The sequence below is a fragment of the Oreochromis aureus genome, linkage group 1, assembly GCF_013358895.1.
Source record: "Oreochromis aureus strain Israel breed Guangdong linkage group 1, ZZ_aureus, whole genome shotgun sequence".
Classification (NCBI taxonomy): Eukaryota; Metazoa; Chordata; class Actinopteri; order Cichliformes; family Cichlidae; genus Oreochromis; species Oreochromis aureus.
The window spans coordinates 17,789,433-17,907,072 of NC_052942.1; the positions used below are offsets into that span (position 1 = coordinate 17,789,433).

The following is a 117,640-nucleotide window of genomic DNA, read 5'->3' on the forward strand; positions in this document are numbered from 1 at the left end:
CTTGGTTATCGTAGATGACAGATTGTGCTTCTGACTGACATAAAAACCTTCTGTGTGCTGTATTTAATCAGAAGTGGGTTATTCTGATCATCGTGCTACTGTGAATTTTGCTATAATAGCACTCTCTGAAGACTGTAGTTTGTTACTCTCTTTTCTCGTTAAATGTCAAAACACCGTGGTACGTCACACTACTAACAAACTCAGAAGGCAGATAATGAAATACCTGATTTTAGGAGCAGAAATGCATCAGACACTAATGACAACTCTTCGCTGACGTTACGTTTGAATACAAAATGCACTAGTTAACCCTGAATGTCAAACTTATGTGCCTGCACAACACTTCTCTGCACTAAAAACAAGACTTTGAGGAGTGTATTCCTGCTCATCTCGTGCTGTAAGCGTCTTATATTCCATGAAGTGCAATGTAAATGTGTGTCCAACAGCCATGTTACTGAATATTTTAATATTATTCTCAGATACTTTCCTGCAATATGCAGACTGTTTCTTTCTTTTCTGTTTGCATACATGTGTGTTGGTGGTCATGGCAGACACTACAAGTCATAAAGAAGTGCTGTTTTCATTCATGATTGTGTATTTCTAAACTGCTAAATTCATTTTATTTATTAAAAAGAAGATGACTACGAAGAATTTATTTGGTCTTGTGTTTGTTTCTTCCTTTGATCCAGTAATTGCACTGGGAAACTTGGCAATTAATTAACTGTAGTTGTGTTGTAGAGACACAAAAAGTTGCTTGAGAGGTTCATTTCTGAGAAAATATACAATAATCAGGAACTTTATTAGCTACGCCTGTTCAGTTGCTAACCCTAATGCAAATCTCTAATCAACCAATCACATGGTTAAGACCACCTGCTGAAGTTCAAACCAAGCATCAGATCAGGGTGCCGGGATTTTCCCACACAGCCGTCACTAGTGTTTACAAAGAATGATCTGAAAAGACAAAACCAGATGGTGTAATTGCGTGGAGGATCTTATTATATACACTCGTACGTCTTTACATGCATATAAACTTAAGTGGCATCCTTCTAGAATCGTAGGGTTTAATATGATGTTGGCCAACCCTTTACAGCTGTAACAGCTTCATCTCTTCTGGGAAGGCTTTCCACAGGATTTAGGAACGTGTGGGAATTTTTGACCATTCATCCATTTGTGAGGTCAGACACTGATGTTGGATGAGAAGGCCTGGCTCAGGTGTGGGGTTGAGCTCAGGACTCTGTGCAGGCCGGTCAAGTTCTTCCACACCGAACCTGCTGTGATTTTACGTGGCCTACCTTGTCGTGGCTGTTGTTCCGTATTGCCTCCACTTTGTTATAATACCACTAACAGTTGACTGTGGAATATTTAGATCCACATGAATGTTTATAGAAGCGTTCATGTGTGTCTGTCCATGTGATTAAAACATTCACTCGTCACCAAACACGGTAATCCTTTCCAAGAAAACAACAGCGGGCTTACGAGACCTCAGGAAACCTCAATAATAATAATAATGTGAGACACACCTACACATGTCCGTCTGTGTCTCTCTGTATGTGTGCACACCAGCATGCTTGCACCGTGTAAGCTGATAACTTACAAAGTCTGCAGTCAGCACATCCCTGAGAAACCTCCTCACTGTCATCATCCTATTATCCCGAGGAGACGGCAGCCAGTTACAGACACTCTACAGCTGATACTCAGATTTTTATTATTCAGAAGTACTGATTTTGCTCATTCCCATAGTCAAAACCATATAATTGTTCATATCATTTTATTCATTATTCAGACTCTTCATTAAGTTGCTGAAATACATTTATCCACTGTTTCTAAGGACACATTTGGAGGTCATAACGCTTGAATTTTGCTCCTTCAGATTTCTAGATCTTACAATTTATTTTGCAACAACATTAATAAATTACTTGGAAACTTAGGTCTATAGACTGCTTAAGTTGAATACAAGTGGCTTAAAGGCTGTTTGATAAGTATCCCTACAGATCCAGATATATGATACTAGCAGGTGAGTAGTGGTACTGTGTGACTATCTGACTTGGTTCATTTCACTGCTTTGAGGTAAAAGACGACTTTCCCCTCATAGGGGTCGTGGATGTTTTCGTAGCTGATTTTTTCAGACACCACTCTGCACTGGATCTTGGCTTCCTTCTCTCCGACCAGGCTGAACCGAACGGCCACCAGTGGGTTGACATAAGTAGGCTGTAAAAGAAAGAAAGAAAGAAGAAGAGGCAGAGTGTTGGTTCCTTAGCCAAGTGCAACATAAGAACAAGTGCTTATGATGTGGCACCGAGTCATCTCAAGACTCTTATGATAATATAATGGTAGAGAACCTGCAACAGTGTAAATAAAAAGCTCCAACGATCCAAAAATCCTCAGTGAACAAGCACTCAACAAAGAGGATTGTGAATTCGGTGTCTGTATTTGACATCCAGAGATCAAAGGGTTGTTAGAAACAGCAAATGAGACACAATGTTTCTAATTTTAGCACTTCTGTGCATGTGAACGAAGGAAGACACAAACATTCGTTTAAAGAGCGAGTTCTGGTCAAAGCACTGAAGATCAAAGTAGTTCCACCCAGAGTGAGTGTCTGGCTGTGTTTTAGAGCCAAATACCATAACCGAAGTTTTATCTGTTTTTGGCTCATCCAGGCCATTATAGATGAAAATCCCAGGGTGTGATCTCCATAGCAAAATAAAACGCCTCTAGTGTTTTCCTATATTTAGCCTTTATTGGACAAAGTGGTTGAGAATGGGCAGGAAATTTGGTCCGGGCTGAATTAAACCCAGGTCCCTGCAGCCTTTCAGCACATAGCCATGCTCTACATCCTGTATGCTCCACTAATATGTTTCATCTTTGTTCTTCAGTTCAACTCAGGTTATAAAATGAAGTACATAATGAGGCTAAGAAAGCACAGAGTGACCAGTTTCATTATTTCTGTGTGTCAGGCTGGTGTTTTACCCTTTTTATGTCTTTGTGCTAAAAACATATGAAGATCATTATTTGCTGTCTTACCTGTGCTAGCTTTCCGTAGTATGGGAAGTAGGAGGGATCCATAATGCCACCGTCTGGGAAATACTCTATTTTTGCCACACTGTCCTCTCCATCCTACATCCAAACAGAAACAGAGTTTTATTTTATTGAAAGACAAACTTGATTCATTTTGTGAATCTTTGTTCAACTGTGGCTGATGAGTTTAAAAGGCGGGAGATTAACAGACAGGAAGCGTGTGATGGAAAGAGCTGTGAAATGTGGAAAATGTGTTGAATCCAGTGTTTTTCCACAGTTTAGAGTCACCCTATACCCACTACTTTATTCAAATATTATACTACAACTTTATTACTTTAAAGTAACTGCATGCAGCTCACCAGTATGGTGCAGTTGACATATGGGGGCAGAGCGGTGTTATTAGAAGGCAAAAAGTCAATAATCTGCAGACAAAACACAACATTTGCTTTTAGTTCTGGTTATTATATGATGTCATTGCTTTTCTAGCTTAACGATCCTGACAGAGTGAAACCAAACGTACCCTGTTCATCTTGATGATGACACAAGGCATGGTGCTGTTGTAGCCAAAAGTCGGATCCTCAATTCCAGAGCAGGGTCCCAGCATGCTCTGTGTGAAGGGGCAAACCCACTTGGTGTGGTGGGGGGCAGAGAAGGTCTTCTGGATGAAGTACTTCCCCTTGGTGCAGTTGTAGTTGTTGCACTCCAGCTGCTTGGTGTCATTGTAGGCTAAAAGAGAGAGGTGAAAACAGAGCCAGGTGTCTTTTTTTTTTTTTTTTGGACATATGTGCATGTTAAAAGTTACATAATGCCAAATAAATCATGTATGGGAACACTAACGCTTCAGGAAGTCGTGAAGGATGTTGGCCATTGCCATACAGCTGGCCTTGTCTGACGTGTTGTAGGAGATTTCAACGTCTTCCTCTCCGTATGTGTCCGGCCACACCATCACCCCTGAGTGGGAAAACAGATGCTTATGAGGCTCTGAGATATCTTTTGTGATTATTTATGTATTTATATATTTATGATTTGTGTAACCTGGTGATGATAGTCGATCTTGGTAGTCAGGGGTGTAGGGACTGATGGTGTACATGAGGACCCAGATCGCCAAAGAAAAGAGCCCCGTCATGATGACATAGAAGGCCACATAGTACAGACTAATGTACACTGTGAAGGAAGGAGTTTATTAACACACCTTTATGGGTACATCGATACATTTTTTAGTTATCAATGTTGCTCACTCTGAAGCTTGGAAAATAAGAGTGAGAGAAATAATATTTACTGTACACACTAGCAAGGCAGCTCTGCCTAATGTGGAAACGCAGAGGTCAAGGTGTCCTCTGCTGCTGCAAACTGAATTTAATCTCATTGTAAGGTCAAGCAGAGAAGGGTGCACAAAACTTATCATTACTTATCTCTCGCTGCTCTAAGAGTGCATGACATGTGACTGGGATCACGCGTGTCTTTCAGCAAACACACACACAGATACTGTTGAGGCCTTTTAAGTTTTATGTGAAAGAAAAACAACTACAATCACCAGCCACTTCATTAGGTACAGCCTTTCAACTGCCCGTTAATGTAAATGTCTAACGAGCCAATCGCACCTGACTTAAATGATTTAAAGAGGGTTTACAGAGAAAGGACCGAAAACAGAAAACATCCAGAGAGTGACAGTGCATTGTTGATGCCAGAGGTCAGACTGCTTTAAACTGATAGAAAGGAATTAGTAACTCAAATATTTACTTGTTACAGGCAAGTTATGCAGAAAAGTACCTCTGAAACACAGCAAATTAAACCTACAACAACAGAAGACCACACGCGTGCCATTACTGTCATTCAAGAACAGGAAGCTGAGTTACAGCTTCACACAGTTTCAATTTCTGCTGTGACATTTGACTTGTAGGGTCAGAGCCCTCAACACATCAAACCTTAATGGTAGCAGATGGGCTACAGCAGGAGAAGACCACATCTGGTGGCATTCCTGTTAGCTAAGAGGATGAAACCGAGGGTACTTAACGGATGGGAAGAACTGGTCAGTAGAAGATGGAAAAATGTTGCTTGGTCTGATGACTCTGGATTCAGCTACAACATTCAGATTTTAGGGTGAGAATTTGGCATTAACACCATAAAAACATGGCTCCATCCAGTCTTGCATGAAAGTTCAGGATGGTGGTGGTGTAAAAGCATGGGGGATACTTTCTTGGCACGCTTTGGGCGTCTTAGTACCAACTGAGCTTCATTTAAACACCACAGCATTCTTGAATATTCTTGCTGACCACATCCAACCCTTTATGAGGACAGTGTACCCATCATGCGCACCATGTAACAAAGCTCAGATCACAGCAACAATTCAAAATTAAATACAGACAAAAAGAACAAAAAAGATTTAAAGGTTATTAGGACAATTTTTAACATTTAACTTGACTGAATGAGTGCTATCAGGATGTTTTAAATAATCTGAAAATACTTGTTGCAAGCGGTTTAAAAATGGAGAGGTTAGTGAAGTCATGTCCTTGTTACCCCATTTCTCTGGCGTTCTTCCCATAAACGTCCCATTTTCCGAGTTCCAGACAAAGTGGCCGAAGTCTTCACACCGCTGCCCGCAAGTCCTCTTTTCCTTCAGAGTGGCCATGATGGAGCTTCACAGCAAACCTTTTCTCTTTCCTTCTCTCAGCTCAGTAAAGACAGCAGTAATATTTCTTTCTTCCCTCTCTCGTCCCTCTCCAAATCTTCTGAGGAACTTTCAGCTTTTGTGTTAACGTCTTGCGTCCAGTCTCATTCTTTTCTGCACTTACATTCGGTCCACAGTGTGATGTGTGTTATCTTTCTCTCTGTATTTATGAGGCCAAGATAAGGTGTACCATGACAGGAGCAGGTAAACTTCCTTCATTAGCAATGACGTCCTTTATTCACTGGAGAAACACCAGGATCACCTTGAAAAGGTTGGCTAATAATGATAACAGGACTTATTTAAATCACTGCAAATCCAAACAGAAATGAAAACTTGAGTCAGTTTGGCCTCTGAAACATTTGACTATTTCTGATGTACAAAAGCACAAACTTTATAGGTACTAGCCTTCAGTTTTTGTGGCACAGATTCAACAAGATGCTGGAAACGTTCCTCCAGCAGGGATTTTGCTCCATGTTGACATGACAGCATCACACAGTTTCTGCAGATTTGTTGGCTGCACATCTGTCACATCCTAAAGATGCTCTAATGGGTTGAGTGTAGGTTATTTTAATGCAGGGCTGCAAAAACTTCAAATTCAGCTTCAGGTGGAGGCTCCGCCGGCTTGCTTCACTGCTGCTAAGGATATTTTAATGACACCGGTTAGCGTACTGCTAGCTACTCCAGCTACTAGGAAGCATTGTCATGTTCAAGAATCCAGATTGGGATGATCTGAGCTTTGTGACATAATACATTATCCTGCTGAGGTCCTAAAGGAATGATATGAAGGGTGATACAAAGCATATTTTCATTTCATCTAGTGTCCAAATGTCGCTCAGAAATCGAGACTCTGACATTTTTCAGCATTAGGTGCAGTTTTCTGCTGCTGTAGGTTTGATGTTTCGTGCATTCAGAGATGCTCTTCTCCATACATTGGTTGTAACAAGTGATTATTTGAGTTACTGTTGCCTTCATATCAGCTCGAAGCAATCTGGCCATTCTCCTCTAACCTCTGACATCAACAAGACATTTTTCCCCAGAGAAAACTGCCGCTCACTGGAATTTTTCTCTTTTTTCTCTCTCTGTTTCCTTTCCTTTCTCTTTACCCTAGAGATGGTTCTGTGGGAAAATCCCAGCAGATCAGCACTTTCTAAAATTCTCAGATCAGCCCGTCTGGCACCAACAACCATGCCACATTCAAAGTCACTTTTAATCGCTTTTCTTCATTTTCTTAATGTGCAGTTAACAGGTGTACCTAATAAAGTGATAGAGAACTTTGCTCTCCCTCTACACTGCTGTCATTACTGTCCCGCTACATACATGCATATTTTTACCTAATTTGTCTCTTTTCCTCTTTCATTTTCTGCCTCTACTCTCCATCGTGTTCCCTCACACCTTGTTCCCGTCCCGTCTCCGGCACAGAGCACATGGTCGGGCACGGGGCAGAGCATTACAGAGATTCAGCGTGGATAAGTGTCTTTGAGGAAAGGTGATGAGTCAGGTAGATCTGCATGTGTGTCTGCATGTGTGAGAGGAAGAGAAGAGACTGTCAGGGTTGCTGAGGGAAGTCACTCTGTGGCTGTGCAGTGAGCAGATGCTCACATGTGCGACTCACTCTGCTTCTGAATCACCGGAGGAAGAAGTCCTCTCCTACATCACTTACTTCTCTGTGATTTTTGTCTGCATTTTGCAATTTCTTCATCTTTGCAGACTTTCTCATCCACTTTTTCTTCCCTGTAACACTTTTGTTGCATCTCTTCATCCTTCCCCCCTCTTCTCTTATCAACCATGGATATTGGTGGCTTGACGACAGTTGTGGCCAACTCTGCCTACATCTCGGCCCGCGGAAGCTTTGATGGCACTGCCAACCCAGCGGCCAACCGAGACAAGAAGTTCCACTCCCGCCTGAAGCTGCCTCACATCACGGTGTGCGAGGGTCTGCGGGAGACTTTAGACCTGGGCTTCCAGACGGTCTGTGTGGAGCAGCCCATCGGCAAACGTCTCTTCCAGGAGTTCCTGGAGTCCAACAACGAGTACAAAGGACCCAGCCGTCTGTGGAAAGACATCGAGGAGTACAACAATGCCGAGGATGAAGATCGAGTCAACAAAGCGTGCAAGATCATATCGCGTTATATGGAGCCTGATGCCAAGTATTACTGCCCCTTTCTGCCAGAAAATGGCATCACGAAGGTCAAAGAGAAGCACCAACAGGCTTCTGATGACCTTTTCAACGAGACCATGGACAGTGTGACGGACTTCCTCAAGGAAGTGCCCTACACTTTCTTCCTGGAGAGTATGTACCTGAAGAGGTTTCTGCAGTGGAAGTGGCTGGAGATGCAGCCCATGGGAGAAGACTGGTTCTTGGATTTTCGTGTACTGGGGAAAGGGGGTTTTGGGGAAGTCTTTGCCTGTCAGATGAGGGGCACGGGGAAACTGTACGCCTGCAAAAAGCTCAACAAGAAGAGGCTGAAGAAGAGAAAAGGCTATGAGGTAAGGAGTCACGCCACCTGCTCTATTATAGGTCCAGCAGTTCATCCAGTTGTTCAAATACAGGAACCTTTTTGATTTAGCTTCCATGAGGTTCTGCAGGACTTTCACCTGCAGCAGCTGACCAGCCTACCTGTCTAAACAGTCAGTGTTAGGATAGAGGCTTACAGATGAGCACCATAGGCTTATATGATTAGTCCTCTCAGCATTAGTACATTTTGATCTCCTTATAGCATAAAGTGCCAATCCTGTCATGTTTATAAATGGAGCGGACCCCGACTGAAGTCTCCTGTCTCTAATCATCAAAGCAGAAACGAGAAGACGCTGCTAAAGTTGGAGAGCTGGTGCAGCTGGAAATGCAAGTTCAGATATTGTTAATCACAGAGTTTCTCATGTCTCCTGCTGTCTCCTCTGCTGCCTGCAGGGCGCGATGGTGGAGAAAAGGATCCTGGCCCGAGTTCACAGCAGGTTCATCGTCTCTTTGGCGTACGCCTTCCAGACGAAAACGGAGCTGTGTCTGGTCATGACCATCATGAACGGCGGAGACCTGAGGTTAGATCATCTTTTCTCTTTGACCCATCATCCTTCACCTTTTCAGACTCATATAGGTAATTTAACAACTTGCAACCCCAAAACTAAGAATTATTATTGCGATATAGGGATTTTTGCCTCGGATGAACCTACAACATCTCTCTCTGATCGCATTAGGTACCATATCTATAATGTGGATGAGAACAACCCGGGATTTGAAGAGCCACGAGCCTGCTACTATGCTGCTCAGATCATTCAGGGCCTGGAGCACCTCCACCAGAAGAGGATCATCTACAGAGACCTCAAACCAGAGAATGTGCTGCTGGATAATCAAGGTAAAACAAGATGACGTGAACAAGATGACTCCAAGGTAACTGTCTAGTCTGCAGTGCTCGTGCCACCACGTAGAGGCAATGTAAACATGAAAGAAGTGATAGTATGAGGTCAGGAGTGAATTATACAGCTGGTTACCCGAAGGATCATGGATATCACATTTAAACAATTTTCAGACTGCTAATACACTCATGTGAAACCTATTTCTACTGTTTGCAAGGACACAGGAAAATCCTATGTGTAACATCTGGCAGTGACCATCAGTTATAGACACAGACAATAAGAGAGGCACTCATGGGACTCGAAGGATCCTGATTTCTGTGAGAGAATTCCACAACAGGAAATATGACCAGACAAGAAATTAAAACCATATTTCAGGGCTTTTTTTTTTCATCAAAATTGATTGAGCAACCTTTACACGCAGTTTGTTCGAGTCAGCATATATATTTTATATATAATTTAAACATATTTCTCAAAACAGCAGCCACAAGTAAAGAGCCAGAAGCCTTTATAGAAACGGCTGCTGACTGATTGATGATTTTGCTACATCTCATTCACCAAGAAAGAGTTCTTCCGTAGCTTACATTAAATCTGGTGGAAGCAATGTGTTTTTGGTGTCACCAAAATCGTTACATTTCTGCATGTTGTAAAATCAAGAGGTTTTTGAGAAGGGGCAGACCTGCACTTCCTCCAGGCTCTAGAAAGTCTAACTCCCTACAAGATCATCAGCCTTTCCAGATTAGATCAGGTCAGTCTACAGCAAGTGCGCTGCATAAAGTCTTACTTTTTTAGCCCAAATGATGGCTGTGCTCCTCTGGTGGGAGGGGCTTAGAGCGAAGAGGGGAGAGCTGCAGGGGGCATTGGTGTATCAGCTTTCCTGTTTTTGCAACCTGTGGCACCGTTCTGTGGTCATCCTGCAAAAAATAGATCATTTCAAGTGTGCACAAAAGATTTATTGGAGCACTGATATTATCATCCAATATTAGCTATTTACCGATTTATTGGTATCTGCATTTATAACGACTGTTGAAAAAGTAAAGAAGAGATGAGAGAAACACCCTTCGACCATTGTGTGACTGCTGACGTTGCATAGTTTGCTCACTAGAGGGCAGACTGCAAAAAAACAACAACAAGCTCATCCATTTTTGTTTCATACAATTGAAAATTTTATATCAAAATTGAGATAGTGGCCGATGTATCGGAATATAAGATTTTTAAATAACACAAGTCAGTCTTGAAAGTCAGATATTGTTCGGACTCTAATGTTTATTATGTTTTTAAGATTCCCTAAAGACGGATTTAGCCTTACATAGCGCGCTATATGTTGTGATAATGGTAAAAATTATGCTTCTGTCTCACCTAGCTTTATGCTAATATGTTTTCCAAAATGGTGAACTATTTCTAAAAATCATTACAAAAGGCTTGTTGTAGCTGCTTGTGCAATTACAGCTCTTCACCTTGACTTGAAATAGCCTCCTGAAGTTAAAACTGACACACACACTTCATACCTACATTACACACAATGTGTTTCACAGCTAACGCAAGGATATCTTTGGGTTATCACACTCCTGCAGGTTAATGAGTTGCTTATCATATCTGTGACGTTGACATTAACCTGTTTGCTCTCACACAGGTAACGTCCGTATCTCTGACCTTGGTCTGGCTGTGGAGCTGGCTGATGACCAGTTTAAAATCAAGGGCTACGCCGGCACTCCAGGTACACCACTAAATCCTCAAATGGAAAAAAAAAAACTCAGCTAAACTCAGCGTTTCTGCACGTAATGTGTGAAATTTACCTTGTAATATACTGAAATACAGAATACTACATTTACATTTCACAGTTGAGGATTTTACCTCTGGTGTTTAGCTCTTAGCTCTGCTGTAGCTTTACATACATGAGCTCCAGCATTATCAAATTAACGTTATCATGTGAGATAAAGTAAAACCACTCAGAGATCATTTGTTTTACACAGTATTGTAAAACAAATGTGCTTTTGTTCAAGAAAGGCAAGTTTATTTGTATAAGACTTTAGATCAACATATAATGAAAACAATGAAAAAGTAAAGCTGCAAACAGAAATGCGAGGGCACTCGAAGCATGCTGAACATTTTTCCTCTGCCCACTAGGTGGCGATGAAAAATATTTTTTGTATTTTCTGTTCCCACTAAGTGGTGCTCTGAATATTACTGACAAATGCATATCATTCTGTTCAGGGCCAGGCTCTCATCATTGGTAGAGATTGACTGTTACGTCTTTGAGTTACAGCAGTTTTATGCTTTATGGCAAATTATTGAAATTTGCCATGCTGCCATGGCAACGCCATTTTGCGAAATCTCAAAAGCTTCGCCATTACATGCCACCCAGGTCTTTATATTCAACCTGAGATCATGTTGATCTCCTGAAATCCCGAGGAGGAGTTCGTTAAAGTACGAGGCCTGAAAACTGTGAAAATTTTAGCCAACTTTACACATTCAATTAAAAATGGCTGACTTCCTGTTTGGTTTAGGATATGGCTCCAAGAGATTTTTTTTTGTAAATCTTGATGTCTTTTGCTTCCAAATTTCTCCTAAATGAAGAATGGCGTAAGAGTTAGATTTTTTAAAAAATTGTAGGTGGTGCTGTGGAGCCTTGTTACAATAGTCGATGAAGTGGACCATAAAACTGAAACTGTTCATCACATTGGAGTTGTGTGCCAAGTTTCATCAGTTTGAGCTTTCCAAACCCCTCAAAAGCTACTTCCTGTTTCGCGGTGATTCACCCTGCCACCAGGGTGCGCCATACAAAGTAAACCCACAATTTTCACACTGAAGTATCATCAAGGTGTGATGTTTATTATGACCGCTTTTGAGGTGGATGGGGTAAACCTGGGAGGAGCAGTAAATCAAAGTTTCAATAACTACATTTCTTGCTCCCACTAGGTGGCACTCTAACTATTCTAACCTGTTCAGGGTGGGACTCTCATCATGCCTGTGAAGTTTAAGTGAGATTGGACTAGATTTCTTTGAGTTATAGCAATTTCGTGCTTCATGGCGAAGAATCAAAATTCGTCATGCTGTCAGGGTCACACCATTTGACAAAAGCTCACATTTTTCAATGTGACCTAAGCCCAACTGTGTACAGCTTTCCTGGACAAATTTGAGGTTGCTGGCAATGAAATGTGTTCAGGGGCGGAGCCTTATCACACCTGAGTGGTTTGGTCCAAACTGGAAAATGTATGAGTGAATGAGATCAAAATGAAAATTCATGAGGAATGATTGCATTTTGCAATGGCGCCATGGCCACGCCCTTTGACAGAAACTCTAAAGCTCCACATTTCAATACGGTCCAGATCTGTAGTTCAGACTGAGCAAATATGAAGTTGATCCGATAACATCTCTAGGAGTTCGCCAAAGTACAACGTCTGGAAATGGCAAAATCTGCACTAAAATTGAATCTTCAAATAAAAATGGCGGACTTCCTGTTGGGTTTGGGTCAATAGATCCCCCGAAATACAAAAGCGTATTCCCTGCTAATGGAGGATACTTTGCATCCTGGTCGTTTTCATCCACCCTCTGACTGAAGGGTCGTGACCTCTTTGCTGTCACCTGCAGGTTTCATGGCTCCGGAGCTGCTGAAAGGTGAGGAATACGACTACTCCGTGGATTATTTCACTCTGGGAGTCACTCTGTACGAGTTTCTGGCTGCTAAGGGGCCCTTCAGGACCCGAGGAGAGAAGGTAGAAGCACTGAGAAGTGCTGTGTGCGATCTCGTGTCATTTTCCTTTTGAAGCAGTTTGTAAATTTACCATTTGATCTTTTTGATCTTTTCTCCTCAAGAACCTCTCGGTTCTTTCCGTCATGCGTCTTGCTGTCTGTGCAATTATACAGATTTTAAAGCGGAACTGAACAAACGTGACAATCAGGTTTTCATTCACCTTCTTTTTTCTGCTTTTGTTTTAATGTTAAAGGTGGAGAATAAGGTGGTGAAGAAGCGGATTTTGAATGATCCGGTAACTTATCCGGAGAAGTTTAGCGAGAACGCCCGGTCCATCTGTGAGGGTCTGCTGTGCAAAGAGGTCGACAAGAGGCTCGGCTTCAAGAACGACTCGTGCGACGAGCTGAGGGCGCACCCGTTCTTCAGCGAGATTAACTGGAGGAAACTGAATGCAGGTCAGACAGAAACACACAAGGAACCCAAAGTTCCCCTGAAGTTTCCCAGTCGTTGTGTCGGCTTTCATCATGGTTGCACTAACACACGTCTGTGCGTGACTTCAGAACCTCCCCAACATTAGAGATTATCCAAACCCACATTCATTCTCTGACTACTTTTATTTGTGTTGTTTCGTACTCAGGTTTTCTCTTTTTTAGGTTTTCTTTCTTCTCTCATGTTTTCATGTCATTTGACTATTTTAGATGTTTGATCAGCAGCTGTTGTTTTTAAATGTGCCACAGGAATAAATTCAGCCAGAGCCGAAGCAACAGTTTTGTGTTTTTAATAAGGACAGTGTGTCACGTCAGGGAAAGAGATAAGAACCCAGCGTCTCTCTGTGTTGTGTCTCCACAGGGATCCTTACGCCCCCTTTCGTGCCGGACTCCAAAACAGTTTACGCCAAGGACGTCGATGACGTCGGGGCCTTCTCCACGGTTAAAGGCGTGCAGCTGGACGACAAGGACGTGGACTTTTTCGACGAGTTCGCCTCGGGGAACATCCCCATCCCCTGGCAGGAGGAGATGATCGAGACCGGTATCTACGGCGAGCTCACAGTCTGGGGTCCGGGCGGCACTTTACCCAACGACCTGCGGCGGGAATCCATCCTGGAGCAGCCGCCCAAGTCCTCCACCTGCGCTGTGTCGTAAAGGGTTTCAAATGACATGAACTTTTTGCTTTTCTAGCACTTTTTCTACAGGTGGTCAGTACAGGTTAGACATAAGTGTATTTCGTCATGATAAAGCTGTACTGGTGGAGCTGCTCTAAGCCATAATCAGGGTTTTACGGTATTATCTGCGCTTTGTGTTCAGTTTGTTGCTGTAACGTCATTTTGACTTCTCTTTGAGTTTTACAGGAACAATTGATTATTCAGTGTTTGTGCGCGTGGACCGCAAAAAACTGCTTTTGTTTGTCTGCTTTTTTGCCAGCATTCAGACTCTCTGAAATGCAACTTAATTAATCAAAAATGTGGCAAAAACACCTGCACAGGTGAGCGCATGTATGCAGGTTTACGTCTGTGTTTCCACTTTTCAGCTCCAACATTTTTGCACACTTTAATAAGACTCTACCTGTAGCTGTAGAGATATTTATGGATTTAAATAAATACTTTGCCATTAAAATCAGGATATTCTGTTGTTGTTTTTCCTCCACTAATACACACAGTGACAAAGATATCAGGTAATAATAAAAATTCATCTGGTCGTTTAATTCAGTGACTGCAAGGAGCCCCAATCATCACCCCTCCACCTGCGTGCTTGACAGCTGGAGTGTTTGTGCTGTGTGGTTTTTATTCAACCCTGAGCTGTGCTGTCATGTTCCTTTTAGAGAGAAGACACTTTCTCCAAATAATCCACTTTCTCAGTTTTTTTTCTAATTTCACTGTCATGAACTTTAACATATAACATGCTAACTGAGGCCTGTAGAGTCTGAGATGTGGGGTTTTTTTCAGTTTCTCAGAGAACTGCAAGTGCTGACCTTGGTGTGAATTTGCTGGTACATCCACTCCTGAGAAGACCGACAGATATCTTGAATGATTTCCACTCTCACTGTGGAATAATAGACTTTAAATTGTCTTGATGCATGCTCAATCATCCAGGTAAGTAAATCTCCAAAAGTTGATTCTGTTGATCCTGATGGAGCGTTTCTCCCACTGAAAACGCAACATCAGGATGAACAGTATCAACTTTTGGAGACTTTAAATTGTAAAGAATTGATAGTGTGAGAATTTTACACTATTTTACACACTACAGTTTAAGCACCAAATGGAAAAAACTAATACCTGCACATTATATCCTAACATGAAAAAGAGTACACAGTAATAAAGGTCTGATTTGTGGTACCCCAGCTTCCTCCCACGGTCCAAAGACAATCAGTTAGTGGAGTTATGTTAACTGGTGACTCTAAATTGAGAGTGAATGGGAGAGTGAATGGGTGTCTGTCTCCCTGTGTTAGCCCTGCGATAGACTGGCGACCGTTCAGGGTGAAGCCCGCCTCTCTCGCCATATGGCAGCTGGGATAGACTCTGAATTTAATAAGATGGACAAAAAATTTTGATAGAGTCTTTGAACATATTTACCTTCATGAAAAATCTAATTTTAATCTCCTACATATGAGCTGATTCATATTTAACCCACAGAGGCAAACAGGATGGGCAACAACTTCCAGAACATCCCACGAGGTGTCCTCACCTTATAGGAGGTGTGTTGCTAATTCCAATCTTAGCCAACAGAGGGCGCTGCAGTCCCATATTTGTTTTACTTCTACAGCAAGTGCGCTGCATCCCGACCAGGTGTGATCCATCCGTCTGCAAACATCAACACTCAGGAAACATACATCATACCCTCCGTTTCATCACATCGTGCGTAAAGTTTGATCGTGTAATTACTTTCAGCACAAATCAAATAAGTTTTATATCAACTTATGTAAGATCAATAACTGAATAATTGATCACCGAGGTGAATACAGGAAGCTGATTGGTCTCTCTCCCTCGGTGTGTCGCTCTCCTTTTAAAGCTCCAAGTAAAGTTGAGCCCTCGTGAGCTCAGAGGCAGTCAGCTGTGATCAGACCCCACATCTGGACACTGAGTGGATTACAATAAGAAACCTGCGCGAACCTGCAGCCTCGAAGGGGATGAGGAGTCTGTTTTAAAGAGACAGAAAAGTCGAGAAATAAAACACTGCGAGAATCGCCTCCATCCTCCTGATCTGTGTCTTCGTTTCAGGGCAGATCCATCCTCACTGAGTGAACATGCAGCAGCCCGAAACCCCGCAGATAAGTCAGCAAACTGCGCCTGAACCTCTGGATCCAGCAGGTACACCTACAGTCACTTTCTCAGTCAACAGACCTGAAAATGTTACCTTTTTATGTATTTCAGCTTTTTATATTATTTTAGCTTTTTAATTTTTTTTATCATATATATATATATCTATATATCATCTTATTTATTCATCCAGGATTATTTGTCCAAGAAGCGTTTACGTGTAGTTAAATATCTGAGGAAAAGGTTGGATAACTCCTGCAGAGTTGAATTCTCAGATAAAGGCTTCATCTTTGGGACAAGTTCAGGAAAAAATACATTTACTCACATAGTTTTCCTTTTTTAAAATCCTGCTTTACTGCACTGTCATTTAATTTTTACTCTACTGTTCATTTACTGTTTTTCTTCTGTGTAATACAAATTTCCTGAGCATGTCCTTCTAAAGAAAAACATCTCAAAAATGAGATATGCTGCTGCTGATGATAAACCTACAATAATAAAGAGACAAATAATGGTGCCTTGACATTAACATGAGCCATTTCAGCTGCATGATTGCAACAGTCAGAAGTCTAAACCATCATAATCAGGCGAGTCGGGTGAAAGATGTTTCCTGAGTGTGTTTGGATGTAAAAGAGGTTTTCTGTCTCCCTGCAGCTCAGTACCTGCGTCGGAGGAGAACTGCTCTGTGGGTGACCGTCTCTCTGCTCACTCTGGGTCTGCTGGTGCTGACCATAGGTCTGATCTCGGCCACTCGCACAGACAACGTGCCAGTCGTTGGACTATACCCGGGCATCATAGTGAGTGGCGGTCACCTTTACTCAGTTCTCATGCTCTCAGTCATGAAACCCCTCACGGTTAATCGGACATTTCTGCTCCTCTGTCAGACCTTCATGTGCATACTCACAGTTTCTGCTTTCTGTGCCCTGCAGTTGAGTTTTGGAGCATTTCTGGGTATTGTTGGCATCCACCTGGTGGAAAACCGCAGACCTATGGTGAGTGTGCTCCTCTGGCCCTCCTGTCAGATTCAAATGCGGATGATGATTTCAGGTATTCTTTTCCTCTAACACCTTTTTGTCTCCATGTAGACCTCCACATTCTTAAATCAGACCTCAAATAATCAGAAACTTTAAAAAATAAACTGGCTGGTTATAACATTTCTGGCTTGATATAGGTAAAGTTTTTACCCTCCATAAGAAAAAAACATTTAATCCCTCAGATGAAGTGACCAATATCCATCCATCCATTTTCTTCCCCTTGTCCATTCATGGTTACCCGAGGCAGGGTAAACTCTGTACAGGTCAACAAAAACAGAGAGACAGACGACCATTCACACCCAAGTGTTTTCTATCCAACATTCACACCCTGTGAATGGATCAGGAGAAACTCAGAGTTCAATATCTTGCCCAAGGGTACTTTGCCATGCACACTGTAGCAGCCAGGGATCAAACCACTAACCTCCCTAATTAGTACACGACCTGCTCCACCTCCTAAACCACACCTCCATTTCAAGAAATGATATCTAGCACAGGTTTGCAGATGATTTTCTGCATCACTGGCTGATCTGTTTACAACCAAATTATTTGCATAAGGAGGAGCTGCAAGTGTACTTAAAATTATGGCGCATGTCTACATATATTTACCCGAAAGGTCCCCAAACAGAAGCATCAATTAATGTGTGTTTACATCACCACAGCTTTGTTGGGTGGTTTGCTCTCATAGGTGATATCAGGTGTATGGGAACATCTGGCTCAGTTATGTAAAATGTGAAGTTTCCTTCATCATTCATTGGTTTGTTTCAGTCACATGCTGCTAGTTTGCACCACTAATATGGCTTCATCACAGATGTGTGGGTGAAGCGGGTGAAGCTGCACTGAAGCCTTTTATTTGTGCGATTTCTGTCAGCTTTTTAATCTCCATCATACTCATCCTCTAAAAATGAGGCTTTGTTCCTGGAAAACAGGATATATATACATCACAAATTAGAGGATTATGTTACAAACTTTACAAATTCCCTAAACTGTTTTGTGGGAATTTGCTCTTATGAGCACGAAGCAAATCGGATTACTCACGGGAGGCCTAATGCATCCTCGGTCCTTGTGCCCGGGTTAGTGTGCGTGACAGGATTTGCGGTGAGGGGAACTGAATATATTTTTCTCTGGACTTCAGTGACAAGAAGGGAAATTGGGTTAGTATTGGTCAGTTGCTGACAGCGCCCCTTTATTTGAGGCAGGGACACGGGTATTATATCCTCACAGTGGCTCTCTGTGCTCAAAGAAACGATCATGTTAAAAGATTCAGGAGTGGTGATTACACATAGGCCTACCTACAGAAATATTAGAGCCTCTGAAAAACTCCACAGTGCGTAAAGTGGATTTCTAATGTGAATTAGGAGGTTTTAAAAATGGCCACAGTGCTGAACTGACCTACAACCGGTTTGTGTCGATGTTCAGGCTGCCAACAAGGCCAACGCTGCTTCAAAACCAGCGGCAACCAGAAGCTGTGCTGTGACATTTAAGTCGGCCGGTCAGGATCACATTCAGAGCACATGAAACCCAGCATGAGACTAAGTGTGTGTGACATCATTTCCACCTGCAGGTTTGTCCTGATTTTAACGTTCAGCACATCCAACAGTGTTTCAAAGTCCAGCTGAGGTCTAGTTTCCTCAGCTGCTTCGCTGGATAATAGAGGTTATTCGGGCTGGCATGCTGGGTGCTGTAGCTCTGTAACCCTCACAAGGGAATTCCCCAGTATTTAAATTCAAAGCAGAGCTTTGGTAGTGACTGTCAGCCTTCAGTGTCTCTGAGCCTCCTCAAACTGAACAGCAACAAAACTAAACTGTTCCAGCTCTGGAAAGTGCCGGACCTCCTCTTTGACGTCTCATCATTTTCCGAGGTCAGCAGCCCGGGTGTCATTCTGGACTCCACCCTCTCCTCCTCACCATCACAAATCAAATCCATCTCTGAATCTGCTTTTTTTTAACCCCCTGTAGAACATCTCCAATCAACCATCGATTTCTAATCTTGCAGCTAAAATCATTCATGCCTTCATCTCCTTCCTTCTCGATGGCGTCCTGTTTGCTTTCCCTTCCAGACCTCTGGACGAGCTGCAGCATGTTCTCACCCTTCACTCAAGCATGGCAGCACGTCTCCCCCCACCCTTACACCTTATTTAGACTTCTGAAATCTTTTTAGAGCCTACGACGTAACCTAAATAAGCGTCTGCCGCTGTTGCCAGTGTTGTTGTGGAGGTAAGAGAAGGAGGGCTCAGCTAAGTGCTTGTAAGATTAAAGCACTGTAATCCAATCGGGGGCATGAAATTTTGGCCTCACAGGCATAAAAATATTTCACATTTCAGTGTGCTGCGTGTGGAAAAGTGCGTAAGTTGATAAAGATAGCTGAATGTAGGCTGATTGGGTCCTGGTCTAGATTACTGAATGGCAACGGTGATAAATGAGCCTTTGTCATGTTAGGTTTCTGAGAGACTCGGTATGATAAGGGTGTTTTCAAACCACAGAAGGTGTCGAAGCTAAAGCAAATATTTGATTACACAGGGTTTTCTTATTTATGGAGGAGTACGGGCGTGGTGGATGACGGGTGTATTAAAGCTGCATTTGAGATGAGGGCATCGGATTTCCAAAGTCAAAGCTGCAAATGTGACATTTTTAACAATAGCTTTTATATAAATTATAGAATATTTACCTAAGATCTTCACTTCATGAAGGCAGATTTCACAGTGTTTTGCATATACTAGCTGTTTATGTATCCTACACAGCTTGGGGAAACTTGTGGATGAGCAGCATTATTATTTCTCAGACTTCCAAGATTTTGTAAAGAAATTGCTTCTGCGTTTGGATGTGTCCTTTTATTTCATTTCTTTGTTTTCTTTCTGGTGCGTGAAGGACCTCCTGTCTAATCAGGGTGCAAATAAAGATAAAGGTTTTGTAGATGAGAGGTGTGGAAATCTGCCCCCCTCGCTGTAGTATAACAAACAATGAATTTAGCAAGAAGCAAACGATCCAAAAGACTTTGTGAGCGAGTGAATGGGTGTATGACGCACTCAATTAGGCCTCCAGGTCATCAGGTAAACGTTTGGCTATAGCAGCCGTATTTGTCAAATGATCGTGTGCTAAAGGGAAGTGAGTTAAATTCAAGTAAACTGTGTCCTAAAACAGATCGATTCTTTTTTCCTGTCCCTGAATGACTCCACCTGAATTTCTGTGTGTGTGTCTGTGCTGTGAATTTTTCATGTGTCGTCCAGGTGTCGTGCGCCTGGTCAGATCACATTGGCTTACTTTTCTCTGCAGTGTATCGTATCTGATCTGGTCTTACGAGATATCCTTGTGCTTGTTCACATATGTAAAGAAATGTAGCATCTGTGTGTGTGTTTGCATGTGTGTTTACAGCCCACAGGGTCCAGTATAAACCTGCTTTTACTTTATAAAGATCTGCAGTCCTTGTTGTTTCAGTTCTCAGACTCTGTGTGGATTTAAATGTGTGGACAGCAGGAAAGACACCGAAAGCTGCCGTCTCTGTCTCTCTGGCATCACTCCCAGCTCTGCGCTTTAAACTTTAATGGTGTGATCACTGGTCTACGGTGTCTCTTATGAGGCACATGTGGCACAGCTCTCACGTAGGTATCTTCTTCCCTCCTGCATCTGAGGCTTGTACTGTAATACGAGAGCTGGCTCGCAGAGCGAGGCCGCTCATTAAAGAACAACTAACTGTGCCACAATGCCACGGACACCTGAGAGCACCGGAGGCTGCCTCGCTTCCTAGGTTGGTCTACGCTTTTGGTCCTTTGACTTCATATAGCAGCGGATGAAGACGTTGATGTGGTATGAAGAGAAGTGATAAGCTCATCTACTGCAGCCAAACAGAAGTTTCCTGTTTGAATGAAGGCTTGTAAAATCAAAGCAGCTAAAATGAAATTTTATAGCAGCTTTTATAAACATTAGAATTCACAGGTGAGGCTGACATACTAAATAAAGATAACAATAAATGATAAGTGGTAAAAGGGACCAAAAAAGTATATAAAATATACAGACCTATTGCTGCTTAACTTTCTTTAATGCAAGTATCTATTAAGCCAATCTTATGGCAGAAACTCAAAGCATTTAGACATGGTCAAGATGACCTGCTGAAGTTCTACAGCTGCAGAAGACCACACTGGGTGGTCCTGTCAGATAAAATGAACAAGGCCCACCAAAGTTGGACAACAGAGGATTGGAAAAACGTTGCCTGGTATGTCTGAGTCTCAATTTCTGTTTCAACATTCAGATGGAAAAGTCAGAATTTTGCATAAATAGCATGAAAGCATGGATCCACCCTGCCTCGTACCGGCAGTTCTGGCTGCTAGGGGATATTTTCATGGCACATTTTGGGCCCCTTAGTTCAAAATGAGCATTGTTTAAATGTTACAGACTACCTGACATGGCCATCCCTTTATGAGCACAGTGTACCCATCTTCTGCTTCCACCAGGATAACACGCCGTGTTGCAAAGCTCACATTAGCTCAAACTGATTTCTTGAACATCACAATGAGTTCACTGGACTCAAATGGCCTCCACAGTCACCAGATCTCAGTCCAATACAGCACCTTTGGGATGTGGTGGACAGAGGAATATTTCTAGCAAACTTTGAAACTTCCATCTCAAAATTTGGAAAATTAGTCAAGTACACAAAGCTGTGTGTGGTTTTGTCAGGAAGGGCAAAAACAGGTAAATCAAACATGCACAGCTAACTGCTTTAGCAATGAATAAGGCAGCAGCTGAAAGTAGATCTTAGATAAAGACAATAAAACAACAGCAGTGAGACGAGCAAATTACAGAATATCTATGAGGCAAAGAAAGAAGGAAAAGAAAACAAATATTAAAAAATGTTAAGTTAATAAAAAAGGCTCTGACAAACTTGCTAGCGCATCACTAAGAGGCTCATAATAAATGATCAGCATGCGCAGCAGCCTACATTTGGACCTTTTCGGACTTCTGGCAAAAAAGTGGCAAAAAGCCGCCTGGTTGGAGCTCTGACACTTTAAGTGCGATGAACACACACGCTGCTGACTTTTCTGGTTTTCCTGTTTTCCTTTTCTGGTTTTCACCTGTGCCTCCTTCCCCTGTTCATTTCATGCTTCTTCTCTCCAGTTTTTGTCCAACTGTTGATCCTTTTTCCTCGTGATCTAATTCAAAGTAAGCTGAGATTAAAGCTTACACCTCGCACATCAGTGTTAAACTATGAGCACTGTCTAGCTGTGTCTGTATTTTAGCACCTTCACCTGTCTCAGAGACCGGCCCTCCCTGTGATCGTTGGTATTTGTTGAATAAAGCTTTACAAATGTTAATGACTCGTCCAGCCACGTTTCATTTTGTCCTTTGTGAAGGACTGTGAAGCGTGAAAATCTGTCTTTAAAAAAAACCTCCACTTCTATCTGCTCTCACACATCCAGTGTGATAACAGGCTTCACTGCCCTCAGACCCTGTAATGTTTCTTTATGACCACACGCTTCACGTGGCTCGTGTTCGTTACCCCGGCGGCCTCTCCCGTAGGCACTGCCTGTATCTCACACGCTGCCGTCCTCATGGTCACCTTGTAGCTTCCGAGAGAGGAGCGGCGAGCCTTTAAAGGGTCGTATTTTACCGAACAGGCCGGGGGACGATTGCTTCTTAATAGCAGTGTGTTCAGCTGGTGTCATGATAGGACGCTGGACCACTGAGCAGGGGAGGAAGTCCTTGCAGAGGTCAGCGATTTTGCTTACATAACCTGATAGGTATCTTTACCGAGGCTGTAAAATTCCTCATTTTATGTTATTAGTGCTTCGTCACCAGTGGGGTTTTTTTCCCTCCCTGTGTTTTCCCTGTCCTGTCCAGCAGTGTAGCAATCAGAAGGCCAAAAAATGCCAAACAGATTTATTTTTACAAGTAGAGGGTTATGGCATTTGCTATAATGGTCTACTACTTGATAGCTCTATTTTATTGGGACTTTTTTAGGATTTTTTATTTTGGATTGTTTCAACGACAATGGACAAGACCAGGGGATGTGAAAGAAAGAAAAGAAAGAAAGAGAAGCTGGAAGGAAAGTTAATAGAAAGACAGGGAGAGAAAAATAGAGGAGAAGAAGAAGATGAGAGAGAGAAAACACTGAGAATCTGCTTCAAACAGCAGAGAAACCACGGCAACAATCAACATAAATAACAATGATATTGTTACTGAGCAGCACACAGTACTAATAATACAAGATATTTTTAGAGGCAGCAGCAGCCAAAGATAGTGTGTGTCTGGGTACCGGTATGCGTTAGCACTTGTGTTCATGAGGTTTCTCCATGTGAGTGTCTAACAGTGAATGTGGGAAGCCACAGCCCCACCCTCCAGGACCTGAGGAAGACATGGAGGGGTCCTGGGCCCCAGATATCCAGAGGCACTCAGAGCATGAGAGCCCCAGGAGGACCACCGCAGGGACAACCACGACCCCCGCTCAGAGAAGAGCAGCCAGAGAAGCCAGAGCAGACCGAGCATCGGCCCCAGAGACCTAATATCCAAGGGCACCCCACCAGTCTAAGACCTGACCTGACACAAAGACATAGGCAAACAGGCATATGCTGACACAAGCATGCATTCCCACCCTCACACACACACATACACAAACATTCACACCCCACCCAATATGGAGAGATACAGAAATGGACGTCGTACACACACACTCCCCATACACACTCTATACTCTCAGGTCCAGGCACCAATAACCCAGAGGGGCAGTCAGCCCAGGATCTAAGTCCTTCAGGCCCAGCCAGAACCCCAGCATAGAGGTTTAGTGCCCCCAGAACCCCAAGACTGCCCCGACCCACCTACCCCTATCGAACCCCCAGACGCCCCAAGCCCTTACCCCCTCTATATTGGTTAATGCTAAGGTTAATTTTATTTTTCCAGTTCACGAGGACAGTCTTCTTAGCAATGCATAAGGCGGACTGTGTTCATCTTCATAATGACATCATCTAAGTCGCCAGAAAAGCAAACTGAAGGGGAGGCTGGAGCACTTTGATAAGTTTCACATATCCAGCACCAAAACATGAACAGGTGGACAGAACCAAAGAGCACGGATATAATTGTCAGGTGTATTCCCTCGACAGCGTGAGCAGGTGTTAGATGACACGAAACCCATCATGAACATCCGCTGACCTGTGTAGTGCACTCTGTTCATGATTTTGTATTGTATTAATTGCAGACTGGGATTTCTAGTCATTTAAAGGTTTTTAAACATATCTGAGACCAGAAGTTTTGATCAAACCTAAGTGATAGATCTGCCTCCCATTTTGCAATACAAAGGGATATTGATTCATCTATTTATGAGAGTGTCCTGTATACTTTAGACAGTTTTGAGGAATTGCACCACACTTGATGGTGTAATTTGACTTGTTTTCTTTTTTTACTATAGATTTAATTTGATTAAGTTTATATTCTAAAAATCTATTCTATACGGCTATTCTATAAAATCTATTGTATAACTAATCTGTCAGATAGAATAAAGTCTGTTCCTCTGAATATATATGTCAAGTATTCAATTCCTTTACAACTCCAATCTGGGAAGTTTATCATATTATTGTTCTTTAGGATGTCAGGGTTGTTCCAGATGGGTGTACGTTTGCATGGGATTAAGGAAGACTCAGTCATTTTTTTTTAAAATTCCCACCGTGCTGTCAGAGAGGAGCTGATATTGATGCTTTTGAAGCTTACATGTCATTTGATGTTTGAGCTAATGAATGGTAGGTCCAAAATCTCTATATTATTGCATAGTGTTCTACATCTAGCCAGGGCTTATCTAAGAGGGCATGTTTTAAGCATCCTGAGGTGTATTGTAGCCTGTTGGCTAAGACGAAGTGGTGAAAGTTAGGCAGATCTTGTCCTCCTCTATCCTTGGTCTTCTGTAGCGTTTTTAAGCTAATACATGGGGCTTTATCTTTCCAAAGGAACTTCACCCTTTGGAACTTTCCAAGGGGTGAAGGTTTACTCTGGATCATTGAGGATAAATGATTGATTCTTGGCAAAACCCTCATTTTTATTGAAACGACCCTTCCCATGAGTTTTATGGGTAGAGACTTCCATCTAGCTAGATCGTATTTGACTTTCTTTAAAAGTGGGATGTGGTTTAATTTAGCTAAATCTGCGAGCTTAGGAGAAACAATACCTAAATATTTAACTGAGTTTAGTTCCAGCTGTACTGAGCCTGTCCATTTCTTCAAATAGTCCACTCTGACCAAGTTGATCGCCTCCAAGAACAAGTAATCTAGGCATCCTCTTCTGGAGCCTGCTCCATGCACATTCAGTGTGACAAACCATAGTTCTGTGTGTGCGTGTGTGCGTGTGTGTGTGTGTGTGTGTAGCTATGAAACGAATGAATGAAAAAAAAACTGATGTCCATCAGGTGAAAGAGAGTGTGGAACCGGAGTTTGGGCAGGTAGTGTATTCACTCTATAGAGTAACTGTACTGTTGATAATGTAGATCAGCTTTTCCCAAACATTGTGTAAATGAACGATCATTAGAGAAAAGGCTCAACGTTCTGAGTACTGATCAGAATAAATCTTACAGAGGTGTTTGAGGCGCCTTTTACTGTTTTCATTAGATTTTTTATGTAGAATTTAAAAAAAAAAATGCTTTAAAATGTAGCAGATTGAATTCAGAGATACGGTAATGAAGTAAATTACTTCACACTTTACAGTCGCATGTCAGTGAAAGGATTCGACTGAATTACTTTAGAGGCTTTTTAATGTTTCTTCCCCAAAGCGGCTCCTGAGAGTAGAAAACCATCTACAGTATGCCGCGTGTCTTTAATCTTTCACACTATTTGATTTTTCAGTATCAGGGGAGGTTTGGGTGGCGTGGATATTTTATGCGCTGGCAGCTGGTGCTAAGGTAATGTGAAGTAATGCAGTTGTCAGGCTCTATTGTCTCTGCCGTTGGCCTCATCTCCCACTTGCAGCCCATAAAAGCGGAGCCATTTAAACCGCTAATGAAGCAGAGAGTCTGGACCAGTGGCAGATAAAACCCACCCAGAAAAGCTTATATTCTCAGCCTGCCTCTTATTTCACTTTGCTCAGGAAAAGCTCAGAATTAATATGCCTTCGTATCCATTTTTCCCCAAATAAACGGGACAGTGTGTATTAATCATGCGCAAACCTGTTTTGCTAAAAAAAAGTTTGATGATTTATGGAAAAGAAACAACATCCTGTTTTAATACCTGGAGCTGACTGTTGTCTGTTGTGACCATCACGATCTACAGGTTTCTACTTGTTTCTGTTGCTGTGAAAGCTAACCGTTCCTCCTCTGACGGTTCCTTCATTTAGATCCAGCCTCAGTTTTCAGCTCATAAATCTGCTGCGATTGTGATCAGCTAACCTCTGGATCAGCTTGCACGTTCATCCCAATGAACGTTGTCTCAGCAGCTTTAAAGCTAACAGTAGCGTGTTCACCCTGAACTGGGTGAACAAAGAAATGGCAGTTTGTATAAAAGTGGTCCCCCAACCAACTGTTTCCATTTTCTTCTGTCATTTGCTAAATGCAAATTCATTTATTTTCAAACTAACAGACAAGCTAGCAAAGATCCCCTTTTACATAGAGTCTTTAGACATGTTTTTACTAGCAGCCTGTCATAAAAAAACACACAGTTTGTTCTGATTTCTTTAACTGAATCTAAAAAAAAAGTTTCACAGGCATAAATAGTATTTTTGTGCCAACAAGGTGACTTCTAAAGTGCGACTAACCAAAAACTTGGTGTATCAGCACGGTGTGCACTGGGTCCTCAACAAATGTAAGGAAACTGAACAATTGGAAGACAAAAGACGGTGATCATAACAACTTCCAGCTTGTTAGAACTGCACAAACTATATTTTATATTCATTTATATACTGTTTTTCCATCTATGTCTGTACTTGTTGCCCTCTGTAAAACAGTAAGCCACTGTTGCCAGTTTATAATAAGCTACAAAATCATTTTTTTCTTGCTTTTTGGTCTCAAACTACAACTACCAGAGAGAGAGAGAGAAACTGTGTTTCTGTGCAGGAGGTTCAGTCCTGGAGGAGCGATTGAACAGACAGTAACCGATGCTCGATGATAAAGTTTATGATCAGACATCTGTGATCAGCCAGCTGGGTCTGCTGGGCTGTGTGCGTGTGTGATATTAGAAAATGACTTTATCTAACAGAAGAAATCTTATAGGAGACCCACGTGTGCGCTGCATTGTTCAATTTGTCTGAGGAGTACAAATTTGAGGTCAGGATTCGACTTTGTTTTCTGATGGTTAGAGTTAGGAGAAGCATTATGTCAACTTGATGTCCTCACAAAGATGTGAAGACGAATGTGTGTGTGCGTCTGCGTGTGTGGGAGAATTGGACTGACCTTGCTCTGTCCTGCGTGTTGCTTCTTCGCCTGTAAATCAGCCACAAAGCTCCTCTGTGCTGGCAGAGCGAGAGCCTCTACATTGCCTTTATTGTCCTGCAGGCCAGACGTGCAGACGACCAATCAGCAGACATGCCAAGCTTAATATCCGTGTGTGCGTTAAGTTTTTAAAATCTTGTTTGTGCTTTTATTTAGATATATATGCATGCAAATAACACAAAAACACGAGCTGCACCTGCTCTGATAGTTTTGTTTTGTACTTGAAAATCATGTCTTGTGACTCTTCTCTGTGCTTTCCTCCCTTCACTTTTCTTTAAGCTGGTGTCCTCAATAATCTTCATCAGTGTCGGAGTCATCGTTGCCTGCTTCTGTGCCATCGTGGATGGGATAATTGCTTCAGACTTTATTGTAAGTATCACTTTTATTTGTCATAAACTGAAGCAGGTATCTGAAGCAGGTATCCTCACAGACCGGGTTTAACCACACATGCTGAGATCCAAATGTCAGATCAAGAAATGTGTGGGTCCAATGCAGACCAACTAATCTCAGCGAGCTGTGTGTGACATGAAAAGCTGACAAACTTTCAGGATATCAGGACTGATTAAATTCTTTGTGTCACAGAAAACTTTGATGACAACAATAAATCAGCTGGGATGTGATCACCAAACACTCTCACAGGTTAAATCAGAGTGTAGAGTTTAGCTTGTGTGCATTTTGGTAACACTTTACAACTAAAGGTGTAATTCCCCTTTAATCAAATGGAATTTCAAAGTATTTTATTTGAAATTACAATGTAATTATATTTGCCTACACCTGCTTAAAGGTAGGCACACTAGAACAACAGAGTAACCAGTCAGGTTTTTATAGGAAACAAAGAAGTAACTACATAGAATTACATTAAATAGAACTGTTCTTCCTCGCCAACTGTGATCATCCTAATTACATTTTAATTTCAAATAAAACACATTTAAATTCCATTTAGTTACAGGGGAATTATCCCCTTTTATAAAGTATTACTCGCAGTTATTTGTGTAAGCAGCCTCCACTTCCTAATGAGAGTTTCAAAGCTGGACCCCGTCCCCGTTATCGATCCCCAAGTGCTTATCAGACCTCTGCAGATATATTCATTTTGTGATCTCATGACTGTAAAAGTCACATTTATTGCACAGTCAAGCTCTGGACAGTGAGAATGATTTTATTACCCTTCACGTTGCATAAAGTTCAGTAAGGGTTTTATTGAACGAGGTGGGTTTTGTGCACCGGGTAGACTGGACGGTGCGCTGCAGCAGAGATGCGGAGGATGACGAGGATGTGATCATATCAGATGTGTAACAGCTCTCTTTTTCAGGACATTACGCCTGTGCAGGAGGGCACGTGTGACTTTCACCCCAGTGGATCTGGCTACGCCTACGACAGCTACTACACTGAGGTGATTCTCATATATGTGTAAACCCGCTTTCTGTCAGTGTGAAGAAGTTTAAATACACATTTAATAAAGTGTCGTCTCAACAGTATGCCTCAGTTTTTCTACATGAGAAATAAACGCTGCTGTAGGTAATGAAGGAAATCTCTCAGCACAGCTCTCTGAGCATAAAAAACACAAATAAATGTGTAAAAAAATTACAGAAAATGTTTTCGTAGCTCATTGCCCAAACTGTCCAGAAAATTTCTTATTTTGCTAAATTTCTTTCATTTATTTTACTGTGTACACGTGTTGAAATTCCTATAGCAGATAGTGAAAAAACAGGATTTATCTGTAATTCAAATGTTTATCTATTACTACATGACTTTGGTGTAGTATGAATGGGAGTGGGGGAGGTCTTCCTCAGTAGGATAAGCTGTAAAACTTATGAAAATACAGTTAAAAATTTACGCCCACTTTCACATTTTCCAATAGTGACCGGATTAAAGACTTTGCTGGGCCCGTTCTGAGCCCCCCAGCCTTATGTTTGACACCTCTGTTTTAAAGAATATACCAGAGTACTGATTGTGTGGCGTGCTCTGACAACCTTTTGATGCTCAGTTTAAACTTTTGCAAAGGGTGCTGTGACACCTAGTGGTCAAATGATGTTACTACACAGATTTACTGGCTCACTGAAAGCAACAGCATTCCGCCTCGCTCTGCAAATCAAATAAAAAGCACGTAGATGCTGTGGAAGCAATATGTTGACAACTGTGTGTGTGTGTGTGTGTGTGTGTGTGTGTGTGTGTGTGTGTTTGGTTATTGGTCCATGCAGTTCTTGTTTATCTGGTTTCTGCATCTCCATCTAACCCATCTCTCTCTATTTGATCCACTCTCTGGCGCTGCAGGTGACGTGCCACTCTTTTGAGAAGTCATGCAAGCTGAAAGTGAGGAGCAACACCTGCTACTGTTGCTGCCTGTATAACTGCGAGAGGTGAGACAAACTCAAACTGCGGGTCTGCAGGCCATAACACAACACAGGTTTGTGTTATTTAACCATTTCTCTCCAGTTTAGTTTCAGAGGAGCTTTTCCACAGGTCATGTCAGAACACCGGCCAACCACTTTTTTTCTGTTTTCCAGTTATGAGCTTATAGTCTTCTAATAATAACATAGAGGGCAGAGGGCAGCAGGAAAATAGCATCCCAGACATGAGAAAGAGCTCAGAGAAACTGCTGCAAGAAAAAAACACTGGAAATTTCAGCTCTTTCTTGTATGACAGCCAGCTCTTAAATCTTGGATATTTTAGCCTAACACACGCACACACACACACATACACACATACACAAGAGAAAGCGCTTGCAAAACATTCCCCCTGTGCCTTTGACCGCGTTACCACTCAGTCATAAGCCGATAAAAGGCTGTCTGGAAATAATAAAGCAAGCAAAAGTGATGGATGGTGTAGGAGACTCTTTGTTTTCCTGCCATCCTGGAAGGTTTGGGATAAAACAGTCTGGGATGTGAAATGGAAACTACAATAAGAGCCATAAAGCAGAACTTAAATAAGTTACACCTGCGATTTTCCTGCCATGTCACAACTTATTCTTATCTTCCAGCCTGTACTCCTCACACTACTACGAGTTCACCGGGGTCAGCAGCTGCTGGGATGTGGTCCAGCTGTACCGCCTGATGTGGACCTCGGTGGTGCTCAACGTGATCGGCTTGTTCCTGGGCATCATCACCGCCGCCATCCTCGGAGCGTACAAGGATATCGTGGTGAGGAGTCCAAGAGGATTTAACTCACTCTACCCCCGCTCCCTCCCAAAAAACCAGAAACCCAAAACTTTGAAGGCAGAGAGTTTAGAAGCATTCACATGCTATGATCAGCTGCACTCTTATTTGGTTAAATAAATGCAGCAGCTTTGAGCAGTTTAAACTTCCTGATGTGTTCCTGCATCTGTGTAAATGTGTGTTAACCTGTTATTTTAACAGCAGCTTGTTTTTAGTGATCTCCACTGATGTTTTCACTCTTTACCTAAAGCATGTTTTACCGTTTCCTCCAGCAGAAGCCCGCTCCTCAGATCGCTCCCAGCCCGACGCCAGCACCTCACATCCTGTACAACCCGACCCAGCACATGCTCACCTACCCCAACTTCTGTCCGTCGGGGCAGGTTCTGCCCGCCTACCCCAACTACCCAGTATCCATGCAGGTAGGAGCTCAGGCCAAAACTAAGAGTGAAACACAGGGAGATGCACTCGCCAGCCACTTTTATTCAAACTGGTTTCTTGAATCTCACTTTACCCAAATGATGCTACTGAGGTGTACCTAATAAAGTGTCAGTGAGTGTATATTCCTGCTGTACTAGCACTCTAGTATCAAAACAGCTGGTGATGGCAGTGAACTAATGCCTATTACACATGAGCTGAAAGCACAGCTGTAGCTCATAACAGAGTCGCAGCTGGCTCCTGGTTGGCTGCCGACTCCTCAGCTGGGCTTGTTTCACATTAAAGCTTAACAACTCCATGAAAATGTGCCACAAGTATTCCATCTTCCTAAACCAGGCGATCACCTTAAATCTGCAGATGTGTTGCTTTGGTTATGTATTTCTGTCCGTCTGATCGATCGCTCAGGGCTGATCTTTGCTGATATTTGATATCTCTTTGGCTGAACTTCCACATGCCCTTGCAGCCAACCACTTCCTGTTTCTCCTCCTCTCCCACAGCATAACACCAACCACCAGGCACCTGCTACTCCCCAGATGCTCCCTCCTGGGGGAGAACCGTCTGAGGAGAACCAGAGCCAGCTGCTCTCCCAGGTCCCTCCCCAGCCACAGCCTCAGGGAGCCACCCAGGACCCAGGAGGCTACATGCTGACCCCCAACGCTCCGGTCCTCTATGCATCCTCCTACAGCGCCTTTGAGAAACCTCCACCTTACGCCTGCTGAGACTTTAGACAAATATGGAGAGCGTGCTGCGAACACCTTCACCTGGTCAGACTGAAAGTAGCACAAAACCTTTCAGAGACAGAGATTTCAATGATTTAAATGCTGCGTTTCACGTGTGTCTAATGGGTTTCAAGTGAAGTCAGACAGAGATTTATGGTTATGTAGTGTTTAATATGTAGACATGAGTCCTTTTAATATGTAGCCATCAAAGGAAACTTGCTTATTCACTTAGTACCACACAGCTCTGAAGCTCTGCACGGCAGCAAAAAGACCAGAAATGAGGGGAAAGTACCAGCACCTCTGAATCTGCTCGATTATTAACAAAAGTTTTCTTTTAAAAAAGACAAAAATTGTGAGGTGAAAGTGAATAAGCAAAATTTCTCAAGATGTCAAAGATTCTTTTAAACCTAAGGCTGGCCTTTGGATGGCTTCACACACAGTTTAAATACTGACTGTGGTCTGGTTTCTAAGTTGCAGGTCGTTCTGTGTATCGTCTCATTATACTGTACAGTTCAAAGGGCTTTCCTGAGAGTAAATTATGTTCATGTAGCTGTTATTTAATTATGTTTGTGTGACTCATTTAATGTGCACTTTACAGTCGATATGACCTCTGAGTTAGTGATCGATGCATGGGACTGTGCTGGACCTGTAAGAAATGCATAGTAAGGGCTTTATATTAAAAAAACCTCACCTTTGAAGGAGTTCAACACTGACAAAAATAAGTTTATTTGCTGTAATATCCGAGGCAGAGAGTCTGAAAACGGGTCTTCAAAGACTTTGTGTAACGTCTGTCCTCCACTTTTCAAACAAATCTAGGCAAACGGTTTTCCTTGTTTCGGCCTTCACTCGTTGGAAAAGCAAATAAATTTATTTTTCCAAAACGTTGAGCTTTTTTTTCAGTGCTTCTGTTAGGTTTTTTTCACCTCAAAGGCAGACCGTGTAACTTCATAGTCTCATAATCTTGTTACATTCATAAGCAATAAAGCACACCTCTGCATAACCCAGTGCGCTGAGCTGTAGTTCTGCTTTTTTCTGTGATATATTTGCTTGTGGCAACTGCTGTTATTAAACTGTTGAGTGAACCTACTGTGGTCATTCTCAGCTCCACACACTTTAGATAGTTTAGCCATAATAACCCATGTTTTTAATATTCGAGGCCCAAATATAAATTTTTGAGTTGTTTTTGCAAAAATAAATAATTCTGAATGGAGCCACAAACTATATTGGAACTCTCTAATAAAGGTGACACAGCCTGTTAGGCATCAGTGTTTCTTCCAGGTGTAAAAAACTAAAAGATTTTAACACAAGTGACTATTTTACAGTGGGCTGCAGTTATATTTTCAATGCAAAACTATATTTTTTGTTGTATTTATGACATTATATTAAAAAAACAAACAAACAAACAAACAAAAAAACCCCCACCAAACCCCAAACTTATTTTTCTTACTAACAGGAGAATTGAAAGAGATTATCATCTTTAAGATTACTTTGAAGTAGACTAGCTACAGGTGAATGTTCATGTGATAAAGCAGGTTGTCTTCCAATCAGGAGATCATGGATTGATCCCAGGCTACTCCAGTCTGCATGCCGAAGTATCCATGGATAAGATACTAAACCCCAATTATGAATGTTGGAAAGCACTGAGACAAAAGTGTCCCTTTATTTGTATGTTTTTTTCTTCTTCTTGCTTGCTTTAGTGGTCACCACACTGTGACCTTCCTCTTTTCCTCATGCCTGGTAGCTCCCTTGTCGATTATAACCACTCTCCCGTGTCTTCTCATTTCTACTCCTGTCCCTCCTGGTCATTTCAATGAAAACCTTTACATCTTCAACTCTGTTACCTCCACCTCCTCTTTTTTTCAGTGTCACTGTCTCTAAACCAGACATCATAGCAGGCCTCACATAATTCACTGATCATAAAGTCCACTGCCCTCTACACATCTTCATTACCTCCACAGGTATGTCATCTGGACCATCTTCCACTCTTCATAGGTGCCCTCCCTTCGTCCTCACTAATCATCTGCACTTTCACCAACTTCCTTCCATCCATCCTCTCTTTTCTTCATTCATGAGCTCCTTTAAAGTACTACTTCCACTGCGTTCACTTGTTAGTACATTATATATAAGCACCAATCCATTTACCATAGTGCAAATGGTCTCTGGGAGAAAATTAATTACATTAAAAGCAGCCTACTTTGACAATAACTGAAACATACAGCAGTCTAACAACTTTAAAAATAGTCCAACGGCAAAGCCACCATAGATGTAGGGCAAAACAATCACATGTGGCTCTAGAATCACAGGTTTGAGACCCCTGATGCAGCCCCTCAGGTTATCCTCTGTCTAAAAGAATGTTTTAGCTCTTCTCTTTTCAAGGTCACCCTGCCTCTAAGGCAGAGGTTCCGTATTAAAGCATAATTTTGAGCTCCATCACAGCTTAAGCTATGCCGCAACAGTCGAGAGCATTGGAAACAGAAGCACAAGGTGTACAGATGTGTTTTTGTTTTTCAAAACACAACTTTACTCAGTGACGTTCATACAGCTGCTTTTATTTTATTTATTTTTTTAAATAGGATTTTCACTGCTGAGGGAAGTTAAAACTCAAAAAAGGCAGACTTCTCTCAGCATCATACACATACTGGCAGTTAAGGTGAAAAATAAAAACTAGAAGTTCAAGATACATCACATATGATTAAAAAATAAAATAAGACATTAACAAGTCAAGCTCTATATTCTGGCATTCATCCATCAGAAAACTAGAAAATGATACCTTACACAGGGATGTAAAATAACACTGGAGCCCTTTAGGCATTCGCTCCTCTGACATTCTTTGTTGTTACTGTGTTTTGATTCGCTGAGCACCTATAAAATCAAATTAAAAACTGAGTCTCTAAAGCTTGATGCTACTTTGATCCCTGGGTATTGCTCTCACAGTCTCCCAGTTCCACCATGATTTGTCGCTGAAACCTTTTTTTTTTTTTTAAAGAAGCAGATGAAGTTGAGAGACTCTGATCTATCTTTGAACTTTGGACCATAAATGTGCCTCAAGGGGGGATTTTAAGGTAGTGTTTGCTCTGTCTTCTATAAAGCATTGTACAGTCACATTATTTACATATTCAGTATATTACAGCGCCCTCTTTTCCTTTCTCAGTAGCTTGTGTGGTGCGATCAATGCAGTGCTCTCTCTCCCTTGTGGAGAAGGCCCCTTCCTGTCTCCCTGTGCTTCTGTGTCTATTCTACTGTCCTCAGGTTGGTATATGGCAGACTTTAACTGTAACTGGGTGTTTTTTTGGGAAAGAAGGGACCTTTTTGTGATGAACATGAGTGTGAGTCTGTTCTTTAAAAGACAAAATCCTCAGGGGCACACACTGCAAAGCGTCAGTTAGTTTGCTGGGTTGCAGTGCTGCACCTTTGGGAATTGATTCACCTGTTTAGAGGGAAGCTGTCGACAAGTGTGGGTTGGTTTATTCTTTTGTAGGCACACGGTTGATTTTCGAAGTTGCAGGCAGATATGGAGTGCTCCTCCAATCGAGAGCGGGGGGGGGGGGATCAAGGAGGCAGTCCATTTATACCTGCAACGATGTGCAACAGTTTCTACAGAACGCAAAGTTCATACCGCCTCGCTGCGCCAAGGGGGGGGGGCTTTAAGGGCAAATGGGATTTATTCATTTAAGATCTGAGCACCTGTTCACACATTTTCTCTGAGTGAAGTAGCTGATGTAGGACTGTCTTTCTGGTCCCCGTGTTTTTAATTCTTACATTTTCATTTAATTGGACATTCTACATTAGCACTCGATTAATTCAAGCTTTGTGAATGTGGACCTTAAGTGAGCTGGATGTAAGCAACACGAGCACAGACTAGTCGTTGCTTACAAACCTCCAGTTAGATCTGCGTTTAAGCACAGGATACTAGGCGTGGAAGGCTGACCCAGGACCAAACCCGTAGCATTGATTTTGGATTAGACCCTGCGTGTTCTTGTGAGCTTACGAGGCTTTAAAACACAGCCAGTTTTTCAGGCAATGCTGTGCAGCTATTATTCCCTTTGTACAGGGGGTGTTACTCACTGGCAGAAGAACTAACTTGCTGGGTCATAACACTGAGACTGCTGTGAAAATCCCTGCCACTGCTTCTAGGCAGCAGTGTCATCACAGGATAAGGCCGGGGGAGGGAGAGGATGGAGGGGAAGGGGTGATCTTGGGCTCGAGCCACACTGTGACATATTCCAATTAAAAACAATTTTCCCATCACACCCCTTGTCTCAATGAACTGCTTATGGATCGGTTTTGGCAGATTCAAGCGCCGTTCACTGGTGGGAGTCCAGCAGGGGGCAGGAGTGCGAGCGGATGTCGTTATGTTTGTGGATGGCCCGGTCCAGGTCCAGAGGCTGTCCGTTTACACTGACCTCCATACAGCCGCTGTAGGGTGTCGACACCAGCGTGGACACCAGAGGAACATCTGAGGGTGGAAATCACAAGAAGTGTCCAAATAACATTATTCACTTTGTTCAACATGTCAGTGAAAACATTCACCCATCTGTTGTCATGTGGGGCGTTTTGTGTGGGGGTTTTTTTTTTTGAATTATGGCATAAAAAAAATTCTTTTGTTGTTCTTTCAGCTTGGAGAACTGTACAAGATTCTAGCTGCCGGGGATGTTTTCCAGTCTGAACCCAGCAGTCAATAACAGAAGCTGATACTCTTCAATAGAGGTAGGAATACTTTTAAAACTTTATGGAAAACTTTTCTGTTCTGTGTAAAAGTGTGTGTGCTCACCAGGGAGGCCTCCTATGAAGGTAGTAGACTGTGACAGGAGGCCGGTGGGAACTTCAGCATCTTCACTTCGTCCAGAATTGCCGTCGACCAGCAGAAGGGTCTGGTTACCAGAGACTGTCACCTGGACTTCATGACTCTTACCATCACAGAAGGGTGCAGGAGAGCTGGCAATGACGACATTACCTACAGACACCAGAACAAACTAAAGACACACAGGAGGTCAGTTTGCATATCAAATATACAGAAAGTGGTTTTGAACACATGCACAGTGCGGGATGTATTTACTCACATCTCGCCACTCATCGGTTACAGGGTTATAATCAGCCAGAGCGATGGAGAGAGGCACTCTGTCCTGGTGAACGAGTGCAAAAAGCACCCCGATAGCAGTGGTTGGATTCAGGGTCAAGTGGACGCTCAGGTTCTGTGATTCTGAAGAGAAGAGGAGGGCAGAGGGATGAAGATGACCACATGTGCTTACAATGAATACAAAGAGTTGTTCAACTATGACCCCAAACACGCATGTACCATAGGTGATGTTGAAGAGAGCAAAGCCTGTGCCGGGGTAATAAGCCCCCGGATCCTCAGTGCTGAAACACTGCATGTTATCATTAGACCTGATGGTTTCTTGTATGGAGGTGTCTTCACCCGTTAGCCAGTGCCACTCCTTCATACAACCATCAAGACGAGGGTTCACCTGAGCAATGAATGAAGTCAAAACAGTTAGGAAATGTGTCAAAGTCTCTTTGTGGTGCACACAAACAAAACAAAACAAAAAAAACCCACAAAACAAAACACACACCTTATTGACCAGGCTGTCCTCTTTGAAAGGCACTCCCCCCACAGTGAGGTTGAGCTCATGCATCCCCTTTTTCAGTGTGAACAGGTCGCCGTTTACCGCAATCTTCATCACTGCTTCCCTGTCAATCTTAATCACTAGGCTCCGCCCCTGCTCCTCCACCGAGATCTGATTAAAACCGGACATTTAACAAGCTTTTAATGAGCTAATGAAGACAGTGTATACAGCGTAGTATTATTTGTTTTGATCCTCAGCAGAAAACTCAGACCTTCCTCCACTGGCCGTCGCTGACAATGGGTCCACTGCTGGTGACCCTGCTGACGCCGCCATATTTCAGCTGCAGCTCCAGCTTCCCCTGGTTCATTGCCAGCACGATCCAGGAGCTGTTTAGGTGACCTCCAGCAAAGAAGATCACTCCCTCGTGATCGTAGGTGCGGAAGTCAAACTCTGCTGAAAAGCTGAAAAGAGAATTAGGAAACAGCAATGAAGATGGTCTTTGTCTAAAAGGTAACTAAGATGAAAATGCCTCCAAGACAAGACAGCTGTTGTTGATGAACACGTTGAAAAATCCAACAGAAATTTCTCACCCGGTGTGAACCCTGCGGCGAAAACGCAGCCGCACCACTGGCACACCACTGAACATGCGTCCCAGGTAAAGAGAGCGGGGGTTCCTCTTCAGGGCCGGTGTTGTGCAGGGAGTTATAGGCTGGAGGAGAGAACAAACACACAACCAGCGTGGAGATAAAGTCATGAGAATCGTGCACATATACAAGATGGCACTTGAAATTGTACTTTTTAACCCATGATGGGATGGTAGAGGCAAGAAAAAAAGCACGTGGTCCAACAGACATAGCTTTTAATCATCATTTAACAACAGTGGCAGCTGGTTTTTGTATTTCACCTTACAGCTCCGAAGGTCCTGCGCCAGCTTCATACCATGGCGTCCGTCGCAGAAGCAGTGGAAACTCCCCTGAGTGTTCAAACACTCCTCTTCACAGACAGCCGTCTCACACTCATCCACATCTGACAAGCGACAGAAGGTTGGAGAAATTAAAGGGCGTGAGAGCTCAGAGTGACGACTGGGACATGAGAGAATTACAGAGAAGCAGAGAGTTTATAAATTTATCAAAGTCACATCAGCAGAGGAATTAGTCAAAACATGACCCCACAAGGATCAACAAAACATCAGATCCAGGAATGCAGGGGGGGGAAGAAAAAACATATCAGGGAATGCAAACAACACTTGAGTTAAGTGGGCTTTGACGCTGACTGGATGGTATCGCCACACTTCATATATAACCTTACATGGCCATGAGCAGGCTATGATAAGCAGTAATTCTCTAAGGAGGGACAATGAGGTTATGAAAAGTCTGGTTTCCAGTAGAGATTAGAACTTGGGCACACGAGTAATTCAAAGCTTCAGTTTAAATCCGCAGATTCTTTTCCATGTTGATTCAACACATCTGATTTGGTGGTTATGTCATCACACATATTTTGGAATAAAAAATTGGAAGATCAGATTTGTGTGCGTGCATGCGTGGATGCGTATATCTTGAGCTTGAGTCCAATAACTGAACTCCAAGGTAACTAGTAGGATTTTGTGTGGTAGCTGTCACGTATAAATCCTGAAATACAGGATTGCTGCGGTTTCGCTCTACCACATTTTCTTTAGAGTGATTAACATTAATTACCAAGGAAAGGTGCATCAGTGGCTCGGGCTGTGCGTTTACTCCCTGAGTTATCTTTTTTTTTTTTTTTTTTTTAAACGCAGACTTGTTCACAGTGACCTGTTACCTACTTGTATACAATTTCTCCAAATACCTTTGCATTCCTTTCTTGACCCTGCAACGCAGCTGCACCGAGCCCCGCTGAGGGTAAAGCTGTTCCTCAGTCAGTTGTGATTAAACCAAGTGTATTTATGTGTAGTTAAACACACTTACCGACGCAGCTTTTGGTTTCATTGTCGTAAACATAGCCGATGTCACACAAGCAGTCGTAGCCACCCTCCTTATTCTCACATCGTGCCGTTCCACACACACCCGCGATCTCGCACTCGTTCAGATCTGAAAGACACCAAAATGTCCTAAAGTTTGAGACTCCAAAAGTCACGTGTAAGGGCTCAGGAACATTTCACAGGAAAAGACATCGGGCAATCCAGTGGGAATAATTTGAAGAACGGAAACTTAAACTGGTCCTGATGTGCTAAGAACTACTATTTAATGCTCCAAAGAAACATAATTAAACACATGGATGTATTGTTTGCATATTTAATACACAGTATCTGTATGTTCCAGCACTGCAGTTACACTGAAATAAATATTTACAGAAGGAACCTTTCAGGATGTTAAATCACACAACAGTTTGAGGCCTTTCTCAGACTTCTCTTTTCTGGGGGGAAAGCTAAAACTATAAATAAAACTGTGTGAGTTTACACAGGGGTCCACATTAGGAAAACATGAGCTTGTAATGTTTTATTTTCTGCCTCGTTTGTTCACTAATCAAAGCCATGTGTTCTTTTATGAACTCACAGTGATGGTTATGACATAAGACAGAATAACACTGCTGCTGGACTGCTTCAGGGACTTCAACTACAAAATAATTACAAATTTAAATTTAGTTTTATTTTTTTTGTCAGGGATTATGCACAAAAACACTGATCTCAAAAAGAAAAGAAGCCCTGAACTAGATTTAACTACTGGCTAGTTTTCATCTGCAGTCCATGGGTATGGAGGCTAAGCAGCAACTTCTGAGGCCAAAAACTGCTTTTTTCAGTGGCCACTCAGTTCCCACAGAGTATCATGTCAAAATGCTTTCAGCCATTAAATTCCATATGAGTGGGGAGAGTTTTTTTTTTTTTTTTTTAATTTAAATAACTCGTCAATCTGGACGCTGGAGTTTTGGGCATGGCAGCTTTGATTGATGTATGTGTTTCTGGAGCTCTAGTATTTAACAATAACTAGCATTGTGTGTGTCTATGCATTGTCCCTGTGTGGATGTAACATGCAACTATACCAATTACCAGTTTATTTACAAAAGCACTTTTTAAAAACACAAGTATTGTACAAAGCAACAAAACACCACACAACAAATCAGCAACAACAACAGTAACAAATAGAAGGTAAGAGCACACCAATCTCATTCTGAATTAAAAGCCAAAGAATAACAATGAGTTTTAAGATATGTTTTAAATGGAGTTGGGAGCTGAGATATATGTGCTGATGCTGATCCATTAAAAGGTTTAAAAAAAAAAAAATCTTAAAATGAACAAACAGGGAGCCAGTGAAGGAAGGCCAGCACGGGGGAGATCTGCTCGTGTTTGTGGGCTCCAGTTAAAAGACGAGCTGCAGCATTTTGGACTAACTGTAGATGAGTAAGGGAAACTTTGCTAAGGCTGTGATAAAATAAGACATCCAAAACTTGGGTGAAAAAATGGATTTGAATCTGGACAAAAGTCTGAAATGAAAAACTGATAAAATGATAAAAACTAGCTTTAACAATGGAATTTATATGCTTATCTAGTATAAAAATCACAGTCCAGTCTGACATCAAGGTTAGTCACTGACAGTTTCACATTTGGCTGCAGGGCACACAGTTCCAAGAGAGGATCTGAGTTTCTTGTGATCTGATATCTTTCAGACACTTCTGTAGTGGTTTAGGGGTTGAATCTTTTTATAGGCATGTAGATTTGAGTGTTGTCTGCATAGAAAAGATATGCATGCATGTCCATGTATTTTAAAAATCAGGACCAGGGGAAGAAGGTAAAGCAAAGAAAGGCTTGGACTGAGAATCGATCCTTGTGGGACACCAGACCTATTAACTTGTGGTTTTAAAAAACTAATGTGGAGGCAGCCAAATTGTTAACACTAAGGCTCAAAATGTCCAGAGACCAATGGATGACGTCATCGTGGGTACGTCCACCTACAGTCTATGGGACTGATATTATATTAAATACAAAATATAAATACATGTCCAAAACAGAAGTAGAAAAAAATGCAACATGATCAATTATACAAGTCTAAAACAAATTTACATTTTCAGAGTGGGAAGTGGATTCAGAATTGGTAAATGGCGATGATGTGTTTATTTGCAGCAGTGCTGACTTGATTCCAGCTATTAGAAGACGTGCATCTGTGGTCTGCGGCTTACCATTACACAGCTGACGTCCTGACAGTGTGTAGCCTTGGCGACAGGAGCAGTGGTAACTGCCCACAGTATTGTTGCACTCGTGGTCACATCCTCCATTTCTCCTGCTGCACTCATCGACATCTGCAAGCAGGAGAGAGGTGAGAAATGCAGGTTGCTTTCAGCTGGATGCAGTTTAGTGACTGTGAATTTCTTTTTTGTTGTGCATTCCAAATAAGGGACACAGTATGTAACTGTGGCTGAGTGTTTAGGAGGACTGTGGTCGTCAAGTGGAAAAGGCTCAGACCGACTCAAACTGAATCTGTTTTGGTTTCCTCTCGCAGTAAGGTGGTAGGATGAGTCACAGTGGAAATGTGTGGAATGATGGCTGCGCCATAAATCAGAGAAACTTGTTCCCCTCTCCCTCACAGTGAGAATTTAGAACTTGTGTGGATTTAAATTCTAACAAGCATGCAAACCTCCGTTTATATCAGAGACCTCTAAAGAGGCATGGATTCCCAGTTTGGAGTCTGGGATAGCACTTCCCGTACATGCACTTCATACTGACCTTACACACATCATTAATAACTGCAGCAGGAGCTGAATATTAGATAGCATGCCATCAATAACAGCTTTTTAAGATCAAATTAATTTCAGCATCGTTGAGAGACAAAATAGCATTAGTTTACACGTAAGTAATGGAAAGCAGGATGTTTCTATCAGTGGACAGGACAGGGGTTCGCTGTCAGAGCCAAGGTCACAGTGATGACATTTGCACTGATGTACCGGAATGACAGAGCAAAAATTCAACCTCTGCTGAGCTCCAGGACACAGCTTTCCATAATGATGACAGTACCTTTCTCACACGTGGCTCCCGTCCAGCCCGTAAAACAATGACAGAGGAAGTCGCCCTTTTTGTCCTCGCAGCGGACAGTACCGATGGGATTGCAGGGGTTGGGAGAACACTGATTGGGAATATCTTAAAGTGTGAGAAAACAGAGACAGAGAAAAAGACATGTTATTACTGCTTTAAGCATGATGTCTGTACAAAGGTTGCATATAGTCAGTGTAACTGCATACCATAACAGACAGAGGACACTCCTGATATGCAGAATCTCTCTTGGGTTCTGCACATCGGGAGATCTGTATAAATAGCCTAACCTGGGCCAGACTCTCTTTCCGGACATGCCCTAATTCCCACCACCCGTCTTCCACTTCTCAAGAAACAATACTGAATTGATATTTAGCTGTATTTTTAATTCTTGCTTTTGTTACTTTTCTATTCAATATTTACACTTAATTCCCCCCCTCTTTTTTCCCCCCACTGCACGCTTGTGTAATAGTGCTCAGTTTTCTCTCCAAATCCGTTTCCTTCCCCAAGCAGAGGAGTTTGAGTACTCGACAAGTCTGGACATGTTAGCTGAAGTTCAGAGAAAGAGAAAACGACAAAGACTGGAGAAAATGAAAGGAGAGAGAGAGAGCGAGAAAGAGAAAGAGAGAGAGAGAGAGAGAGGATTTGCATTTTCACATATAAAACCCAAAGCCACAACTACTACTTCTTTTTTTTTTCTTCCCACATTGCATGACAGCTGCTCAAAACTACACACTAACGGCTTGTGGTCTTTGCATCTGTGAACCTTTATTTTGTTTATGCAATCTCTATTGGCAGCTTCACATATGACAGTTGGGATGCTGTGAAAGTGTCAACAGAAACATAATACAAAACCAAATCTTTTCAGGAATGCCAGGTTATCACTCCGAAACAAAAACCAAGACTACGTGGAGCATGGGATCCGTTCCCTGCAATGGGCAAGACCTTGTGAAAATAACATGTCCATATTACAACATACACTTCTCCAAATCCTGTATCTACCTTTCAACATTTATGGTGCCTACACAGAGATGAAGCTGTCCATGCCGCATGTATTAATAACAGATACCAGCTTGTGACTTATGTTCTGAAAGCAAGCCAGACAGACGCTCTAAAAATAACATGTAATAATAGTCAAATATAAAAAATGCCTGACTGTGACAACTAAATCACACGTTTGCTAAATGTAGTCGCAATTAAAAGTTACAGATGTGTAAAGCCAAAGCTAGCCATCTCATTCGGAAAGAGCAAAATCTAAATAGAGACAATCATTTTGCGAACTGAATTTAGACTTTAAAAACATTAAAACACTGGATGATGCCAGCAATGAGGAAAAGTTCATCAATTCATCAATACAGAGTAAGAAAAAAAACACAAATGTTAAGAGAAAGCACTATAAACATTTAAACAGCACCTTTAAGCTATTATTATTTGAACCGTTTTATTATCTTTAGTTTTAGTGAAGTTAATAATGTCTAAGGTTAGATGCTATGGTTGTGTATATTTAACAGACTTAATCCTCTCAACTACCAGCTATTGGTGTAATTTAACTTTGTGCATTTATTAAAAACATCTGTATTTAAACTGAGTGTTATGTGCACAAATACTTAGCTGATGTCAGTGCTTTAGAGAGGAGCATTGAATGATCCCTCTGTTACAAATAACACAGCAGGAATGTTTTACTACGCATGATCTGATATCCTCGCGTTGGTGTTGTTCCCTCGTCATCATCATTGCAAGTGACCAATCACATTGTTGTGACGTCCCCCTTTTGTGTCTTTGAAAAATACCGCCTTAAAAAAATCTACTTCACTTGCGAGAAGAGAAACCGCCTCTGTAAGGACAATATGTATAATGCTTACCATTTATTAAAGAAAAGTATCCTGAAATGCAAAGAATTCAAGTTCCTGGATCGGCGGACAGAAGCGGTTTCTCTTCTCGCAAGTGAAGTAGATTTTTTTTAAGGCGGTATTTTTCAAAGACACAAAAGGGGGACGTCACAACAATGTGATTGGTCACTTGCAATGTTGAGCCTGGAACAATATTATTTATGATGACGAGGGAACAACACCAACACGAGGATATCAGATCGTCCGTTTTACTACAATACATTTTATCAGATATTTTCTTTCTTTTCTTTTTTACATTGAAGTAATATTCCTTCATCAAAACTGAAAATATTTGCATATCAGCATCAGTGCATGCAATCGTACTCTCTGACAAAGGAGGGCGGATATTTAAAAAAAAGAATCCCACCCATGCTCCTGGTTAGTGATGCTTGGTAGGCCATTAAACAAGAAGGGTAACTGCAGGAGTTTGCTCTGCTTAAGACTTTAATGGTCCCCCAACAAAGAGTCACAATTTAGTTCCACTTGTTAAAACACACTGTGGAATCACAGCCTACAAAGCTTACAGACCAGCAACAATTTATGTGCCATACTGTGGATGTCAAAGAACAGTAACGCGTGTCTTTCGGTGATCTATTTTTATCCATTTTTGTAAAGTGCCATTCACAGAAAACTGCAGACTAAGGAAACAGAAGCAGGGAGCAGTGGGAGAATTAACCCTGTCTGCTCGCAGTACATGTTTCCACAATGCGCTGTGCATGTCGGAATATTCCATAAATAAATTAGTGGAAAGCCAGAATCTGCTTTGATACCATCAGTGGTGACAGGCAACTGATGGGCGAGATAGAAAAATGGTGGAAAGGAGATAGTGCTGACAGCTGGTGGAAAAAAAGTACTGCCGTATCTTTAAATGTCACGATGCTGCAGCTGAGTCATGGAAACGCCCCCCCCGCAAGACGATCAACAGCCAATAGCAGTAAAGCCGGTCTCCTGTATCCTGATGCAGCAGAAATCCTTAGCCATCCTCGCGTCAGACCATCTTCTCTACGTCATTCCCCAGCCGAGCCCACTCACAAAGAGGCTGGCGCAGTCGCTCGGGAAGTGAGTGCGCGAATATGTGACGACTAAAGGGGTGTGTCACTCATTCAGCAACGTGTAGCGTCACTGTAGCAAAGTGCTGCAATGTTACTCATAGACACTCACGCACACACAGCTCACTTTAAAAGGAGCTAGGTGTGCCACGCTGGGAAAATGGACCTGGAGGTGCTGAAGAGATTCAGCACATCTCTGCTTCTGATTGCTTCTGTACTTGCAGAGAGCACACACTGGAGTGTGATGCAGAGCAGTGATACTGCAGTGCAGCACAACTCTGCAACATATATAGCTCCCTGTCTCTTCATGTAGCAACTTTCTCAGTGAAATAAAAACTGAGAATAAATGAGAGAGCAGGATGTAGACATGCATTAATTCACAGACTAACAATAAAGCTGAAAGGCAGACAAGAGGAGGTAAAAAAAAAAAAAAACTTACTGTGGACACATGTGACCAGATCCTGTTTTTTCTTTTCAGAATCTCCAAACCTGTCCAGGCAGGCTAGACAGAGACAAAAATGGAATTCAGTTGAAGGGATGACAAACGTATAATCAGCCAAGAGAGAGATTAATGGTTTTAGGCAGAATGATAACTTACCTAAATACTTGGGATAAAAGTAGTTCTGCATCAGAGAAAAGCAAAACAAAACACAGAGGTTAAAGTTATGTGTCCTTGCAAACAAAATCTAAACAAGGCAATACAGTCTCAATGAACTCTTAAAATTAGTAACAGGTTTCTTCTTATACTTGACTTAATTGTGCATTTGTTTTTGGAGTTTTTTTTATAGCCCACTTCTGCAGGAAAAACAGTTCATAAACAATCATGAAATGTGGCAGTGCGATGCAGAGATTAGGCTATGATTACTCTGTAATCTGCTCTAACAGGGTGCAGCTCTATGACAGGAGCTTCTTCAGCATTCTCTGCATTCCTGGTAGTAGTACCATCCCTCCTGCTTTCTGGCTGCAGCACTTCTCCACATGTAGGCCAAAATCTGAGACTCTGGAGGCACAGAGTCACACTCATGCTGCAGTAGATGCCAGATGCAGCAGGCTTGCATGAAACCGGTGTCTTATTAAGTGAAACTAATCAGGCAAAATTCTGTGTGGGGTAAAGCCTGAATATACACTGATCTAAAATGGAAGCTGACCTTCAAAGGTTAACCAAAACGACTACATTTGAACCTCACACTGAGCAAGTTAGTTTTGACACCTTCTCATTTGTATGTCTCGTATGTCATCAAATAAATAAGAGACCAGAAACTTGGTATGACTGTCCATGCCAAGGATGATCATAAGCACTGGGAACACCCCAGCCTCTCTCTCTTTCCCTCTCTGCAGAGCTACAAAGCTGCAGCAGAATAAAATGCAGAGTCAGAGACAGGCCCTTTCAGGATGAATAATGCAGATACGAGTGAGACTGCAGCTTTGTGTCACGACAAGGTTCAAAACTTACAGGAGTACTTTGGTGTTCTGCCGGTGGCATGCGTGGATCTGATTCAGACATCACCCGACTTCACCCTTTTTACCAGAATCCACCTCAGCTTCAGTTTAATCCTCCCTCCCTCACCGCCGGACTAATCTTACAAGTAATCTTAAGTCATCGATTGCCTCATTCGCTCCCTCTCTGCTACAATTCACAATATCAAATCTTAAGGAGTGAATGTGACATTTAAAGGGCAGCACAACACCAACACAAGTCCACCACTTAAAACCGTTGAATATGAATGTCAGATGTAGAAATTAAGAAAAATTACAGAGTTCACAATCAAAAGCATCCACCCAAGTTAGGGTAGACTTGTTGCAGAAGATTCTGGGCAGGCATCTGCACTATTATTTGCTGTAACACATATCATCTTCCTGAGGAAGCCCAAGAAGCCCAAGTTCCGTGTGTTTTACTAAACACTTTGGATTATTTATAGCCTGTTTGCACATACAGCACACTGTAGTACATATAAAATAGGCTTATGAATTCACATGGATGGAAAGGCTGACGTGTACACTCATGAATGCAGAATGGAAACTAATCTCCAGTACAGGTTTCTGAGCATGGCCCGTGTGATGGATTTTGTACGATGTTAAATGTCAAGTAGGAAACGTGTCTTAAGATTAGCGGGGCAACGTACACAGTAATGTTGAATGAAATGCATGAGCAAAAGTGTGCATGTGTAACATCAGAAGATGCTACACGATGAGAAAAAGAAACAGAAAGACATCCAGCTACATCCCATATTTGTTATCAACTTAAGGACACGTCAATATGAAGAGGAAATTGGATATATATATATAAAAAAAAGGGATTTCACAAATGACAGTAGAGTCATGCTGACTCAGTGTCTGTCACAGAAACAAAACAAAAGATGCAGAAAGCGGCCAAGTCCCAGACATGGGAATATTATGTGTCCTGACAGCTATCAGCATGCTGGACTTATTGAAGCATGAATAGTAGCGGCAAGCAGCCCAGACAATGAATCATTAGTGTGAGTGTAGTCATTATGAACATGATGTAAACACCCAGCCTCCCAGAAGTTACAGTACATAACACAACCTCAGCTGGTAATTGTGCTCTGATGGAGTTGGTGGTACTGCAGTACCTCCTCACAGGATGAGAAGGAAACCCGCCTTTGCTTGCATGCAGCCTTTTCTGAGCTACAGCTGAGACTAACTTGTGAACACACCACTCACCGTCTCCGGGTCGTTTTCAAACACTTCTCTGGCCTCCTCCTTGCTGCACTTTTCCTCCACGCACTCCCTCTCCAAGTGTCCTTGCTTCGTCTCCTCGAAGACTTGATTTGCCCTCTTGTGTCTGCTCAGAAACTGGTTCGCCTCTTGAGGGGACAGTGAGACTAAAGAAGGAAGGGCAAAAGAGAGCAAAACGGGCAAAGTTTAGTCACCTTTAACAAAAAAAAAAAAAAAAAAAAAAAAAAGGAAGAGCAAGTGAATGTCAATCAACTCTGCGGTTAAGCAATACACTGGCGCAGGAAAACAGTGTGAGGGATGTTGCGAAATATCTAACGTTAACCGTCAGTACTGGCAATAACCGAGACGTGTATCATCACCAGCTGCAACTCAAATGTCAAAGAGGGTTTAGCGGGCTAGCTAGCCGCCTAGCATGTAACTGTTTACTTACTGCTGTCGGACCAGCGGACGAGCAGCAGGATTAGCAGCGCTGCCGATGAAAAGGACTTTGTCGGGGTCAGCCGCATTGTTTGACCGCTGTGTTTGCGCCAAGCTCGAGAAACTTTCTCCTGCCCCGTCCCACCCCCTCCTCAGCCTCTCTCGGTGTAAGCGCAGGCGTCGGTGCGAAACGCCGCAGGTATTCAGGTGACTAGCTCCGACCGTTGGCCGTTAACGTCTACGATAGGACACAAACGTCGCGCGCGCTTGTGTGTGTGTGTCTGTGTCCCCCTCCTCCTCCTCCAGGACGCTCACTACTACTACACGGGGAAACTGCACGACCGACCTCTTCTACCCCCCTCGCGTGCGGTTCAGCTGGTCCCCATCGCGGTGTGTGGGGACTTTTACTTAGCCGTTTGCGGACCGGACAGTCTGCGGAGGAACACTGCTCGTCTCTGCTTCAGGAGGAGGAGTAGCTCTCTGAGAAGTGCAGGCAGGAGTTTGAAGTGATGCAGACACCTCTTCATCCCTCCCTCCTCTGTGTGTGTTCGCCTGTGTGCGTGTGTGTGTGCGCGCGCATCACACTGGGGGGAAAAAAAATCTGTGTAACTGGCACGCAATCCGTGATTTGGGTGTTGCACTTGTGGTTAGTAAGTAAATACTTGTATTAAAGTAAACAATACTCGAGTACTTTGCAATGGCTTCAAAAGTATTTTAAACGTTAGTCCAGGGGCATAACCAAAGGGGGGCATGAGGTGGCACAGACTAGGCTAATTCTTATTTTTTCCCCCCATTTTGACTTTTTCTTTTTAATTCAGTTTAATCTCCAAAGTGGATTTTCTTATTTCAGCTTAACTATTATTGTTTGGAAATGTTTAGTTTTAGTTTATAGTTTTAATTAGTTTTTCTGTTACTTTTAAAAAATTAAAAAGTAAATCAGTGCAATTGTTACAATAAAAACACAGAACTTCTTGAAAGCAGTTTACTTAGTATTTTAGACAACCAAAGTCTCAATAAACATTTTCCTCGGTGTCTTGCCAGGCAAGTTATAATAAAATTGAGAAAAAACCAACAAATATTAAAACAAATCATACGTCTTTTATATTTATATTTCAAGTCTAGTTTTTCATTTTAATTTTAATTTTTTTCACATTTTATTTTAGTTTTTAGTTTAGTTTTAGTTAATGATAAAAACTTTGAAGAGCTGTGAAAACGTATTTTCCCCTTCCTGATTTCTTTTTTCTTTTTTGCATATTTGTCATATTTGCCTGTTAAATCATCATGAATTAACGATGAGTAACCACATTTTCTGAAAAGCTGAGTTCAGTTTCACTAGCCAAGCCTATTTGCTTATTGAAAAAACTGAACTTTTTGGAACAAAATAAAGTCTTGAACAAGCAATCCATGCTGGAAACCCCTCCAGTGTGGCTGAATTAAAACAATTCAGCAAATAAGAGTGGGCCATAATTTCTCCACAGTGGTGTAAAATACTCATTGCCAGTTATCGCAAATGTTTGACTATGTCACATGTCAGAAGCAGGAATGATGTCACTCCTAAGTTGAGCGTGTTCCATTACTAAAGTCAGAAAAGCAAGAAAAAACATGATTTGGTTTTCTTCTTCGCAAGGTAGACCTATTTGTGCATCGCAAGCAGTACAGCACAATGCTTGGATTTTTTTGTGTGTGTGTTCAAAAACACGACTGCAGCACATTCATGAACAGAGCCTGGTCAGCGGACTGCATATGCCTTTTTTAGCGAGTCACAAACACAATGGGGAAAAAACCATGGCAATACAAATTTCAAGTTTTACATTTTAACGTTTATGCGCATTGCCATAATCTTGGATTGTGAATTCAAGGTTGGTGGGGCTGCTCCGACTTTCCAAACTGGAAATCCATCTTGAAGGGGCATTCCAATTGAAAGTTGGAAATTCTGACTTCTAACTTTAACTGGAGCTGTTAGTCTTAGAGTGCCCAACAACACTGAAGGAGACCAGGAGTAAAACCAGTATGAATCTGACAGTATTTTACTTTACTGTAGGCTTTACTACAAGTACAAGTTTAATGTGATTGTACTTTTTTTTTTTTTTAATTCTCAGTACTATTTATTTTCAAAGCTTTTGTTACTTTATTATAATTATAATTATAATTGTTGTTATTATTATTATAATAATAATTATTATTATAAACTCTATTATTATAGATAAAGCTACCTAGTAATATATAAATAATTAAGAGTATAATAGTATGTGTACATGTGTTTATTTTAATTACTTTAAAATTAATTTAAAACATATTTTAATCAGATATATTGGCCCGGTCAGTCAGGTTTTTTTAATCATGATTATAACTTTTACTTAAACAAAAAGTTGTTTTTTTCCCAACTTTGCAAAACAATCATTCAACACAAAATGATGTTAAAAATTATTTATAGCACCACTTTTCACATGATAAATCTGTAATAGGACACAGGGCTCCACATGAGTCTAAAAATTCTTCCCAGTATTTTTTATACCAGATTTCTACACTGATTTTCCTTCTGATTGAATATCCAGACTTCATGGAGGCCCTTCCCTCCCTTTTCTTGGTCTCCCCTGTGTCTCTCCATGTAAAGAAGTCCTGGAAATGCCCCTACTTAAGCTACTAATTGATTCCAAGTATCTTAAAACTTACCACTTACGGTATTGTTTTTTTGTAGGCATTATAGGGTGTGTGAAATACTGATTAGTCAAGCTAGGAAGTAGTGGAGTAGCTATAAAGGAACAAAAATGTAAATAAAATACACATACCCCCCAAGTATAGTCCATCATTTGAACAGCTTTGCAGATTTCACAGTAGAAAAATAACTGATAGTTCAGCATTGGTCATAGCATTTACTTATAAAATATGTTCTTTGTTATAGATTTAGCTACTAAACAGCATTTAAAGTAGTGAAATGACATTAAGTGCTTAAATACCAATTTATGGTACACATAATGATACAGCTACACAAGGAGCCATTCAGCTGCATGGATAATGTGTGTTTAGTCTTCTGTTGAGTATACAGGGCTTGCATACTTGTTTACAGTGTTCAAAGTTCAACAGTTTCTTGTAACTGAGTATTTTTCAATAGTCTTATGCCCACTTTTACTTTCATTTTCAGGGAAGTTTATTTTTATCCCAGTCCTTTGCAAAGTAACAGCACTTGTTTCGTTTACTCTGGAAGTTGTGCAACATGTTTTTCAGTAATTTATTTAGATTTCAGTCCACATTTGTCCTGTTTTGCCTGGTTCTTATCTGCGCAACAGTGGGCTTTGCAGAAAATTAAAAAGCACATCACTTGATGTGAAAACACCTGTAAACTGTGTTTTGTAAATGGCAGATTTGAGTTTGTTGTGTCACCAAGTACTTGGGCGGATGCAGTGCTGGGAAGTATGGGTTTAAGGTTTTTCTGCTGAACATGAGAAAACTCACCAAGTAAGACACTGATATAATCATGACACATTTTGAATCATGAAACTAAATTCTGAATCTGTTCCCAGTCTCTGACCTTGTTTTGTGCAGCGGCGAGAGACCAAAACAAAGCAGGGCTGGAATCCAATAATAAGGTTGCTTTGATACAGTTTTATTAAAACAAACATCAAACACAACACCAAACAACTACATTTAAGTTATATATTAAAGATGGCATGTTTTATATACAAAGTGGAAACAAATGACAACCAGGAGAGCCCTTAAGATAAGGACAGAAACAGGAGAACAATAAATGCTGTAATTATGACTGGTGTACACCTCTGATGACAAGAGTGGTAAATTGAAGCAACGCTTCGGAAATGCAGAACTCCAGATGGTGATTTAAACAAAGGAGATGAAACAGAATTTGATAGGAACGCCTGAAGGCTCAGATATCTCCTCTGTGGTTTCTCCTGCCACAAACATTAATTTCAACTAGTTGTTTTTAAACAATTTAGAGAGAGTACCATGATTCAGCAGCAGCAGGGACGAAGATGCAGGTGGTCTCACAGCCTGGTCAGCAGTGACCATTTGTTTATTTTTCTACACAAACATAACCATCTGTTGCTCAACTCATGGCATGCACGCTGCAGAGCTCAGCTCCTTTTTGTTTCCACTTTCCTGGAAAACAACTTAATCCAGACAAAAACTGCTACACCTATGTCATCCAGCTTCCGGCTACCTCACTGGTAAGCCAGCCTTTGTTGTGACTCACTAAAGCAATACCAGAACAAAATAGGTCAGGGTACAAACAAGAACACTGTAGAGATGAAAAGCTTAAAATCACTCTCTGCCTCCGTCTCTTCTTCTCCTCCTCTCTAGATTCTCTTTCCAAAATATCCCAAGAAGTTTCCCCTGTGGGACTCTGCCTAATTTAAGGGCTTTTTAATGCAATGTGCTTTTTTAAATCGGGTCACTTTCTGTACATCTGTGCCACCTCTCGGTCATCATCCGAGGTAGTGACAGGAGGACACGAGTGGGACTTGATGCTGTTATGTTTGCTGAGAGCTTCATCGAAGTCCAGCTGCTGGCCATTGATACTGATCTCCATGCAGCCGTGGTAAAAGGCCGTCACAGGGGTGGTAGGCAAAGGGATGTCTTCTGAAGGAGAGAGAGACGGTAACTGTTTGATGGGTTGTTATGACACTAAGTATCATTGTTCATGTTACTTTCAATATGAATGAGTCCTTGTTTTGGTGCTCTTAATCTAGTGCAGTCATCTAGTTAAAGGTTTTCTGATTCCTTTCATTCTCAGCTCTGCTTAGTGCTAATCATGAAACATGAAAAACAGTAAACACCTCCTGCTAAGCTTCAGCGTGCCGTCACCATTGTCACTGTGACTATGGCAACATGTGGATATTAGCATTAGCAGCTCAAAGCACCACTGTTCAGAGAGCAACACATTCAAGAGAAACCAAGAAAATTGCAAAACACTTTATTCAGTTTGATCACACATCAATGATAATTTATGCTTAAAGTTCTTAATCATTACTAACCGGGTATTCCACCAATGTATGTGCTGACGGGGTTTTGCATGGTGCTGTTGAGGTATTCCAGCTCCTTCTGCAGGGCACTGGACTCCATGTATGTCACACTGGAGGAGTCGGCTGAGATCAGTATTTCTGTGGGAGTCACGTTCAGCTGCACCATCAGCCGATCAGGGTAACACAGCATCACAGTGTCCAGCGTGGCCACCGAGGCATCGTGCAGGAACACCTGCAAGTTCTGGAAAGTACATTGGTTTAAGAATGATAGACAGGTAGATACACAGGTGCTTATTTTCAGCCAAAGTGTGACCAAACTTACGGCAACATCTTCTCCCTTTGTTACAACAGCCACTGACAGGGGCACTGTGTTGTTGTGGACAACAGCAAAGAGGACACCTGTGCTGCTGGATGGACGAATGTTCATCTTTATATCCATTTTCCAGCTTCCAGAATCACCTGGTTACACACATGCATGCCAAGAACCATTTATTCCTTTTGTCAGGTTAAAAAATTAAGGATTCTCTACAAACTTTTAACAAAACAACTTCCCACAGGTCTGTTATATCGTTCTCAAAATTACATGGTTGTAAACCCATAGAGGGTTCTGATATATTTGGAACACAGACACGACCAGCCTATACATGGCAGCAATGCAGCAACTTTGGCCTTTGACCATCAGTCATTCAGTCATGGATCTGAATATCCAACGGCTGTTAGTTACAATGTCCCCAGTGATTTGTTTCCAGCATCATCTCACAGATCACAAGTCAGAGAGGTTTTAATGAACATGACAGTGAATTCAGTGTACTGCAGTGACCTCTCCAGTCACCTGATCTAACCAGGAAACCTCTGGGATATGGCAGAACAGAAGATTGGCAGCATTAACGTGCAGCTGAACAATCTGCAAAAATGATGTGTGATGAAATCAACATGGAGCATGAGTGCAACAGCTTGTGGGATCCATAACACCATCAAATGAAGCTGTTTTGAGAAGAAGGCCTTATCCAGCGTTAGTATGGCTTTCTAATGACATGCTGGGTAAAAGTGATCTGGCCAATGTATATGGCCGTCACATAATTTTCACAAGCAGATCATTCAGATCCAGAGCCCCTTGTTCCCTCTAGATGTAGCAATGGGAGTTTCTATATCAAATAAGCTTTTCCATAGTTCTGTATTGTCATGATCCAGCTCAAGATTCATCACGAAAAATGGTAGAGACACAACTTGAAGAAAAATTTAGAAGGAGCTACTTTCAGTCGCTCCTTTCTTCACAACAAGTAACTCCACATGTTTGATTTGGCAGATTTTCACACCAGATGTTCGGAAGGACCAACCTTAAAGGGATTTGTCTCTCCTCTCGGGATCAAACCAGGAAGCTTTCACTTGTTAGGCAAATGTGTAAACCACTACACCATAGAGCAATTTACCGAATTGTTAGCGCAATTAAGCAAACACCATAATTAACTTCATGAGGCATGTTAATCAGTGTGTCAGCAGGTGTGTGGTGTTGTGTAGGGTAAACCTAAAGTAACCAGGCAGAAGTCAACCAAACAACATCAAGATAATAATAACAAAAATTGTTCTGATTCAGGGTCATGCGTCAGGATTCACGAACCGTGTCTCATGTTATGTCCAGGTTACCTGTAGGCCGGGGACGTAACATGATAACCCAATGAACTGGTGACCTGTCCAGGGTGGCAACACACTGACATATGCTGGTAACGCAGCAAAAAAGGTTTGTTAGTCAAGCTCTTGGATATGGGAGGTCTGGGAGGTGCAGTACACCAGAGCAAGCAGCGACATTGAAAAAAAAGTTCCTTGTAATGCTATGTTATTTAAAGAACAGAAAGAGTAACCTCAGGTGCACTTTGCCTTTCCAACACTGGTGCTCTCTGAGACACACAACAGACACACAGCATACTTCATGTTACTGTTGTGGGTATCACTGGGATGTACAGTATGTCTTTTTAGAATTCCTGCTGCTGATAGATGCAAATGAAAACACTTCTAAAGGTATCTGGAAAAAGTCTGACAGTCTGTTAGTCCAAAAGCTAAAGCCTGTTTTTTATTTTTTGTCTATTTCTTTAGGAACAGTTGGATGGCTGGGGGTGGCTTTGGTGCTCGGGGTTTCCATGTGCACCTGGTGACATTTTGCTTTATCAAGCTGGTGTATCTAAGGAGCAGCAAGGCAACTGTTTCCTGCCTGATCATTGTTTCAGCCTCTGTGGTAAAAAGCCCAGTACGACAATGTTCTGATTAATATTTTGACATTATTAGTGATCTTCATCTCCTTGTCCTCCTGCAGAGTCTTGTCTCTCAAGACTGCATAACTGTTTATGCGCCAGGAGAACAGTGCCAGCCAGGATTCCTCTCTCCGGACCAACACGTCAATGTTCCACCTGTCTGCAGGATTACTTACCAGGATTATTGCTTACCACCTGCCTAACCCTTTCTTCTTCGTCTCACCCGCCTCTCCTAAATTCCCAGCTGCCTACCTGCAGTACTGCTTCTCCAGTAAAAAGTGTGATGAGTAAGCTCTCATTAACAGTATACAATGTGCACCCTTCATCAGCCTCTAACTGATGTTTTCCCTTTTCCATCAGATTCCTCAAACTGATAAACATCCCTTTGAATCCGCTTTTAGCAGAACATAAGAGTATGCAGTTGTCAAGGGAGCCCCCCAGTGGACTGTTATCTTCAGACATCTCCAGAGGGTTGATCTTAACAGACCACTCCAATCACAACAAAAATATCTCATAATAAGATGATGGTAAGAGCTAAAAACTTTATAGTGAGTTGAGGTCATCCTTGCCTTTGATGAGAAAAGTGGACCCAAACCATGCCAGCAAAATGTCTCTCACAGCTCATAAAAGATCACAGGTCTTCCTTTAATGCATCATATGATATGTTTAGATCTATATCAGCTGTATCAGCAGGTCTTTGCTCAAACCTAACAGGACTAGCTGTGTGGTATTTTACACTCACTATGTTCCTGTGTTAATTCAGAGTGCTTCAACCCACTGCATTAACTCTCCTCTTAAAGACTTTAAACCAGGGAACTGCACAAAAACTAAATTTAAGAGCTGCTGCTGTAATGCCTTTAAGCTGTTGGTGCAGACCAGATGCAGATGCCAAATGTTCCCTGAGGGATTAATAAAGTGTAACATAACTTACTCACTGTAGTCTATGTTGAAGTGTGCTAGTCCCTTCCCAGTGAAGAAAGATCCTCGTTCTACATGCACGAAACAGTGTTTACTTGTCTTCTGCTGGATGACCTCCTTTACCCCAGACGCCCCCTGATTCATCAAGTTCCAGCCCCGGATGCAGCCATCCAGCCTGGGGTTGATCTGATAAACAAACAGTGCAGCAGTGTGAACTTCTGCTCTTTAACACAATCTCTCAGCCAACAAATTTAAATTCACACAGGTTTAGTTAACACTGTAATGATCCCCCCATAGCGGCATCATGTCTCCTGGGAAGGTTAGTTATGTGTGAATGCCTTGGGATGAACAGCTTACAGGCTTGATGACATTGTCGGTGCGGTTAGGCAGGCCAGCAATGTAAACTTTGGTTTCCAGTTTGCCATTGACTGATGTAAAGAGACTCTCAGGGCTGTTAATGCTCATCACAGCTTCCTTGCTGATCTTCACACTGATGCTACTCTCCAGCTCATCCACAGAGATCTGCGTGTCACACGTGACACTATATCACAATACAGCACGTCACTGTCATTATGTACTCTGCACACTACATGTTACCACACTGCAATGGACTTTTCATCATTTTAGTTCGTCAATGTAGTCTTAAGGATTTATGTTAGCTATATGATAGCAAACTGACAGACTTTCTCACCACATGCCATTGTCCATCATTGATTGCTTTTCCTCCGCTGGTAACCTTAAATGTGTGCTGGTTTTTGAACTGGACTTCAATGCGACCGCCCCTGAGTCCCACCATGAACCACGAGCCCTCAGAAGACTCAGCATACAGAACAACTCCCTCTGGGTCAAAAGTACGCAAGTCAAACTCGGCTGCAAACCTACCAGGAGGAAGACAGGTAAATTTACACAGTAACTAGAATACGGCCCTTCTCATTAACCTCCAGGAAGTGATGAATAACGTGTAAGACCCTGGCTGTGCCTTGTTACTTGTTACCACTGCACAAAGCAAGGGCAGCATTGCGCACAATTTCAAGGCACTTTTGGAAAATATTTTCTTTTCTCCAAACAATTCCCTCCTTCCAGTATTACCTGTCTCTTTGAATTATGGCCACATCTGTTTAAGCAATCCTTCCTAGGCTTTTTTGACTGATGACCCGTTATATGAAAAAACTAAAACAAAGTACCATGACACCCCCCAAATAAAAACAAAAAAACATACCACCTAAATTTCATTACTGTTCTTTTCAAAGTTGTCTTCTTGGGCATTGTTTTAACCACTTTTAGATCCCTCCACTAAAGTCCAGGTAGGACTGCAAAACTTGTGCATCTGCAGTGCACAATGGATCTCAACAAAGTAGCAACCCCATAACTTGATTTTCAGATGGTGTGTGAAGGCTGTGCTGGTGTAGCCATTAAATTTAATGGGCCCCTAAGGACGTCCCAGCAAAGCTTCACGTTAAAAATTATGAACGTACAATTAATTTCTAAGATTTCTGCTAACCTTCAACAATGACAGCCGGGTCAGTCTGACACAGAAAAACAAACCAAAACAAAAAAAACAACAACAACAATGGGAAGGACAAACTCCCCTTTAACAGGAAGAAAGCTCCGGGAAAACCTGGCTCAGGGAGGGGCAGCCACGAGACCCTGTTGGTTCAGGTGTGAGACAACAGTGAAAACCTTTAGCATAAAAAGGTAATGTATTGTGACCCTTGGTCCTCTGCATTAATACTTGTGTGTGTTTCTGTGTGTGTGTGTGTGTGTGTGTGATGAACACCTACTTTGTGTTCTCCGGCAGGCGGAAGCGCAGGTAGATGACAGGAAGGCCTGCGAACTGCTCTCCCAGGTAAAGCATCTCAGGGTGTTTTTCCTCAAACAGACTGAGACACGCGGGGATCCTGTGGCAGTTCCGCCTATCCTGTGCCAGATGCAAACCCTGGCGGCCATCACAGTAGCATGAAAAGCTGCCCTGAGTGTTTATACAAACCCCCTTGCACACATTCATCTCGCACTCATCCATGTCTGCAATGACAGGTTGGGAAGGCTTTATTAGCAGTGACCTTTGATTCTGCGTCTGGGTAATAAGTTTGAAACCTTACCATCACATGTCCTGGAGGTGAAGTTATATTTATATCCCACAGGACATTTGCAGTCGTAAGTGCCTGGTATGTTGACACATTCAGCTTGTCTTCCACAGATACTGTGGTATAGCAGGCATTCATTGACATCTGGAAGGCGTGAGGGGAAAAGAGACGATGAGCAAATGAGTGGTAGGAATCTGAACTTCAGAATAAGGAAGTGTATTTTTGCTACTCGGATGAAGTACAATTAACAGATGTAAAAGAAAATCTGATTTTTTTTATGTTTCAAATGAAAAACACACTTTAGTGAAATGCCTTACTGTAGTGCATGCAGAGATACAGACAGGTGAAAAAGAAAGATTTCATAGGTCTCTGTGCAGTTGTTTAGTAGCAATAACTTGTAGTAATTGTTTTCTGTGTGATTTTATCAGTTTCTCACATCGCTGTGGAGGAATTTGGGCCCTCTCTTCTTTACATCGTTGCTTCAGTTCATTGAGGTTTGTGAGCTTTTCTCTTAAGCTTTTTTCTTAAGGTCCTGCAACAGCATTTTAGTCAGGTTGAAGTCTGGGCTTTGACTGGGCCATGGCAGCACCTTGAGTCTTTTTTTTTAAACTTGCTGTTGTTAATTTGCTGCTTTGCTTGGGATCATTTCCCTGTTGCATGACCCAATTTGGACCAAACAGTCCCACATTTTAACTCTAGATTATTTTGGTACACAGAGGAGTTCAGAGCAGACTTAACGTCTGCCAGGTGCCCAAATCGTCTCCGCTCCACAACCATGCTTAACAGATGGTGTGAGGTGTTTGTGCTGATATGCTGTGTTTGGTTTTCTCCAAATGTGATAGATAGGTAGCATAAAGAATAAAAATAGTTTAATCTACAGTAAATTCTGGCCAATGATCGCTCCAGCCTTGTGAATTAGTTCATTGATCCTGAAACAGAGTGCTCTCTGCCATGCAAACTGAAGACTCTCTGAGAGATAGTCAGCAATCCTGGAGACAGTGTCATGGTTCCTGGGTCTTTGACCCAGGTTTTTGAGTTCTGGGCTAGTTGGGATTTTCTGGTTTTGTATTTTGATTATCTTGTATTTCGGTTCTACATTAGTTGATAAGTTTATTAATCATCTTTTAGTTTTCCTATTCTGACTTTCCAGTCGTTTCTCTGTTTGCTATCTTCTTTCGTCTTTGTGTCAAATTTATATATCTTAGTCCTGGTCTCAGCATTAGTTATTTTCTGTTTTATTTTGACAATATATGTGGGATGAGAGAATATGCTCAATTTTTCTTCTCTTTTCTCATTATCCCTGATCAGTGTCAGGTGTATTCCCATCTGTGCCCCGTTCCCTCATTATCCTCAGTGTGTATATTTTGTCTAAGTCTCAATCCAGTTAGTTAGTTAGCTGTTTTTCTCTGTCAGGTTTCCAGCATTAAATAAAACTCTGATTTTTATTTTATTTTTTCTGTTGAATAATGCACTTTGGGTCATGCCTGCCTCATGTGACAGACAGTAGATGATGTGATACTCATCCTAAGCAGCGTCTGACTCAGGAGAAATGGTTAAATGGTATTAAAGGAACTGGAAATATCAAACAACATGATTCTCCCAATGCCAGCAGTGTCACCTAAGTGGAAGTGAGCATGCTACAGCAGGTACATAGCAACATCCTCCCCCACACGAGGCTGGTAAACAAACTGAAAAGGCTAAAACGCATATTTCACTTGAGAGCTAAGCCGGGCCAGAACCAGTTTCTCCAGCATCTTCATGACATGTGACATCAAGGTACATGGTCTGACATGGTTAAGCCCTGTGTAGCACTACTACCATGTTTAGTACTAGTACCAATGAAAGCTGGAACAGCACTAGAACCTTTTGAAGAGGTGAAGAGATGCTGCAGGATGCCAGACAGCCGGACAGCACAGGGCATCAGGATCCTGGGATTGATGCCATCAGAGTCTGCAACCTCGCCTTGATGTAGCTCTTCCAGCTGTCCTGCTCTTCACCTGCCAGCCATCACAGTGACGTACTGGCAGGGGAAGCCAAGAGGTGGATGGGGGTGGGAGCATGGGTGAGGGAGGACAGAGTGGGGGGTGGTTTTGAGGTGGAAATGGGCTTCTGCTATGTACCTGTCCAGGCTGCCCCCTCCCTGCTGCCGATATCTTGGGTCGGCCAGAGAGATCAGCTGATCAGCTTCACGCCCATTCATGTGTCTTTGATGTTGTTTAGCTTAGTCTTCAGTCTCCGCCACATGCATCTCCATGTTCAGTCTTTTTGTAATTGTACTGCCATGAACTTTAATATTTAAGTGACAGTTAACTACATTGCCATGTAGATCTTGGGGGTTTTTTGTGGGTTTTTTGGGAGGGGCGGGGTCAGTTTCTCTGAGCGTTGCACGGTCTGAACTTGGGTTGAATTTGGTCACATTGTGCCAGCAAACTGCCAAAATGTCTGCTTTTATAGAGTTTTCATAAAACTGCACAGAGTCCTTTGAAAACTTCCATTTTCACATAACTGTATGTGCACAAAAGCTGCTTTCACAGACGTACTGGTTACTTTGGGAGGTTAACAAAACACTTCCCACATGCACACTTCCATTACATACTTATTTATTCTATATTTGCTACGACGACTATTGAGTATTGATGCAAATTAAAGACCAGTCTGAAAATATCAACAGGGTTTCTCAGAAAGGGTCCACATTGCAGTTAAGACAGTGACCCCTATAACACTATTTTACAGAAATCTGAACATTTTCTAAACAAAAACGTAGACTGTGCTCAAGTAAGGGAAATCTTATCACAGTGGTGATAAAATTTCTCTCTGGGGATCTCAAAGATTCTTTTGGCATCTCCGGAAAAATGGAAATATCCAAAAATGATCAAAAATGTAATACATATAAGTAAATAATTTCATATAAGTAAATTATTATAAGTAATAATTTCAGATTGATTTTAATAAAATATCTCAAATCCCTAAATAATAGGTTATAATAACTGATTTCTACTGACAGGCTGTGTTATCTAACAGTCCATCAAAAAATAAATAAATAAAGAGGGCAAATTTATCAGTCTGACTCAGTACATGTTTGTGAAGACTTTGAACTCAACATGCAGTGGTCAGCCTGAAAGACAAACAGTGACTGGTTTGCCCACACACAGCAAAACAAGATGCAGAGAAATCAGGCAACGATAAGCACGGACAGTTTAAGCATGTTTTTACAGCTCTGAGCTACGAGCCTGCTGGTGTGTTTACAACAATCAGGATGAACCATCTTTTCAGATGTTAAAAGCTTTCCCCTTCTCTTACATAAGGAGTCACCTCAGGTCAGCTTTGAAAAAAACAAGTGATGCAGCCCCAGAGGGCAACAGCTGGGGGAGCTGATCTTTTTTTTTTAATTTGTTTTGCAATGCATCTATATGAATAAATAAAAAAGAAAGTAATTAGAATTATATCCCGTGTGCTCAGCTGCCGTGTAAAACCGTAAAAAACAGAGCTGGCACACACGTGACACAAACAACTGTATATAAGGAAAATCAGTTAAGCCTAATTATTATTAAAATGACCATCCAGTAGAGTCTTACCCATGCAGTTGATGTTGTGGGTGAGTATGTAGCCTTCTTCACACATGCAGTGGAAGCTACCTGGGATATTCTGACATATTTGATTACATCCGGCATGAAGTTCAGGATCCGAACACTCATCGACGTCTACCCAGTCGATACGCCACACAAAAATAAGTCAGCAGCAGGTCCCATATAAATAAATAAATATAAATAAATGATTGCTGGATGTATTTTTAGAAAGATATGACGAAAAATGTTTAAAATGCCAAAAGACTAAATGAGAACTCACCTTCATCACAGCGTGGCCCCTTCCAGCCCTGCTTGCACACACACGTGAAGGCGGCCATGCCATCCTCGCAGTGCTCTGTACCCTCCTTGTAGCATGGAAACGGCGTGCACTGATTGCTGATCTCTGGTTTTGGAAACACAGCATTTGACAGCTACAGAGAAGTGTAACAGGCATATGAAAAGCTTAGTTCGAGGTTTAAGCTCACCTTGCACACAGGTGCGAAGGTTAGAGGGGATGCCGGCATTTGAGTGCTGGTTATTTATGCCGACACGGTGCGAACCCAGACACGCTGCCGAAAAAAATTAGCGTTTATTTGAGACAGTGCAAAAATAGACAAAATAGACAGTGCAAAAATATTAAGAAATGTGACTCATTTAGCAGACTTACCAACATATTTAGGGTAAAAGTATTCCTGCAAAAAAAAGAAAAAAAAGGCTGCTGACAGTTTGGTATTTACTGATAAGGGCAGAAAGGAGAAAATGCAGCTGCATCTTTAGCTTTTACTACTTTACAGCAAGAGCCCAAACAGATGAGATGGAGACATTTAGAGACAAAGTCAGAGCCAGAGATAAGGCTGAGATGGTTTGGACATGATCAGAGAAGGTATGGTGGATATTTTGGCAAAAAAATAATGACTAGGGAGCTGCAGGGCAGAATTAAAAACACAGAGAGGATTTATGGATGTAGTGAAGGAGGGTTGATGTGACAGGGGAGGATGCTAGGGATAGGGTGAGATAGAGGTACATGATCCTCTGTGGTGCCCCCTAAAAGTAGCTGAAGATGAAGAAGCAGTAAATACTTGCAGTACAGATATTTGTTTTTTCCTACTATAACAGAGCATTTTTTCTATTTTGTACAGTATTTTATTCTATTTTGTTGGTACTTTATTCTATTGTATATAGTATCTTGTTCTTGTTGTATAGTATGTTATTCTATTTTATCTTCTCCTATTCTATTGAGTTTTTCTTAACTTTTACTGCTCTTAAACTTGTACTTTCTGCCGTGACCAAAAAATTTCCCATGTGTGGGACTAATAAAGGTTTATCTTATCTCTTATCTTAAACGACTTGGAGCTCCCTAACCACCGATTAACTGTGTTACTAATCACGTTAATTAAAGCTCTGTGCTGTCATAATGTCATTAGTAACACATGCTGGATAACAGCCAAAAATCCAATCCACTGTTACAACTTTTGCTGCTTATTTCATCTTCTTCTTCACTCCCATCTAGTCACTTCAGTTTGACCAGTTGGGCCTGGCTTTCCCTGTCAGCTCTCACCGTCTCCAGTTGGTTCTCAAAGATCTCCCTGGCCTCCTCCTTGTTGCACAGCTCCTCGATGCACTCCCTTTCCAGGTTGCCCTTCTTGCTCTCCTCAAACAGTGAGTTGGCCCTCCTGTGCCTGCTCAGGAACTGCGAGGCTGTGCTCTGGCTCAGGACTATGGGAGACACAAACACTTATGTATACACCGCATGCACGTAGCACATCTTTTAACTGTCAGCTCTGTTTTGAGTCCAACAAACCAATTGCTGGTTAACAAACACCTGTAACAACATTACAATAAAAAGAAATGACTGATGCCCGTAGGAATTAAAGCCTCCTCTGTCATGACAGCTCTCCCGAGGCTTCTGTCTAAATGGATGAACAGGGCAGCTTAATTACTTTTAGATGAATTGGCCCGAAAAGAGGTAGGGAGGGTTATTGCGAAACCGCCATTTCTCAGAAATGACCCCTAGTTGCTGTAACAAGCACTTCACGTTGTTTTCCAAGCATTGTTTCATGGTGAACAACGGAGCCATGTGACCCTCACATATGCTAAAAGGGATTAAAAAAATATTGAAGTCCTGAAACGGTTCCCAGCTGGTCTCATCCAGTCTGTGAACTGCTCTCTTCAAACTGGGACACTCTGACTAAACACTACAGTCCAGCTCAACACGTAAAACCGCAAAACCTCAAGCGTACTTACACCGATAAGCATCGACCAGCGTCACCAGTAACACGAGACAAGCCAGGGGTTCCCCAAGAGCCCGCTTCTTTCTCCACATAGTCGAGCCGTTCCTCCTGCTAGGCCACGGTTTGGCTGCGAGTAGAGACTGGCTGAGCGGCAGGTCCGTGAGGGGAAAAAACTTTATTCTTCCCGAAAGTGTTTTTCGTCGGGTGAGATGGGGGGAGCACAGGCAGCTGCCAGCGGAGCGGGACACGGAGGGGTTGTGTGTGTGTGTGTGTGTGTGGAGTGTGAGGAGAGGGGAGGCAGCTAGGGAACGCTGCACGCACACTCACGCGCTCTCTGCCGTTATTTTTTTTTAACCGAGCGTGCGCGTGCGGCTCGGCTCAGGCTGAACTCATGCAGAAAATAGGTTTACTAAAGGAGGCCCGAGACACACTGTGTAGGTAAATAACCACAAAACTCTGTGCTGAACCGGCTGCTCTAGTATCAGGAATAGTAATAATACTTTTAATTATTCTTAAAGTCCAAAATATCATTATACGCCCCCCCCCACAGACACACACACGCACGCACACAGATGCCACCACCAAAAAAAGACGAGAAAAAAATGGCGCAAATGTCTGCCCGTTGCTAAGCATCCAAGGAAAGATGGCACTGCTAAACTACTTTTAATGTTTTTTTACTTATTGTATTATTTCACTATATAGTATAGCAGCAGTTATAATAGTAATAATAATCATAATCATCATCGTGTAAACGTCGTTATGTATTTATTTTTTGTCACATTTAATTTGTGTAGATTAGAATATGTAGTAGATAAAAAAAATGTTGTATATTAGGTTTCACATACATTACTTCATTGCCACTTACCTCACTTTATAATTTTATGTGTAACATTTAAATTATTTGTTATGGTATTGTGTGAAAGGTTCCTGCTTCGTGTTTAAGGTGGGCCTTTTTTGAGTGTAATGCGCTCTGAGTGCTAATAATAATGTCTTTATCAGTATGATGCTACAAGCTTGGCATACTTAGGCAGGGCAATTCTAACAAAACAATATAAATCTGCTAATGTGAGTGTGTACAGTAGACATTACTGATATGTAATAAATGACACAGACACCAGATTTGCATTAATAATTGTTTCATTTGGTTACTCGGGAAAAAAAACACATCACATTTTCACCATTCATTCAATTGTTTTATGTACACAAATAACAGGCTTATTTTAATACTTTTAAAATATTTGTACAAAATACACTGTTCTCCCTTTTATAATATGTGTTTATCTGAAGAGGCATCTGACTGCAAAACATCAGCAGATGTGCATTGTTAATTTGTGATCACTTGACAGGCTTATCAAGGGCTTGTTAATATTATTGCATGCTGAAACACCGTTATTGCATAATTCATTCCTTTTATGGGTATCGGGGTTGGAGGAGTCATACCCACACCAACTTCGCTGGGAATTCTGGGAAGGTTTGAATGAAAGTTATAATAAATATGAGTTTCATAAACCTGAGGAGAGTTAGTAACCTGTAGGGGGAGGAAAACCTGAAAGAGGTTAAACCCAGGCTGCTCTCTTAATATTTTTACTGTTCATAAGACATCTGGGGAGAATAGATTGGCAATATCTTCTTGAAAAGAAACAGTGATTGTATATGAGAGGAAAGAAGGGATACGCTAAGTCAGGCCAAGAGTGAAGTAACAGTGTCTTCAGTATAATTACAGGCAGTGATCTGCCTTTCCTGACCTGTAACACTGTTTGATCAATTGGCAACACAACCCATCACGTCAGTCACATGTGTCCACACTGACAAAAATAAGCACACACCCACATAACAGACACACACACACACACACACACACCTCATCCAGCTCAGATACACAGCAAAATTTCCGTATGACAAGATAGAAAACAGAGTCAAATTGTTGAGAACCTTCCTTATTTGACCCACCCAAAAAACAAAAACATATAATTGGATTAGTTGTTCAGCTGTTTTACAAACAGTACAGTTGGGTTTTTTTTTTAATATATTTATATATATATATTTAAAAAATGAACTTTAGAAAAGTGATAACTGGCACTGTTTAGGATCCTGTGACCATGGGGGCGAACACCCGCGAGGCTACATAAGCACATACTTGGATTCGGAAAATACAAAAGTTGTGGTTTGTAGTCGCTTGCAGAGTCTGCTGTCTACACTTCACATGCACTGTCAGAGTGAAAGACAAAAAAATGCGTCCGCCTTTGCGAAAGCATGGGACAACACAACACAGTTGGCTAGCAACAATAAATCCTGTACCTTCAATAGATCGTGAGGCGCTTCACAGCAGGTAGCTTTTCAGTGGAATGCATATAAATAAGAGTTCAAACGACAAGGTACGGAGGGAGTGGGAGGCTAACTCACAGAAACAAAAGAACCACATTATTATTAGGTAACCAGCGGGGCAACACAATCAGTCACACTCTATCCATTTCACAATTACAATCTAAGACAGGTTAAAATGTTAGTTTGCGTAATAATTAGAAGTGTATCTGAAAATAAAACATCCCTGTTAATGATCTCATTTGTGATAGCTGGAGGGGGTAGACAGGCTTTTACTTATTTTCCTGCTTACACAGGAGTGAAACAGGCCTCTGAGCTAATGCCAAGCTGTGTGGTCTCAGCCCAGCGCTGGGTGTCGGGGAAAAGTGTCTTTCCGTTTCATTATTAAAGCTGCTTTTCTGACATTAATTATACTTATCCACCATAAATGGACAGTAAGTGATGAAAATTGTGTCTTATGAAATCCATACAGCTGCTCTGCTGTAATTATTAAAGCCAGTTTTGTACTGGACTACACTGTACTCAGAGTTCTCTAATATTCTGTCTCCCTTGTGTTTGCATCAGTATAACGTAGTCCACTAGACTGTACGGCTGTACCTGAAAAAGGACTTGTTCTGCCACATGCACATTTTCTGCATCTAAAGAAACTGGTCTTGAATGATGTAATTTACCCATGATTACAGCATAACCTGTGCGGGCAGGGGGGGAAAAAAATGCCAACCTGGGTACTGGTTTCACTGGGGCATGACGACCAACCAAAACAGATCAAAGCTTAAAAAACAAAACATGGAAACCTCTTTTTAAAGGGTTTTTAAAATGTGGGCTAAAATTGTACGTGGAGAGATTTTTGGTAGCTTAAATGAAGTCGCTTGGGCTGCAAATGGGCCCGATGATCCCTTTTTTTTGTTTTTTTTGTGGCTCTTCCTGAACTTGTATCCCGAAGACGCTGGGGGGAGAGGCTTGAAAGTGAAAGGTACACAGGTATAACATCACCCGCAGAGGGGATAAGCTGCAGTCCTTCCTTCTCGTCTGGAGCTTCGTCCGTCAGACGGCAAATGAAAGGTAACAATTTCAACAACATTTAAAATAACCGCACACAAATCAAAGAGGTAAAAGTCGCTTTCTGAAAAGTGTGCTGTGAGGCTTGTTCGTCCGAAGATTTGGAGGCGATTAAAGTGCGTGCTGGTCACTGTCAGAACTGTCCAGTGAAAACCTTTGTTCTCTCGTCACGTCGCGGAAAGGAGACTGTCCCCTCTTCACTCATATCCCTCCTTTCCTCCACAAGTGCTCCTCTTTTTTCTCCTCCCTCTCTCTTCTAAAAGTGAGCTCTGTTTGTCCAAATGTGGAGCGATGCACTTTGAGAAACTGCAGGTAGGTCCATATACGCGGCTCTTGGAGTTTGGCAATGAGTCGTAAAGTTGTCATTTTCTCAAAACTAGATCAGATCGGGGTGAAAGGTTGCTTTACTTCCACAAGCGTCTTAAGGAAGTTATTTTATTTGCTTATTTTAGACACGGGAAATGCTTTAAAACTCGATACCAGACACAGAGCTCAATTTCGGTGGATTTTTCTGCAGTAGAGAAAAATATGCTGGTTTTGAGCATCACAGAAACCGGATCCAGGGCTGTGGCTAGATGGAGTAGGTGGAGCTCTCAGACTGCTGGCGGATGTAGCACTGGAAACTCTTGTCTCCAATCGGATGCTCCCTGAGGACAAAGAAAAGGGAAAAAAAATGTGACTGCAGTGTTCTGAACTAGTGCCTCCACTTTGTTATAGATACAATAAATGCATTCATCTATAACTTAACCTTCGAATACAACACAAGCAGTGGACGTACTGGCTGCCTATCTTTGTCTTCTTGAACTTGTCACGTTTGTACTTGGTGTGCTGCTGTTCCAGCGTCTGCACGGCTGAAATGATCTGCTTCAGGGTTTTGTAGGTCTCCTGGGGGTCGTCTATGACGAAGGTGGAGTACTCCTCCTGCTCGGGGCCGTCATATACCGACTTACTGCCGCAGGCCTCTGCAGCGGGAAACAGAATGAGAGACGGAAATGTGAAAAAAATACATGTGGGAAGTTTGAAAAGGAAAAAAAAACATGCGCTTGGCGTCTAACCTTGCATCTTGATCAGTTTGGTCATGTATGTGCTGAACAGGGAGTAAATTCTCTCGGTCTCTCTGTCACCATCTACATCCAGCTGGATGTTTGCCGGGAGGCCGCTGAAAAAACGAAGCGTGCATGGAATGAGAGAGAGCGGAAACAAAGCACAGGAATGTGAAGCTGCGCAGATGTTAGCAACTTTATGTACCCGGTGCAGGGCGTACACCCGGGAGCAGTGTCTGCTGAGAGCTTGCAGCATAGCCAGTGGCCGTTGAGGTAGGCTGAAGGGTGGTAGGTGCTCAGGCGTTTGCGGTTGCACTGGCTGACTTTGGTCAGGATGTCGATCCAGTCGCGCGCCTCTACGCAGTTGTTGGCCTGGATGTAGAGCGCCCGCTCTGGCTGAATGACCTGGAACATCTGAAGGAGGAGGAGTGTGGGGAGAAAGGAGTGCAAGTTAGTTAAGAAAGTAAACACTTGTAGGAGAGATTTGGGCCCACATGCTCAAACCCTCAAATATTTCACAGGGGCTCACAGGGGGGTCCTTACATTTTTCATTTTGAAAGACTCCTCCTCCAGCCGCTCTACAGCCAGAATGTTCTCTATGGGAATGCTGCAAAGAGCTCCCTCACCTGGTGGGAACAGGAACAACATCAGAGATGGAACTGTTGAGGTAATAACAAACTGGATTGTTATGACTGTCATCGAGATGCGTGGCATTGCGTAAAGCTGTCCCATCCAGCTTCTTTTCTTGTTAGCTCTTTCTGCTTTGTGGCAAATTGTCGTGATTGAAAGTATCACTGGTTGTACTATTTTCATATGGACTTTTTTTAAAAACTGGTTTTACTCTTATCTAAAGTTTTTAATCAAACAGTTAAAAGAGACAATTGGCTACCATTTCACCGTTTAATTTATTACAGCCATGCAGATTATTTAGATCAGTTTTAACATCAATTATAAGCTTGTGACTTCTCTTTGTAGGATGATATTTCACCTTTCTTCATTATGTAACCATTTAAAAATAAGAAAGAGATCCACATATGTGGAAGATCTAATACAAAAGATGATATTAGAAAGCACAGCTGGCTTATTCCACATCAGTTCATGAAATGAGTTCAGCCTGCCAGGCCAGGTCAAGATGTTGTCTAGGTAGGATGTTGGTGACATGAGGAAACATCAGTTTGATCAGCTCGCAGAAGATAATTTTAAGCTATATTTCAAAATCTCTATCTCTATCTTCATTGTTTAACTGTGTACAATTTAAAGTCTCAGACCTTTAATGTGCAGCTTTCACATTCACAGTAATTACCTTACTAATGTTTATGTTGAATACTCTGTGTGTTGAATACCAAGAATAATAATTTTTCTGCAGCATTAATCTCTTGCTTTGTTTATAAAAACGTTGCATTTTATTGCTATATTTTTATGGCCTTTATAGACTTAGCATCAGCAGGATGCACTCATAGAGAGTCACATAGATTTTATACATAATCCTGTACATTTTATACATATCTCCATACAATTTTTCAATTTTTCTATACATATTCTGTACAATATTACCTGTATATACGAACTTCAGTTGCTTATGTTTATAGGACCACCTTGTGTCTTCCTTTCATATTTTATTTTCCCTTGCTGTAAGAGCTCTGTAACACCGAAATTTCTCATCCGTGGGATAATAAAGGTTTATTCCATTCTATTCTATTCCATTCTATTCTATTCTATATGGTTTAACAAAGGATGTTGATAACCACCATAGTGATTCTCATTTTTCTTCGTAGTATAGCCCTCTGCTTAAGGAATTTGAAAACTGCTCACGTATGTGTGTTCAGTAACCTAATATCCTCCACATATAATGGATGATAAGTATGCAGATTTTGTCCCATGTCCCCACCCTCCTGATGATTCACAATCAATCAGGTGAGTAATCAACGTTACTGGGATAACGAGCAGATCATGAGAGCGCACCTTTCGTTCTGTGGTAGGTGAATTCGTGGTTGGTGAGACGAAACCATCTCTTCTTGAAGTTTTTCATTCCAAACCGGTTTCTCCCCTGGGCTCTCTTTATCATGAACCTGTACAAAAATGGGAAAGACAAATACGAGATGAGCATTTTTATTCCTCCACGTCGGAAAGTGTGCTACCTAAATGTGTAAGACTTTACGTAAAGCTATTTGTAAATGCTATTTTATTCGCTTAAAAGAGATCGGCTGCAGTCCTCTATTAATCATTCCGGTTACATGCTGGCAGTTATTTGAATTAACTGCTGCTGTACATGTTTTGTTTTTTTTAAGTACAGTACAGCACTCATAGATCACGAGCCTATGAGTCAAAAAGGAGATGGGTCAGCAGATTAAAGGTACCAGTGTTTTTGCATATTTTACCCCAGTACCAACAAATTGTGCGTAAATCACTGACTAAAACAGGATTCTAGTGATTTATTTCCAGCCTTTCAGATAGCCACTGATTTCTCTCTATTCCATTACATTATAAAAATATACACACGCTAGAGCTGAACTGCAAGAAAAATGATGCATGACATCACCAGCATTCATTTTTTAGGAAATAAGCCAATCAATTTCTTAGTTGTTCAAAAGTTATTGTATTTTTTTAAGTTTTGTAAAACTGTGTTTACATATCACTCTCTTTTGCGCCTTATTGCCATCAATATGATGTAAATATCCAATATAATGGATTAGATATCTTCAAGGATGTATTCTCATGTCTATAAACTGACACTCACATTCACTTAAAGGAACCAGTGGTTGCCTGTTGCTTGAAATCACTGTATTAAAATGTTTCTTGTGTTTTGTGAAAGGTCAAAGTTCTGTGAGTCACACACAATTCATTCTTAAAACATGTAAAACCACTGGTATGCTCCTTTTAAGGATCGTAAACAGCAGAAGGTTTTTGTTTTTGCGTTTTAGGGGCCAAAGGTCATGTGAAATACAAAAGCACCACCACTTTCCCACAACACAATTTGAACTCTTTACTACAGAGTGAAGAACATGCTGGTTTCACACCTGCTGCAAGCTGTGTTGGAAACTCAGTTGTGTTTAGTTGTGATATGGTCATGGTCTAGAGTAAGGACGTAAAGGGTCAGGATGGGGGCAGATATGTGATCCAAGAAATGTTCACACAGTAGTCCACTGGTTTTTACCGGCCAATGTCTGTCAGGTGGAGTCAAAACCCCTTCGTCATCAACAACTCAAATTTTAAGTCAATGTTTACGATTTACTTGCCATCTTACTCATCATCTTGCCATTTATCAGTCAGCTAATACATTTACCAGTTATTGGTCACTATGTCTAGTAATGAATTTTAGCTGTTCGTTATGTTTAACAAGAAACTGTGTTTACTTATTTGCACTGTTAGCAAATGTTAAAAGTTATATTTAGCTATTTTGACTGTAAATTTATACTTTTAGTTAACAATTTCAACAACTAACCATATTTTTAGTTAATAATAAACTATTTGGTCATAAATTAAGCTAACACCCAATTTAATAGCTGTTCATTATGTTTAGTGACCAATATTATCTTTTTGTTTCATGTTTATCCATACCATTAGCTAACAATTCATTTTTATTGAGCTAATTTTATAGAGTTATTGTAATTGTAAATGCAGTTTTAATGAACACTTTCATCATTTAGAAAGTATTTTAATCAATCATTTCTAGCTTTTTAGTCACAATTTTAGCCATGACTCAATTTAACAGCTATTTAGTTTAGTACCAGTGTTTACCAAAAGCTTTGTTTGTTAATCTGTACCATTAGCTAACAATTGACCTTTAGTTTAACTGTTTAGAATGCTTAACTATAAACTGTGGTAACTTCATATTGTTAGCTTACGTTTAACTTAAACTGAGGCATTTTAACTGTAAAGCCATAGTTTTCGCTAACGATTTTAACTGCTAACCATTTTTTTAAATGAATCATTTCCAACCTTTTAGTCATGATTTTAGCTATGACTCTATTTACTAGCTACTTATTATGTTTAGTGACCAATGTTTGACTAGACGTTGTGCTTGTTTAACCATACAATTAGCTGACAACTAACTTTTATTGAGGTAATTTAACTGTAAATCAAATTTTTAGCTAACAGTTTAAATTGCTAACCACATTTTTAATGAATGGCTTATAACTTTTTAGTCATATTTTAGCTATCACTCCGTTCAACAGCTATTGATTATATTTAGTGACCAATTTCAACAGTTTTTCATGTTTAATCGGAAACTTTGCTTGTTTATCTGTAATGTTAAGTCAGAATCTTACTTAGTTGTAGCTCGCTATTTTAACTGTAAATGCATATGTTTAGCTAATAATTTCAATTACTTAATCTTAATTTCATCATACCCAAAGTTTCATCATTTTATAGCAGTATAGCATTTGCCAATTTATACTTTTTGCAATTATTTTAGCTAGCTATTTCCACTTTTGACAATTAATTTGAATTACTTTTACTATTTTACTATAAACGTTTAACTAAATGAAACATAAAATCTAATTTTTGTTTTGTTTGTGTTTTAACTTTAATAAAATATACCCTCTCGTGACATACTGTACCCTTGGTTAACAATCACAGTAGTAACCCACCCCTGCAGTCACACTAAGCATGTCTGGCATTTGGAGGAACAACAAATTAAGGCCATCAACACTGGTTACACTTCCTAAGTAAGCAGGCTTAAAGGTGTACACTTTACTTTATACCATTACAGCCACTGTATTCCTCAGTTTACTGCCATGTAAATGCAGAACGATTAAAATCCAGAGCAGATAATAAGAGTTTCAGATAGTACAACATGACAGACCGCTTGTATACAGGTCAGATATAAAGTAAAGTGCAGCAGCATCTACCACAGCGCATGATGTTGGTGGGAGTAAAAAAAATACCCGGCTTGATTTAGGTGGGGACACAGTGCACAAACAGTAGGGGGGTCACAAGGGCAAAGCCTTTATATAGAGAATCTCTTACCTGCCCTTCGTGCCTTTTGACCCCTTCCCATCAACCCTCTTTATAGTGAGTTTTACACTCCTACGCACAGTTGCAGAAACAAAAGAGGGTGGGGATGCTGGTGAGTGAAGTGCTGGCACAACTAATGTCAAATGGAAACTCTGCTACTCTTTAATGCCTCATTAGAAACAGCCAACGTGTCGGTACAAAACAATCTGTTTACTACCTCAGATGGAGCTTTTCTGGAAATGTTTACTTTAAGGAGTCAGGTATGTAAAGGCTGAATCTGCTTAACTGTAACGCAAAGGTCTAGTCTGACAGTCAGATGAGAAAATTGTCAGCAGCCGGTTAGTTTTGCATAAAGACGGGAAACGGGGGGTCAGACTTATCGGCTGCACATGATCTCACGTTCCACCACACCCCAAAGGCGGATTTAGATCCGGGGAGCGTGGAGGCCATTTTAATATAGTTTAATACAGTGAACTCATTGTCATGTTCAAGAAACTAATGATGATTTGAGCTTCATTACATGGTCAAATACAGACAGCAGCCTCCAGCAGTCATCAGAAGACGGTCAGATCAAGGTTTGATGTGTTGTGTGTTTAGAGACGCTCTTCTGCGTGCCTTGATGTTGCCGTTTTATTGGCTCAAATTAGCTCTTGATTAGATATTTGCTTTAATGGACAGTTAAACTGATATACCTAATAAAGTGGCCACTGTGTATATGAATACCTATCTAACAATGAAGAATCTCGGAGGAGAAGTATTGGAGTTGTTTATAGTCTGCGCCATAAAAAGTTGAAGAAAGCAGGCTCCTTACCCCTCTTTGAGCATGATTGGTGTCTCAATGCTCTTTTGATCCCATTTTCCAGACGTGGAGATCAGATCCAAGAACTGTGGAGGTTAAGTGTAAGAGGCCATCAATCAAAACGTTTATTGGTGTGGTAAAAGTCTGGGTCGGACTTGTGCGCCATCCAAGTTTTTTTTTATATCTGTAAAATGAATGCTTTGACATCCTTTTATTCACTCATTTATTATCTGTTCATCTGTGTTTATTCTACTTGTGACACGCAAGACTAAAAGACTATTTGATCGTGTGTGCGCTAACGGGCAAAAATTCACTGACTGCAAGAAAAGTGAAAGAAAATCAAAGATCAAACACTCACATTCTTCACAGCGTCTGCATATTTCTGCTCGTTGAAGTAGTCGTAAAAAGCAGCCATGTAAGACTCTTTGAAATTGGCCTTGAAGGACACAAAGAAAAGTATGTCAAGAGACAAGAGGTCAGCATTTTTGAATGGTGAAATACAAAGGAAGTCCAGCTCAGAGACAGGAGCGAAAACAGAAAAACTGCGCGCTGAGCTGAGAAACTCACAGATTTTGACTTGGCAAGACTCCCCAGGGTCTGGATCGTCTTAGATATGAGGGTGAGGGTTCTCGAAGTAGCGGGGTCCTGAGGGCAGGAAAGGGCGATTAAAATGAAATTCTCAACCCGGACCAGAGCACCAAAAATAAAGTTATATTTTTGTGTACTATAAATATATATAATATATATATATTTACTATATATATATGTACTATAATATAAATAATATATATATATATATATATATATTTTTGTGTACTATAAAGGCAGTGGTGGAGGTCTTTATCGGTAGAAAAGGCTGTAAAAACTATAAAAAACACAGTTAAAGGTCCAAATCCATGCCTTCCTTCACATTTTCCAAAGCCGTCCAGTGGGTCAGACTGGGGTCTTTTCTGGACCGATTCTGGCCCCCAGGCCTTATTTTTGACACCCCTGCACTTAAAGGGCTAACCATCAAACTCACCGGATGGTGCGGTCGTAGATGGAACAGGTTTGGCGAGAGGATGGCTGGAGCGAAAAAACGCAGGAAGATGAAACTGCTCACTGCTGTGTATCGGACATCTTGGTCAACTACAGAGCAGAAAACACAAAGTTTTGATTAGACCTGTTCAGAAAGTCCACAACTTCACAAAAACAGGACTGATGTAGGATATCCACACAAAGAAAACATGTAAAGGCTTCTTCGTTCTGAATGAATGCAGTGCCATGTAATGGCCAACAGGAGGCAGCACAGTATAAGAGACACAGTTCATAATGTGTTACAGATGACCTTAAGGGTTGTAAAGGAGGTTTAAGTGTTTAGCAGAGCATAAAAAGCCTTTCTGTTTCTGAGTGAATAGAAAAAAAGTGTCCTTGGACATCTTGCACATCCTGCTCTTTACAATCCTTTATTTCCTGTTTCATATTAGCAGCTTTTTTCATCTCCCTCTAAGCCATTCATGCTCCTGGTTACCTTGGAAACGAGTGGCAGCAGACTCTCGCAGAGAGAAGAAGATATCACACATGACGGTGGGACAGCGAACACCAGAGGTTGTGATAACGTTGAAAATGCGGTCTACATAGTGACGAAGGTTTTCCTGAGGTGTGAAGGGCAGGAGTCAGAAAACACGCACAGACGCACAAACTAACAGACTTCTTTGGTTTCTCCTTCTTACCCTGTTCGTCTCCAGGTTTTCTGACTCTTTGAGCTTGACGGGGTCGATTTCACAGGGCTTGTGTTCAGTGCAGATCTGCGGCGAGTTAGAAAAGCGTGCGATTATTATTTCACGAGATTTTTCAAATGTAACTCGGGGAAATGAAAAACGTGTTGACATAAAAGTGTCACACCTCATCTATAATTGGCTTGAGCGTGACTTGGAGATAGTGCATTCCTGCCAGCTTCATGGTCTCATCGATGCACTTAGAAGTCAGCGAGTTTCCCCTGAAAATGGTGTTTGGATCCCTGCGAAAAGAACAAAAAAAGTGAGGATTTGGAGTGAAAATAAACAAATACTGGCGTAAAAGTTGTAATGAGTCACTCACTGTGTGCGGTTAATTTCAGCATGAGCAATGGCGCTGATGAAAGGCACTATTTTGCCGTAATGAAGAAAGAGACGCACGAGAGGGATGGCGGCTTCTTGCTTCTCTCGACACACCTCCCCGAGAATATGAGCTGTGGACGCTGAAACGGGCTGGACACAGGGGGGGGCGGGGTTTGAGAAACGGCGGTTAGCGGCACGAGTAACAGCACTTGGGTGGGGGGGAGGAGTTAGCAGAGCAGGAGCAGGTGCACACACCTCGACATTAGCAGAGTGCAGCAGCAGATCTCTGAGCGGAGTGTAGTGTTCGGAGGGGAAGACGTGGTCCTCGGTGTAAACGATGTTCAGACGCAGAGAGCCGAGCTCATCAACCTTCACAGACTTCCCCCCGTTCTCCCTGGGCTGCAGAAAGTACCTGCACAGGAAAAAGCGTAGTTTTATAACATCTTTAAAACTAGACTGGATCAAAAACGGACAGTTGTAACATGTAATCCCAAAGGGTGGAATATGTGCCCTGTTTTTTTCTCACCATGCGTCGTGTACTCCGGCCTGACCCAGGACCCGCAGGGGCACACGCACACCTCCCAGAAACTCATCCCCAAACTTCAGGTTGCTGGCGTTCCACAGGTCCACCCTGAACACAAAGAGCATGGAGCCGATCAAACACCAGAGAGGCTTGATGCCACGCCAAGTTCAGCGCTGATCCCGGCAAAGATAAGACAGCAAACTGACTCACCTCAGCGCCAGTTTGTCAACATCCTCCTCTTCAACGTCAAACTGCCGCTTCGTGTAGCTCAACGGCCGCGTCACCTAGAAATGGAGAGAGTTTCAATTTGTTTACATCTTATTAAAAAAATTATTTTAAATGATTTTGGGTGCAAAAGAGGATCTCACTCACTGGTTTGAGGCAGTAAGAAAAGACATTTTGAAGCAATAAAACAAAAAAATCTGATCACATGACAGAAACATGATGGATGGGCTATGTTAGAGCGAGGGGGGAGGTGCTGCCAGCTGAAAGCATGACAGGCAATGCACAGTTGTGTTCATGTGGTGGTTAGGAATAAATAGGACGTTCTTGTCGGCTAGAAATCAATGGGCCAGATTGTTTGGTTTGTCTGAATCAATCACAGTCTTGTCCTGCTGTCTGCTGGTGCTGCAACGAGGAGGCCACAGCAGACTAAGTTCCTCAGCGAGAAGGAGGAGCAAACACAAAAATGTCAGAGTGAGCGAGGGTTAACGGGGCCAGTGTGATAGGGGGTGTATGAAAAATATCTTTACATATAAGCTAATGCAAAGAGAGGGTTGTTTTTCCAAAGAGCATTTTTCTAGTTTCTAGTTTGTTCAGATGTAACGTTGCTAACTAAGCTGTGCTGCCATGTTTTTTTCTCTCTAAAAAAAGGTTTTTTCCTCTTGGATCATTGCAGCGCTCTGACCTTGGGGTGAATTTGCTGGGACGTCCACTCTTATAAAGATCGTGGGATTGTGCAAACACAGATATTCCAGAAAGGCAAACAGCTAAAACTTCTGCTTTTAAAGAGGTGATCAAACTTGCTGAGGATCAGTTAATCGAGTGGATTTAATTAACAACACCTTGATAATACTGTCCGTCTTAATTCCCAGAAGTAAGGTTGTACTTAGTCTTTCACGGGAGTGTACAAAATCCCGTGAAAACTTTCTGTTTCACATGACTGTAGCTTGTTGATGCTAATTACACATTAGCTTGTTAGCATTTGTTTATTAGCCCTGCTTGTTCTGGAAAATTTACAATGTCTGCTTTAAAAATGTAAAGAGGGCCTATTTCTACAATAGTACTCACAGCTCAAAAAAAACCCTAATTATTTATCTTATGCCTCCCCTCAGTTCCTGTCTTTTTAATGCCTCGCTGCCTGAAAGCCAACTTTCTTCTGACTGGCCAACCTCCAGAAGCCCGCTGAGGGGCAATACCCATTACTCGTGGGCTGCATCAAAGAAGCAGAGACAAAACTGTGATGCTAAAAATGGCAATGGGAGCAAACCTGCTCCTAAACTTCCAGCAAACATGCCCGAGTGAGCTAACAGGATATTACGTCAAAAACAGAGTGATAGCAAACACCTGGCATTGCCACACTGCCCCAAAGCCTTGGAGTCAATAGCTATGAGGGCTCTATGTGGTTATGCTCTTCATACAGATTACAATTTACGATCTTAGATTCTAAAAATCAATCGTTCAGCTTGTGTTTAATGTATGTGAAGCCTGTGCAAATATCGCTGCTCATTCAGTGGGAGGAACATAGCAGATGACTGAGGTTTGAGGTTTTTGTATCTTAAACTGACAGCACACCTACTCACTAGCCACAAAAAACCTCTAACTTGACACAAAAATGAGGCGCTGTTAACGAATAGTTATCAGTAATTTGGGGATAACCCCTTCCCAAGTAAAACACAACAGTTTACCTCATCAATAACCTCGTTCAAGTGTAATCAGGAGAATAATAACGTCAGTATGTTCAATGGCCTTTCAGAGGAACTGGGACTGTGAATCAGGCCAAATTTTACATGGAATTTGTATTTGTTCTTTTTTTTTTTTCATTTCTTGAGAAACTACCTCGAAATAGAAAACCTCCTCAAACTGTGGATTGTTGGTTTTCCTCTTCACCTTGGTCTTCTTGGCTTCTGACCTGAGCGGTGAAGAAAAGCAGATGGAGATAAATCATCCATGTCCATGTTTATTCAAAGCTAAACATGTGATAAAGTTGTGCATGCTGACTTATAAAATCACACTTAATTGTGTAAGATCTCACACCTTGAAGGACCTAGCAAGGACACGGCAGCGTAGGGGTCACATTGGCCGTTGACAATCGGAAGACCTTGGCACTCCAGTACTCTGCAGAAACAGACGAAGTGAACATCAGCGAATGAGCACACACACACACACACACACACACACACACACACACACACACACACACACACACACACACACACACACACAGACCTGAAACACATTAATATGTTGTTCATCCAACTATAACACATCATACTCCTACAAGTTGTGTCACAATAACAGCTGTAAAAACCCAGATGTTCTTTACAATATACTAATTATTTTAAGTTCAGGTGTTCTAATCTCCAATCCTTAATAAAAGAGGAGCTGGCTTAACTGTTTCCCTCATTTAAAAATAGCAGCAAAAGAAAAAAAAAAAGCGGTGAAGGATGAAAAGATCGCCAAATACCAATGGTAAAACAAAACCGTCTGAATATACTCCCGGAGGACTCTTAAAGCCCCATTACACTTTACATAATCAGTTAATGATATTACTAGTAATAGAGTCATGAGTACTGTCAAGATCATTGAGAGCTGACACCCAATCTTACAGCCCTGTACAGCCAGTAAGAGTCTCAGACCTCTAGTCAACCCGCCTATAGGATAAGAACAAAAAAGAAGCAATTATCCACACACAGAAATAATTGCTATTGCGCACGTAGCATCCGACCACATATGCAAGTTTCTGTGGAAGTAAACAACCAGCGAACAACCCGCATGCAGAAAGTAGATGACTGTGCTTTTGTGATTATTTGAGTTTATTCTGGAGGTTCTCAGTATCTTAGTGCTAAAAAAGACTCAATACAGCTCAAAAGTCATTTAAGAATCAATTTTCTTTAGTTTGAAGACATTAAAGAAATGTACCTGAATACCCCTGCATATACTTTTTGAGGTAATCTAGAGTCTCAGGTGACATCTGAAGCCTTTGTGAGCATTTAAGAATGTTTTTCCTGCTGGTCAGGCTAAATACAGTTTAACCCATGATTAATGTCTTTAAATCACTCCTGTGCCTTTCCTAGAGAAAACGTCCATTCAGCTTTACCCACGGACTATTTAACAACAGACAATGTGTCACCACTTCCTGTCATTGTGCAAAGAAAAAAGGAGAGGCCAACACATCTCAGAAATGGGTGCTGACATCTTGGGCTGGTGATGTCATTTGAAACAAGAGTTTTCTCGGCATGCGCGTTCCCTATAAACCTGTTTTGCTCTTAGCTTGGTCTGCACCAGCGCAAAGTGGCGACTTCAGGTCCACCTGTCAAGAATGTGTGGCTTTACCGCGTTGAAAAAAACCCTTAACGTCTTAAAATAATACAAAATCAATTACATACACGACTAAACTATTCTTTTTTTAATTCGGGGGATCATTGCCATCATTCTGTGTGAACATTTCATTTAAAAGATATAGTTTGAATGCCAGCAGCTGGCACACAGTGACCATCGGGGCATTCTGGGACAAATCCCCCACCGGGCTGTGCTGAGAAACACATGAAAAAAAAAGATGTAAGAAAGTAATTCCCTCTGAGCTGTTTGGCAAGGGCCTGTGCCAGTTTTAAATCCAGCGCCATTCAGCAACTACCGTCACGACCCAAGCGTCACTTGTGAGAAGTTACAAGAAAATAAGATAACGTTAAAACCATCAAAACTGTATCTTCAGGAAAATAGACAAAGATTTCGTTTAAGGGAGAAAAGTAAGTCCATCAGTGAAACCCAAGACTGGTGATTTTTCTAAAAAATATGACATTTATTTCACCTCTTTCATTATAAATGAACACACTGGATTTTAAACTAGATAATATACAGATTGTTTACACTTTATAGTATAAACACTTTTCATCTTATTTATGTGACATAGACAGTTTATGTGTTACAGAAAGCAAAAAAGTTCCCTTTTAAAGCACTAAGAACTAAAAAATAACCGAACGCTGGTTGAGTACACTGAGAAAAAGGTCACGACGAGGCGGTAAAATGATGTTTCAGGGTGATTCACTGTAATCTATCTATGTCTACGTGTCACCGCTGTCCTCCTACCCCATGACATCATGCTGTAAGGAGATTAGCACCCAAACAGGACACCCAGCGGGACGAATCACTTCCTGTGTGTCACCACCTGTGATGCACCACTAGTCACAACACATGATGAACCACACAGCAAATCACAGAAGCGCTGCCCACAATTGAACAGACACACATGTATGCACACACATGCGCGTGCACACGCAGGTCCCCTAATAAGGAATAAGAAGTGGGCTGGGTTAAGCATCACTAATGCCAGAGCACTTCCTGGCCCGTAAGCTTGTTTATATAACCCCTGTTTGGCCTACAATCCTGGCCCCACGCTACCTCATCACTGCTGCGAGCTCTGGCATGCCAGACAGCGGTGGAGATCCAGACTTTTTTTTTGGTTGTTTTAGTCCACATTACTCATATTAGGTTAATGTGCTTCACCGCTGCACCCATGCTTCCTGTCAAAAACAATATCACTCAAATAAAAGAGAAACTAATTACATCACAGCCCAGACAAATAGAGTGGATGTGATTATGAGTCAGTGTCTCTGATGGCTACACCACTGCGATAAATGAGAGCGGGGACGTTATAAGGCACTTGTTATCTCCTGATGTCCCCCATGGTTTTACACGACCAGCTCCAATCTGTCTGTCAGTGTCTCGAGTCATCAGTTTTCTCAGCATTTTGTTTACCTGTCTGTTTCCAAACAGGGCCCACAAGGAGCCTGCATGAACTCTGATACACTGCCTCAGGGGACTCTGAGTCAGTGATATTTGTGGTTGCAAGCTGAGAGAAAGGAGAAAGAGAAATGGGGAAAAAAAAAATACTGAGGGTGAAAATTAGAAACAAGCGAGCACTACAAACCGCTACTCAACCCTAAAGGCTTGAGGCTACATGTAGCACAACATGTAGATATTACTGAGAGGTCAGATTGAGGCAAGGAAGAGGAATGTGCAAAATCTGCAACATGGGGATAGCTCTGTTTTTGTGAGTGTGAACACCTAATAGACCTTAAATTGCACCCAGTCTTTTTTTAGTATATTTAATAGAAAAGAAGAATACTGCACTTATAAATACACATTTATTAGTGTGTAATTACATCTTCCAACAGACTCATAAAACAGACTCATAGACTAGCTAGAGACATAAGTAGTATGCTAAAGTTGGAACAATTTGTGAAAGCAAATTTTAATTCATATTTGCACCTTTAGACTCAAGGCATGAAGGATCATAGATATGTTTTATCACCTGAAAATGGGTCTTTTTAAAAATAAGTTTGTCCTACAGTGGCCACTGTAGCGAGGGTTATGCACAATTAAGTGGGGGGGAAAAACAGAATTCAGTTAACTGAATCTGTAATCTACTGACACCTAGTGGTGAGATTTTCCCCACTGTACCTTTAAGTCGAGCAATAACCTCTGGGACTAAAAAGTGTCAAAACTGCAGTTCCTCTAATCGTCACTTGAGGCTGCGTCCCACATTGAAATGTCAACTCTACATTAATATACTTGTATCTCAATACTTAATAGTATTAAGATGCATTTTTATAGCCCGATATTAAAAACAAAAAAAGATTTTATTGTCTCTGTGGAAATGTTCCCCACTCATAAATACAGTGGGAATTTATTTTTATAACTCTCAAGTCTAAATATTGTTATCTAGACAGCTGTTAAGTCTTAGAGTTAAGGGCATAGTCCGTTTGACTGACAGGCAGCTTCCAGTTACTCCAGTCACGCTTGACCTCTCGGTTTGTGGTGTTGGTGCCTTTTGGAGCATTTATAATTAAATTACCTGACAAATGATATGGTTTGCTGTGTAGCTAATTATGACATATTGTGAGGTTGGTTCAGACTTGGCATAAATTAGCTGGTATCTGTTTCTGTGAAACCGACCTGCAGAGCGTACAGATACAGCTTAACAAACATGCTTGCTATTACTAGCTTATACGTCAACTCACCAACCTCGGGTCCAAATTTGATAACCTAGTTATTAAAAAAGTACACAAAAAAAACCCCACATGCTAACACTGAGGCATTAAAATGCAGAGTTCAGTAACAAATGGGTGATGTCACTGTGGCTATGTCTGTTTGTATATCCTACTTTCAGCTTTCAGCTCTCCCTTATTCACAAGGGCTTGCCACTGTTACATTTTTACACTGGATGTCCTTCCTGATACAACTCCCAAGGGATTTGTGTCTTGTCCCCTAGAATCAAACCCAGGGCTATGGAGCCACTCTGTCTGACTTCATATAAATTCAGACAAGATAAGAAGAGATCTTAACTCTGGGAATACTCTAAAGTAACAAGACTAGAAACCTTCTTCTTATTTTGTTTGTACTTTTGCAGTAATTTTAATAAAAAGTAATACAGCCTGCTGCTTCTGCTTCTGTTTTGGTGATAGTGGTTTCTTAAAATAGTTTAAACACCACTTGAATTGAGGAATTCATTCAGTATAAATCAGCAGGCTACACACTTACTTCATAGTTGTAGTCTTAAACCCTTGGGGGGTGTGGAGTTCAGTCAGAAACATATCTGACTTTGTGTTTGAGGTATTCTGCTGTAAAATGAGTACTAACGTCTGCCAGCATGTCATGTTTTTCCCTTTGAGAGATAGGAAGGGGGTTTAAATTGATGTAACCATCGTCTGTGTCTTTGTGATTTATGGAAACTGAAACTAGCTATGCACTCGCCTTTAAAGAAAGCCCCCTGTGTGTAGCATCAAACAAAAACTACACAAGACAACAACGTGCTTAAAATGTAACTCTTCGTAAAAAACCCACACGGGACTCAACTCTGAAGACGTGAATGAAGCTGGGTCTCCAGTTTACAACACTTAACGTTAAATTAATGATGGCTAAGACTTCTTTGCTTAATGGACATGGCTCTCCCCGTCTCTGCCGTACACGTGTCTTTCTAGAGAAATCTGACTAGATGACCCGCTGCTTCCCGCTCTAAGCTCCTTACCCACGATGTTCTCTGGGAACAGAGCCACGCTGGCTCGTCATCAGCCTGTACTGCTACATGCTACAAAGGCTGGAAAACCAACAGGCGCACACAGTCGTACGTGTAATAATTCATCCATGAGCATAATTATCATTATTCATCGCTCAATTTTACCTGTCACATGTGAATACAGTCACATTTCTAAACAACAAAAGGCCATGTACAGAAAACAGTGTCTTTGTCACTACCTGTTAGCACCATAGTGGTACAAAGAAAGATGGTATGACAATGCAGGTAAAAAAATGTACATTAAATATAAGCATTTGTTGTGTGTTTACGTGTTTGTGTGTATGTGTGGCCTCACCGTGTGGCCAGTTTATGGCTGATGACGCCACTGTCCGTGATGACTTCACTCAGACGAAGCTCCAGGTGCACTTTTCCCTGCATGATACAAAAACAGAGACACCTGTTATTAGCCCATTGTTTGTCCACTGTGAACACAGCATAAAATTCAGACCGCTACAGAGTTTTACCCTGATATACAGGAAATACAGTTGGTTTGTGTCACAAGACAAATTTCTGCTAAATCTGAAACTGAAACCGACATGCAATCTGGTAACTTGGTGTTACTTAATCTTATCTAAGGCGTGAAACGGTTTCTCAGAATAGGACCGATCCACGGAGAGTGAGTTTCATTCAACACACACAGAAATACGGAGTAATTTATCTCTGATAAATCCCCACACAAAACAAAAACACACAATCATGAACAAGTGGAATTCCCTCACTAACAGAGACACTGTGAAAATAGCTGTGAGCCTGAACATCATGCTGAAGTTATTCTTCCTCTGAAGTGATTGGATTAATGACATGATGACAGTGCAGCGATGCAGCTGTCTAGAAAAACTCCATTAATTAACAGCATCAGTATGCAAACCTACAGGCGTTGGCTCTTTCTGCGCGATTCAAGCTGAGAGAACAAACACACGCACACTTTACACACACATGTGCACACAGGCAAAACAATGTGTCCTCTATTGAAAAGAGAAGAGAGACACTCTATCTTCCTACTTCATCTGATCCATCACATTCGCTTTTCTCTCTCTCGTCTCATTCTCTCACACATCCTTCCTCTCCTCGGCTCCTCGCATGAATGTCTCTCTGTTTCAGACCCCTGCTCTAGGGCTACACACACCCATCTGTCTGCAGATGTTACTGTTCACTGTGTCTCACACTCTGTGTGTGCATGTGTGTGGGTGAGTGACACTGCTGAATAGTGAATAGTAGTGAATACAGCACATGTAATAAATAAGTATGGTGGACAAGTGCTATAAAATTAAATCTGTACATATCATAACAACAAGGTAAAGACCCTACAGTATTAAAACGAAATAAACCCCAACAATCACACAACCCCTCTGTGAGCAAGCACTTGGTAAATGTGGGAAGGAAAAACTCCCTTTTAACAGGAAGTAACCTCCAGCAGAACCAAGCTGAAAGAGGGGCAGTCATCTGCCGCGACTGGCTGTGAGCGAGGGGAAAGAGGACAAAGCAACTGACAGACACATCAGTGGTAACAGAGAGACTGCAAACAGTGCCACGCTGAACATTAAAACGACCCTTTCACCCAGCGCTGTCCTTTAATCTTCCCGCAAACACTTCTTTTATCTTTGTCATACGAGACGAGTCAATGAAAAGAAAAAACTTCCGGTCCAAACATAAGCTCTCACATCTGTCAATCAGCTGACATTTAGCCATTAATTTCATTCATTCATGGCAAATGGAGAGCATAGAGTAATATTATAAAAGCTGCACGTTACCTCTTGGAGGTGAACAAATGTTTTTTATGTAGACACAGAGACACAGGTGACTTTGACCCTCCAGTCTCAAATGTTTCAGGTGCACACACAGTCTGTTTGTTTGGGTTCTGCCCCAATTCAGGCACGAACACACAGATGCACTACATCTATACATGGTGGAGGGAAGGTGTAATATTTAAAATGTTTTGATATGAGTACATTTAAAACACTTGTATTTCCGTACCTAAACAGTGCTGTTTAGTACCTTACCTTCAGGAATATGTTTTTTAAGCAGGGCCTTTTTCCCTTAAACAAAAGAGCTTATTAAAAGGGGATTTACTACATGAACAAGTAAAGAAAGTGACACAAGTTCTTAATATTAGCTACCCTAATTAATATTAGATTAAGGACAGACTTAAGCTAGTGCTTGCCACTTTAGCTCACAGGCAACCCATGTATCAAAAACTAGTGCCTGCTAATGTTGGCTAAAGGCAGCTAATATTAGCTGAGGTGCCACTATAGCTCACCAGGTTGATCAGGTGGCCCATGTACTGAAGGCTAATGTTTGAAAATGCCAGCTAATGTTAATAAATGTCAGCTAGTGTTAGATAAAGTTCGCTAACATTACCTGGGGCACTGCTATAGCTATCAACACATAAATTGAAGGTAAGTAATGTAAATTGTGTCGATACCTGGTCTCGAATTTGGGATCTTCCATGTGCTGGGTTAAAATTTTAAGACTTTGAGACTTTAAGATTTTGAGACTACCTGACATGTGTTTGCCACCAAGTGTTTGGTTTATATTAAAAATCAAAAGGAATGAACTCACATCGAAACAACAATGGCACCAACAAATAAAAGGAGGGTCATAATGAAGCAATGTGGGCTTACAATATTCTAATACAACGTCTTGTTTCACACTATGTTTCACTGTAAGATGTTTTTTTGTGAAAATTTTCAAAAACACTTATCAGTGTACGGGGAAAAAAGGGGAACATGACTGTGCAGCTGTGTGATGGGATTAATGCTGTGAACTGTTAAATTTGCATTAAGTGGAGAAATTAGAAATGCTATTATAAGACTGACCCAAATAAAGGTTTTCTCTTACCAGCGATGATTTATGGTTTAGGTTTGATTTAATGTTGACTATCCTGACGTTCAAAGTATTTAATGCCAGCTTTTGATTTTAACTGTACACAGTTTTAGGGGAGATATAAAAAGCCTTTAGCTCTGTAGAAAAAAACAACAACTAGAGATTGTACAAAAAGAGAGGAAGAGATGAAAAGTGCACGCTTAGTTTTGTTATAAAAGTACGTCTGCGTGTCTTTGTACTGACCTGCACCTCTGAGTCAGCGCTGACAGGTTGTAGCTGGAACCAGGTGTCTTTCCCGTGATATTTCTGCAGGTCCTCTTTCTTCACAGCAACCTTGCCTACGCACATGTTAGCACACAAAGATAAATGAGCTGAAAAACACAACTCACTTCATGCATCCCAAAAAGCCTGTGTACTTCAGTGTGACGTAGATTGTGAATGCTTGACAAACTCTTACACAAATACTTACATGTCTACTCATGTACTGTAAAACCACATGCCAATTGCTTTTTAATGCACACAGTCACCTGGCACAGAAATATAACAACGTGCACTTCGGTAGCCTGGAAATGACCCCTGTCATTTCTTTTCTGAAATCAGTCAGAGTAGGGGTTTGCAACACCCACAAACATTAACACACATACCCACACACACGCACATTTTTCCATTTGTGTGTGTGGTACTTGAGACCTCACACACACCCACGCTGCACATCCAAACCCACCAGTACACACTGACACACCCAATGACAGAAACATCCGCCCACACAAACAAACACACAGCTTTGACACGTATTTGTAGCCAAAACATTGTTCCGCGATAAAGCAGTCATACCCACTATGCAGATACACATATACATATATGATGGTATATATATATGCAGTTGTGGTCGCAAGTTTACATACAGAATTTGTGGGCATGAATGTTTCACGATAATTTGGGGGCTTTTAAGGATTTGTTTGAACTGTAATGATCATGTTTGACTTTAGCTGGTAGTTTGTCTTTGCTGGCAATAAAGGATTTGTTTGACAGCACTCATTGGATTGATCAATACTCAGAACAATGGAAATGTCCAAGGAACTCAGTGAAGATCTAAGGAGAACTGAAGATTTACACAAATTGGGAAGGTCTCTTGGAGTCATTTCCAAACAAGTGCAAATTCCAAGAACATCAGTTCAACAACTGAATGTCAGTACAAGTTATTCTGATGTGTCGCCACAAAATTCAAACTGCCAACCTCACATGAGAAGAAATTTGTTAGTATCTTTTGGAGCAACCCAGGAACCACCAAGGCTCAAGGCTGACATGAATTGGAAACGTCTGGAACACCAGTGAAGTGAGGTTTATATTGCCATGAACTGAGAGGTTGCCAACCAAGAAAATTTACTAAAATCTGCCCACGTGGACAAACCAAATTTCTTCTTGAGAAAAGATTTATGGTCAGGCGAGACAAAGATTACACTGTTTAGCCACAATAGCAAGAGGCATGTTTGGAGTAGTAAAGGTGAACACTGTACCAGCTGTCAAGCATGGTGGTGGTAGCATTATACTCTGGTGCTGTTTAGCTGCCAGTGGTACTAGAACACTGGACAAAGGTAATAAATTAATGAAGAAGAAAATCTATCTCCAAATTCTTCATCTCAAATTAACAGCTTAACGGCTGAAACATTAACACAAGTGGGTTTTCCAACAGGACGATGATTCCAAACACACATTAAAACTGGTTTTGGAATGACCTTCCAAAAGCCCGACCTCAACCCTATTAAAAATTTGTGGACTGTGCTTCAAAGCTGTGTTCATGCCAAAAACAAAAAAACAAAAAAAACAAAACAGCCAATTTGAATGAACTCTACTAATTCTGCCAAGAAGAGCGTTTAAATATGCAACCACACTTATACCAGGCTACCAAAAGTGTCTGGTTGAGGTGCAACTTGTTAAGGGACATATAAACAAATATTAGGAAGGGTCTGTGTACAACTTTGAGCTTGTATGCAAGCTCTTGACACAGTGTTGACTAGAGAAAATCCAAAATAAATTCAAACTTGTGCTCCCAATTATTGTTTTTTTTAATGATGTATCCTGTACAATCATTACACCTTGGAAAAAGATCAGTTCAAAGAAATTATTAAACCCCCAAATTGCCATTATATTCATGCCTATGATGAGTGCATGTTAACTTCTGACCACAACTGTAGATTTTTTCCCACTTACAATAGCAGCAGTAGAGTTAGTAGTTAGTAGCAAAAGAGTACCCATGTTCTTACTACATCCAGCACCCAAAATGCTATTGCACACACATAAGACACAATCTCTATCTCTATCTCTATCTCTCGTTTTACAGGATTACTTTATGGTCTTTGTTCCAGAACATGCTGATTTATAGAATAAGACAAGCTCCTCATCGTGGTCGTGTGCACGAATGAATTAAAAGTCAGAAACAAATGCAAACGAATCAAAACGTGGATATGAATGGTCTCTTGTGAGCGTGCAATAAAAGCACAAAGTTATCAGAAAGCAATAAGGGTGTAACAGCTTTGAAACTGAGACAAATCCACATTATGTAAACATCTACAGCTCATGACGCAGTTCCGCTTCCCCTTTTCTGACATCCTGTTTGTCTTGTAATAACATGCTAATTAGCCATGTGGCGCTGATAGGTAATAGCTGGTTAAAGAATGTTCCTCAGGTGAAAGCTGTGATGTCTATAGATCCTTCAGATTATGAGTTATCTGTCCCTCCCTCTTTTTCCTCATTCTTCCTGATGAAGTCTGTCTTCCATCAAATTGTGAAAGCAACAATATCTCTCTTTCTCAAACTGAATCACCAAAGGTGGCTATTAAACTACTGAGATTCCATAAAACATTAAGCTCACCAGACTATATTGTGCAACAAGACAAAAAGAAATCCAAACAATGTTGTTTTTGGGCAGAAAAAAATAACATTTTAACAAGGAAATAATGCATCCTTAGCTGCTGCTGTAATTTATGGTGTTTGACAAGGTGTCCCGACCCAGAACAGAGAGTTCCTGGATCATGGGAAAAACATCAATGAAACATCAGTAAGTCTGTACGTTGCCATGGAGACAGACACTGGTACCTATTGATGGTTCGGTAGAAATAAGTATGAGAGACCAGTCGCCCACGATTGCAAATCAAAACACAGGAAGTGAAGCGCGGTTGAGTCTGCGGTAGGTGCTGTACTGGATCAGTGGGAGGGATGCTCTTGTTCCAGTCTGACTGGCTGTTTCCCTTTCACTTAACAGCTGATGTGCTGAGCATGGAAAAAGGTTAAGTCAGCTAAATGTCAGCTGTGACCTTCACTAAGGTGCTGCTTTTGATTTTACACCCACAGCACAAATGAATGGTTTCACCAGGTGCGTGTATCCACCTAAACGAACTCCCTTGCAAAAAGAATAATGACACCACCGCCATGCTTGCATCGTTCTGCATTATGCTCTCATGCAGCTGTTTTTGTTTATTTAAACCTGTAGAAATCATGAGTTGTGATTCTGTCACTTATCTTGCTCTGCCTGCCTACGATGGAAGCGTCTAGTCAGATAGAGCTAACAACTTAACATCCAATCACAGCACAATGGGTAAAAACAGTGGGAGGTTTGAGTAAGAACAATAAAAACCTGTGGTGAGTATATTTACCACGGTCCCCCACGCAACATATAACTTGTTTGTCTGTGTTTACACATATGCACTGAGCTGCTGCACTGAGGTTTGTCTCAGCATGCCTTCTCTGGGATCGAGTACAGAGAGCTCAACAGTTGAAGCAAAGGGTGGGTGGGTGGGGTGGGTTTCACACGACAGAATTTCGCCTTGGTTTCAGAATCGTTACGCCCGCAGCGAGAGGTGAAACGGTGAGTTTTTTTATCGAGAGGAGCAGTTGCCTACTCACCGATACTGGAGTCCCTTCTGAAGACATCCCTGTCGAAAATGTAAAAGGAGAGGTGCCTGAAGCTACGCGGGATCTCGCAGTAGAAGTCCTCCCCGTAGAACGGACTGCAGGAGAGAAGAGAGGAACTGTGATCAGTCTGATAAAGCAAGCTGCACAACTAACACAGATGGCGAGATTCTTAAAGTTGAGAGAAGAAATTCAGGTCACATGTCTGCAACATGTTGTGGACAAAGAGATATAGCAAAATGCAGATTCAAGTCACGAATGCAATGAAAGGTTTTGGAATTATTCAAAGAAAAAATGATCGGATCTTTCATTATCATGAGAGACTATTGGTTTAGATAGAGAAGTCATACTGAGAAAGACAGTGTGCAAGTTTTCCTTGGTATGGTGAATGCAGTGGGTTTCAGTACCAGTGTACCCCTTTACAACCGATTGTGAACCATGCTATTTAAGTGATGCTGCATTATCTTCGACACCAAATAAATGCCTTATAATTTATTTATTTCATCTTTGTCTGGAAACAGCGTCAAATTTTCAAGTAATACTCTTACTTCTATAGCAGTATTTCAATGCAAAGTATTCTATGAAACACAAGCTGTCATGTTTGGAAAGTAACAACATGAGCTAATCGATGGACTGGTTGGTTAATCTGCAAACTATTCCCGCCTCCAAAGTATTTTTCAGTGTTGTCTGAACAGGTGTGTCTTAGTTGGGGTAAGGTAAGTGTGCATTCCCCTCTGTGTAAACATCACAACCACATTTTTTTTTCCTTTCCTTGTTCAGCAGTGATTGATTTTGTCAATGAATCACACGAGACAATGAAAATAAAGCCCTCTTGGGCTAAGTACATTTTGACTCAATCGATTTCGTCTCAGCTTTCCCTCAAGTGTGAGCAACAGCGCAGATATCATAAAGTGAAAATAATAGTAGTTTATTGAGTAGTTTATTGATCTGAGGAACACCGGTTTAGTCTGTTTAGATGGCTCATTTTCTCCCTTGGCGTTGGTTGTATGTGAAGATGTGACCACCGTAATCCCACTCAAATGGTCTCAGTCTGATGCCAAAAAATACAAATATTAGGACATCTTTCCTGTATTTGATCTTGTTCTACTGCCCTAGATGCATCTGGCCAATAAGCAGACCTGTTTTCACATGGTGTGTAGTGACGCGTTTCGGTTGGCTTGGAGTTTTTACTGCGTGAACAGAAACCAAACCACAGGAAAAAGCTACAGGTTACAAACTCATCCACTGGTTGAGACCAGAACAAACTATAGGTCATATATACGTCAAAACATCTTTAGGCTGTACTGAGGTTTTGCAGACATGTGACCACTAACCACATGTAACCATGTAAACGTCTGATATTTTAGATATGTAACAGTCATTGTGACAGTGTAGGTAGGTTTAAGCTAATAAGTCACACAGGTCTGGAGACTGGTCTGCAACCAGCAACAACTGTAACTAGGGACAAATGGTTATTTCCTGAACGGCTGACTTAAAACTTTTTGTGATTTCTTTCTGTTGTTACGAACTTGTATTTTCATGTGTTTGTTCTGGGCAGGTAATATCTGTTTATGTTAATTCAGCTGTGCCAGGGCTCTGCTCCGATTGGTGCGTGGATACACCGCCCCGACGTGACTGGTTCCAGCTGGAGGACCCGCCCATTAAAAGGAGGCTGGAGTGCTACGGCTGGAGAGGTCCTCGCGTTTCTCCTCATTACCCAGCAGTGTAACTGTGGCAGCCGCTGGCTGCAGTGCGGCTTGAAAGTGTTGGAAGTGGAGTGGGTAGGGGTGAGCTGCCGTTTCTTTTGATCACCCATTTTTCTCCTGGTTTGAATTAGTTAAGGAGGTCAGACTCTGTCTTTATTTTTGACTTTGTTTTGGTAAGGTCAGGGGTGCGGGATTTGTGTAGATTTGTTTTGTTTATTATTTTGGCCTTGGCTCACCCTGAAGTGTTGACACTCCCGTTCTGTTGTTCCTCTTCTTTTTTCCACTTTGTAAATAAATCACAATATAACGAACGGATTTGTTTCCTGTGGCTGCTTGGGTCTTGGGGGGGAAGCGAGTGCCTCACTCATGTTATTGCCTGGCCCTAGACAGGTCGTAACACTGTGATGGACACTGCACAGCTACTCTCGGAGCTGTAGTGAAACTGTGCAGCAAACCGGAAATGGAGGAGGTTCGCCTTCAAAATAAAAGTTGTGCCTTTTAAAACATGTTGGCTTTGAACCATCTCCACTATGGTGGACACGCTGACATCAGGTGAGACACCTCAATCGCTTTCCCTTTCCAGCTGCCATTTTTAACACTCTGGTGCTTCTTTTTGTTTAAATTCATGATCAGCTTTGCCTTTAGGTATTATTTAAATGTCACAACTGCATATTTCTGTAACTACACACCAAAAAGTTAAGAAGCAAAGTTAAAAAGACAGAAGTAGAAAATGGACAGCTGGGCTTGTACCAAAGCGACTTCTCCACAATCTTGGTCCTGAAGACTTCCTCTTGGTCCAGGTTGACTGTGCAGTAACAGTCCCTCATCTTGTTTGGCCCCGGGTACGGAGGGATGTTTTTTGCTTCTCCTGCACAATGAAAAGAACAAAGGAGGCATATTAAGTAGGAAAAAAACAATGTGTTTATTCAGGCTACAGGTCATTATTTATTAAAGAACTAGGAAAGCATTAAAAAAAAACCTTATGTAAAGTTTGTTGTTTTAGAGATGAGTGTATGAAGGAGGGAGGAGGGGTCCTGAGCTGGTACAGTGTCCCAACGCGCACTCTCATTGTCATTACCTAACCACATCCGACACCATGTATAATGAGCTTAGCTCTGCCAGGGCGGCTGTTTTTATGTGCAGATATATAAAACCGTGGCCTCAGAAAACAAAGCGCGACACGTGAACGCCGTGTCTGTGTCTGTGATGTCACATCTGTGAATGAAAGAATCTGCGTGGGACACTTCCTGTATGTCAAACATGTGTGTCAGCACTCCCTTTAACAAAAATGTGATCCAGCCACCCACCGAGACACACAAACACACAAACCGGAGAGGTGGTATTCCGGTCCCGCAGGGCCAATTTATTCTCATTTATGAAGACGTGCATCCACTTTAGCCATTACCCTCTTTACCCTGGGGGGGGACTCACAGTGTTAACCATCATTGTGAACGTCTGCTTGAGTAACGCTCCATTGTCTGTGTGGTTGTCTGACTCTGCTAGCATACGCTGCTCTGTTATTTCTGGCTTTAAAACGTCTTCACAGTAAGAAGCGTGAGTTTAAAGGGCGGGTGATGCTATTTGATAAATTGACACTTTCTCTTTAAGACAGTAGTTCTCTTTATCCACATTTCTGCCTTTTACATTACCTTACCTCATATTTAGCATGTCTCCTTATGTTTTTATCCTTTAAAGAGGATCCTATTAAAGATTTCTAGAGCCCCAATGAGGAACTCCTCCATCATCCTGCGTCACTTTGTATTTATCTTGGGAGTGAATCCACACGTTAGGAACCACTGCCCTATCATATGATACATAACAATATAAACTTTGATTACTGTTACTGCACCAGGAAACACATCAGAGATACTAAGCCAGAAATCTCCACTGCCGGGTTTCCGACCCTGCGGCTGACCCTAGGGGGGGAGGGGAGAGAAAGTTGACATTTGACACCAAGTAGCCAGGCGTGAAACTGCAAAGCAGACGGCTATCTTCAAATTATTTTTCCTGTTTGTCAGTATGGCTGCATATTAATGCAGCAGCCCCACTAGAGTTCCACTCAATCAGCCCTACCATAAATACTAAAACATTATAATTCCCCTGCTGGCATTATACAATCAAGACTTCCCGAGAACCACATCTTATCACAGAACCAGGAAGGTGGGGGAAGATGTTCCACATTTCCTTCAACGAATCCCAAATTCAAAACAATCAGTCGAATCAATGATTTGCTGACGATGCAAAACACAAGACGTGTCCTTTGAGCGTTTTCACAATGCGCTGTTGTTACTCCCACTCGTTTTTTGTAAAACAGATAGCAGGCAAGCAGCCAGCTGCAAGCAAGATACGATCTGGTGCCTCCACCTTCAGTCCGTGACGCTGGATAAACCTTAAACCCTCGCTGAGACAAACAAAGACGGTGAAGTGCACCCTGTGGGGTCTGTAATACGACACGGTGTTATGACTGCTTCTCTGGAGGCTAATTCGTGCACTGCGTGAATCATTACTCAACAATTCACAATGACAACATTCATTCACAAATTAAGACGACACCTGAGCTCTGGAACAGGACACACGCGGCACCGCTTTGACGTGTTGATGCAAACTATACAGCTCCATCTGCGTTTCAAGATGATGTAACCGCCTCTTATCTCTGTCTTTATCCCTTTACTTCCTACTGTTATTAGCGCTCCCTTGCTTCTGCAGCTCTCATTTATTTTCTCATATTTACTTTACCTCCGTCCCGTAATCCTCCTCATTCACCCCGAGCACCCGAATTCCCTCTAATCTCCATTTTCCACCCGCTTTCACGAACTGCAAGATTGCAGATTGCACTCATCCTGGTGACCAGAAACATCATGGGATTACCACAGCGTTCCCAGTGAGAGTGCTTAATGCGTGCAAGTGTGTTTAATGGCTCAACTTAGTAAAAACAAAAACAAAACCAGCGCAGATTAAATGTATTTAAAAAAAACTCAGTCTTCAGATAGTTCAAGAGGTCAAAAATTTCAAATCATGAGGTCTTACAAGTAGCTTTTAGGCTCATTACTCAATTCTTAAAAAGTTATTTATAAATGATAAAGGTATGAATTTGCATTATAATTACAACTTGTTACTATTTATTAGATTATATAAGGCTAGAATGCTCCCCCGCCCCCCCCCCTCAAAAATGTAGTATTAATGTGAGAATAGACGTGTAAAGACATTTTGATGAAACAGGGTAACATATTTTTAAACAGGGGAAAGTCTCATTTTTATTTTTAAGTTCCCACAATAACCGACAGGATGTGCGAAATTATTTTGGTGACACTACTCTGCCCAAATTGCATGTTTTTGCAGTATCTCAGTGTTGCACTTTGTAAACAGACTGTGCAAAGTCATCTAACAGCGCCTCTTTCCAGCGCTAGACAGTGGGTAACAACTTTTAATCAAAATGATGCAGTAAGTGGAGAACTGAAATCGTCCCACAGCAGCTAAACCAGCAAAGATATTTCATCCACTTTCAACTATTTCTGGTTATTCTGGACAGAAACCAGCTGCTGACACCTCTTGAATCTGATTGCGGGTTAAAGGATTGAAATGATGGTTTGAAGCTATATGTAATATGTGGACTGTGTCTGTAGACAATCTGGCAACATTAGACAAAAACACAAAACTTAATCATTTGTGCGTTCAAAATAGAAACAGCATAATGGGCGTGTTGACACCTATGAGTTCAACATAAAGAATATAGTTCTACGACTGCCAATGTGTCGTATCTCCTGCACATACTGAGGTCAGGTGATTGTTGTAGCCTCTAAACGCAGCTGTTGTGATTTGGCGCTATATAACTAAAACTAAATTGAACTGAATTTAATTAAATGAAGGCAAGGTGAAAGTGTTCCTCAGACAGCCATCTGAAGCTGGCACCAAAAGTGAGTTAATAATATTTTAGAGTGAAAACACACATCTTTTTAGGTTGGTACAAAAAACTGTTTTTGACGCACTTTAGCTAGCTAGCTTGCTAAGCTTACTAGCTTCACTTTAGTAATACTCCAATGAAAGTTGGAGCCAGCCTAAAGTGGTGATTCTAGGATTTGCAAGCTTGGCTACCTGCACATTGGCTTCATTTTCCAGACTCAGATTCATTGATAGCGCATACACATTCCCGAGGAGCGGCCTGTCACATTAAACATGATACAACCACCAGTCGCTAGGAAAAAAGCGTCCACTCCCGGACTGGTTAGCGAGTGACTGCTGAGTCACAATGAGAGTGGTCACTAGCAGATTGTCACAGTCACCCATAGTTTATATGAAGATGCTGGCTTGTCTGCAAACGCTCACTAACTACTAGCCAAGCAGTAGCATAATTTGAAAAACTGTGTTGCAAACCTGAAACTGAGAAGATCTTAATTCAAAGTAAAAAGGTATGCCTCGAGGCAAAATCCAACATGCTTCAAAAGGCACAACTTCTACTTTGAAGGTGAACTGGCGGTTTCACTACAGTTCTGAGTCTTGGCTCATTCATTGTCTTCCATGAAAACCACAGGCAACCACGACAATCCACTAGTGAACAAAGCAATCTGAGGTTTTCCCCAACAGGAAATACACATTTTTACCCAGCACCCTGTGGTTGGCAGGGTACAACGACCAGTCTCCAGGCCTCTGTGGCAGGAGCTTGAGCAATCGACTTCAGAGCAACTTCCTTCAACCTCCAGCAAACACTCCCCAACTGTTTGTCAGATGGTTGCAAACCAGTCTCTGTCCCTTTGTGGCACCAGCCACAAAGGGACAGAGTTGTATCACTTGATTCTACGCTGTCACACACATATAATGTCCAAACATAGCATCTCATGATTAGGGATGGGTATTGTTTAGGTTTTATCCGATACCAGTACCAAACCGATACTTTTGAAAAGGTGCCGGTGCTTAAACGGTGCTCGAACCGGTGCTTAAAGAATGAAGAACACAAACTTTGTCCAAAAGCCTTTCATGTTTAGCTGTTTTTTTGTAAAAAGATAACAATGTTAGCCTTTTCTGCAGCTATAGGGCATATATGGTATCACTCTTGGCTGGAAGCAGTGCTTAAACAATGGAAAAAACACAAACTTTGTCCAAAAACCTCTCATGTTTAGCTGTTTCCCACTTTTTCTTTGGTCATTTTAGCCTTTTTGCCCAGGGTGAAGGGAGTATCTGCCATCAAACAAGAAGACAGCCGCATGCAACTACGACGGTGTTTGCTAGTTCAACTTACATGCATTCATTTAATAACGTGGTTAGCCTACTCAACGTAAATTACACACGAACAACATTAAGCTACTCACGCAGAGAAGAACGGCTACTGCTGCCATCATCATCCGTCATCATTTCTGGTACACTGGCAGGGCTAGGGGCCAGGACTCTACTCTTCGGGTTCTTGGGGGATGTTGCTAACTCCGGGTCCGAGGCAACCCACCCGCAGTAGATGTGCTCAGTGTGAGGTCTGGCAGCAAGCTATCAAATACGGTGCATTTCTCGGCTTTTAAAAAAAAGCTATGCATCGCCAGGTGTTTCATCAGATTCGAGGTGTTACCTCCTTTGCACAGTATCAGCTTAAAGCACTTGTTGCAGGCTGCTGAGCATGTTTTGCTGTGAAGTACAGCCAGACTTTTGACCGCTTCGCCTTGGGCATTCTTAATCTGTAGCTCTGCTCTAAAAGAACGTACGTACCTGGGCCCGCCTACTACGCTTGCAAAGGTAAAATGATTGGCTAGAATCCAAAGTGTATGACATCTCAGTAAAAAAAAAAGCACTGGTTACTACCGGTCTGGTTACTACCGTTTATGTCAGAACCGGTACCCATCCCTACTCATGATTAGCGGTCACTCGACTTCAACATCTCAATACCTAACACTGTGCAAGCAAGCAAACACACAACATCAGAATCAAGCTTGAAGAATCTTCTTGATTTCCCACCTTCTGCCTGGACTAGCTTGCATACTGAACAGCCTGAATAGACTGTGCTCGAGTGCCTGTAAGCACATCAGAATAGTTACTGCTTCCAGCTGCGTTACTGTGCAATTTACAAGCTAAAATAAAGGCAGCTACAATAAAGGATCACAGTGTTTCCATGCTGTGCTTTACTGAGGAACTAAATGAAACTGGCTGCTGCCTGAATGCGCAGAAAATGATCATATGCTCTATAAAGACGACATGATCTGTAGTAAATACGCCAAACCATCTGTCTTTACCATAATTAGAAGTAAAGTGTGACAGTTTCCTGTTCAGGAGAGGAAGAAGCGATGGACCGTTTTATTTATCTGGATGATGACCAGGAGATTTTGTCAGCCTGAGAGTGGAGCATACAAACTCCACTTTTAGATATTTGTGTGTATATGTTTGATGGCGAGTGAGTGAGCCTGTTACAAAAGAATAGATAAGCCTCTTCAGTAACCTGCCATTCATCATGTTAGATTAAAGACTTTATTATAAAACCAGAGTCTGTAATCCACCGCCTCAGCCTGCCTATCATTTTCTTCCTTTTATCCCTTTTCTCTTTTGGTCTGAAGCCTCCTTTGTTTGCGTTTTTATCAGTGCAGGACTTGTCTTTCACGCCTGCTTTCGTTTTCCCTTTCAAGATAAACTTTAACCTGATTTCACTTTCCCTACATCTCATACTGCTTCCTTTTTTTTCATCTGTTCATTTTTCAACTTCTCCAGAGCGGTGTGTGTGTGTGTGTGTGTGTGTGTGTGTGTGTGTTCTCTCGCGATTCATAATAAGCAGAAAATATGGAAAGAAAACCAACAACAACAGCAGTTTTTGTTTTCTTTTCATCAAGCATCACCGCAGCTGCCCTTGGAGAATATCCTGCCCCAGTATCTGAGCAAAACAAGCAAACACACACACACTTTGCACGTGTTTCTGTGTGCACGCAAAACAGGGGGAGGCACTGAGCTGAGATGACAGGAGAAGAGTGAACAGCCGAATGAGACACTTAAAAAGAAACCTTACATCCCTGCAGAGGAAAGAAAAAAAACACAAGGGAAGAAATGAGGAAACGGAAGCGGGCGAAGCCGACACGATGGATGCAGCGAATGTTCGGCTTTCTCCTTCTGCCGACCGGTTTCAGTCGGCCACGCTGTGGCGTACAGTTACAGACGCACCGCTCAGCTCGTTATTCTAATCCCCTCTGACACGAACACATTCGAGGATACACAGGCGCGAATGCTTTGAGTCGCCGTGGGCTCAAGTAGCAGGCCTGGGAAACGCAGGCTTTAAGAAAAGGGAGGGTGGGGGGGTGGAGGGTTGTTACTGAGAAAAATACAAGCAGTGTACTCAATCAAGGGGGAGAGACGAGGAAGACTGCAGAAAGAGAGAGAGGGGGAGAGAGAGAGAGAGAGAGAGAAGTCAGCCAGATAGAAAACTGGAGAGCGGTTAGCTTTGGAGAGAGCGACAACAGGAAATGAGATGAGGAGAAAGGAATTTCAACTGGATCCAAGGCGAAGTTTAAAAGCGGCGAACAACCCAGTTACCCCTGAGAGTGTGTGTGTGTGTGTGTGTGTGTGTAAGACGGAGAGAGACACCGTGAGAATGGAAAGGAGTGAAACTCATTTATATTATCCCTCTGTCTCCGCTCAGTTCCTTTGATGCTTCTAGATAGAGAGTCAAAACGAGAACTGAAACCAAACTGTAAGACATTACAGTCTTTTCTGACTAAACATAAAAACATTACGCCCGCCCACCCACACACACACACACACACACACACACACATACAGGCCTTTTTGGTGGATCTCCACAGCTGGCACTTTGTTCTTGCAGGAAATATTGCTTTATCATTGAAACCAGAAGCACAGCCCACATGTATTTTTAGCATCAGTTAATCTCCCGATCAAGTTTTTTAATATCTGATTAATAATTTGCCCTATAAAAATGCTCACTTTATGACTTTGCACTTTCAACGACAGAGGTTAAAGCAACAGTTGGGGGTGGGATAGTTCGGCAAAAACGAGGCCCGACACTTGGCACAGCGCAAGTCCAATGCTGACCGCGTCTTTCAAAGTTAACCTCAAACTGGTCCTGAGCTGTGAAGTCATTTTGCACACTGGGAGAATGACCTCATGTGATGTCCAGCAGCCTGAAAGTCCTATTCACGTGTGACAAAGAGAATAAGCAATCTTCTCTAAAACTGTATCTGTGCTTTAGCTATAACCGTCCAAGGTGAGCACTAATCAGTACGCCCAGTTCAGAGAATAAACACGGCCCAGGAGCAGATTACAGTGCAGTCAAAAATAAGCCACACAGTCAACAACAGATAGCCACAATTACCGCTGCGAACCTGCACCAGCGCATCCTGAAACCCACAATCAGTGAAAACCTGTTAACCTTTTAAGACGGCCGTTTCGTGCTCGTGCTTCCGCCCCACCAGTTTCTTTGCACTGCTGAAACCTCACCCACTCTGAGGTTTTTACAAAAAGAGGGGACTGTTATAAGTCAGCACTGCTGCAGAGAGATTTACTTTCATCTAAGCATGGAAATCACACTTGAAGAATCAGCTTCAGGTAGAGGAGGTTACAAGGGGTGTGGTAGATAAGAACGGCCACTTTTTAAGCCTACGTGGGCTGAGGGTTTCATGCAAAAGTTTCACTAAACCATATAACGGATCCACTTGTTTCACACTCGGCTCTAGCCACATATACGGCTCTGAATATGTCATTTTACATTAAAATACTATTCTCTGGGATATCGACGATGAATAACTCTCGGCTGGCCGTCTTTTGTCAACATCCAGTCATGGTTGAAAAATAACTCCTAAATTAAGGTTGAGCCACTGTTGAGGTCATGTCTCGACGTCACCTGGACATCCAGACTTTTAAGAAAAAAAGAAAAGTATTCTGCAAGAATGACTCGATTGCACGAACTGTTGGCGATTAGTGTAAATTGAACTGTCTGTCCATCGGATGACTGTACCACACTAGGAACTGCACTTCTTTAGGTTTGCAAAGACGCTTGGAGGTGCTTTCAAACGCACTGCAGCTTATCACACGCTGCCTCCCATGAAACCAGCTGAGCTGTCTTATCCTGAAGTTTCCACCCAACCACAACAGCTGCTGGAGGAGCATGTGGAGGAACAGCATGGAAAACAAAGGGAGTTTATGGTTAAAGGCTGCACACCACAGACTGTGTGATAAACCAGGATTCAGTTACTGATCAAACCCAATCTCTTTCTGCCGCCGCACAGAGCTAATGGTTACACAGATTCGTAAGTCTCAATGGAAAACTTGAGTGAAACAAAAATACACAACTACAAACATGCACACACACACACAACTGTGCAGGGACAGTTAGGCTTAAATTAAGCTCCGATCAGAGTCCTGGTGCGTTCATTCGTGATGTGGCCGCGGTGTCACGTTGGCGTGTAGCTGCTGCAGAGAGCTGCTTTCACTGCTCTTTATTTCCTTTACGTTCTGGTCAGTTTAACCTCAACTCTGCCTCCGGGCTTTTTATCCGTTCACATAATTCTTAGAAATCTCTGTGTTTGTTTTTATGACTTCTAGAAAAAAAGCAATTAAACGGTGTAAAACGAGCTCTTACCCTCCCACCCGTTATTTTTCCACACACGCAGACTCACAAACAGGCTTGGCAAACACAAAGATACGTTATCTTTTGCAAGCACAGGAAGGGAGAGCGAGTTGGGTGTACGTCCCCGCATGTGGCAAGTTGACATTGCCGGTGTTGCCAGAGGAGGAAAACGCTGTTGCAAAACCAGATTTAATCAGCGTGTGTGCAGACGCCTGCCACACAAGTTCAACTTCACATGAAAGTCGTGACAAGGGGACCAACGCAGTAACGTCTCCTGACACTCTGTGACACGGGAGTTTCTCTGTCTAATAAACGCTTTCACGCTTAAGTCACTGCTAGTTGGTAGAGATCTTCCAGTTCCACGAGGCATCTGAAGGACACGCGGGAGGAGCCGTGCTCTCCGGACCTCTATTTACCCGTGCTGACCCTGCATGCGGGGCCTACGGCAATACTTCCACATTATTCCCCGTTCTGTTTTCCCACATTACAAACCGGATTATTCCACCAGCCTAAAGCCACCTATACTGTCTGCATCTGAACAGGTCAACACACACGTTTACAGCCGCAAACTTTTTTCCAACACACCTCGCCTTCTAGGACAAAATGGCGGACTGTGCTTATGCAGTGTATTAAGCATCTACTGTAGATGAATATAATGTAATAACAGCACCAAACTGATCTTGTTACTTCCATTAAACTAAATCAGATTTCAACGCTGCACGCACATGAACTGTTTCTGACCCCTCCCTTCCTCACGCAGCCACCCGTCACTCTGCATCTCCTATTCAGTCTGGACAGAATGAAGTTTGGGAAACTCTGTTGGCCACCTGTCAAGAGAAAGGCAAGGCAAAGGGAGGGGAGGGACGCTCTGTCACTCCCAACCAAATTCTCCCTCCCAGCCTGAGCCTCTTGAATTCAGCCGCGCACTCCTGTTTCCTGGACCGCCACCGCTTTTTCTCCTCCAGACTCCGTGCAGTTCCTTTCACTATGTTTTTTTTTTTTTTCCCCCTTCTTCCAAAAATCACACTTGTATTGTTAAGGCGCCATTAAGCAGTAACACAACAGTGCTGTGCCAGCCAACGTGAAGCCTATGAAAACAGTTCAGGGTGCGCAGCTTATGCGGAGAACCAATTCCAGACCAAACCGGTGACTTGCACTATGGCACAATCAGCCAATGACCACACCGTGAAAGGGTTAAAACCAGGGATGTCAAACGTAAGGCCCGGGGGCCAGAATCGGCCCAGAAAAGACTCCAATCCAGGCTGCTGGACTGCTTTGGAAAATGTGAAGGAGGGCATAACTTTTACACTTTTACAGCTTCTCCGACTGATAAAGACCTCTCCCATGGCCATACTACACCAAAGTAATTAATTATTAGATAAACAGATAAATGACAGTGCAGTTCCTGTTATTTCACAGTGTACTTTAGAAATTTTACAATAGTACCGCAGTAAAAAAAAAAAAAAAACTTTTACACTTTTATTTCTTACAATTTAAGCCCAAAGGGGTCAAGCTGACAGATCACTTTTATTTATTTAAAAATGACATAGTGATATAACTGCACTTCTTTTTTTTTATTAATTATAAGAAAAAAGGGGTTAAATATACAGATAAACTGTACAGTGACAGAAAGGGGAGGCTCCCTGGTTCGGCCTACTTAAGATTAAAGTGGGCTGTAAAGTGGGTGCATTTGCAAACCATGCATCCTGTATGTGACCTAAATACTTACTGTAACCCCCAACAAGAATTTTTGTGTTTTGGTTCAGTGCTATTAGCAACGTCTTGGTGGTTTTCAGCTAATTCTATACACCCCATAACCCACCCAGCACTGATAAGCATGCAAATTAGTATTAGCTGATGAGTACAGGAAGCACCGAACAGCTGAGGAGACAGATATTTATCAGGTGATGGGAACCAGCTCCACATAACCGTTAATGACTGTTACGCATGACCCCAGGGTGTTGGTCAAGTAATCATCTTGTTGTGTTTTTATTGTCACCCTTGTTAACCTGCTCTCTCAATTGTCTGATTTATTCTTAGCCCTGATTGGCTGCTGAAGGGTCACCACATGAATAAAAACATCGCCAACCGGCGTCTCGGGCCCTCGTTCCTCCCGCCTCACCTCCATCAGCACCGGCTGTTTTTTTCTGCTGCTTTTACAGCTTTGTTTGTCAGCTATAGGTCGAGTTGGGAGTTACCGGCGGTACTGTTTTCAGTTTTGTTTGTTTAGGGGACCCATTGTGTGGTCACTTCACGGGTTTCTTCCTCTTTTGTTTGCTTCAGCCGGGACTCCCGGCCTCTTTTTTCTGTTTGTCCTTTAGGTCACTCCATTTTCATTATTAAAAGCTTACTGAATGTCAGCATGTTGTTGCATCTTACACGGCAGGTTCCTGTAAAACACACACTCAGGGAGAATTTTGGCAGTGCTCAAAAAAGGCCACAAAAAATCTACTGTCACACCTTTAAGGATTGTTATTCCATATTATCTTACAGAGTATATTTGTACAAGCTTCTTCCAATGCTTTACATATTGTGTAAATTGTCAACTGTTATTGGCTATGGTGATAACTTTCCCTGATTAAGCTGACAGAGTCAAATCAGTAGGTCGGTCCAATTGCACTGTGTAAAAACACAGCAAAAGTACAAACAAGCAAGAGGACGTCATGCCTGAGCCTCAACAACTTCAAGGTCTAACTGACCCATGGAGCGCATTCCTTTCTTAAAATAAATTTTCAATATTTCATATCGCAGTTCACTTCCATCTTTGGAGGCAGTGAGTTTACTTCTTCACCGCTTTTTTGCATTCTTACGTTCATTCAGCCCGATGTGCGCTGCCTGCATGTTAACGTCTTTGTTTCTGGGTCATGATGCATGGAACACATCAAAAAAAGGAAAACAAACAAAAACCCCACCGCTCTAGAGCGCCTCTAGTGTTTAAAAACTATACAAGTGACCTTTAAGTTTTGTGGGTCCGAGGGTGTGATGTCTTGACATGCCCGCAGCAAGGATTAAGATTATATTCTTAATTATTTCTTCAAAGGCATGCGCAGTAATTTGAGCCCAGATATTGTTTCAGTGTGTTTTGCACAGTGTTTGTCAGATTATGTTCCTAGCAGCAACAGAGAGGCCAAATGCACATATGTTGTTGTTAATTAGTGCAAAGTCCCAACTCCAGCTGTGCCACTGAGAGTTCCCATCTCTCCGAGCGCTGACACAGACACAGCCGCCGACAGACGGAGCGCAGCCTGCTCCTGTACGTGAGACACCACCTCTGTCCCTTTCTCCCTGCATCTCACTACATCTGCTTTGTATTAGCTTGTTGCCATGCAGGAAAAAACACAATTCTTTTGTAGTCTAGTCCAGCCAATCAGGAAGACATTTGGGGGCAGCTTCCTATTTCCTGCCTTTCCCCAGACAGTACGGACTCGGGCCCAGTAGCCCCGTTCAGTTTCCGACATTCGCGTGTTCCTCCAGGAAACTGAGACGAGTCATCACCTGGAACAGCGTTACAATAATAAGTCCTCTCTCCCCCGCTGCCTCTCGTCTTCAACTATGTGGCAAATTTTCAGCTCTGAGTCATCAGCAAAATGTCTTCTCACGCCAAAGGAGAAGACTTTGATGAAAACAATGTGATGCAAGCGTTACACAGAATTTACTGGGAGCAGAGCGCCATGGGAATCGTACTGATGGCAAGTATGACTGCTGCTAGGCAACAACACAGTATAAACTCCACTGTCATCACTGTTTGATGACACAGAAGAAAAAGGACGAAGGAAACATAGGGTCAGTGCTCGGAAGTGATGAAAACGCACAGTAAATGTTCCTCATGAGTGTCAGTAATCATGCTTTACTGGCAAAAGTTTACAGGGTAACACAGCTTCGCTTTAGATTACATATACTTTACACCTCCAATGGAATATATTTTGCAAGCAGATGTAATACAACTTCCAACTAATATTATTTTTATGTGTTCATTTCGGCTTTATTTTCTCAATTAAGGTTTAGAGAGCAGTTTGGCATATAAAATGCATGGGTAAATGGACCTCAACACATGTAAATCCATAATAAACACATTATATCTCAGAAAAACCGTGAAAAATATCCAGTAACTTGCAGTCCAGCAAGATGTCTTGCTCTGTCCAACAAACAGTCAAAAAACCTAGAGTGTAGCAAGTGTGTATCAATATCATCATCCGATATTTGCCTACGCAGCAGTGCTGACATTTACAAAAGTTTAAAAAAATTAGCCAGGAGAAACACCCTTCGACTAGGTTACCAGTGACAGCATGGTTTGTCCACCAGGGGGAGCTCTGCAACTTCCCTGTTAGGAACAATTGACTTTGGAATGCTACAAACAACAACCAGCTGATCTGAGGAGAGTCAGGCAAAGTTTAAATAGATAAACAAATAACTATACATAACAAAATCTAGAAGAATCTGTTTTTGCTTTGTGTCTGAAGAATAAAGAAAAATATCGGCCGATATATCAGGATATCGGATTTTTAAATCGCCAAATATCGGTATGTCTAAAAGAAAGCTCATATTGTACTGGCTTTATGAAACCAGCTAACAGTGAAATGCTGACTACACATTAATATTAATGCATAAGCAGTTCTTCAGTAATAAACTACAACATGTTTGTGTATGACACTCACAGCTGTCATGTGTCTGCATTTATTTTAAATACTGAAAGTACATTCAGGTCTGGACTCTAACTGGTAACAGTTTTCTTTTCTTGAAATAAAGGATATGAGTCCTTCACTTCTATTTTTTTCTTGCATGAGCTGTAAGCAGACGTATATCTAGGAAAGACATCTGTGACGGGAAGAGTTGCTCCAGTCATTCAGTTTTCCTGAACAGGAACTCAAAGCTGCTGGCCGGCTGAACACTCATTCAGAAAGTGCAGCAAACTAATGAGACCATAGTAATTTAAATATTCCAACTCTCCCTTGAGTCTGAACATAGTATCTCACTGGGAGTATTTCATAAACTTGACTCAGGTTCTTTCTCCAACTTTCTCCCGGCAACTCACCTGGAGGTAAGAAGCTTGAAAACAAAGCCTAACTTCAACTGAGAAGTTGACAACCGGAGTGTTTTGTGCTCAGAAATAGTGGCTGGCACACAGCTTGTATGTGTGTTTATTGTAAATTTTTATCCCCCCCACCCCTCCTTCATCCCTGTTCATCCCTTCTGTTGCATGTTTGGAGTCAAAACAAACTGGACAGCACAGACGGGATGAACTGGGTGCCAGATGTCAGTGAAAAGGACCCGTGATAACAGTTAGGGCACACAGAGGAAATGATTGTCTGCTCCCTGTGGTTTGATGTTAAAAAGGCAAACATGTGAACATGCTGTCAAACAGGTCAGACTGCTGCGGCATTTTGGACCACTTCCCCTCGCAAAACAAACGTCACAGTGTTCCCTCTGATGACACCTGAAACGTGCATTCAAAACTTGCTTTGCAAATCCAGTTTATTGTTTAAGTATTTTCCAAAGTTAGCAACAGTCCCACAGATTCATTAACAACAACAAAAAAAAGAGTATACATATAAGACTGTTTTGCACAAGCAATTAAAGAGTAATCAAAATGAAAGCATGAAAAGCTCTCAACAGTCCTGTTGTCATAGCCAGTATTATCAATTCTTGCGCTTGATATATGCGGGCTTACATGCAGTTACTACTATATTACAGTTAGACAATTGCATTAGGATACTGTCTTCTTCAATAAAGCACCCACTGCACGAGTCCTCATGGCTCCATTCACAAGATATGCATGCACCACATACCTCCTAGAAACCGGGGTTACCCACTGGAGACTAGCTACAATTCTAAATATAGAAATCTGGGCTAACAATCAATAGCTAGACAGTCATGCATAAAGCTTTTTGGAAGGGGGGCGAGTGCAGAGAAAGCAGGGATAAGGGGAGGAGGGGTGCAACAACATGACTGGCCGGCTGCAGCTTAGGCGAAATCAAGGCTTACTTTATCTGAGATACATAATACTATTATTATTATTAATAACAATAATAATAATAAAAACAGCTGGATGTTTGGTGTGCAGCCGCACAGCTTGCTTCTAATCGGTTCAAGTCCGCATGTGGAGACTTCTATCAAACGCACATGATCTGGGTCCAAATGCCAGCTGCCAAATTCCCACAATATCCCCCAAAGCTTTTGATCTCTGGAAATTTTCCGCCCTTAACATTTTCATTTTTGTAATTAGCGGTCCCGGTCTGTGCGCTGGGAGGAAAAAGCGTGTGATTTGAATTACAATACCAGGCTGAACAACACAGATCCGAGTCCCTACAGCCTCCAGCCCCTCACTGCCTGCCTGCTTCACCCGTGAATACGGGGCCATCCATTGAGGCGCTCAGGCTGGGGGTAGGGAATTTTTTTTTTCTCTTACCTATTTTTATTTTAACGCTCTGGAAAACCCGGAGACCTTCCTCTTCTACCGCCATGCTTTCGCCGTGGCACTTTCCTTTATGACGACTAAATGAAGACGGTCCTCCACGGTGGTCGGTTCTGGCCTCTCCAGCGCACGGATATTCCAGGGGTTTTGCACATCTATGCTCCCCAGACAGCGATCGCGCTCCGGCTGCTGGCTGGCTCAGCTCTAACAAGCGGACTCAACCTCAGACCAACAGCAGCAGCAGCAGCAGCGCTAGAGGGGGTGTGGTTTATACGGCTCCGCCCACTAGTATATGGAGGGTGAACAGTGCCGGGCGATCTAAGCGCAGCGGAAGCGGTTTCACCAGGACAACTGTGCTGTAAACAAAAGCTTTAAAGTTTATATGTAAAATAATATTAACAATAAATTTGAAACGGATATATTCCTTCTTTGGAATAAGGTCTGAAAGGAAAATATCACATTGCCTTGCATCACGTTAATCTCACATGTCCCAAAGAGTTTTATTTATTATTATTACATTTATCATGTTTACATTTCAGCAGTTGCCCACAGATGACACCATCTGAGGGCATGAGCTGTGATTTTAAATTATTTTTCATATTGTATTCACTCACGTAAAAGTATGGCTATGGTGAGTATGGTGAAAACTGAAGTGCTGAGTCGACTTCTTTACTCAAGTAAAAGTGAAAAGGTACAGGCTTTAAAATGTACTAAAAGTATGAAAGACAAAAGAGGCACCTCTGGAAGCTATTTTTGTCATATCCATAGAGCAATACAAATAAATTAATGCAGGGGAATGTAAGCTTTATTTCAACTTAAATTCTAATTCTAATGAGTTCTTGGATATATTTCATGTGGAACACACAAAGAAGAAAAAAAACAAAGGGAATAAAAGAGCAAAACAAAACTAACTCTAATTTGCTGCTGTCTGTGCTGCAAGCAGTGCCACCACACCTAAACAGGAAAATGAATATCGTCAGTGGTTGAAGTGTGACTTGGCATGTAGGTTGTAGTGGTGTGGCTTGAGGAAAAGAACAACTCAGAAACAACTTAATAATTTGTATTGTGAGCCTCAGTACATTTTGTGTAACTGAATTCAACAAGATTTAAGGCGATGTTACAGGAAGTGTTGTGGCTGATTTCCAACCCCCAGACACGGTCCTAACAAACCTCTGGCAGACTGAGGCTTAGGGAGGGGCAGCCATCCCTGAGCCATGTTTGGGGGCTGATTAAAGGAAGACAAGAGAAACAACACACTGTGGAGGAGAGCCAGAGATTAATAATAATAACTAATAATTAAATGCACAGTGGTGTATAAACACATAGAGAGTAAAAAGTGAAGAAGAAACACTCAGTGCATCACGGGAAGCCCCCAACAGCATAGGCCAGTGTAACTACAAGGGGAATTCAGGGTCACCTGATTCAGCTATAACTATATTCTTTATCAAAAAGGAACAGTTAGTCCTACTCTTAAAAGTAGAGAGGGTGTCTGTCTCCTGAAGCCAAACTGGGAGCTGATTTCACAGCAGAGGGGCCTGAAAGCTGAAGGCTCTGCCTCCAGTTCTACTTTTAAATACTCTACGAACCAAAAGTAACTCTGCAGTGTCAGAGCGAAGAGCCCTAATGGGGTGATCAGGCCTGATTATTCAAGACCTTGTGTGTGAGGAGAAGCCAATATGGGAGAAATATGCTCTCCTTATCCCTGTCAGTATTCTTGTTCGAGGAATTTGAATCAGCTGAAGGGTTTTTCAGGGAGTTTTTAGGCAATCCAGATAATAATGAATTAAAGTTGTTCAACCTAAAAGTAATAAATGCATGAACTAGTTGTTCAGCATCATTCAGAGAGGATTTTTTCTTAATCTTAGGGATGTTGCGCAAATGCAAGAAAGCATATTTGTTTACTAGTTTAATAAAAACATGACGTGTTATTCCTCACTTATATTGCATTATGAAATGGCTGAGTACGACCTTAAGTGTTTAGACGGATAAAAAGCCACCAACGCAGAAAAATATAGGACCAGAATTAACTTGGCCTGGCTTTCCTGGGATAAAAGGTGGCTCTGAATGTCGAAACAGCACCAGGAAAAAACTTCAGGTTTATCAGAAAATCAATAAATACATTTTTGTGAGAGAATATTAACTGAAAGTATAGTAGAGGCTACAAACACTCTGTCTGCTTCCTAAATTTAACTCAATAACTAGTCAGAGAGATTTTCCTAATCCCGTCAAAGCTCAGTGTGCCTTGTTCTTTAATGCTAATGTAAATGTAAATCATCCAGAGGCTTACAAAGGTAAACCTATGTTTTCAGTGTTCTGGTCTGGATGTTATCAATTCATCACTCATCCAAGTGACTTCTTCAGTGTGAGGAGGTTACACAATAACAGAAACTAGCACCGTTGCCTAACAATGACTCAGTTTCATGATTGTTATTATGCAGATTGTCATGACCACTGATCATTGGTACAATTCAAGGAGAGCTGGAGAACGTCTGCAAACACAGCATTGTAAGAATGTGAAAGATATAGTCTTTATGCTTTTTCACATAAATGACCTCCTTGCTTTCCAGATCAAATCTGAGCTCCTCTATAATGCTTTTATTCAAGAAATCTGGCAAGTTACACGATTACTCCTCGTATCAATCTGACACATAATTTATTGAAAACCATAAAAACTTTCTGCGGGTTTACAAACACAGGAGTGACAAATAACCATTTTTGCACATGCTTTGCAATTCATACTTTTTTCATTTTCCCCACTTCAGAACTTCCTTTAATTTCACATTCCTTCCTGGACCAGCTAAAAACCCAACAATATTTTCCCCTAATCTAAATTCCCCAAACTCTAAATGTTGATTACCTGAATGCTAATAGGATGCCTACTTCTCCCTCCCATCCAGGCAGATCCTCATCACTGAAGGAGTGGCCACTGGCCCTAATGTGTAAACAAACTGCAGAGTCCTGTGACATCTGTTTAGCCGGAGGTTGTTTTGTTTCCCTGATGTGTAATTCACAGCAATTCTCCTGGCACCTAACAGTGCACACCCGATCCGATCAGTGGACTGATTTTTGGAGTAGCGTGTTTCATGTGTTCTGATTCTCCTGACACATAAGGGCTTACCAAAGGTTTAGGCAGAGGTTGGCCTGCAACATTATTGATGTGCCTTTGCAGCTTTTGACAAATTTTCAGCTAGGTTAACCACATTTTCTCCAGGCCTGGGGATGGTGCTCTGTGTTAACAGAGCCCTCTTCACCACTTCCTCCAGCTTACAAGGCTAGCTATTCCCCAGCTGCACCCTTTAGGGGTCACCACAGCATTTCATCTTCCTGCATCTTACATCCTCCTCTGGCAGACGAGCCCTCTAAATGTCCTCCTTCACATCATCCATGACCCTACGCTGAGGTCTTCCTCTTTTCCTCCTGCCTGGCAGCTCTATCTTCAACATCCTTTGTGCAGTATGTCAACTATCCCTCCTCTGCATATGTGTGAAACCATCTCATCTCGCCTCCTCAAAACTTAAAGCCAAGTATGATACATAACATTTGTGTGCTGCCATGAGTACACAAATTCCCTGCAGAAAACGGCACTGCTTCTCCACCTTCTGTAGGCATTAATCACTCCTCATACATTAGTGTAACACCATAAGGGTGGGTAGAATTGTAATTAACTGTGAATGGGAAATGTGAATGATTTAAAAATAAGACCAGAGCAAATCTAGGTTACCCATGTGCACTCATGCACATCCGGCTCTGATCTGTCCCCCTTTCTCTGTTGTTAACCCATCGTCTATGAGCGTGAGCTCTGCATGGAGCAGATTGTTTACTACTAAAAACAGAAAAATGATCATTTCTATAAGCAGTAAAGGACTGCGGATTAACTTTTAATGACAGCACATGCTGCATATCTACGGTATTATGCTTTAAAATCAGTCACATGTGCGCATAATAACAGTTTAAGCTTTACACAGAGTAAGTCCTCGAATATCATTTTGGCTTTCAGAGCCTGAACTGAGTGCACCACAGTGTTTCATGCAGTTAAATATGGATTATGTCATGGATTTCTTTTTGTCCTGTCTCTCTCCCCTCACCCCGAACCAGTCACAGCAGATGACTGCTCCTCCACGAGTCTTCTTCTGCTGGAGGTTTTGTCCTGTTAAAGGGGAGTTTTTCCTTCCCACTGTCGCCAAATACATGCTTAAAGTAAGTTTTTTGATTTTTGGGGTTTACTCTGTATTATTGTAGGGTCTTTACATTATAAATATAATATAAAATATTTGTAATGAATATAAAAAAGAGAGAGACCATAAATAATGAAAGAAAAATGTCCCTAACTCTCAGGACATTTTGAATTCATTACATTTATAATTAATTCCATTTTCAAAGTAAAGTAGTCACAGTGCATAGAGTCCTCATGCACAGCATCGTTTAAAATCTGTAAATACATGAATAAAATGCCATCAGCTGATCTGAATCATCACCAAAGTCTATCAAAACATAATGTAAAACATAGCCTTGATGACTGGAGACACTCAGCTGACATGAATTACATTCACATTTTTGCCTCCAGGGCTGTTTCCTAAAGCATTTTATTCAGCGTGTAGTCCTTAAACGTTACATATAGCTTGGGTGAAAGTTAAAGATGATCGCAGACTGGTCCTTGTTTTTCTTGTTGACTCTGACGTCGAGTTTAAATATAACAGATGGATCCATTCAGGTGAAAGACACATCATCGGCCCACGCTTGAGCCTACTGGGCCACGCCCCTGAGATCACTTTAACCACATTCCTCAAAATAGAACGGCGCTGGCCCGCGCTGCTCTATAAACCCAGCAGCCCAGCCCAGCAGAGATGTGGGGCTGAAGAACAGTCGGACAGTGTCTGTAGCAGGAATAGGAACATTTAGCTGCAGTGTTTCTGCTCCTGGCCGGTGTGCTGGGATTAACTGTGACTACTTTAGAACAGCTCAAAATCTATTAAGGCTACATGTCTCATCAGCCTGTTAGCATGTTAAAGCCTCATCAAGATTAGAAATTACACACACACACACACACACACTGGAGTCAATTTGTACTTGAGTATTTTAATTTTAAGCTACTTAGAATTTATTTGAGTAGATTTAGATGACAATAGTTTCCTACATAATTTGAAGGCTTTATTTTCCAGTTACTTTCTAATACCTCTCCAGGAGGACATACGTGTATGTGTGCAGAGATTTGGATTTCTCCAAAAAATATGCATGTTTAACTAGTTATTCCAAGACCATCAGAAGTGTAGTTGTGGGTGTGTTTTCTTTCTCTCTGTGTTAGTCCTGTAATAGACTATCTGGGGTGTAGCCCACGGCTGTAGCCTTGGAGAAGCAGTTAAAATGGATGGAAGGACTTTTCTTGAGACAATGCAGCAAAAGTGAGGGGAAAGTGCGAGAAATTAACACAGACTTAGTATGTAGTTGAACTTTGTTTGGTCTTTTTTCTTCACTAATAATGATCTTGAGGTTTAGTTTGTATCTTTTTGGAGCCACTGATCCCCAGCCTGGGAATATCTGGACTTTACTTCTGCCTCCATGAGGTACATGTATTAGTGGGAATACAGCAAATTGCTTACAACATGCTAATAATGTCAAATGTACAGTAATCATGTTGTTAGGTATACCTACTGTATGCAATTGCTTGCTTAACACAAATATGTAATCAGCCAGTCACATGGTAGAAACTCAATGCATTTCAGCTAAGTTCAAGCTGAGCATCAGAATGGGGAAGAAAGGTGATTCAAGTGACACTGAGGACATTTTGAATGGCTGTTTTTCTGAGTATTTCAGAAACTGCTGATTTACTGGGATTTTCCCACACAACCATCTCTATGGTTTACAGAGAATGGTCTGAAAAAAGAGAAAATATCCTGGGGGAAAAAAAAATACATTAAAACAGATACGGACTATTCCAGGTGCCACTTTGATCAGCTAAGGACAGCAAACTGAGGCTACAGTTAAAATGGGGTCACCAAAATTGGACAATAGAAGAAGACTGAAAAAACATTGCCTTGTCTCTGTTTCTACATCGACATTCAGATAGATAATAGGGTCAGAATTTGACATCTCAAAAATCTCTGAGAAAGGTTTCCGGCACCTTGCTGAATCTATGCCATGACGAATTAAGGCAGCTCTGAATGCAAAAGATACTAGGAAAGTGTACCTAATAAAATGCCCATTGAGTGTACATTTTAGTACAGCACTCAAAAGAGGGAAGTAGTTTTTCTTGCAACATTTTCAGTACATTTTCCTGATACCTCTGCACTTCTGCTTAACTGAGAATTTGAATGCAGGACTATTACCAGAATATTACAGTGAAGATTTTTCTTTTCTTTAATAAACCATCATCACATTTAGCAAATATGCAATGATGCATTATTATGATATAAACCAGCCAGCATTATATAATGTCTTTAATATTAGCCCTGCCTTTATCATCTGTAACTGTGTGTGCGTGTGTGTGTGAATGCATCAAAACTGGAAAATGACTCACACGTAATGAGACTGCCCCCCCCCAACTCACTGAATGTACACATTGTGTCTGAGGGTGAATACCAGTGACGCAGTTTACAAGAGCATTTGCCTGCATTTGAATAGCGCCTCTAAGAGTCTGTGGCTATTTTCATAGATAATAACCATGGTATTACCCATGTTGCCTAAATAACCTCTGAAGATAACTACATTGCAGGGAAACTCGCTCGCTATCATGTGAGGTAATAAAATAAAAACTCCCTCTAGTTGCACATGTCCTGTCACCTGCATTTGAGCATCTAGCAACAACAAGGAGCGATTTGGACTCCCAGTCTTTTATCACAGCAGATAACTGGAGAACACTGATACCGTTTTATGCAAAGATGTAACAACTGAGTTTGCTCACTTTGCTCACTTAGAACGAAATGAGCAGTCTCTATTTTTTATGGTAGCTTCATTTTTATTGACGAGAGATAAAATATGACTTAAAAAAACATTATATAAAAGCTATAAATTGATTTGCATGTCGCTGAATGAAATATGTATTGAATGCTCTACAGCACAGACAGAATTCTGCCTGCTACAGATTGGCTGTGTGCCCATGTGGCACACAGATTACAATTAGTCAATCAATCAATCTATTACACATGCTCCTGATCTCATATCATTGTGTGTGTGATGCACACCTGCTCACAGAATCAGTTTCTTCCATTCTGCTCTCTCCACCACCGTGGGCAAGACCAAAGAGCTGTCAAAGGACGTCAGGGACACGATTGTAGAGCTGCACATGGCTGGAATGGACTACAAGACTATCAGAAAGCTTGGTGAGAAGGTGACAACTGCTGTTGTGATTATTTGGAAATGGAAGAAATATAAAATGACCATCAATTGCTATCGATACGGAGCTCCTTGTGAGATCTTGATCCACATAGAGTGAGGGCGATCATGAGAAAGGTGCTGCATTACCCCAGACCTACACAGAGGGAGCTTGTTAATGATCTGAAGGCAGTTGAAACATAGTCCCCAAGAACACCACTGGTAACGCGTTACAGTAATTGATATTCTGTTTCTCTCTGTTAAAATGAAATTATCATAAAAATTTGAGACCGTTCATTTCTTTTTAAGTGAGCAAACTTACAAATTCAGCAGGGTATCAAATAAGTATTTCCCCCACTGTAAAACTACAGTGCAAGAGTCGAAAGGTTGCCGCTATCACGACATTTCATTCAAAGTATGTGACTCATCTGCAAACCTGGAGGAGGAGAATACTGTTAGCTTGAAGCTCCATGCATGGCATCACATAGGAAAACACGGCCTCAAAGATGTTTATGACATGAATTATTTCAGTTCAGCTAAATGGTTACGCCCTTGTGGTAAACCACAAGAGTGTGTTTAACTGCAAGTGCGTGCATGTAAGTGTATGTCTCTGCAAAAGGTATAAAACCGAGAATCATACAAACCAACGATTTTATTAACAGAAAAAAAGGGGAAAAAATAGTATATACATATATATATATATATATATATAGTATATGCATTGTGTTCATGACAACAAAATATGACTGCAGGAGTGTGGTTATCTCGGTGTGTTCATATGTGACAACGACGAGCCATTGACAGAAAGAGGAAGAGAAGACAGATGCTGATTAAAGGCAGATTAGTGAAAGGATGCTAAGTGTTAGTTTTTTACGTGCAAACCAGGCATAAGAACAGCATCTGAGGGCGTCGGCACACCTAAAATAACAAAGACTAACCCTCCCTTTTGTGGTTTGTCCCCCCTTTTTTATAGCACAACCACAAAGATTAACCTACAGTCTAGATATGTGAATCGATGTGCTATAAATTGAGCGAGAAAGACATGATATTGAGCAGTACAGATGGCGATTGACGTGGAAGGTTAATCCTGGTATTAGAGAGAAGATAAATAAAAGCTCTATGAATACAGGATGAATCAAATCTGAATGTATGTCATTTGGTATGTGAGAGGGAGACAAATAAAACTTTCATTTTTTAACTTTTAATTTCTTCCTTATTCTCAGAACTGCATGCGTGAGAAAAAAAAATAGAGAGCAGAAATTTTGTTGTTGGCTAGTAACGGGGTTACATTACAGAAAAACTAACAAAGAACACGTGCAAAAATATGAATAGCCCTTAATCCATCTTTCACAAATTTAATGACTTTAAAAACAACAACCGGGTGCTGTTTATTCAGGATTTTCTCTTATCTACGCAGAGTTAAAATTGTAAAAATGTATATGTGCATACATTGCATCCATACCCAACAAATTACAGATTGCTGTCCATAGCCTTGTTCAGATGGTTTTGTTGCCTTCAGTTCACAAAGCACTA

The 117,640-nt window shown here is 41.6% G+C and overlaps 7 protein-coding genes across 13 annotated transcripts in view; 3 read left to right on the plus strand and 4 right to left on the minus strand.

Annotated features, from left to right (window-relative positions):
- tmco3 (transmembrane and coiled-coil domains 3) overlaps positions 1-641 on the plus strand; it is a 13,164-nt gene extending 12,523 nt beyond the window's left edge. For all 5 annotated transcript variants that reach the window (XM_039609368.1, XM_031729590.2, XM_039609347.1 and 2 more), the window contains one exon: positions 1-641. This exon is cut by the window's left edge and continues 830 nt beyond it. The gene's annotated coding sequence lies outside the window, so the exon portion shown is untranslated.
- Positions 642-1,685: 1,044 nt separating this feature from the next.
- On the minus strand, positions 1,686-5,831 carry LOC116312210 (potassium-transporting ATPase subunit beta). The gene is made up of 7 exons (XM_031729574.2): positions 5,530-5,831; positions 4,048-4,176; positions 3,850-3,963; positions 3,533-3,738; positions 3,372-3,434; positions 3,019-3,111; positions 1,686-2,205 (listed from the first exon to the last, which is right to left on the minus strand). The coding sequence occupies exons 1-7, from the start codon at positions 5,639-5,641 to the stop codon at positions 2,047-2,049; spliced, it is 876 nt and encodes a 291-aa protein (XP_031585434.1). The 5' UTR covers positions 5,642-5,831; the 3' UTR covers positions 1,686-2,046.
- A 1,535-nt stretch (positions 5,832-7,366) lies between these two features.
- Positions 7,367-14,329, plus strand: grk1a (G protein-coupled receptor kinase 1 a). The gene is made up of 7 exons (XM_031729653.2): positions 7,367-8,167; positions 8,589-8,716; positions 8,873-9,030; positions 10,662-10,745; positions 12,620-12,744; positions 12,976-13,177; positions 13,572-14,329. The coding sequence occupies exons 1-7, from the start codon at positions 7,466-7,468 to the stop codon at positions 13,862-13,864; spliced, it is 1,692 nt and encodes a 563-aa protein (XP_031585513.1). The 5' UTR covers positions 7,367-7,465; the 3' UTR covers positions 13,865-14,329.
- Positions 14,330-15,476: 1,147 nt separating this feature from the next.
- LOC116312259 (transmembrane protein 255B) lies at positions 15,477-35,306 on the plus strand. 2 transcript variants are annotated; one of them, XM_031729640.2, is made up of 9 exons: positions 15,477-16,026; positions 16,627-16,769; positions 16,902-16,964; positions 27,672-27,761; positions 28,702-28,782; positions 29,664-29,749; positions 30,370-30,529; positions 30,817-30,963; positions 31,477-35,306. In XM_031729640.2, the coding sequence occupies exons 1-9, from the start codon at positions 15,963-15,965 to the stop codon at positions 31,696-31,698; spliced, it is 1,056 nt and encodes a 351-aa protein (XP_031585500.1). In that variant the 5' UTR covers positions 15,477-15,962; the 3' UTR covers positions 31,699-35,306. The 2 variants fall into 2 exon arrangements, with proteins under 2 accessions (XP_031585500.1, XP_039465359.1); XM_039609425.1 differs by having other exon boundaries at positions 15,481-16,026; positions 30,820-30,963.
- Positions 34,227-48,858, minus strand: gas6 (growth arrest-specific 6). The gene is made up of 15 exons (XM_031729592.2): positions 48,324-48,858; positions 47,879-48,039; positions 45,795-45,819; positions 45,636-45,698; positions 42,244-42,366; positions 41,412-41,531; positions 39,206-39,328; positions 38,167-38,288; positions 37,853-37,971; positions 37,534-37,723; positions 37,269-37,433; positions 36,995-37,163; positions 36,759-36,898; positions 36,470-36,671; positions 34,227-36,154 (listed from the first exon to the last, which is right to left on the minus strand). The coding sequence occupies exons 1-15, from the start codon at positions 48,397-48,399 to the stop codon at positions 36,003-36,005; spliced, it is 1,950 nt and encodes a 649-aa protein (XP_031585452.1). The 5' UTR covers positions 48,400-48,858; the 3' UTR covers positions 34,227-36,002.
- A 3,035-nt stretch (positions 48,859-51,893) lies between these two features.
- Positions 51,894-64,650, minus strand: pros1 (protein S). Its single transcript, XM_031729593.2, has 14 exons — positions 64,345-64,650; positions 63,659-63,816; positions 62,768-62,792; positions 62,586-62,669; positions 62,381-62,503; positions 62,110-62,235; positions 58,550-58,678; positions 58,232-58,472; positions 57,142-57,328; positions 56,808-56,972; positions 56,468-56,636; positions 53,609-53,745; positions 53,299-53,527; positions 51,894-52,903 (listed from the first exon to the last, which is right to left on the minus strand). Exons 1-14 carry the CDS (start codon positions 64,421-64,423, stop codon positions 52,716-52,718), a joined length of 2,040 nt encoding a protein of 679 aa, XP_031585453.1. The 5' UTR covers positions 64,424-64,650; the 3' UTR covers positions 51,894-52,715.
- Positions 64,651-65,450: 800 nt separating this feature from the next.
- On the minus strand, positions 65,451-109,006 carry rasa3 (RAS p21 protein activator 3). Of its 2 annotated transcripts, none has more exons than XM_031729595.2 (24): positions 108,794-109,006; positions 93,597-93,714; positions 91,135-91,238; positions 87,475-87,569; positions 84,704-84,780; positions 79,368-79,448; positions 79,170-79,242; positions 77,322-77,395; positions 77,115-77,219; positions 76,844-77,000; positions 76,590-76,738; positions 76,395-76,509; positions 76,223-76,297; positions 76,021-76,144; positions 75,532-75,638; positions 75,078-75,155; positions 74,869-74,946; positions 74,523-74,596; positions 70,718-70,824; positions 69,299-69,381; positions 68,961-69,169; positions 68,768-68,871; positions 68,491-68,674; positions 65,451-68,359 (listed from the first exon to the last, which is right to left on the minus strand). In XM_031729595.2, the coding sequence occupies exons 1-24, from the start codon at positions 108,846-108,848 to the stop codon at positions 68,284-68,286; spliced, it is 2,502 nt and encodes an 833-aa protein (XP_031585455.1). In that variant the 5' UTR covers positions 108,849-109,006; the 3' UTR covers positions 65,451-68,283. The 2 variants fall into 2 exon arrangements, with proteins under 2 accessions (XP_031585455.1, XP_039465371.1); XM_039609437.1 differs by having other exon boundaries at positions 69,299-69,414.
- Between the last annotated feature and the right edge of the window lie 8,634 nt (positions 109,007-117,640).

What these genes read in the sequence shown, in the direction of transcription:
- LOC116312210 (XM_031729574.2), bottom strand. Translation starts at nt 5,641, where the DNA reads ATGGCCACTCTGAAGGAAAAGAGGACTTGCGGGCAGCGGTGTGAAGAC. An exon ending in ATGTCAACTGCACCATACTG is followed by an intron (nt 3,112 to 3,371) that starts GTGAGCTGCATG and finishes GTTTGGATGTAG; the next exon opens with GATGGAGAGGACAGTGTGGC. An exon ending in ACTACGGAAAGCTAGCACAG is followed by an intron (nt 2,206 to 3,018) that starts GTAAGACAGCAA and finishes TTTCTTTTACAG; the next exon opens with CCTACTTATGTCAACCCACT.
- grk1a (XM_031729653.2), top strand. Translation starts at nt 7,466, where the DNA reads ATGGATATTGGTGGCTTGACGACAGTTGTGGCCAACTCTGCCTACATC. An exon ending in ATGAACGGCGGAGACCTGAG is followed by an intron (nt 8,717 to 8,872) that starts GTTAGATCATCT and finishes TGATCGCATTAG; the next exon opens with GTACCATATCTATAATGTGG. An exon ending in TGTGCTGCTGGATAATCAAG is followed by an intron (nt 9,031 to 10,661) that starts GTAAAACAAGAT and finishes GCTCTCACACAG; the next exon opens with GTAACGTCCGTATCTCTGAC.
- LOC116312259 (XM_031729640.2), top strand. Translation starts at nt 15,963, where the DNA reads ATGCAGCAGCCCGAAACCCCGCAGATAAGTCAGCAAACTGCGCCTGAA. An exon ending in TAATTGCTTCAGACTTTATT is followed by an intron (nt 27,762 to 28,701) that starts GTAAGTATCACT and finishes TCTCTTTTTCAG; the next exon opens with GACATTACGCCTGTGCAGGA. An exon ending in ACTACCCAGTATCCATGCAG is followed by an intron (nt 30,964 to 31,476) that starts GTAGGAGCTCAG and finishes CCTCTCCCACAG; the next exon opens with CATAACACCAACCACCAGGC.
- gas6 (XM_031729592.2), bottom strand. Translation starts at nt 48,399, where the DNA reads ATGCGGCTGACCCCGACAAAGTCCTTTTCATCGGCAGCGCTGCTAATC. An exon ending in TGAAACCAAAAGCTGCGTCG is followed by an intron (nt 38,289 to 39,205) that starts GTAAGTGTGTTT and finishes GTCGCTTGTCAG; the next exon opens with ATGTGGATGAGTGTGAGACG. An exon ending in TCTCTTCAACATCACCTATG is followed by an intron (nt 36,899 to 36,994) that starts GTACATGCGTGT and finishes TCTTCTCTTCAG; the next exon opens with AATCACAGAACCTGAGCGTC.
- pros1 (XM_031729593.2), bottom strand. Translation starts at nt 64,423, where the DNA reads ATGTGGAGAAAGAAGCGGGCTCTTGGGGAACCCCTGGCTTGTCTCGTG. An exon ending in CACCTCCAGGACATGTGATG is followed by an intron (nt 58,473 to 58,549) that starts GTAAGGTTTCAA and finishes CTGTCATTGCAG; the next exon opens with ACATGGATGAGTGCGAGATG. An exon ending in ACACTTCAACATAGACTACA is followed by an intron (nt 53,746 to 56,467) that starts GTGAGTAAGTTA and finishes GTGTGTAACCAG; the next exon opens with GTGATTCTGGAAGCTGGAAA.
- rasa3 (XM_039609437.1), bottom strand. Translation starts at nt 108,848, where the DNA reads ATGGCGGTAGAAGAGGAAGGTCTCCGGGTTTTCCAGAGCGTTAAAATA. An exon ending in TCCTTGCTAGGTCCTTCAAG is followed by an intron (nt 79,243 to 79,367) that starts GTGTGAGATCTT and finishes TTCACCGCTCAG; the next exon opens with GTCAGAAGCCAAGAAGACCA. An exon ending in TGCTGCCACTCGTTTCCAAG is followed by an intron (nt 75,639 to 76,020) that starts GTAACCAGGAGC and finishes TCTGCTCTGTAG; the next exon opens with TTGACCAAGATGTCCGATAC.